This window comes from Anopheles moucheti, chromosome X (genome assembly GCF_943734755.1).
Source record: "Anopheles moucheti chromosome X, idAnoMoucSN_F20_07, whole genome shotgun sequence".
NCBI classification, from domain to species: domain Eukaryota; kingdom Metazoa; phylum Arthropoda; class Insecta; order Diptera; family Culicidae; genus Anopheles; species Anopheles moucheti.
In genome coordinates, this window is record NC_069142.1 from 4,835,831 (window position 1) to 4,980,009 (window position 144,179).

Consider the following 144,179-nt stretch of genomic DNA (forward strand, 5'->3'; position numbering starts at 1 on the left):
TGGATTAGGGGTTTTATTCGTCTTCCGGCCAAGCACCATTAAGAGCGGTCGGTCGGTGAATGTTCTGCATACGGGCCCGGACCGTAACAGTGCGTTGTTTCCCCCTTCGCTTCGGTGTCGTCGAATATCTCCCCAACAAGAACAACAGCAACGGAAAAAAAATCCCAACATCCGAGATGACGATTCACTTTTACGACCGACCGTTCCGTTCCCGACGGGGATCCGCAAATTGACGGGCTTCTGGATTCAATTTTCCACATTTATGATCCACTCGCCACCGAGAGTGCGTACTATTCGTCCCATGCCTTACATTACCCTCGTGGACTTCCTCGCCCTGATTGAATTGATCGTAGATTTCAAATGCTCGTCTCGTCTAACCGTAGCTCGTCTCGATTGGGGTAAGCGTTGCTACGGTTCTGCATACATGCATAGAGCAACCTGATAGCTGGTGCAGCTATTGCCAAAGTCGATAACACCTTCCACCCAGGCCACATTCAAAATCTCCCACCGCACCAGAGGCACAACCTAAAACTCATCTCGTGAAAGGACATCCAAATCCCTGTTTCAGCCATATTTTGACGATTTTTACGATAATGTTTGGAAGTGTCCTCCCTTTCCAGCAGTGCGGTAGGAACAGATTTTTCACAGTTAATTCCTAATCTCCCTTTCTTATGGTCCCTTTTTTCGCCGAAATCGTCAACCACAAAATCACCAACCACGGGGTACGAACACGAAAGAAGAACGCCACAAACAAAAGGGGTGAGCACAGGTTCGGGCGTGAAGATTATGCATTCGTATCGCACAAACGGTGAAGAGCGCATCCAGCAAGTGGTTGGCTGGACGAAACTTGTCTGCTTTCCATCTGCAACTACGTCGGGGCAAATTTATAGTTATGCGATTTGTAATAATCGCGACCACATCACCAGTACCTTTTGGGCAACTCCGTCCCGAAATGGAGGGAACATTAAGGGGGCATACGTACGCAGTTATTGGGGACTCCCTGGTGGCCTTCTGCTGGCATCATAATGATTTAACGAGCAAATGCGCTCCTACGACAAACTGTCGACCAACTGGTAGGGGGAGATACATCCTGTTGCACGATTTCGACATCTCACTGTGGCACTCTCACATGGAGGAGAGTGGCTCCGAGAGTTGGAACCACTGTTATGTTGGTCTAGAAAAGTGATAGAATTTAAATATTAGGTCTTCAAGAAAGTATCTTCACAAGTTTGGAGAGTTCAGGCTGAAGTATCTTAGTATCTGGAATACCAATTTTGTGTCTAGAATTAACTTATTCACATGAATTAAAAGCGACTTCTGAAAAACTGTTTGCATCGAAGAACACATGAATTCAAACGTAAATGATGTCTCTCGCACTGTGACAAAATGTGACTGAAGTAGCAGATTTTATTTTGAAGCTAGTGGAACATGGATAGACATGGAAAGATATATCCAGGATACGCAGAAACGTATTGTGGTCGAAGACCGACGAACCATCACAAATCATCGCGCAACTTGGGTTATTCACCAACAAAGTTATTTTAAACGTTTGGTGGGACTGGAAGGAAATTGTGTATTATGAGTTCTTGAAATTGAAACTATCAATCTGACCTTTTGATAAACATTATTGGTAGAACTATTTGCATTGAAACTAAAGCAAATAAAAAAATCAAAATTAGTTATATAAATTACACTCACTGCAATTAGTATCTCAAACAGCGATTGGACTCTAACACAATTTGTAGGCCCAGATATATGCAATATAAATTGATTATATAAATTTAATATTATGAAATAAAATATTTTTAACACATAAGAAAATTCTTTATGTTTTTACATTTTTAAACAAGCAACTTACAGTCCAACCTAACCTCTCATACAACCACACATTATTTGCAGGACGAAATTAATTTTCGCTCACCAGGCGTCACTATCAATGCATGTCCTCTTTGTCAACTTCTAGCTCGCAGCACACTGTAATGGATATCCTCTGTTTAGGAGGCTAGGCACCCACACACACTACCTTCTATACATGCACACACACTCACACAGTCGCACACGGACGCGCACATTTTCATAAAATTTAATTAAATTTAAAATTTTATACCCCTTTGGCGGATGTGTGTGGATGTATGTGTGTGGTTGATAAATGCGTTACGATGTCCCACACCAGTGCCGCACGCGTGAGTACGGTTTTCCCGGCGCGCTCATTCGCGCTTAACACCCAACGAGCCCGTGGAGGAAACTCTGTGTGTGTGTGTATGGGCTACAACTTTGCTTTTTTAACTACTCCATTTTAATCGTCACGCATATGGGGGCAACAAATAAACAGCAACCATCGGTGCTATTGCTTTATCCCGCCCGTTGCACTGCGGAGTGGTGGTTGCGTTCGGCCGTGAGAGAGTGTTGTAAAATTCATAATTTTAATTATTTTATGAGTAACTCCTTGGGTGGAAATTTGAGTGCTGGTGGTTTCGTTTATGAGCTTGTGGCTGTGACACACAGGTCAGAGGGACAATTTTCCTCCCTGATAGAAGGATAATGAGGCGGCGAGGTTGGCGCAGGATGGCTTTGTCCGGATCCTTCAAACACAACCCTTTCGCTTTCCTTTCCTCCCAGCTGGTCACCGTCGCGTCTGGTATGCTGGTTCAGATGGCGGTTCTCGGTGCCAAAGCCAAACCAGTTGGACCAAATAATGCTGGGGAAAACCCACGATAAAAGTGCCGTAAAAACTTGTGTAATCATCTCCACCGCTACATGATTAATAAAGGTCGCGAGTTCCCGACACCATCAGCACGGGGCCTCGGATGTTTGCCTTTGAGTCAAGCGAATGTTGATTAAAATTTTCCACACCATCATTGCGCGGGGAAAAAAAAATCAACCCCGGAAATGCTTTTCCGGAGGAGTTGGCAAGCAGTGGCGTGCAGTCAAGTCACGCGTACCGTCTAGCACGCTCGCCAAACGTTCCAACCGATCAACGATCAATGGACGTAATGGAATGGATTAAGTTGAAAATTAACAAAACACAACCCTTTTTTGCCCCCTCCCCACCAATACCCCTTTCCCTGCATGCTGTCAAACACCGTTAGTGAAACCGTTTATCCTGAATGTGTGTCACACAGAAAGTGCAATGCGCTGGACGGTTTTTTTTAAATTTATTATTACTACATCTTCCTTTTCGCGACGATAATTTGATTACCCAGCAGAAAAAATGGAGAATGCAGTTTTATCTCGGGAAACATTAAACGGCAACTATTTCTTTTTTTCCCTCGCGCGCTACACAGCTAGCGGTAAGGTGGCAGCTTGCTCCATTTTGAGCATGATAAATAACAGAAATATGGCTTCGTCATCGCCATCGGTGCTGCAGCACATGAAAATATTTTTGCAGTCAACAAGCGACGATCCGTTGGGTGATGAATAAATCGGACAACAAAAAAAAAAAGAAACCGTAAATACTTTGTTCGTGCATTCGTGCGCTCGCTTAGTACTTGATTCCTTAATTTAGGTGATTTTTTTCTTCTCTCCCGCTCCCATATCGTCCCGTTGTTACTATTGGGTGTTACATTGAGTTTGGTGAATTGGTTTCTGAGTGGATAAAAACAATTGTTTCAGTCGATTATAGGTTTTTCATTTGATAATCCAAATACGTTATTCAGATTGCATACATTCCGGTGTTAATCGCTATTTTAATCGACAAGGCAATTGTTAAATTTACGCGTCATATAATACAAACCCGCTACCATATTTGGGAATCTTAAACAGCACTTAACCTAAATTACATACCTTTCGGCGTTTTAAAATGAATTCATTACATTTGCCTAAAGTTAGGCAATCGGAATATTTTTTTATTCAATCATTATTCATCATTGCTTACACGAGTTATGTTTGTTATGGAATTTACAACTTTATTTAAAAAAAAAACTAGAATAATTTAAATAGTTGGTCGAGTTAACCCCATACCTCAAAGCATACTATTTCCTGAATTGCATACATTCAGGCGCGAAATCCGAAATACAACCGGTTTTGCCTAAAGTTATGCAATTTGTGTTACGTTTATTACTGCATCACTGTGTTGCTCCTTCCGAAACACCCAATCTAATGCGTTCGTGCAACAAATTGTGGCGAAAAAAGTGAAATCTCATCGCACAACGCAAACTGTTGGGATATGCGCTCGTTTTGCGCTGGTGTAGTTTGGTTAGTTTTCCACGTTATCATCATGTCTGTTTTCCATCTTCCTTTTTCTTGCCGCTGCTATTCTATTGATATTGCTTCGCTAGTGATGCTTTTTGCTTTGAATTTATGTTTTCTAGCAGTTTTTCTTCCGCTGTTTTCTTTTGGTCGTCTATATTTTTCTGTTACGCTGCAGAAGCTTTGGAGTGCAATTTTGTTTATGGAACCGGGGAACAAAGCAATGTAAAATGGTTTGCTCATTCCGAGCAAAACACGTAACAAAAAATAACCTCCAAACGCTCATCCACTGACGCTGCACGATAAATCTTCGTCGATGGCTTTTGTTTAGTTTGGGTTTACGCTCTAGAGGCAAACAAAAAAGGCAGCGGTCAATGCACGGTGGGTTACGGTTCGATTGGCTTTTCCTTGCGCTTTTCACATTCACGGCAGACGGCTGGATGGGTTGGTGCGAATGGTTGAACGCAGAACGTTCCGGCTGTGTTTTTAAAAAAGCACGAAACTTTCTCGCCAACCAACGATCGCCGGTTTCTAATTTACGCTAAACGAATGTGCCGTTCGGTGACTTCAAAATTCAATTCTAACTCTCGCCGCCCGGTTGACTGTTATCCCATAATTCGATCTTGGGTTTTATGACTTCCTTAACTTTTGCTGACGCTCCGTGGCGGAAGGAATAGTTCAAAATTGAGCGCCTCATTCCAACTCATTAAACTGTTCCTTGCCAAACCAACCGGTTACCAACGTGCGACTGCTTTGGCTGCAGCGAGTGTATGCATCGCATTTGGCGCCTTTTCCCACCGCCGTGCGCCTGCAGCGTATGCAACACAGCCGGCACAGTCGACAAAGAAAAGTCAGCTTTCAGCTCGTCCTTTTGTCGCGTTGGTCGCTTTGTCACTTTGTGCCGCGGGTGGAATGCTCAGCGAAGGGCACGTAAGTGGTTTACGGAAATTGGGCGTCTTAGGTCACACCAAAAAACCGTTGGCTCCAGCTTGGTTGGCGCGTCACGCGCATTGTCCACCCGAAACCGTGCGGTGTCCTTGTGCCGTGTCCCCGGCCTTGCGGCATTCGTTCAACTGCCGCCGATTGCCGTTTAGCGCTTCGAACGGTCACCGACGTGAATGTAATTCAATTATTTATTGCTCCACCGTGGCATCGACGGTCGTCCGGGCACACGAACAAAGGCATCGTCGGGCCGACGTTGAACGGGCAAACCGGAGTGGCTCGCTTCCCCAAAATCAACACACCAACTGGGCCTGGTCAGTGGCGGTTGTGTGTAAATCGGTTTCCGCTGACCTTAATTCCATCCCCGCACCAAACGGCGAGGAAACGATGCGAGAAAAGATGAAGAAGCTGTTGAAAAGATTTATCCCGTGGGTTTCCATTCCGGCCAGAGCTTTCCGCCCCCGATGTGGATGGTTGCACACCGGAAATGGCGACCTAATTTATGTGCCATCGGAAGGCGTAACAGGCAGTCTGTTTGGGTTTGGGCAAATGGACGCAAGGAAACAATTGACTCAAGATGCCATGTAATGCTGTCGTTCGATTCGTACAAGAAAGCAGACAGGGAAAATTCTTCTTCTGGCAACCGTTACTATCTTGTCAAATACCTTATGGAACTCGGAAAAAGATCATTTTATTTCAGAAGGTTCAAGTAATGGATAGAAATTTACGAGATGAAAGCAAGAGACAATGTTAATACTGAGCAACACTCGGTTTCAAGTGTTAAAGGACACGTTGCCTACATTTAGGCGAGTTTCTCCATGTTGAAAATTTTCGAAACATTGGAAGAAAAGTTAAGATATTGAATTTGTTTCAAGATTTTCTCACAAGATTGAGCCACTTTTGGAACAAAAACCAGAGTTATGCTTTCTTTTATTATTGTTTTAACCTTGAGTTCCTTTGCAAAGTTCTTTTTCTCGTCTCGAAATCGTCATAGCTAAAATCACACTTTCAATTCCATTGATCGTTCGGTACGATATCAACTGCTTGCGACATATAGACTACGACTCCTTCCCCTATCGACACTCGCCCAGTTTGATTTGCTTCGTTCAGTGTATAAATTGTTACCGTTCGCTTTCCCGTCCGTTTGCCTACACTTCACCGATTTGTGTGCTTGTTCCGTTGTAGCTCCGTTTTGGAAGTGTTTTTGGGACCCACACGCTGCTGGTGCACTTCATTTCATTGTCGTGGCCATAATCGAACGAGCAAGTTCTCTATCGAAATTCGATTATCCACCTCCTTCATCTTTCATCACCTCCGGTTGTCCCTGCTCAAACCATCGTATATATCTACCATATTTCATAAGTTTTTCCTCGACGCTCCAGAACCACCCTTACCCTGCTAATCTGTAGCCGTGTTTGGGGTTTTTGTTCTTCTGGAAAAATCGGGCAAAGATTTCCAGCAACAGCTTGCGTGTCTAGCCGACCTGTCCTTGTCCTTGTCGGTTGGTCAAGCGTATTTGAACGCTTTTATTTATATTTCGAAACGATTGCATCCCCTTCCCTCCCCTACCACAACACCCGCCCTTCTTTCCTTATTCCATTATTCCACCCCAACCCATTCTCCCATTCTCGTCGGTTTTGTTCGCTTCCTTTGAATAGAACTACACGCGAATAATAACACTTATTGATGACTTTTTCCTGTCTGATTTTCCCGATAGCGATTTACCCGACTGTCACCGGCGATTTTGATGGCCAGGGCTGGAAGAAACGGTAACGAAATGTATCCTTCTGATTAAATTATGCATTGAGCACCATTGCTCGAACCAAAGCAGGGCAAACGATATCAAACAATGCACAAACGCCGAGCTTGGATGACCAGTCCCGTTTTCCGGTTATGAAAGGAAAATAAAATAACCGAACACTATTCAGCACTAATGCAGCGCTATCGCCACTCTAATCCAGCGTTATATCAGCGCCAAGAGACTGTGCTCGATGTAGCAGCATGTTTTGTATGATAGCGGCGCCGGTCTTCACACGAACATACCGGACCAATCAGAAAGCCAGAAATGGCAGGCCTAAACCTCTTGTGCTTGTTGTGCTGATAAAGAAGATTAATTCAGCTGCGCTATTGTCGCTACAATGCAGCGCTATTGCAGTGTCCGTGCAGCAGTAATCTAGCGCTATGCAATGGAGTAAATGCAGCGCTTAATCAGCACTAATGCAGCTCCGCTTTGGGGATGCAAGGACCGGGATCCGCCAATACCGTAGGGTGAGGACAAGTCTCAAGTATTTGAAAAAGATGGCGAAAGTGGAAGGGGAGGGGTGAAGAGGAAGGGGATGGGATGAGGAGAAGGCTAACCGAATAGCGAGACGGTCAGACGGTCCGCCGAAACAATAATAATATTTCCATTGATTTTTGAATTATGCTTTGGTGCTGGACAGTCAAAAGGATGTCCCCTTGCACGGTGTCTTTGTGTGTTCTTTTATAAGCATTCTTGTACGGGTGTGTGTGTGTGTGTGTGTGTGTGTGTGTGTGTGTTAAATTATGCGACGAATTTTACTAGCACCAGCAACCGTGGGTTTTAAGGGTAGTAAAAATATTGACAAACTCCATCCGAGTCCTTCCGTGTCGTGTAGAGATGGTTCCGTAAAAATGGTTGCATGTGCAGAGGGTGAAAGAGAAGGGGGAGGATATGAAAATCGAGTTTTCATACGAGTCGCATGTTCTTTATGTACCACCAAAGCGGGACGGTGCTCGATGACATGCATTTCCTCGAAGCGGTTGAATATTTTCTAACTCGTTTTGTAGCTTCGCTTTTTTTCCCTCTCCCTCACTGCACGCCTGCTAGTGCTTTCTCGTCGACAAGGACACAAAACGGCAAAACTATTGATTTGCCGATGGGGAAGGTGAAATAGCATCGTGAAGGAGGAAGGTAAACAAAGGAAGTTTATGACAGCGAAAGCCACTTGAGACGCCCGTACCGGAAGGACACCGGACCGGAAGGATTCACCAGGCTCGGAACAAGGACAAACACAACCCCCTCAAGGATTTCCATTTCGGGGCGGTGGTGGTAGTAGCGAAGCAAAATTGTCCCAAGTGGAAAATAATAGCCTAAAACAACACCCCACCGAATGCAGAGCGCGCCCGTCGCGGATGTAGTACTCGTTAAAAAGCTCATAGATGGAGAATACTAAACAGCATTAGCTGCTAGTGGAAAAAGAAGCGGTACGATACGGTCTTCCAGCAAACTTCTACCAGAGTAATAATGTTCAATATTTTGATTTAGAGGACATGCGTTTTTCTTCCTTCTCTCAATTCCACTCGACCCGGGGTGGAAGTTTCATCGTTTAAGCGGTCCTTACAAGCGTTAAACCCCACATGCCCCTGAATCTAGGCAATGTATGTAGTAAAAACCACCCAACAATAAAGTTTGGGACTGTTTCCTGGATTTTTGCGATCAGATAAATTCATTAGCGTACAAAACAAATTCAGAATATACAGATGTGTCATTTCAGGCACAGACAGAAATGTTATAAAATTAAAACAAATTAATTATTTACCGCGTGCCCAGTGAGCGTCCTTAACGTATGCATTCCGCTTATCATCCAGGCTTACTTAGCACAGTGTTACGCGTTCGCCGTTCAAAGACGATCGTTAAAATACACAAAGAGAGTTTTACGGTCATGCTTTTCTACTATTTAAACCCCCTTTTGTGAAGTTGAAAATTATTCAACACCCGTTGATACAACGCACAAGCGTTATCCTTTTACCTTGTGGTGGTTAACTATTCATCAACCTTAAACTCGGCTTTTTTATCCCCAACTACAGCACTGACTTTGCTGCTTGACATTCAACATGCGGCAATGGAAGCAACAACAACAAAAATCAATATGCATTTCATTCGATTAATTATTAACAACCGCTCGGGACACAATGCACTTGTCACCCCGGGTGGAGTTATGTTACAAAACAAGAAGAGCAAAAACGAAAAACAAAGCGATTTATAGTACGACATGTGTACACGGGGAAAAGTTTCCTGATCATCGCGAACAAATGTAAAATGAGGCACCGCTAATGAGCTGCTATTAAGCTGCGGGAGAGTGAGAAAGATAAACCCATGTTACAACAATCATTTGCGGCGCGGAAAGAGCGGAAAGGTGGAGAACGAAAGGGAGTAAAACTGCAATAAATGCACGAGACGTTTCGGCTGCGGTTGAGTGCATTATGCTGGCAGCATAATTGTTATGACAGTAGCGTTCCGGTGAATAATTGTGTTTTTTTTTTCATTCGCCTTCCACCCACCTAACGCCCGGAAACAGCGCTATTGGAAAACTATTTACTGCATTGTCAATTAATTCCGCACGCGGGTGGTGGAAAAGAGGTGCCAGGCGGGCGGGAAAAACAGATTAGAAAAGTAAATCCATCCCGAACTACTCGTTCTGGGGCCACGCCGTGTACGGGTGGGCGGGTATTGCCTACCTTTCAGGCGAAATTGGAAGTGCTTTTTGTTAAAATAACCGATTTACATATTACGCTTACCCCATTTGACAAATCCCGTTGCACATTTTGCCCGAACCACTAAAAACTGCATCTCCTCGGGACAAAAACCAGCAATGAGAGCGAGAGAAAAGGAGAGATAGAGAGACATTGTGACTCATTGCAAAATAATACGCGAGTGCATCCTGTGCAGCCGGTGTATTAAAATGAATGGGCAAATAATTTACATAGAACAACCCATTCAAACTACCAAAACCTCCTCCCTTTTACCCCCATTTCCTCCCCATCATGCATTGTGGCTGGGGTTTTTCCGAATTCGAAAACAACGAGAAGCAATTGCAATTGCATTTGATGGACTCCGGTCCATCCATTCACCCGATCCCGGTACTGACCGAATCCTGTCATCACCTGATTACAATCACAGGCCGTGGGCGAAGTTGGTTGGTCGTGGGTGCGGTGGTGGAAATTTATAGCCCTATAGGAAAATCACCATCGTGTCCGCCCATTTTAATCCATAAAATAAATTCGAAATTATTTTATATTTAAATCAAACGTACACGGCGCCCGGGACCGTATGCAATACGCACGTACGCCACCTACTGCAACAGCAGTGGACGGGCAACTGTGCAACAGGCGGGGGTTGCACACACGATGTAAGTCGTGCTGCGAACTATCCTTAGAGCGGGTGGCCCTCCCACCCATTACCTTTTAACCGCACTGCTCGCACTCGGACAACAGCATCAGCAGAACTGCAATTGACTGCTAGCGTTCAGGCCGAGATTTGCAATGCTAATTTCAATTGCCCTAACGACTGAACGTTTCTCTCCAGTTAAGGCTGCGTTCGTGCTATTTACATACACTTAAGGCATTTACACAACCACACAAAGAAAATGCGTACAAATGCTGCTCAAAAACCCAATCAGGAATCTTGTTCAAAAAACGGTATGATTTAAAGCCTAATAAGTGCCATCGTGTAAGGCGTATTGCATACCTCCAGGCGTGTTTTTCTTTATTTATTACTACTCGTGTAATTCTCGTTGAGGAACTTGTAAGAATGTAAGTAAAATTGAAAGAAACAAGGATTGTTATTACTTATTGCTTTACATAGTGTTGTCGTTCCACACATAGTCCATAGTCGTTCCACACATACGGGGCTCAAAAATCCTTCTGAGCATCTTACTCTCGAACACCGGTTAAGGCGTACTCATAGAAGATGGTTCCCGAGGTTTTCCCCTCCGGGACACAGATAAGCATCGTAGACAAGGAGCTCATCTCCTTGGCGGTAGGGCTTAAAACTTACCCAATTAAATTTCCACGCGCCTGAAGGTGTGCAAACCGTAAAACAAATAATCGATTATTGAAAGCTGACAGCTTATTCGGCGCTGTTATCGAGATTCCGTGCTTGTAAATGGCTAATAAATCCCAAATCTCGAGCCCCTGCATGCTTTACTTGCCCGGTAGCGTGTGAAAGTGGCTTTTGTCCAAGGCCAACCGCAGCAAAGTACACCTTCACCGCACGCGAACCGTTTGTAATTACACGCGGTAATTACGGGCTTGTTATGGCGATTCCGCTCCCACGTCCACGCCGTGCCACGTGTGCCCGAGCCCGATTTGTGTCCCCGAAAGTGTCCTTGAGCGGGATGTGTGTGTGGCGTTTGTGTCGCCCGTATCTTTAGCCACAAGCCGCCTATTCTCAAGGGGCAGGCTACCGTGCGATAGCCACCGTGATTTCGGACTCGTCCGATGGTTTTAATTTAATTACCTTTTTTCCGACGATCCCCTTCTTTCTACGGCTTTTCGTAACGTGGCGGTCAGTGTGTGTGTGTGTGTGTGTGGTCAGCTTGCGAGGGCCAGTGCGATGCATCGGTGTGAAGGTTTCGTTCCGCACGCATGCCACCGGTTCCGGCAACTGCGACTGATTGATTTATCGCAAATAATCGATAGTCCCGGAGACCGGAGACAGAAAGAGAGAGAGTTGTGGAAGAAAAACAATACCCCGGGGCCAGGGGTCCCTTTGTTACTTGCGGGCCCGGTTCGGGCTGATGCATTTTTGATGCACCGCCAATCACCGGGGCCCGGGTAGGGTGATTACCGGTCAAGCGGTCAGCCGGATGGTCCTTCAATGTTCCGCGGGACCGCGGCGCAGTTTCGATAGGGCTTTCCAATGATGAAGCTGTCAGCAGACATTTCTTCTTCACCATTTGCTGGCCGCATTTCACGCGTGTTGTCAAGTGTTAGCTTTGATTAAACTGTCAAATTCATTTGTCAATGACTTACATATCGGCGAAAAGGCGGTCAGCCACCACGGGGTGGGTGACGTTTTTCGCTTCGGACCGGAAGATTAATGAACATACGTATGGCAGCGTACACGGTACGTCAACCGTACCGCGTGGCGGGGAGAACTACTTAGCGAAATTAGTCCCGGGCTTCGTATGTCCTCAAGCATTCTGACAAAGGCTGAACCACACTCACACACACACACACACGCACCGCAAACGTTCTAACAAGTCGAGTCTTCTGGCGTAATAATAGCCTGAGGACCTTCTGCTATTTTGGATATCCATTATCGCAACCAAATATCGCTTGTAGCGAGCAAGTACAATTATTGGTAATATTGGGTAAGCATGCTGAACACAACAGCCGAAGAGGCTTTTCAACATACCACTCCATCCACCTCCATCCACCTCCATCCACCCCTCTATGCTGCACCGAAGTCTAAACGCGGGCAAGTAATAGAAATGACTTATGCGTGTGTAGCCGTCTCATCACCTACCGAACCATTTGCCAACTTCACCAAAAACCCAAAAACCCTCCATTTCCCTTCTCTGCCTACTCTTCTTCCTCTACCTCCCACTCTTCTTCGCCATCTAATATGGGGGCAAATGCACACGGTTATTGTTGAAGTTTTGCGGGGTTTATGCTTTGTAAGGCACCCAGAGAGAGAAAGAGAGAGAGAGAGAGAGAGAAGGAGAGAGAAGGGGCAAAGAGAGATGAACACAACACACAAAAAAACCATTTATCATACTCACTTAACTTCTAGTTCCGCCCTCACCCGCGTGAAGGTTAAGGACATGCGAGGACAGCGAAACGAGCAGAAGCGATTATTTATCTTCAACCGATTGTCTCACTTTAAGCGCAAAACCCCGTGTGTTTGGACCTGGTGCTTGATTGCGGGGAAAAACTATCATCATCCCCCGCCAACCCCCCGTTTTTGGTGCGCCAGTCGTATGTGGAAAATATAATCCATTATCACTCATTAGACTAAAAGCATCTTTCGACCAGCGGGATGCTCCCGCCAACAGAAGGGTTAGGGGATGGTGGGAGGGGGGAGTTACGGGGGAGAAAGCTGCAGTACAGTCGATTATGAATTGACAATGTCGGTAGTAGCAAATGCCAATCCGGAAAACAACCCTCACACGCAAGTCAAAACACATCTAACAGGCTCGTGTTGTTAATTAACTGTCAAAAAATTCATCAACTTATTCTTGAGCGTGTTTGGAAAATGATATCCTGCTGGGGGGTGGAGAGGTCCACAGACCTCCCGCTGGAGACGTTCCGATGACACTAACAGAACTATTAATAAAACTAGTTCGTGTGTGTCGTTGACACGTCGTGTCACAATGGCTTTACCACGTAGCACGTCGTAGTTGGATTGATATGTAAGAAAGGATAATAGTGCTCTTTAAAATCGTTATCTTAGGTGTCTAATTAAACAAGGTTTGCTTTGTTTAGTTTTACCCTTTTCGTTTCAAAAACCGTTACAGACGTTACGTTACCATTAGCGTTAGCCTCAAAAGCCATGTAATGTAGTTGGTCATGTGTACACTAGATGGCGCTTTCCACAGTGAAATGCTTCCGGAAAATTACGATAGATGGCGCGCATCATTTTCCCTACGTTTGAAATTTAAAACACGTCCTCGAGGACTTTGGCGTAGAAAATCTCCTTTATCATTTCTTTCCGGCCTGATTGGAGAGCATATCTCAATTCATGACCTCAAGCCGTATAAGCCGTCTCGAAAAAGATAGACGATGATGAAGATTGCCTATGCATCAACAGTTGGAATCTTCCTTGTACGTAAACAGATAAACGACCTTCGAAGGTCTTCCGATTAGAATTTGTTTCTGTTCTATTTAAGAAGATCAAGCACAATTGCTCTCAGAATAACAATAGAAAAAAGGTATTTGATACCTGTGAGGTCCGTGTACGATGGAGATCTCGACGATGTAATAATGACAAATCTGAGATGGCTCAGATTAGAAGACTAATACTAGAATAGGAACAATTTCCAGTGGAATTATTCTACACCCGGGCAAGAAAGATAAAGGAAGTAGTATTCTCTGGAAAGTTACATGGGAAATAGTTGCAGAGGGATTTTAATTTGGAAAGTCTTTAATTAAAGCCACGAGTTAGAATCTTTGCCAGAACCAAAACATTTACGTATCGTTTAATATTCCAACACGAACTTGGCGAAACATCCTTATTCGATAAATTGAAGAAATGCCACATTTTGTATTATTTTTATAAGATATTTTATTTAAAATTCCTGCATCTATTTCGCGCAATTAAAACTTCTCCACTCTCTAGTCTTACTACATCTGTTGCATTACGGCACCCGTGCCGGTGTGTGCATGTGTATAATATAACTACGCTCATGTACCCTTGTTTTGCCGCGCTTGTTTGTTTGTCTGAGTGTGTTTGTTTTAATATATTTATACTAAATTTTTCACACCTCTTTCCCCGTGCGTACAGTTCGGACAAACTCCAAAACATTAAGTTGGGCCGGCAATCACTTTTGCGTGGTTTCTTTGTTTAAAAATGAGTTCGTACGTTAACGTAAGTGATCGTTTATTGCTGCTGCACCCTGGAATAATGCTATCCTAATCCCTGGGTGGCAGTGTCGTGAGAATTTTGCTCAGTTTTTTTTTTAATCTTCTTGCTAATAAAATCGGAACTAAATTTAAATACTATTGCATTGTTTTTTTTTTCCACCGTTACGATGGGTGCTTCAAACAACTTCGAGAGTATGATCGGGGTGGGAATTCACTTACATGCAGCGAAACTATATGAGTAAAATGCAACAGAGCGTCTACAGGATTGGATGCCGTTTCGATTCACTAATCTGTAATTTATCTAGCTTGGCACGGTAAGTGCCACGTTAAAAAGAGAGAGAGAATCCTTTGTAAGCTATCTGTGTCGCGCGGTTTTATGTGCGCGACCCCTGGCTCGAGAGCGATTGATATGAACACATCGGGAGCCTGCAACCAGCTGTACCAGTAGAAGCGCTCTCCACCGATCAACCGAACAGCGACGCATTTTTTTAAAATTCGCAATTAAAACGAACAAATACTCTACTAACAACGAGTTTGTGTTTTTTGTTTCTTCTTCTGCATTTTTGTTAAGAGATTACGACAAATTCAAAATTCTACACACTTACGGCTAGGGGGGTTTTTTTAAAATAATTCAATATTTTGTAATAATTATTAAGCTAATACGGAGGCGAAGAGTATACGAAGAAGTACAAATTATAAAGGCGTTGGTACAAAAAAAAAGTACTATTTATATGAAAACAAACCAACATTGGGAACACCAAACTGGTTTGCGTTCGGCTTGGATATGAGTGAGGAAATGCAAAAAAAAACGGTCGCTATCGTTACAACTGTAAGCGGTACCGAACAGTGCAGGCATATAAACACACCAGACTAAAAGAGGTAAAGAAGTCAACGCTCCCCTTCCTATGTTTTTTTGCGTTGCAAAAATGCGTTGATTTCATATCCTTAAGATCAACTAATTGTATGATGTGTGTACCCCCTGCTTGACGCGATCGTCGCTACTGATTATTTGCTGAATGATTAATACGGTACATAAAAATACATAAAACATAAAATACACAGTTCCTCGACGTTAACCGTTCGCAAATTCGCGTGGTAATAGTTCGTATCTACCGCGATATACTTCGTCTCGCACGTGATCAAACCGCACGCTGTCGAATAACATCAAATATATTGACCATTCCGCTTGTCGGAAGGTTCGTGAGCATGAAAACATTGCCTACAAGCGATGTAAAGAATGGGGCAAAGTGGATGAAAGAGTGTGGAGGAAGGGAGGGAGAGAGTGGGAAAGAATGAAACGGAGCTTATACAAACAATTAACAAACAGTATCTATGTACAATTGGTCCCGCTGTTGTCGGGTTATCATTTTGTTTTCTTTTTTTTTTTTTGGCGGAACGCAGCACCGTTTAGATGGGTAAACCACTAGTCTGTGTATGTGCGCTGGTCCCCCAATATACTCTCGCAGTCGGTGCGGGGTTTCGATAAAAAAAAATGCAAGTGCACCTTCGTCCAAATCAGTGTACGGCACCAATGTCGCTAATTCAGAAATGTACGGACACGATAAGGGATAACTCTAAATATAAAAAGAAGGCTCTAAATAAGGCTTCTTCCTCGCGTCGTCTTTTGTTTTTCATTATCGCACACTCTCGCGCTCTCTCTCTCTCGCTCTCGCGCTCTATCTCATTCGCCTATTCACTATCTGTTGACGTGGCTTCTACAGATTATACTTACAGGCTAAGCACGGTTTGCTACACTACGCACTAAAAACAGATATTTGCAATTACAGCGCCGCATTTTACCTTCTTCCCTGCCTTTTCATCTATACACACGCACAAACATACACTCACGCACACGCACTGCCGCTTGCTAGCTTCCCCCATTTCTCCCCCCCCCGCAAATCCCTCATCCATTCATCACGCACACATTCGCTACTATGTTGGATTAAAACTTAAAACATTACGATTATTCTTTATGCTTGTTTTAAAAGAAATAAAATAAAATGTATCTTTTTCGTTTGCTAACTCTAAGGGCTTTTGTCTTTATAAAAAAAAAAAAGTTACTTGCATCAGATCACGCCTAACCAGAGCGTTATCTAAACAGCGTGACGGAGGCGTGCCCCCACCCATCCAAACACGGAGTATCATCGATAACAAAGCTTAGGGGGGGCACCGGACACAACCGTTCCGAGCGTTGTGCTTAGATGTAGATCGCCTCCGAACCCTTGTTCGCCTGGTGGCCGGCCGCACTCGTCACGTACACGTTGTTGGCCGGCGACTGCACGCCCTCGGACCAGTCGGATGTCGAGTGCGGCGAGGAACTTGACCAGTGGCCGGGCGATTCCGGCGATGGCGTCGGGTAGCTGTCGAGCGTTTGCACGAGATGCTGGGGCGTCACACCGCCACTGTGCTGGCTCGGTGGTGTCAGATATTGGTAGAAGGACGATTGTTGCTGCTGCTGCTGCTGTGGCTGCTGCTGCTGCTGCTGCTGCTGCTGCTGCTGTTGCTGTTGTTGCTGCAGCTGTTGCTGCTGGAGTTGATGGTGTGCCTGCTGCTGTTGTTGCTGCTGCTGGCTGTTCAGTTGTGCTTGCTGCTGTGCAACCATAGCCAGCACCTGCTGCTGCTGCTGCTGGCTCAGCGGTGACAGATGTGCCGACGCCACCGTCATCGCGGTGCTGGTCGTACCGGTCGTGTTCTGTGAGGTCGATGCTTGAGATCCTTGACCTGGGAAGGGAACGTGAGGAATGGAAACGTTAGCATTGCCGTGCGTCGGTGTACCGGGTTGAGATCATTCCTACCAGTTGGACTGCAGAATCCGGCCAGCTCGAGCCCGCTGGAACCGTTCACGAAGTTCATCTGCAGACCGGCCAGCATTGCACTGTTGGATGTGGGATTGTTGTTGGCACCGTTGCCACCGTTGCTACTACTCAACCCACCGCCCAGCTGCTGTTGGCCACCACCATTGCAGCCTAAGCTGTTCCCACCCTGCTGCTGCTGCTGCTGTTGCAGGTTGCCGCTGGAGATCATCTGTATATTGTGCTTCTGTTGCTGCGCATGCCTCATCGCCTGGATGTGGGTCGGTGAGGTCGGCAGGCTGGGGCGTGTTTTGGCGGGCGAGGGAGAACCTGCAAAGGCGTTGTGATCGGGAGACACTGTAGCACACGCATAAAAAGGGAGCAGCAACAGAAAGAGACAATAGAGAAAGTGTGTGAGAAAGAGAAAGAGAGAGAGAGAGAGAGAGAGAGAAAGCGTTAGGAATGGCAGTAGTTTGTAGTTGAAAGCAGAATTGTTGACGCGGAGGGGGGAAAAAGGAAAGGAAAAAAACAAGTAGAAGAAGAAACAAATGGCCTTCATCATTACCTATATAGCCTTGAGGCGAGAGCGCCATATTGCTCTGGACCGAATGTGGAGGTGACTGGTTGGAGTAGGGCGGACTGAGTCCACTCTCGCCCATCGTGTGCATGGCCGTGTGCATCAGGTTGTTCCCTGCCGGACCCATCCCGTTCGACGCGAGTGACCCGATGCCGCCTCCACCTCCACCACCACCACCACCACCACCGTTCAACGTACGCTGCTGGCTTATGAGCAGATCGGAGAACTGATTTCCACCGCCATTGACATTGCCGCCGAGCGAGTAGCCATAGTTATCGAGCTGGATGTTGTGCAGCGATTGCATCGACTGTGCGCTCTGTGTGTGAGAGAGAGAGAGAATAAGAGGAGATGCATTAGCTAGAGGGCCATGTAAACCGTCATCAAACCGTCATCATCGCCCTATACTTACCTTTATGCAGTCTTCATAGCTGGGAGGTTTCTTTGGCATCATGCCATTGCCGCCTCCGGAACTTCCACTGTTCGGGCTGATCGTGTCCAGCTGGTGCACGGTCATCGCGTTCGAGTAGAGACTAACCGAGTCGTACGGGCTGTTGAGGTTCGCGATCGGCGACTCCACCGAGCTGAGCTGATCGTCGGCGAGCCCCAGATCGGTTAGCCCACCGTGCCCGGGTGTACCACCACCCGAACCGGCCCCACCACCGCCGCCGCCGGCGTTGTTGTTCGACTTCTTGCCCGCCGCCCCGTTGTTGCCGGACTTCTTCGCCACCGCCTTTCGTCGCATGCTGCCCGCCACCAGATCGGCACCACCGTCCTGCGGGCTGGTCGGGTTTTGACTGAGCGTCAACGCACCGCCACCGCCCATGTTGGCGGCCACCACTGCGGCGGCCTGTGCCGCTGCGGCGGCCGCAGCCGCTGCCGACGATCCCGCCACACCGCCGCCGTTCATCTTCTGCTGGCGCTGCTTCTTCTGCTTGCTCTGCTTCGCCGACGCAATGATCGTCGGGTGCGTGATCATGTGGGCGTGGGTCGGCGACATGATGGTGTTACCGCTGCCGCCACCGGCCGTGCTGCCCCCGCTACCGGACGGTATCGTGGTGACCATCTGCGGCGACCGTGGCACGTGCTCGTCCAGCAGACGGACGATATCGTGGTGGAGCCGCTCGCTCGCAACGTCCCGCGGTAGCCGATCCATGTGGTCGGTGATGTCCCGGTTGGCGAAGTTGTCCAGCAGTGCCCGGCACGCCTCGAACGAACCTTCCCGGGCCGCCAGGAACAGCGGCGTCTCGTCCTTATCGTCCTGTGCGTCCCGGTTGGCACCGTGCGACAGCAGGATGTTCACCGCATCCACGTTGTTCACAGCCGACGCCCAGTGCAGTGCCGTTTTGCCACTGTTGTCCGCCGCATTAATATCCGCATCGGCCTGGATCAGGTCCTCCACCATGCCCTCGATGGCGAGCCGTGCCGCCAGTATGAGCGGCGTCGTACCGTCGTGCATGCGCGCGTTCAGATTCGTCGCCCGGTTGCGCAGCAGTATCTGGAACACGCCCATCGCATCCGCTGCAACGGCCGCGTGCAGCGGCGTTCGGCCGGTATTATCTTGACTGTTCGCTTCCGCGCCAGCGTCTAGCAGCCGTTTCGCTGCATCCGCCCGCGCATACCGTGCCGCCAGATGGAGCGACGTTTCGCCCGTCTTGTCCATCGTTGCGTTCAGCTCGGCGCCCTGGGCGACGAGCTCCGAGATGATCTGGGCCGCCGAATCGTCCGTCGAGTCGATGTCTTCGCCCGAGTCCAGTCCTCCACCGCGCACCGCAGCCACCATGAGCGGCGTCATGCCGCACGGTCCGCGCACATCCACATCCCGCACATCGCCGTCGTGGTGCGTCGGCGGTGTCATCATCGCAGGGTGATCGCGTATGTCGGCCGCCTCGAAGTGTTGCTGCGCCCACACGCGCGGTTCCGTCTCCTCGTAATCGGTGATTGCCGTGTGATCGCTCGAATAGCCCTGATCGATCGCGCGCATACGCTTCCGTGCCGTCGGCATCTCCGACTCATCGTCGCTGTTGCACCACTGCTGCCCGTGTCCCATCATTCCGTGACCTCCGGCGCCTCCACCACTGCCATGGCCGCCGACCCCGTTCGTCACCACCATGTCCACCATGGACGGGTTCTTGTTGAGGTTGCGCATCTCCTGCCCGTCCGGCCGGCGCCGCGACGGCCGCCTAACGTTCGTGTTCGCGGTAAAGAAACCCTCCGGGAACCAGGTGATACCGTGCGCCCGCTTCCGATTAACCACCAGCACGATCAGGAACGCAATCGTCAGCAGCCCAAAGAACCCAACCAGCACGTAGCTCACGTTCGTCGCACCGGGCAGCCCATCATCGTCCGGATTAACGCCCTTCACCTGGTAGATCGGGAACTGCTTCGAGAGCGAATGTTTGGCGGCCGTCGCAGCGAGAAACTCGGCCGCCTCGTTGGCCGTACCGAAACACTCCGCACCGCTCATGCCGATGCACTTCCGGTTGTCCAGCTCGAGGTACACCTGGATGCCGGCCTGGCGCGTCTCCGTGTACACCACGTGATGCTTCCGGCCGAACTCACTGTCGGTGAGGCCCTGCAGCGCGGTACCACCCTTCCACGGGTAGATCATCTCCATGCCGGCCGCATTCTTCTTGATACGCAGCGTCGTCCGCAGCTGGTGGCCCAAATCCCGCAGGAACTGTATCGCATTCGCCCGGAACGTGGCGGCATCCATCAGCAGTATGATCGAGATCGCACCCTCCGCCAACTGTGCCGGTTCCTTCTCATTCTCACAGTCCAACCCGTCCCAGTTGCACTCCGCATTGTTGCAGCCGTAGTCGCAGAACCCGTTCGCGTAATGCTTCTGGCAGTACGCGTCGTAGATCGGATTGCACGGCTGCAGCTTCTTCTCGCAGTCGCGCCCATCGAACAGGCAGGCCGCATTGTTGCACTCCTCGTTGCAGAACCCATCCATGAACACCTCCCAGCAGTTGATGCTGGCGGTGCAGTTGAGCCACGGGTTGATGCCGAGCGAACAGTCGTTCCCGTCGAAATCGCACGCGTACGTATTGCACTCCTCGTCGCACCGATGGTTGCCCTGCTTCTCCCGGCATCCCTTCTTCACGCACTGGGCCCGCTGGTACTCGAGATCGATCGCGTAAATGTTCGGCAACGCTGCGCCGCCGTGCTTGTGCGGTCGCTGCTGCTGCTGCTGCGTCGTATCGTACCAACCGTGATAATGCGGATCGTACGTGCTGCACGTTTTGCCGCTCCATTTCGGCGGGCAGAGACACTCGAAGTCACCGAGCTTGTTCTGGCACGGTGCACCCTTCTCGCACGGTCCGGACGTACATTCGTCCAGTATGTCCACCTCGCAGTTAACGCCACTGGTGCCGAGCGGGCAATCGCACCGATAACCCCCGTCGTCCGCAATCTGACAGAGGCCGTTCACGCACGGGTTCGAGTCGCAGTCGTGGCCGCTAAACTCGCAGTTCTTGCCGTAGTACCCATCCGCACACACGCAGTGGTGGCCGGACTGGCGCGTCGAACACTGGCCCCCATTCAGGCAGGGGCTGTTCGCACAGAAGTCCACCTTCACCTCGCAGTGCCGCCCCATATGGCCCGGTTTGCAGTTGCAGTGATAATCGTTCACCAGCTGGACGCAGTCGAGCGTGCCCGGGTTGGAGCACGGGTTGGACAAACACTCGTTGATGTCGCCCTCGCACCGCGCCCCGACAAAGCCCGGCGGACAGCGACACTCGAACCCGCCGACCTTATCCACGCAGCTGCCATTGTTGTGGCACGCACCCGGCGTACAGTCGTCCGTGTTGATCTCGCACAGCACCCCGATCGTACCGGGCGGGCAGGAACACTTGTACCCATTGACCAGATCGTGACAGATGCCACCGTTGCGGCACGGGTTCGGCTTGCATTCGTCGATGTTCAGCTCACAGTTCTGGCCCTGGAATCCCGCCCGACACTGGCACCGGTACGATCCGATCAGGTTCTTGCACGTCCCGCCGTTCCGGCAGGGTTGGGATTCACACTCGTTGATCTCGTGATGGCAGTACGATCCGGTATAGCCGCGCGCACACCGGCACCGGTGCGAATTGCCAAAGTCCTCGCACGTTCCATTGTGGCAGAGATGTTTCGCGTCCACGCCCTTCCGAGCGGCCGCATCCTTACACGACACCATCTCCACATCGCACAGCTTCCCGGTCCAGCCGGCCGCACACGCGCAGTGGTACGTGTTGTCCTGCTGCGTGCACGTTGCACCATTCTCGCACGGGTTCTGCGTACACCAGTCGACGTAGTCCATGCACTGCTTGCCCGTGTACCCGTACGAACAGTGGCACGTGTAGTCGTTCTCGTAGTCGTGGCAGGTCGCACCGTTACGGCACGGCTGCGAGTCACACTTGTTGATGCGATACTGACAGTTCGAGCCGGTGTAGCCCGTCTCGCACGAGCAGTTGTAGCTGTTGATACCATCGATGCACGTCCCACCGTTCATGCACGAGCTCTCCGTGCAGTCCTCATCGTTCGTCTGGCAGTTCATGCCGCTAAACCCGAGCGGACACGTGCAGGTGTACGAGTTGACGTACTGGTTGCAGGTCGCACCGTTCTGGCACGGCATCGACAGACACTCGTTGATGTCCACCTCGCAGTGTTTGCCCTCGAAGCCGTCCACGCACAGGCAGGTGTAGTCGCCGATCCCATCCAGACAGGTGCCCCCGTTCTGGCACGGGAACGACGCACAGTCGTCCGTGTTGATCGTGCAGTCCCGACCTTCGTAGCCCTTCGCGCAGATACAGTGGTACGAACCGTTCGTATTCCGGCAGGTCGCGCCGTGCCGGCACGGCGACGACAGCGCACACTCGTTGATGTCCTCGTCGCACAGCCGGCCGGTGTAACCGAGCGAGCAGGAGCACGCGAAATCGAGATAGTTCGGGCTGGGCGAACATTTCGCACCGTTCCGGCAGCGGTTCGGCAGGCAGGGGTCCATCTTCGATTCACAGTCGCGCCCGGTGAACGGACCACGGCAGACACACTTGTACCCGTTCACCAGATCGATGCAGGAACCACCGTTCCGGCACGGGTTGTTGATGCAGTCGTCGATGTTGATCTCACAGTTGCGCCCGGTGTAGCCCGGCATGCACTGGCACGTGTACGCGTTCAGTCCATCCCGGCAGATGCCACCGTGCTGGCACGGGTTCGATCCACACTCGTCGATATCGATCTCGCAGCGCCGCCCACCGTACCCGGGCGGACAATGGCAGATGAACTGGTTCACGCCGTCCTCACACCGGCCCCCGTTGATGCACGGGTTCGACGCACACTCGTCCACATCGCTCAGACACCGGGCATCGAAGTACCCGCGCGGACATTCGCACCGGAAGCCGTTCACCAGATCCATGCAGACGCCACCGTTAGCGCACGGATCCGACGCACACTCGTTGATGTTCGTCTCGCAGTGGAACCCGGTGTAGCCCGGCACGCACTGGCACGTGTAGCGGTTGATGCCGTCGATACATTTCGCCCCATTGCGGCACGGGTTGCTGTGGCATTCGTTCACGTTCACCTCACAGTTCGGGCCGGACGTGCCCGGCTGGCAGCGGCACATATACCCACCGACCAGATCCTCACAATGTCCGCCGAACAGGCACGGGTTCGATTCGCACTCGTTGATCTGTATCTGGCACAGGTACCCGGTGTAGCCCGGATTGCACAGACAGGTGAAGGAGTTGTCACCGTCAATGCATATCCCGCGATGGCACGGGTTCGACTGGCAGTCGTTGATGTTCGTCTCGCACGATAGCCCGGTGTACCCTGGCTGACATTCGCACGTGTAGCCGGCTATCGAATCATGGCAGATGCCACCGTTCCGGCACGGTTGCGACATGCAGTCGTCGATGTTGATCTGGCACCGGAGCCCCGAGAAACCGATCGCGCACGTACATTTGAACGAGTTGACCATATCGCGGCAGATGCCACCGTTCAGGCACGGGTTCGTCGCACACTCGTCAATATCGATCTCGCACTGTGTACCGGTGTAACCTGCAAGAGGAAGGAAAGGGAGCGTATCAGTACTCAGATGTTCTAGATGGTGCTTTGTGGAAAATGTTAGAACGCTTGCAATTCCAGCTTCTGAGTTGTACAGAGTGGACATAGAATAATGAAACAACTTCCGACATAAGACTTCCAAACTGAAATAAGGAATTACATGAAGTCACTTGGGACATTAAATCACTTTTGAGGTTGTCCAATACATCGCCTGTTTTATGTCAAACATCAACATCGACTACATTGATGTTGGGATAGGTGCTAGCACGTCAGATAGGGAAGACCTCTGGAGGTTAAAGTTGTGGCCGAACAATAAAGGAGTCACATGACGAGATGTGATCTCAATATCTTGCTTGGAATTGGACTCGCGAGAATCCGTTGTAAGGGTTATAACATTAGAATGACTCTGGACGACTCTGTTCAAGTAGCCTACTTAGAAAACCCAGAAATCAGTACTCAAATGTTCTAGATGATACTTGTGGAAAATGTTAGAACGCTTCCAATTCCAGCTTCTGAGTTGTATAGAGTGGACATAGAATAATGAAACAACTTCCAACGTAAGACTTCCAAACTGAAATAAGGAATTACATGAAGTCACTTGGGACATTAAAGCAATTTTGAGGTTGTCCAATACTTCGCCTGGCAACACCGTCTACATTGAAGTTGGGTTAGTTGCTAGAATATCAGACAGGGAAGACCTCTGAAGGTTAAAATTGTGGCCGAACAATAGAGGAGTCACATAACGAGATGTGCGATGATCTCAATATCTTGCTAGGTCTTAGCACGACTCTGGACGACTCTGTTCAAATAGCCTACTGAGAAACCCCACACGGAAGCCTGATCAGTCGGGGTAGGTTGAAATTGAGATGGAGTGATGACATTGATGCATCCCCTAAAAATCCCTGAGGATATACGATTGACTAACGATGGCGCTCGTCCGGGTTGTTGATGCAACCTTTCGCGGAAGATATTTAACGGCACTAACGTGGATAGAAAAACGATAAAGAAAAAGTGGACTCTACCGCAGCAATAACGCATCAACACATTTACTGTCACCGGAACACGCCGCCTTCTCAAGCGCAAATAGAACCATCGCACATTGGCTTTGCCGGGCGATCGTTTAAGTCACCGATGTCACGCGCAGACCGGTGCCTTTTAGTACAGTGTTTACCGCACGGTTTCAAATTTCATGGACGAACTTCATGAGAACAAATAAAGGTGGCTCCAGTATGCATGTGTTGTAGTCTTTGTTTTTCGCGTTCTCCATTCCAGCATTGCGTCACTCACCAAAAAAAAAAAAAAAAAACAAGGTACAAATTATATCTTGTGCCCGGGGCCATGTGAAGCTCATTCCGCGCGGGCTGCCTTGCGGAGGGGAGCGATGCGATGGACAAAACTAGCTCGAATTAGAGAAGAAGTAAAGCAGTACCAACTGATGGAATGGGGATGGAATGCAAACATTCTTGGTGGTGGAAATGCGACGTACGAGACATCCCGAAACGAGGAGGATGTAGGCGCGCGCGCGCGCGCGCTATCCCCGAGATGGACACGATGTTGGTATGTGCGTTATTTCCGAGCGGGAGCTACTTGCCGATCCGCACCACGGCCCGGCAGACACGAAACGCATCATCATTATGAAGGTTGATTGCGCGTAGCAACGTTTCGATTTTTCGCCATCCGAGCCACTTTTTCACCTCATGCGGGTCGTTAGAAGAATGGACGAGCGAGGGAAAAACACTATTTCCATTCCAGTTCTTCCATTTCGTGAGATTTGTAAGATGACAGTGTCCAGAATGTCTTCTTGTCTTGGGACCGTGAAAAATTGCGCACTCCGTTTGGCTTTTCGAGGGTGAAGAACGTTGGGACGTTCGAAACCGCAACAAAAAAAAATATATACCTTTCACCTCCCCCCCCCCCCCCCCCCCCTCCCGCAACCACACCAGTGCACGCAATTAACTGCCAAAGAAGAGCATAACAGGAATATCATTGCAGTTGTGCAGGCATACCCCGTCGCATCGTTGCAGCTTGAAGGTAATGGAGGAGGTTTAAAAATATGCTTCCCCCCGCGGGAGGGGCGCGGAAAAAAAACCCGCCCGGCAATGATGTGCTTAATGGTACCGTGAGCTGGTTGTGGCGAGTTGCGGAATGCCCAAGCCGCGGAAAACCCTCGTGTCCCTCGTTCCCACCGGTGGTGCGCATGGGAAAACTGGCACTGGACGGGTCCTCGGAAAAAGAGAACACAGCGCGCATACGATTTTGCTCGCGCAAACGCGCAAAGCGTGGGTAAATCGTCATCGTTTGACCGTACACTGGACCGTACGGGACAAAAACGACGAGTCCGTATTGCGCGCACACACAGCGACACACACACAACCAGTCCATCGTACGTGATTTGTATGTAAATTGGTCGTTCGCCGTCGCTTACGGGTTTGCTCAAGACCATTTCCACCGGGACCATTGCAACCGGGACACCCAGCAGCAACATTATCAAAGAAAGTGGTGGGGAATGCCGAGAATTCGTCAAATCAAATCCGGACTTTAGGTCCCGGGACACAAACCGTGGGATTTGCTTTACTAAAATAAAAAAAAAATCATACACTCCTCCGAGAGTCGGCGCAATATGACAATAAGTGGAGTGACAAGATTTGTTTTTTTTTTTTGCTTTATTTTGCTGTTGTTTTGAGCCGAGAAATAATGATCTCAGCCCGCGGGGGTAAATCAAGATCGGCGTGCTTTTTATTTTTTTCGTATGTACCGAGTCCGGTTCGCGGGACATGATCGAAATAAGGTCAACGCGGTGTGGATCAACATATTTATCATATCTTGCTTGGACGCTTTTGTGGACTTCCGCCTGTACGAATAGCTAAACGCCCTGGTGTCCACTAGCAGTGACCGTAAGTACAACATTAATCATCTAGGAGCGTATCGATCGGGCGCACCAAGGAGCCTCACAGCCCAACTGTCCAAGTCCAAGTCCAAGAAGTGTGAGTGAGAGATCTCTCTGCCTATTTCATCGTGCTGTTGCTTTTCTAGTGTGGGCGGTTCGGGTAAACCAGAGCAACATGAAGCTGCAGACTCCCACAACCCCACCCAGGGACCGGCACACACCAGGAACCGGTTTGGATTGCGAAGTTGTTTCAGTGTACGGATAGTTCTAACGTGCTAGGGGTTTAGGTCCCTTCTCTTGGCTTGGCTCAACTCAAAATAAGACCTCGCGATGTAGCCTCGCCTGGATATCGAAGGTATGATGCTCGAGAAACTTTGTGGACAATAAAATCCCGGGGGACACTTACCTGGCATGCACACGCAACGGAAGGTGCCGGGATCGTCCAGACAGCTGCCCTGATTCTGGCACGGATGTGACTCACATTCGTTGACGTTCGTTTCACAGCGCGGCCCGGTGAATCCTTGCGAGCAGTTGCAGGCGAACGAACCGGGCGTGTTGACGCAGATACCATTATGCTCACAGGGTGAACCTGAAACAACAAGCGGGATAGTGATAAGCGTTAGCGCATGCATAGGACACCGACAATCGACGATTAAACCGGCACACACTTACCCTGATCGCACTCGTCAATATCCTCCGAACAGTCGATACCCTTGTAGCCGACCGCACACGAGCACGTGAACGACCCGTTGATCGGGCTGGTGTCACAGATCGCATCCGCATGGCACGGGTTTGACGTGCAGGCGTCGTCCAGATGGCACAGCAGCCCGGTTTTGCCCGGCGTGCAGCGGCAGTAGAAGCTGCCGACACCGTCTATGCAGGTCGCACCGTTAAAGCAGGCCGCATCCACGCAGTCGTCAATGTTGTTGCTACAGTCCGGACCGTTCCAACCGTTCACGCAGATGCAGTTGTAGCTGCCGTGCGTGTTCGTGCAGGTCGCACCATTCTGGCAGATCGATGGCCGCAGCGCACACTCGTCGACATCGTTCTCGCAGAACTCGCCGGTAAAGCTGGACGGGCAGCTGCAGTGGTAGGCGTTGATGCCGTCCACGCAGGTGCCCCCATTCTGGCACAGATTCCCCGGACAGTCGTCCGTGTTCTCCTCACAGTTCTTCCCTTGAAAGCCTGCAAGTGAGAGATGTGATCAAAGATTATTGAGGTGATATAAACCATGCTTCGATTAAAAATTGTATTATTCAGAGCGAAAACTATCTTAAAAATGCATAACGAAGCAAAACCAATCACTGCAATCAGTTGCCACGTGAAATTCCCTTGCAAACAGCTGAACAGAAACGAAAGACTTCAACAGTACCAAAATCATGACAAAACAAGCGACGAACCCGATGGGAGATTTCGTTTTTTTTCTGTGATGAGCAATATCATCCGGGCCAACCTCGGCAACTTTGTCTGGGCATTATCACCTGCCTCCATACACTCGGTGGCGCACCTGTGTATGTGTGACGAGACGGTGCTGCAACATTTTACATTGATGGAACGCAACGCGCATATGACGTGATCAAACAAACATGCTTGCACGGAACGAAACCATGAATTCGTTGGGCGATTAAACAAAACGGGCAAAAAAAAACGGAAAGATCCACACACACACACACACCCTAGCGTTTGATTGTTGCAGCACAGTGCAGCATTGCATGTGCCCGGAAGGTGTGTCTGGAGTACCGCTCTTATTTGCCAGGCCGCACAGTGGAAGGCGTTTTTCCGTCGAACGTTCGGCGAAAAATATGATGCGCAGGAGGGTTTCCCACACCGTAACAGCGCGCAACAGAAATGGTTGAGATTGCTCATAATCCGATACCGCAGGTTATGTTCAAGATCGGGGTATCGCTCAATATTGCAGGCATCGCGTGCACAGACCATTTAGTGGATCGGTGTTACACCCGGGGCGCTTTGATTGCGAACAAGCAATTGAAGCCGTGAGCAGGAAAGAAGAACAAAAAAACACGACAAGAGCTGTTTCAACTTTTACGCCAAAAAGGAAGCAGCAAAAGCATCACACTGCTTGTGCATTAAAATATTACGATCACGCATACGGTTGCGGGATGTGGAAACCACTGAGTACTGTGGACCATTGGAAATGGGAGGATACAAAAAAAAAGCACACATATTCAGGCGATGCTCCCAGTGGCCATTTATACTGGCATGCGTGTGTGTGTGTGTGTGTGTGAGGTTGCGCGCACACGCTGCAGGAACCTGCTCAGATTCCACGTACGCACGCGGTATAAGAATCGAGCGGTAATAGCATCAAGATGGATATCAACATCAACAACAATCCCGTCGAGGACGGAACCGTGGCAGCAACAGTATTACGAAGAGAAATGCTGAACCACACGAGAACGGACGACCGTGCGAGTGAGAGTGCGTGCGCCTACCGCTCTACGCAACACGGCCCGGTGTCGGTTCGCACAAAACGCGCATTTGCGTGCAGACGGACGATGCCAACCACCGTGCAGCACAAAAATAGAAACGAATAATCCATCCGCCGTCCATTGCCCGAAAACGAAATACGCAGCCAGTCGGGATGGGCGAAACCGTGCGGCGGTCCCAAAAGTGGCCTGAAACCTGGCCACACCACACCATCGCATCCATTCAAAAAAAAAAAATAAACCTCGATGCCCCCACACGAGCGTGTGCGCGCGCGCGCCAGCACACATACGGACGAGATTCGAACGTAGAACGTGGCAGCACAATAGAGGGGTATAGGGGGATGGATGTGAAGAAGGAAGAGTAGGAGAGGAAGGGGAGGGGAAGGGGTGAACTAATACAGCATCACGGGCCGCGACAGACAGAGCCACCACAACAGCTTGTCTGCGTGGTCTTGCAGGGAACAGTTTCCCACGGTTTCATATCTCGCCACCATCCCGCTCTATCGCGCGGTGAAATTAAAGTTCGCTCTTGCTTCCTCCACTCGTGTTTATCGCTCTGTCTCGCTTCGTGCAGGTTTAATCGCGCTATCCCACTCGCGATTTACAGCATAAACAGCATAGGATCGAAAGGAAGTGATCGTTTTTTATTTTTATTTTGCTTTACTTTAATACTGCTCGGTCAAAAGCTCTTTCTCGCCAACCAATTCATTCGCGCATCGCTTTTTGCTCACCGTTGCGTTCATCCGTTACCATATTCATTCACCGTTAGCGTTCATTCAAACAAGGAAAGCAGGGGGAGAGAGAGATTGTGTGAGAGAAAGAGAAGCAAATATGAAATCGAGCACTCTCACACTATTCGAGCAGTCTGCACAACGGATGAATGCCACCACGTTTCAGTTCATGCCGTGAAAGTTCATCCCATTGCAGAACCATTCAAAAACTTTACCCCGTGCGATGCGAAAACGGGATATGGACGAAAGATAAACACAAAAATGTATATTACCGGTGCGGGGAGAGCATAATATCATCATGATGCCCCCACCCCACCCTTCCAGACCGGCCACGAAGCACTCCTTTACCCATTCGGCCCAACGACCCGCACACAGATGTAGAAATTAATGACGACCGGCCAGTGGCAGGTTCCATTTTTAGTTTTCAGTGCAGGATATTGCACAAAAAAATAAGACATACCGTCCCCCGGGGTGGCGTTTCTTACTTTGTTGTCCCATTTGGTGAAGGTTTCTCGCTTAAACGTCGCATTGGGCTTGCAAGTCTCCGTACAATTATCGCTCCACAATGGCGACAGTCGTTAAACGGTATATTTTATAGCTTGCTGGTGCACACAAAAATCACATCCCAGTGCAACCGGGCAAAGAGATATGAAAATTGCAGCGGTTTTATAGCAACTGCGACCTGCGGCTCCATCACCGGTGTTACGCAAATTCGCCTTTCAACGTTTATCTCCCGGGTCAGGGGGGGGTTGTTTTATTCTTCTTTCCTGACACTGCCTTAGTGGGTCATCAGGGGAGCGGCAGTGTGTGTTTAAAATGCAAACCATGCTTCGTGTGTTTTGTTGCAAAATCCCAACAACCGAAAACAAGCCGAAACCACTGCAGCTGCACGTCCAGGTCGTTTTGGGCGGAAACACAACGAAGAGCGACGCTTAAAGAGAATGTTAAACAAAACCCACACACACACACACATACAGCCGTACATCGGTCAAGCTCATCAACCGCGAAGATCCTTTTGTGTGTTTCATTTCTTCCTTTTACTCAACATTCATTCCCTGCTGCTTCCCACACCGCCTGTGCGATGGTGTTTGCAGTTGGTTCATGCGAAAAAAAAAACAACAACCTTCAAAATTGGGTTAGGTTTTAGGCGGAAATTTGACCCCGAGACCCGTCCGTTACCGACTGCCGTATCTTCGCTAGCACTTCGGCCTTGTTTGCCAATCGTCCCTCACATGCACACCTCACCACAAACTTGCCTGTTTGGGTAGCAGGTAGAAGGTCCTGGTCAACATGGACCACGGAAAATGGTACCGGGAAAAGAAAGGAACGGGCAAGCAAACAAAACCGAACCGAAAAATGCAGATGCACCCGCACAAAAACGCTGGTGCGCAGGGACGACAACTTGATACGATTGTTCCCCTCTGGATGGCATGGAAAAGATTTGAGATTTCGTTTGTTGTTGTTGTTCAAATTTAGGGATTGCGTTTCGTATGTGCATTTTTTGTCTATTTTGTTTGTCCTTTACGACCGCTTATGTGTCCTGCCGAAGTAGGTTTACGTCTCGCCGATGCATTCTTGGCCACGATTAAATTGGTGCAGAAGAAAAATCGGATTCATTTTTCCCTTAGCTTAACAGCGTTTTGTGCCATTTTGCATGAAGCGCGGAGGGTTCGTCGCTTACTGACCGCGCACAAGTCTTTCGTTTGCAACGCCAGAAAAATCGCCAGTAAATCAACGTTGGCCACGGAACCGGGGCGGAAATATATCCCGGGGGGGGGGCATTACCAAAGCCGTTTGTTACTGCTGTGCCCCCCGTAACTAGTGGTGTTGGATGTTGCAAATGTTGACCAGGGGGTGCTGAGCAAGTAATCATTGCAATTACGTATCGCCGTATAAAACAAGATTGAATTTTGCGGTTCTGCGCGCACCGGCCCACAAACACGCACACGGTTTTGGGGTTGGAATTGGAATGAGAGAAAAAGCAAATCCAGAACCAGAGAGAAAGAGAGCGAGAGAGAGAGAGAGAGGGAGCGAAACACGTACGGAGAGTAACATACATTAAAATGGGGAAAATCACCATTTCTTAAAACCTTGGGGCGTTTAGTTATTTTTTTCTTTATTCTTCTCGCCAGAAAGAAGCATAAAAATGGTTATGCTCTCAAACAGCAATACACCGGAGCAGTGGCTCACGCTCCGCTTTGCTCGTTTTTAATGGCTGCACCATGACTCGAGCGCACGTTCTTCCGCAGGGCAAAAAACTAGAGCTCACAGCGCCATACAGTGTGTAAAATGATAAATGGTTTGCCGTTTTTTTTTATGCTTGCTTTTTTTTCGCTTCTTTCGCTGCAAACCGAACCGTTGTGTTCCGTGGTTTTATGCAGCTCGTGACACCCCGAAAGGGGTTTACGCTAGCTGGCAGGAACCCACCGTTTCGGACCCGGAAGTTACGCGCTTCTTCCTCATTGGAGGATCCTACCGGGAGCTTTTTGAGCTGGAAAAGCAACGGGTAAGGGTAAGCACATACAGGGGAGGGGGGAAGCAATCTTGCCGACCGTCGTGAGGCACGATAGCGCTGCGAGGCGTTTGCCAAGAACCCTTGGCCAGCCCGGATTCCAAAAACGCCAAAGAATGGGAACACACAATGCCATAGCCGAATGTTCCCAGAGGAGTGGTGCCGCACGGAGGCAGGAACGAGTTGGCCGGTGATGAGAAGCAGTGCATCGGTAGGGGCAATCGATCAACGCCGTACAACCACGGAACACATCCGGCACCATCAACCAACCGAGCGCGCCCCGAAAACATCCACCAGGGTTCGTCGCTTTCGTTTCCAAGTCTCCGGAAAAGACTCATAAAAGTGACCGAATTTTCCGACAGGCTTATGTTTGTTTGTTGTTTTTTGTTTTATTGATTAACGCCGGGCTAGCGAGAGCATATATGTCGCCACAGCCACCGTTTTGTGTCGAACTTCCATCACGTACGGTTTCCCACATCGTGGGACATTATACGAAAGACTTGAACAGTGCGACTAGACGACGAACCCGAGCTTCGCTCAACGCTCAGCGAACTGTAAGCGACATTCGCCAAAAAGGGCTCGATAAAAGAGAAAGAAAGCACCTTAAACGAGCGCGCCCGTGTGTTGGTGTACGCTCGGAGTGAATGAGCAATGCAGCAAGCCTGGGATGAAACCACTGGGAACCGAGCGATTATGGACGCAAGAAAATCTTCGACTCAATCAGTCAGACTCTTGCGCGCCCCTCAATTCCCACCCCATTGGTTTTCCTCTCCGCCTTACAATTGGGGGGGGGGAGAGAGGGGGCTCGAAGCTGAACGGAATTGGGCTGGGTGGTCAGTTTATGGAGATCGGCTCCAGTGTCTTGCGCAGGCCGGAGCGTGAGGGGAGCTGGGAATGAAAGTCCCGAATGCCCAAGCCGAACCGGACAACCGAAAATGACCATGATGATGACCGCTGGCTGATGATGAAGATGGTTTTTGATGTTGGTACGCGAGCGCGCATCGTGATTACCTCGGGCGATGTGGATGGGAGCTTCGATCTTTTGCGAATCGTGGTGGAACGCAACAACAATGCAGTGCCGACCGGTACGGAAACATTCGAGAACGAAAGCCGGACTGGGAGAGCCGCAAAAGAACGGTGTGTGTGTGGATGAAAATCGTTCATCCCCTGGCTGTTGGGGTGGAGGGGTGGTAGGGGACGGTGGAGAAAGAGGAGACGATGGAGGTGGGGGAATGGATCGAACGATGATGATTATAATGGAATAGGGAAAAGCGAAGGGGGGAAAATGAAGTAAACGAAAGAATGGGAGAGGTTCGGATTACGGGGGATTGACGTTGCTTAAGGAAACGAAAGCACCATGAATCAAAGGCGCACGCACACTAGCAACGCTTCGGGGTCTCTCACTGTGTGTGTGGTGAAAATACGATATTAAAAGGAAAAGAATTTCCGACGATGTGTGAAAATCTAACCGGGATCACAACTCAACGCACAGTCACGCACACACACAGGCGCAGACACCTCGAGTGCAGTGTGGATGTGTTTGTGTCCTGTAGCAGAAAAAGGTGCTTACGCACACCGTCATAAACCTGCGTAAATCGAACACCACGAATGCAGTTGAATTTCAGAGAATTTATTTTTTTAATTTCAGGGGTGTTGTACCCCTGGGTGTATGAGGGTGTGCGGGGCGGTTTACACTGCGGCATGCGGTAACAAATGCCCTGCCCTTGTTAAAACAATTAATTAACAAACAAACAAAAAACAACGATGAAATAATGTACAGATCATCCTGAAATGCATCGAAAAGAACTCGTTTCCTCACAGCACAGTGTTTGTCGCTTCATGTTGCGTTGATGTCTCCTTTGATTGTTGATGGCCGGCCGGCCGGGGGGGGGGAGTTGGATTGAAGTGACTTGAATGCCGTGGTGTTGATTGTTGATGAATATCGGTTTGATTGTTGCTTCTGCCTGCGGTCCACGGTTTTGGCGGGGTTGACACGTAGACGAATCGTACCGCTTGAAGGCGAAAGGAGAAGAGATGTTTCTGTTTCTTTTGTCCACCCCGAAACATTGTACAACAGCGTACGCACCCTTGCTGCTGCCCTGGTGCCCCCAAAAGCGGTTGCAACAAGATGCAATTGGAATCGTTCTTGAAACCACCACCAGTGATTTTTTTCCCCCCGTTGTTTGCAACATAAAGAAACGGATCGAACGGTTGAGATGGTGACCATTTATTCCAGCCCGATTCCCCCCGCTCGCGATGATGGATGATAATTTTTGACGCGAGGTTGATTCAATTCTTAGCCGGAGATGGAAAAGGCACTGCAACATTTTATTTGTGCCCGCTCATTGTTCCGCATTTGCAAAAGGAAAAACCGCAGGGAGGGCGAAGGCACACACAAAGCCCGAAAGAGATTTATATACAACGTAAAGCGAAGGAAAACGCGCAATTTAATTCGATTTCCATTTCATCGCTTCCCCCACCCCCTTCCGAATCAAAAGAAGTACTGTAGGTGAGGGGGGAAAGGGGGTTATTGGTGTCTGAAACAAGTAACAAACAAAAAAAATACGACACTTCATTTGCGGAAAAAAGCAATCAACACATCACCTTCTCTCTCTCTCTTTCTTTTTTTCGAATCGTTTCATCGTGCCCGATCGCGCGAAGCGAAGGTGAGAATGGTTTAAAAAGACGTCCATTTACGCTTCCTCTTGTACGAAAAAAAAAGGAACCGCAAAACCACGCTTTTATGCTCCACACACACATTGGCAACACGCCTCCGCAGAATAATGAGATGTGAGCGGGACAGGAAGACCCCCCCCCCCCCCCTCAAACAATGTAGGGCGTGCGGTGCCAGCGTGAAGAAGGTGACGACGATGTGAGAACGGTTTCAGTGCCCGGCAATTGCAATTTGAATGCAATTGAGCAATAACGTGGGTTTCTGTGGTGGTGAGGGGTGGGGGAGGTGGTGATGGACCAAGGCGAAGAAATTAGAGCACGGGAGGGGTGTAAGTGTGCGCCACACGCGCACTTTTGATCCAACAATGAGCATCCCGCCATTTATGATTTATGTTACCCACAAACCTGCTCCCCCCCCCCCCAACACCTCCCAAGCGCGCTCCTCATTTTACGATTCATATACCCTCGTTTTGAAAAGGCAATTTTGTAGCGGCACCAGAACCGATCGAGAGAAGACACACACACACACACACAAAAACCAACGCCACGCTTTATCATCTCGCATATCTCCGCGTCATCCGTCTTTTGGTTGAACAATTACTGCACTTACCCGGAGGACATTTGCATTCGTAGGAGTACTTGGTCGATTGCTTGCAGGTGCCACCGTTCTGGCAGGGTGAGGGCGAACAGGGAATGTAGCCCGACTCGCAGTTCTTGCCGGTGTAGCCTGGTTCGCACATGCATCTGGAAGGAAAGGGGAGAGAAATTGTAGCGAAAACATTGTAGTGAAAGGTAAAATTTATGAGCAAAATGTATCAGAAGAGAAGATTTATATGCTACACTAATAGGATGATACTGATGCAGAAGAAATAAAGCGTTTCCTTGGAGAGATTCAACATTTCTGCGATTTTATTTCAAGTATTCTTTGAAAGGAATTTCACAACTTTGACAGATGTTTAGCAGACATATTTGTTGACTCACTGTCAAATGTCAAAATAGCTGTCAAGTTTTAGAGTTCATCAACAGATTCTTTCTCTCAAAACTCGAATGTTCATTTTTAACGATTGGATGAACATCATTAATGAGATTGCTGGGCGATTTGTTCGCTAAAGTTGGACCACTCACATGTCATACTTCACACATAATGACATTAACAGGTCCTTTTTAAAAACCAAAAAACAAAAATATAAATCTTGGAAATATGTTACAAAAAAAAGTTTCTTTTATGCAATATTAAAAATGGGAAATGCTTAATGGAAAACCCCTCCAGCATTTATTAGGTCCCTTGGATTCTATCACCCCCCCCCCCCCCCCCCCCCCCCCAACCTTCATGGTAGGAAAATGCTCTCCAAGTGGTCGCAGTAACAACGATACGAAATTTTATCACGTCCCATTGCGCACATACAGCAACGGGGGCCACACAATCGCAAACCCGATCGCACGTTCCCCGCCGCAGCATAAAAATGTCGCACAAGCGTACGGACCCCGCCAGCCGCACTGCTGCCGGTGCATCCCCAAAAGGGGACAAAACGGAACCGCTAAAAGGAAACTTGCTCCATACACACACACACAGCCCAAAACGATTGGGAATCGCACCCCGGGATGGTTGCGGGAGGTACGGTTCGGTACAAAAAGGGAAAAGGACGAGGCGGCTTCGCGGCATGTGGAGCCGGGTTTTGCCATTTTTGGTACGCTGAAATCACTCCATGAAAGGGTTGGAAAATGCGCTCGAAATGGTATGCCGGACAGGAGACGGACACATCATGAGTAGCATAAAACCGGTGCAGGGAGGAAAGGGTGAAGGGGGAATATCGTGGAAAGGCTTGACCACTCCGCGAGGCTGGACCAAAAACCGCAAAAGGGCAGCAGGCATGTGGTTGCATTTGTGTAGTTGTACTTTATTTCTTCTGTTTTGTACTTTATTTCCTCTGCGCGCGCGTTGCGACTTTTTTCTGTTCTTTATTTCTGCTTTGCTCGTGCAAATAGACGCAACACACTGTTAGAGCCGTTTGTTCCCATTTTTGGCGCAGAAAAATCCATTCCCTTATTTCCCGTGATCCTTCCCCACTGCAGAACGCGCGGGCGCGCGCGCAACCGTTTCAACGCGATACGAAAGACTTCAACGGGCGGTCAAGCGACGAACAGCATCGAACAAAAAACAAAAAACAACACGCAGTGCGGACGAAATGTTGCTGATGGGGACAGAAGTGGACAGAATTAATCAGTGGACTGCGGCTGAATTAGGAAACTTGCGATGCGTTTGCGAATCGCGAAACGCGCGATGGGTGATGCGGTGGCGATAAGCGAGAAAACGTTTAAAAACAATATCAGCAAAACGTGGAAGTTTCCATTCTAGTTCACGGAGCAAAAACGGGGTAAGGGTAAAGAAATTTATAAAAAAATATCCTTATACAAAAAAATGTTCACAAAAACATCACCTTTACTTAAACAATTTTTATAAACTGTAGGCACAATGCTTGTCAAATAATTTAACGCTTTCTTTAAAACTTTAAATAAACCCTTTAAAAGCTTCCTGCCTTCACCGGGAGCGGCAACATTTATTGTTTTTCTTTATTCGCTTTCAATGAAAAATTCCTCGTAAGCAACCAACAGCTTCATGCAATTCACCTTTTTGCAACAAACATTTCTGGTGACAATTGTGGATTTTTTGTTATTGTTTCCGTCACCCTCATTCGATTATTTACCGAAATTAGCGCTATGAAAGCATTCTCGATTTCCACTGCCTCCCCCAAAAAAAAAAGCCACCCCGTCATCAGAAACTGCTTGAACGAGACTAGGTAAAATTATTTTTTGAGGTCAACGACGCACGCAAAATAATGCTTGAAAGAACCTCAAGAACAAACGAAAAATACTTTTGTAAAATTGTTGAACATTTCTTTTTTTTAGTAAACTTCTTTTTTGTTTATATACATTTTGTAAGTTTTCTCTGCACACAGTGCAAAAATTCTCGAGCGCTTTTAAAACATTTGGCCAAGGAGAGTTCACCATTTTTTTATCAATCTCAACAAAAAAAAACAAAATTGTTCAAAAATTTTTAACTTTTCGTTCAAAAGGAAAGGAGTATTTTCAGTTTATAACTTCTCGCAAAGAAAACAAACAGACCCCAAAAATTATGACGGCCCCACGGTTATGCTCTTTAATGAAAACTGTTTACAGTAGCAAACGGAAAACATAAACACCATTTCGGCGGCAAAGTGTTTAAAAACCGTGCGATTATTTATGCAAACTGTTTAGACCACCTGCAAACCGAGATAGCGTACGTAGGTGGAGATTGTTTTGTTTTTTTTTTTTTGCACCACCACCACCAAAGAAAGTCTTTTGGAAGTTAGGGAAAACAAGGGAAGAAGTTTGTTTTTTTTTTTTGGTGAAGTTGATTTGGGTTGGGTTGATTTTAAGCTTACGAAATCATTTTCTTATGAAGGCAAACCAAACAAGGTGGCCGTCAACGGACGGAAGGGTTCCAAATTTGTCTGACAAACTGCACAAATGTCAGAATCAGGTTAAGCAGCGATGAGGGGGGGAAGAAAATAACAGAGACCACTAAGCGCAGCATGGTAAGGCTTTTTAATAGTATTCTGTTTTAGAAAAGATCAAGGCTAAATAAAACAACCTTTAAGTCATGTTTTTCCTTCAATTCTTTTAAAACTTTTTACTGTTGGTAGCAAGAAAGAGTTACAAAACTTTCCTTAACATCCATCTCTTTTTCTTGCTCACTCGCTGGATGTTATTGTTTTTCCAGACAGGCCGACCCGACACACACGCAAGCACTTTTTCTATCATACTGTTACGTCGACAAACATATACTGATTGTTTTGCTAAACATCTTACATTACGCGCAATTGTTCGTCTACGGAAGACATCAACGCATGCTCAAGCACCCAACCTTGCCGGTAAATGTGTAAACCCCAAAACCCAGGCGGAACAGGCGGGAAACTCGCACCGAAAGTGAATTTCCCAGACGAAACCTCCTCCCCCCCCCCTCACGATCAACGCTACTGGGTGGAAATTTGTACACCGATTTGTACACATTTTCGCTCCCGATTTAGGAGCTCGGAGCGAACCAAATGCAGACATGCGGTAGCGTCACTGCTGGCAAGGGCCTGATATGGGGTGGACGACACGAGCACACAGGTATCGTATCGTACTGATTAATTCGTTACGGGGCGCTATGCGACAAATAGGACGGGCCCCGTGTGGGGGGGGACGGTATCGCAAGAGAGCATTTCTCACGCGAAACATTGCTTATAAGAAAAAAAGCTGCGACGGATGTCTATTTTTGGGAAGCTGAAGTAATTGTATCCTAAGTGTGTGTGTGTCGGATTGGGCCACACTAAGAGTACTACATACGTTGCAGCAATAACAAACCCCTGCACAAGTTCCTGTACATGCAGCACTTTGGAACGTTTTGGATCACCTTCCAACGTTGTGCTTCACCCGCAGGCAAACGTTGAAGATTTGAGTTTTAAGAGACCACTCAATCACCACCCGACACAGCTTTCAAACGCTCGTCCGGAACCATCTTAGATATTCAACCCTTGGGTTCGGTAGCCAACACGGGTAAGTCCTCCGAAAAGCATCCTACCCGGTACGGTGCTGGCTCGATGCTAATTGCACGGCTATAATTTCCAACGCCACCGGACACCGGACATGTTCCTCCAGTGCCTCGGCGAAGGATGTCAGCATCTTGCCAGATTGAAGGGTAAATTGCAGGGTTTCGGGAACTGCAATCACGGTACCGAGGTCCGAAAATCCGAGCAGAGAAAAAAAACACACCAACCAACAGAGCCAACAGAGACATATAGAAAGCAACACACCAAAAGGTCCTGCACATGGGGATTAGATGTCCAACACCGGATTCTCTTCTGACCGTTTAGCCCCACCCCATCTAGGAGTGTCTAGGTCATAAACTACCCGCCCCTACGCGGCCGAGGTGATCTTGGCCACCATCAACCCCAAAAAAAAAAAAAACCAACCACCATTTGCCCGGATACGTGAAAGCGTCATCGATGTTTGGCCTGGCTTGTGAAGAGGTTCGCTCACATAGGTACTTCGCCTTGATTGACAACTTCCCAAACATTGCTGGGAACAATTTCGATCGAAAAGCGCAGGAAGAAAGCTAATAAAACACCACAATACTTCCCCTTATGCTCGTTGTGTGGCTCGGACGCGGAAAGAAAATACAAAATGCACGATGGGCGAACGGGTAAAAGGGCCGATCGGTGCTCCGTTAGAGAAACAGCGGCTATATGCTGCTGCTTCATACAGACACACGTGCATATACTTGAAGATCCCGAAGACTTCACCGCGCCACGAATGTTAGACACAGCACTGTAGTACCAGCAGAGGTAATGTTATGGAGATCGTCATCATCATCATCATCATCATCAACAGACATCATCACCTTTCACCGTGATTTTGTTGCTTCAAAGACGGCGATGACTCGACGTCAACGGACGCCTTCGACCTATGAAGTGGTAACGAGTACACGCAAGCGAAGAATCCATTCCCGCTTCGCTTTCTCGCTCTCCGGTATCTCTTTATCTCGCCTTTTGCCATTCCCAAATCACAATCTTCGGCTTCGCCGCACAGCAAAACGAGATCTGGACAGGGGAGCGCTCGCGGTCCATCATCCCGTGCGTCATCATATGCCGTGTGGTGATGAGGGTAGAATTGGTGGGAGCGCAAGCGGCGTGGAGCATCGCCATATCTCATCCGTACGCAGCGGAGTGAACGAACGAATGAGTAGCCGCCTGAGAGCCCTCCATTTGGTTTATGCGCTTAAATTGCCCGGGACGCACGGGACCAGCTGCTCTTCAACACGCGCGCACGGTGCCTTGGCTCCTGCCCGGTGGTCAATGAACTGGAAGTTATGAATCTACTTCTGCCCGTCAAAACCGAATCGATTGCCGAATTCTTTGCCAGCACACAATTCCACGGTTCTAGTTCACCACGGTCTATCAACAAATGTGCCAAGCAACGTTTGCAGAGTAACGCAACACGGTGGTAGGAATACATCTCAACGACACTACCGTTTACAACCTGTGAAACGCACCAGCTCTGCAGCGCGCCATCTGCCGGCAAACAAAGACACCATCCAATTATAAGCACTAAAAACAAAACCGCCGGGACGCCGCATTACAACCAAATTATTAAAAACAATCTTCCACACCAAGCAAATTAGCACACCCCACCTCATTGGCACATCGTTCCCAGCCCCACCTGAGGAGGGTTGTCTTTTTTTATGGTTGGCTCATTTTTGTTTTATTCTTCAATATTTATTGTACGGCACATTTGACATTAGAGGCTTCACCAGCGAATGGTGCTGGGTGATAATATAACTCCAACCGCGGAAAGTAGAGCGAGTTCTCTCTTCCAAACCCCATAAAACATGATATAAAAATAAAGGCAATAAAAACCGAAGAATGCCGTCGTGCAATCTGAATGGGGGGTGATGGAACCGGCTCTACGGAACCGGTAGCGCAGTGGTTTAATAGCACCGGACTGCTTGACGCGAGTGGGATAAAAACTGTTCCACAATCACAGCAACTCCTCGGAAGCAAAACCCCTTGCTTGTCTCGCACCTCTCGCGGCATTATTCGAGATACGCGAAATTAGCGAAATAGCCCTTGAGGGCACCTGCTTGTCTAATGTCACCCTCTCGCAAACCCAAATGTGTCTGCAACTGCCGAGCGACACCGAAGGGAATGCAAATGTCTACCGGATTGAAATTGATTATAGAGTAAGCGTTCTAATTCCCGACTCCACTGCTTCTCTAACCTCACACCAAACACGCAGGGACCGTTTGTGGGATGGGTAATTGCAAACCGTTTAAGCTGGACCGGTGCACCGGTAATGCAAATGGTTCAGCTTCTCTGGCTACCGATATCATAACCTCAATGCCACCGGTAGACGAGCACTGCGCACCATTCGAGAAACCATTCCGGTGAGCTAATTGGGAGTACACACAAACAGCAGCGAATCCATTCGGTTCAATGATCGGGGTGTTTGAATTTCGGTACCGGCCACATGGGTAGCCAGCGAATTGAGGTGCAATGGAACACACATTCTACCCATTATCCAAACGGCAACGGTGTGCAAAGGTGAGATTGGTCTAACTTCCCTGGGGATTTGGACCAAAAACTCCTCAAGAATCTGAACCCGGCCATTTTGGCCACCATCTGGCGTCTACACGCGGGTGAAAATGGAAGCGAAGAACTACCAGCCGAGATTTCATTCCAGCGACGGCACTGGCTCTCCTCACATTCCTTTTACGCTTGCTAATTAGAGCTCTGTGGAACGTTCATTCTCGGTGAACTTCAACGCGAGACGTTGCTGATGGGTTGCAAATTTGGTTGGATATCAATTCTCGCTACTTCAACAAGGAGTCGCGGTAGACTCCCGGCGGTTGTATCGGTATCCTGCCCAGGCAGCAGCTCGGGAAATCCTTGGAAGATACTTACTGATATGAGCCGTGCGTGTTAACGCACTTGCCGTTGTTTTCGCACGGATTCTTCAGACACTCGTCCATGTCGTCCGCACAGTACATGCCGCGGAAACCTTTCGGGCAGATACACTTCACGTGACCGTTTGGCGACAGCGTACAGGTGCCACCGTTCCGGCACGGTGACGAGGCACACAGATTCTGCTTATCACAGTGTTTGCCTGTGGAAAAGATTCGGGAGGAAAAAAAAACGACATATCAGTAAACCGGTGTCCGGCAGGGTGTTAGACCAGAGGCTTACCGGAATAGCCAGTCGCACAGATGCAGGTGTAATCGTCCAGCGTCTTTAGCTTGCAGTTGCCACCATTGTTGCACGGTGACGAATCGCACGCATTCTTCACCGGTATCTCGCACAGGCTCGCGGTGTAACCGATCGGGCACCGGCACGAGAACGATGGTATACCGTCCCGGAACGTTGTCTCGCAGCTGCCACCATTCTGGCACCGTGGACCGGCCGCCGTGTGGCACGGATTCGGGAAGTCGCAGAAATCTCCTGTATAGCGTGACGTGCAGCTGCGAAGGATAAGGAAGAAACGAACAAAAAAAAAACGAGGTTTAGTAACTCATAAACGCTTCTTGGCTATCGACATAAAGTTGGAAACTTTATGCGCCAACCTTTACTTTTGTTCCAACCCCCTTCGCGCACCGAAACCAAACCATCAAGAGATCAATTATTATGTTTGTAAGCGGGCGCCAGCCAGGGAAAAAGGCAAAACCTTTCGACGAAACGATATCCCACGGGACGGAACCAGACGACCACACACGACGGAAGGTACCGCATCGTGCGCAAGGGGGAATGTTTTAACGATGTTTCGAAATTTTAACCTCCAAAGGACGGTGAGCTTTTGAAACAGAGCACATCTCGGAGGCACTCTGGGCACTTCCCGCATGGAAAGGGGTTTTATCGTCCAGCTCTTCGTGAAGATTCCTCAAGGTTTGCCCTAAAGCGGACGTAGTCTCACAGTGAATGAAGATGCCATACACCTCCATGTGGTGCTGTCTATTTCCCTTGAGAGTGACCTCAAACCCAGAGCTATGACAGTGACCAAACACTGTTCAAAACGTCAGTTAATAATGCTAGTACTATTACCCAAGATACCGACAGTTGCGGTACGCAATTAAACGTACTTTGGTGGCACTTTAAACGTCCACACGTACAGTAGCGAACCAACTACACCGGTGAATATTCGGACGTTGCAAATCGTCGCGTCCAAAATGAGCCCGGGGAGTGAAAGTTGCCACCATTGCGCTACCGGCGAGGGGGTTACTTCCTTCGGGGGGTTCCGTAAACGATCCCGGCCGGCCGAGGTCCGAAAATTAGCAAATCGCGTTCGTGTTAGCTCCACACCGTAATAGTGGTGGACACTGCGCGCAAAAAGATTGGGATTGGCGGACCGTGGTGGTTGCTGTTGTTTTTTGCCTCCACCACCAAACAACGTACCTCAGGTGCCCAATTACACGTGAGCAGACAATCTTTCACCATCGTCGGACATAACCGTGGGAGTGTTTGGCTCCTCACCGAGGGAACTGCCCAAACGTGAGAACTTCCCCCGGCGGGAATAAAGTGCACACAGCTACAACAACAAAGCCTCTTCCCTGTTTTTTTTTCCAGAGGTGACTTCAGTTTCCCCAGGCTGACATGAAAATTGATGTCCCGAGGAACGCGATCGGATCGAAGTTCTGGATGGTCCCGCGCGACAGAACCCATCAGATCCCCACCGGGGACTTCGAAGGGTTGTTCTAATCGAGCGGGGCGAATTTGCACCGTAGAATGTCCATTGTGTCCACCGTCTCATCACATCCTTCCGTCATCATATTCGGTGCCTCCAATTTCCCGCAGTGTGCTCAGTGACTTTGTGACTTCACCGTGGCAGGTTTTGATCCCGGCTTTCTCATCTCCGGCGGCCCTGGCGTGTGAGTGTGTTCTCAGCATCACCAAACCAATCCACGGGCGGCACCCCGACGGTGCACCCCACAAAGCAGGTCACAGATTGTGCAGATTCGATCCGCTGAGTAATCGAAAAAGAGGCTGCCTACGATGACGAGAACCCATTAGCACCGCAGGCAGCCACATCTAGCCGTGCCTAACCCGGTGCCATGAGGTCGCGCAGAGCGATCATCTACAATTCCCCATCCACCCGGCACTGGGGATAGAGGAGAGCCAGTGGACGTGCGCTTCGGCATATTCGGGCGCGTTACATTTCCCATAGCGCCTTTGTCTGTCCATTTTATAGCGTGCACACACAAAGGTAGGGCGCGCGCGCGCTCCCAGAATGAGAAATCCGCCACCCTTGCACCAAACCACCAGCAAAAGCAAGCGAGCGAGCGAGCGTGCTGTTCATTACATTTTCTTCTGCTCAAATTAACTCCCCACGCGGATGTGGCGGTGTGGTGTGGCGATGCGCGGTTGCAAACGGAAGGCAAAACAACAGCCACGAAACAAAACAACAACGAAAAAAAAAACAGAACAAATCTTCCATTCTGGCCCTCGCGCTTTCGATACGGTCCTATCGCGCTGGGTGGCAACAAGCACAGGTCAGAAGAGCAAGAGCCTTTATGTGTGGCTATTAGCCACCGCGGGAGGTGAAACACCCTAGCCATGTGCACCCGGGGGTAGAGGGATTGAGAATGTTGATAGTAATAGGAGTAGCCCGCGTCGATAAATGCCTCCCCGTTGGTGCTTCCGCAGAACGCCGATTGGGGCGCACACGGCGAACTAGAGAAGATGTCGCCAATACCCCGCAAAAAAAAAACAGGGAGCGCATCACTAGCCACAGACGGCAACCAGGTGCTGCACCACCATGGGAGAACCTCGCTGTGTTTTTGCCTGCTGGTTTCGAAACAAAATACCAACAACAAGCGAGAATAAAATAATCCACATCCACTTCGAACACGTCATCTTTTTATTCTGTCTGTTCTTCCACTGCGGTTCCTCTCGCATTGAAGGGGTTTCTCTGCATCCGCTTGCCTGTTTGAAGCAGCGCTCCCAAGAATGGGAGTTGCGGTTTTTTTCCCCAATTCCCTCGTTGCGAGCGTGGTGCCCCTCGTACAGGTTGTTGGATGGATGTCATTCAATATTTGTGGGATAACCATAGGTGTGACGTTCAGAGCTTTTCGTAGGGCTGCTGGACAATGTTGCCGAAACAACTCCAAAACAACAAACTACCCTCGCTCGAAGTGATCTAGAACTTGTTGGACGAGAGTGGACCTTTTGTTGGAGATACAAAACCCTCCGGAGTCTTCGAGCTCGAAGAGTCTCGGAACTCCAAGTCTTGAAGTCTGCAGGATCTCTGAGCTCGAAGTGTCTCGGAGCTCCAAGTCTCGGAACTCCAAGTCTTGAAGTCTGCAGGGTCTCTGAGCTCGAAGTGTCTCGGAGTTCGAAGAGTCTCGGAACTCGAAGAGTCTTAGAGCTAGAAGAGTCTCAGAACTCGAATTCTTCAAGGCTTACAGAGTCTCGGAGCTCGAAGTCTTAAAGTCCCGAAGACTTTAAAGGACTTTGTGGACGCACACACATGTGTGTGACATATTGCAATCAAAACCATGGAAGTTAGGCAAACACACGCACCCAACAATGACTAGGGTGACCGATCCACAATATGACTAAGCTGCCACATGTGTGTGTGTCTCTCTCTCTCACAACGCGCCCTGCTCCATCGCCAGAGCTCATCTTCCGAGAGCATAAAACTAATTTTATTGCTTTTCCGGTTGGATGCCATTCCGGTATCTGATGGGTGGTACGCAAGACAACCATCGTACACGCGCCGGCTTATGGGAAAGTATGATGTTTGTAATGCTGACTTCGTCTTTTTTCCTTCTTTCTTCTCATCTCATTTTTGTTTGGCGATGTTGTTTTCTCCCAATTCTTCCTTCCTTCCACACATTGTACCATTTGCACAAGGTTCATTAATTAAACGAAATGATTAACGCGCGTTGGATGCGCGACTTGTCGTTCTGGCTCTACTTCCTCACCGCCTGTTTTCTCATCCTTCCAGCCTAGAAGCGCAACATTCCCTTCCCGCCTATTGAGGGTCTCGACCTGCCAGGGAACAGTAATGGTGGTAGCCATCACCAACGCAAACCCGATCGATCGGAACCAATTTCAATCAGCGCCGGTGACGAAGCAACAATAGCGTTGCAACGGATGGCGTTGCCCGATATCTTCGGAGCGGGGTGCTCTGGTGGATAAAGTATAAGAAACGTCATCATCCTTCACTGCCGGACACGGTGCGGTAACACGATATCATCTTCTGCCTAATGCGACCTTCCCAGCACGAGGGATCGAGTGTCACGTGCACGGTGAAAGGTGAACTTCAGAAACTTCATGCACATTTACCCAACAGTGCTGTTCCTTAAAGACCCAAAAGAATTGGCAAACGTTTCATCGCTAGCCTCCGTTGGATTCAGTAGCGTGTTCCGATTGTGATTGTTGAGAGATGCGGCGAAGGTTCGTTGTGGACCTGCTAGATTTCTTGACAAGGCGTTCGGTAGCCGAGTTCACAAACCCCAAGAACGTTCCAGAACGCCCCATCCGTAACGGACGCTGTCCGAGTCTAATGGAATCTCCCGTTGCGGAGTTGTTTCAACAGCAGGGTGGGCGTTAGGTGAGATATCTGGACAGCCCTTTAACACCGCAACGCCACTTATCAGACCTTCTGGCTGCCGATCAACGCGCGTTAACCTTCGGCGACGGCCCACGGTTCAATTTTCTGACGTCCTGACATACACACACGGCAGGCAATGATAATTAAAGCACCCAGAGCGCACTCCAAATGGACGTCCAGTTGCTGAGCAGTCATTGGAGTTGGAACCGGTTTCTGTATTGCTCTCGGAGTGTTTTATTTTCTTTTCTAGCAATTCTATTCGCTAGCAACCTCTTGCCTACCAACACTAAAAATATCTCCTTCCGAATGCTCACTAACCCGCCGAAAGATGGTTTGCATGTGATAGCAACTGAGGTGGCTATCCAACTCGCGAAGGAAAGAAGACAATCTATTAAAAGATTACAATGATTCTGAAGAATAACGACATTTCATGGACGTCAAACGCTAAAACATCTCCAAACCAAGAAAGGAGTTCCTGAGCGGACCTTCGGTAAGGTTTTTGCCAAAGTTTTGCACCACACCCAGGCAAAGGTTGATCGATTATTTCGTCCCCTAAAGTAATCTGACCCGACAATATTCGACCAACAGGTTCGCCACCCTACTCAGGAAAGAAAAGACCATCGCAGCACGGAGTTTGACAGGTTAGTTCGCCTGCAAGTGATCGAATTACCCCATCTATCTCCGCCAAATGCAAAGTGAACGAAAAAAAACGATAAATCCATGCCATAAAATGTTGAAGAAACAGCAGCAAAAAAAAACACAAACTTCCTTTCACCACCAATCAAAAATTTTTCGGTAAAAATGTATAATAAACTTTCAACCAAGCAGTCCCTCTTTTGCCGTTTCGAACGGGTCAACATCCGTTGGGACCTTTTCACCTCTAACGCAACAACGTTGACCGGTCGGTGCTCTTACGGCTCATATATTAATAAGAGACACTAATTAACCAGCAACAAACGGTCGGCCAAAAGACCGTTTGCTGCGACATAAAACACGCCGCATCAATCTTTGCAATCGGAGGATATTCTGCGCGATTTTTATTTTTTATTGCACCCCCGCTGACTACGGTTTTTCTGTATTTTTGGTTGTTTGTTCGTTCGCATACGATTTGTTTTATTGCATCAGCTGAGATCGATGGATAAACCATTCGGATCGTTTACGATCACTCCACTAAACTGTCAAAAACACCCGCGATCGGAGGAAGAAGTTTTTAAAAGGCTGTGAAATTGTGAAGCACACTAAAAAATGGCTGTTTAATGCGCTTTATGAGCCGCTGGAATGCAATTCGTTCTGCTGGTGCGATGAAGACGCAAAAGCGCACACATTAAACTCAGCCAAGTATGATGTTCAGGATTTCACAGTTTCAGGTTCACGCACAATGGGACCTCAACGTAACCGGCGGGGCAAAAAGGACGATAACGCTTCGGGTGGGGAAAACTAAAAAACTTCCACACCGAAAACAAAGTAATCAAAAAAAGGTAAAACCTTTCAAATGTTTCGATTAAATGATTTTACCTGGAATTATGATTGTTTTATTTTAATTTTTAAAATGTCCTAAAGTGTATCCACCGTGTCACACCGCGTAATCATTTCCATACCGGCTGAGTTCTTAAATTCCAACGCATTATCACGCCGCAGAAAATGAATGTGCACAACGGAGATGATGTGTTTTATTAATTTATAACTTTTACTGCACCTCCTAGCCAACCCCACACCCCCCCACCCCCTCCCTCCCTGTACCCTCAGGGTTGGTTCGTTTTATGATCCTCGCGGGCAGCTTGAGGATGGCGTAAAATGGCGAAACGCCAAAAATTTTGGTTTAAAAACCCGCCAAAAAACCCCAAGCATCAACAAGGGTTTTATGAGCCAATCTTATAGCACCGCCCTCCCTTCCTCAACAATTAACACGAATGTCACCCGGCGCAGGAATTTAAAAAAAAGGTTTTTACACTATCTTAAGCCGTTAAGTGCAAGTCCAAGCACCCGGGGGTCGATGGCCCAAACCGCACCATCAACACTATCAAGAGTGCGGTGGGATAAAGCGAAGGAAAGGGGGGGGGGGGGGGGGTTGGAAAAAGAGGAACAAATCGCTGCTTTATGCTTTTCTTAGCCGACGAGAGCAGGCCCAAAGTGTCCGGGCGGGCCGAAAAGGAAACATTTAAATCTTGAACCTGCTCCGAAAAACTCCAAACCAACCCTGTATGGCAATTTTCTTTTTTGTTTCTCTCTCTCTCTCTCTACTGGGCCACCACCGACATATCCCTCCCCGGGGCTGTGGATTATTGTCGAGGGGGACATTGTCTCCACCGGGACGGATTAGGATTGTTCTCCGCAAGAACACATTTACGCAGCAACTCGGATGACATCTTTTCTTACTTCCATTTCGCGATGCAACCTGCTATCAATTGTGGTGGCAGTATGAAAAATTAAACCATTTTCCACCCCGATTGTTGTCCACGGTATTTTAGGCAAAGCTTTTGAGGATTACATTACTTGATTTTTTTGTTGTTGGTTTTAAACTGACTTTAAATAAAAACTAAATAGCAAAGCAGTAAAACAAAAAGCAAAAGCATAAAATGAACAAAACCCGGAATAAAACAAGGAAAGAATATAGAACGTAAGATTGATTAAATACAACAGCAAATAAAACAAACAAAGAGACGATTTTGAGACGATAAAATACTATTAAATAATAGGTAAAGTATTCAGGAAAAAATACAAAAAAGCTCAAAAGATAATCAAAATAAGTATTTCAAAGAAACACACAATGCGCAGTAAAAAAACAAACAACATTATGTAAAACACACAAAAAAACACAATAAGGTAACAAGAGAAGATAATAAAGTGCAATATTGATTGAACGGCAGCAGCAAGCGAAAATGAAAAAAAAAAAGGATATCGAACCAACAGAACCAAATCCAAATTGAAGCAACAAATGAAATGCAAAACAGAAACAAAACAGACCACATTCCACATAAAACTATTTGCAAAAACTTGCTAAATATTTAAAATTGGTTTAACATTTTTAAGATAGCAAAATGTGGAAAAAGTACACAAAAACAACCTCCTCACCCCTTCCCCATCCTCCCCCGCTTCCCCTTGCCTTTTTCGCCGTGGTGTGGTAGTATTCTTTCCACCTTTCTACCGCATTAGCATCCCTCTATATTTCACTCACTTGCCTGCCCGCTTTTCCGCCCACCCGTTTCCGGCGACCGGGCCGTACCGGGTGTCGTTGCTAAGAGGTGCTAATCTATGCCATTAAGATGCTATCGGTGTGCTCAACCGTCATGGCTGAAATTCGCTAGCACCAATCGTTCGCCCACGGGTTTTTCGATCCGCAAAGGTTAAGGCTGTGGAGGCTACTCTTTTTTTTTCATATTTGGTGGCCGCCGGAAGAACGGTCCCGATACGCGAACGCCGAAAGCCGAATGTTGTGGCCGTAATTTGCGGGCACCCTGGTATTGGGCAAAACAGTAATAATGCTACGTTATGAGGGAAGAAGGAAACGCTCTCTCATCCACACGCACACGCATCAATATTCGATCGATTTGCGTGTCTGGAATTCGATCTTCGGTTGAAAAAGGGAAACACACACCCCTGCGCTGCTCGAACGGGAAATGATGATTCCCTTTTCTTTTCTTTTCTTTTTTTAAATTCTTGCTGCTACCAGGCAAACGCTTCCCAAAAGGGAGAAGAATTCGACGAAAAGGAACGAACCGATTCCAGACGAAATATGAACCGATCGGCCCAGAGAGCACCATGTGGGAGCTCGTTCACTTTACGGCCGGTGAGAAAATTGGAGAACTCAAACGCATCGGCAACAACGAACAAGAAACAACTCGCCGATCTATCATCATCTTCATCAACCGTTTCCCCCCAGGGAGACCATTTGCACTGATTGAGAGCAAAAGATAAAGAGAGAGAAAGCAAGAAAGGGAAAGAGCGAAAAACGATCCTCGCGCAACAGCTCCGTACGGATCATAAAATAGCATAATTAAGTAATTTAATTTATACGACTGTGTGCGTGCGTGTTGTGTGCGGGTTTGAAGGTTGATTTTCCACCCTCACCCCCACCCTGCGACACACCCTTTAAAGGGGGTTTCCATCTAAAATGAAAACCGAACAGATTGGCCGCCCGGTGCAACGAAATTTTTCCTCCAGGGAGTCGCAGGGAAAAGTCACACGGAAATGTAGCTGTAGCCCGGGAGAGATTGTTGCCCAGGAGAGCAACTGTTTTAAGAGAGAGGGAAAACCTCACCGGTGGTAGCTTCGTAACTTCGCATCCAAAAGGACCACATAGGGTTAGTGTTTTGTGGTTGCGGACCCACCTAACTACTGCAAACGAGGGTTTGAGTTTTGCGACGAAATATTCACATTCACTCGTCCGTACCACCTTTCAGCGTGATTGCCCATTGTTTCTTGGGCGAATTGATTTTTATGTTTATTTGCCATTAAGATGGTGGGATGGCGGTGTGATTTGGCTCTGGTTTTGCTGTGTATTTTCCACCTAATTGTAAAAATCGTGAAAAAACCAGGCAAACATTTTCACCACCATTTCAAAGGTGGACCCAGTTTCATACGAAAATATAATATTATAAACTCCATAACCCAATATTGTGCAGGGTTTTTATTTCAAGTAAAAAAGCAAAACCACATACACACATCGTTATCACATTCGACGACGCCCCACGGGAACGTCAAGACGGCAGAGAAGACAGCACAAAAAAAAACAATAAATTGGCTCCAGCGTGCGGCAAGCGACGAACCCACCTAATAAGGAAACATGGGCCCGTTGATGCATCAAACACACTGCTAACGAACGGCGAGCGACGGGCATCCAGCCAGGCTGGTTAAGGGAAACACAATTTTTGCACTAAAAGTCCATTCCCCGGTTCGCAACGTGGGTGGAACCCGTATGCGGTTTTACGGCGGTTTCGGTCCCTGGAGGCGCATTGAAGTCTTTTGATTCGGTTGAATCCGTGCCTGCGTTGAGCATTGGGAACAACGGCAAGCACGCAAGCAGGGCGGAGGAGGAAGCGCATCATCTTTCGTCTGCAATCTCAACGCAAACGTTCCCTAACCGCACACGCAAGGGCAAAAGAAAAAACCTCGGAAAACCCACAGGATGTTTCACATCTCTCGACGCGCCGTTTCGTGTCTGAGTGTATGTGATTATAAAGGCTTTGAAGGATGGGGCACAGCAAGAACACGGCACCAAAAAAAAAAAAACAACCACTGCCAGTACAATCCACACCGAGTGAGCGTAAAGCCAGGGGGAAAAAGAAGGGAAGGAAAACAAAAGCCCACATGAATGCGGCAAAAAGGATTCGCAAAGTGGGAAAGATTGTGCATTTTCAAGCCCAAAAACGCCCAGCCAGGACGACGACGGCGACGACGTTTGGAGGGCACCATGTTTGGCAATGTTACCTCCCCCCCCCTCTCTCCCACCCTCCACCCCTTGGGCCATGTCTGGGAAGGAAAAATCTCGCCCTTGTGGTCCGTGCGGCAAACGATGGTAGACGGGTTTGACAAAAAAACGAAGAACTACAATGACACGCCAAGCGACGAACCGGTTTTTTTTATTATTATTATTATTATTTTTGTTTCCGTGTTTTGTTCATCAACGTTGCAACCCTATTGTCCTGTTCCTTTCGTTGGTTTGCAGTTCCTTTGAGTACATTCTATTCCCTACCCGTAGGCACGTGGATGCTACAGTTTCGTCAACATGTCCGAGTGTTGTTGTTTTTTTTTTGTTTTACTTCCTTTTATGTTCACCTCGTGGGGTTTATGAAATCTGGTGACCAGATCGTTAAAATGTTGCATTTTTAACGCTTTGTCTAATGCCTGGAGTGCACAGCACGATAAATAAAATAATGTTTAAAAAATAACAAATAGAACGGAGAGACCCATGCCGGTGGGTTGCTAGTGGAAACAGCCACAACCGACACTGCACCACCAGTCGTGGATGGTGCACCAGGATTGACCAGAACCATGCACATGCAAACAAACATCGCGAAAACCATCGCATCCCCCGGGCATACCGGGAACCAGGGAGCATAACAATAGAGCCCGATGCGATGTGAGCGAATAATTTATGCAAAAAAGGGCCCTCTATCAAGCGGGCGGAAGGTGAGGAAATGGTCAACCAGCCTCGAAGGGCTCGATGACCATAATCGGACATTCCACCGCGCGCTTATACCACACACCGAAAGCCCCGTCACCATCACGGCCAAAAACCTTGACAGCAAAGGTAGATCATGAGCTTCTTTTTGTGTGTGTGTGTGTATCTAAGTCGCAATCCTGTCCATTCCCGCGACCGCGGTTTTGTTCGCTTTTCGAAGCGGCAGGGAGCGGCGACGGGTTCGTTAATTTCCTTTTCGCTTTAGTTTTTTTTTTATTCCTTCTCTTTCCCCCAATTCCCTTGCGGGCTTAAATAAATGATGAGGCAGCTCGACAAGGGCACATACGTAAATGGTACCACTGCAATGCAACGGCCCTTAAAGCGAAACGCTGTTCGTACGGGGAATGCACTTAATAATGTTTCACTTAATTTAACTTGCTTCCCGATTTTGACCAGCGCGCATATCCTCGGGATGCAGTTCACATTTGCTGCACTGCTGTAAGAAGATTATTGCCAATATGTGGCTGCATATTATATGACCAAGTTTATGTTATTTTTAAACTGTTTCAATTATCAGAAGCGCACGCGGAGGTTCGAGCGAAAAATCATTCAAAACAACATTAATGTGTCCTTTAAAGTCTTAAACCAATTTTTAAAACACACACACACCCTCATGCATATATGGCACTGCTTTGAACGGTTGTCCGCCGGGCACGTGCAGTTTGCACGCGCACTGAAGTGTGTGCACGGTGACGCAACGCTCTTCTGTGAGATAACAAACAACAAAGCCGCCGCTTGAGAAATGGAAGAAAGCCCAGCTGCAAAGGAAATCCTTAAAACGGGCCGCAACACTTGAACTACCACTTCAGAACCTGGCTGTGGTAGGGAAATTTTAGCTGCAAATATGAAGTAGGAAAACAGGAAGCATAAAATAGGCTCGAGAAAAAAAATTACCATTATTGAACATGTATCAAGTGCAATTTGTTTGATGCCGTTCTAACGATAATAAAAAAAAAAAGTGCAATTTGTACAGGAAATTATGAAACTCTAGATTTTTTCTATGAAAAACATTGAAGTCGATTGACTGTCCGATTGATAAAAAAGCTCAAGCTTAACAAAAGTATTTCATCGATCAATCCCTATTAGAAAGGGTTTCGTAATTTATAAATTTCATAATTTATAAAAAATAGGGAAAACTACCCCTACATCGAGGGAATATTTTTAATAGAATTATCTCCCTTGTTTAAGAATTTTTTCAAATTCAATAAATTAAATATTATTATTTTTTTTTCAAAGCTACGATAAAAAAAACGATTGAAGTCCCAAATTTTACGCATTTATGAAGCACTTAAAAATATTTTTAAAAAACCCCCTCAAATGTGTCATAAAGCAAAATATTAATCAACAAAAAAAACAACATGCGACCCCCATTAGTGCGCAGCACCATAACAAACCGATCGAAAATCATAAAATACACTCATCATAATCATCGCTCGATAAGTTGTCATTTGTGTATCCTACCTCTACACACACACACACCCCTCCCAACCATTTTCGAAAGCTTTCCCGATCATCGTTTCATCCCCTGCTGTGATGCGGAGGGTAAACGATCAGTGTTCAGATTTCGAATGTGTTGTCATCCTGCGGCTCGGGGTTGAACATTCGACCAATAAAAAAAAATCCTAATAAAACACCAACCCCCATCCCCCCTATTGGTGACACGCACATGTATATACCATTATGATAAACGACGAATATTTATTTATGGTTGGAGCGAGGGATTGGTTAAAAAAAAATAGAAAGGATTTTGGGGGTTGAAGCAAACGCTAAAGTGACACCCACGCGCGCGGCGTTTGCTGTGGGCTCTCGAAAAACATAAGGCCCAGCGGACGTAAAGGGTAGGCACCAGGGAGGAGGGGGATGGTTTTGATGCTTATTTTAAGCATTTTTTCTACATTCATTTCATCCTATTCTTGATTATAAATTCTCAATAATAGCTGCCCATGGTGGGAAGCACGACGGTATTGCCAGAAATGTGTCTTTTAACGGGCCAAAATAATTTCACCACGCGAAAGAAAACATTTAAATCCCCCCAAAAGCCCAATACTGCACACCCATTGAGATTGTTGTTTTTTTTTTAAATGCAATAAAATGCCAAAGAAAAATTTCAAACATTCCACACCTTTCGCTACATTGTGGCAGACAGAAAAGCCACTTCTCCATCTCAGGTGCCGGGTGCAATAAATGTGCAATCAATCAGCGAAGGCACTGCCAGCGACCCACCACGGTTTGACTTTTCCAGCGTAAGCGAGCAAATAAAACATATTTGATTTACATCCTTTTGCCAATTCGACCTTTTTTCTTTTTTGCTTGTTGCTTTCGGGATCCTTTCCCATTTTAGTGCATGGGGAGCATCGTTCGTAAAAACCGATATGGTTCTATACCATCATACCGGCGTCGTGGCTAAGGCCCACCCTCGTGTTCTTTGGCTGGCAAAACGGCGGCAGGCGACGAACCCAGCCGCTGGTGCTTACATTTTCAGGGCTTTTAAAAGCTTGTTCATAAATAATTATATTCACGTCGGGCCACGTCGGGCTAATTTGAATAATTTATCGACATCGGGAAGGCGACGACAATAGTGTGTGTGTGTATGTGTATGTGTCCACTAGTTCTTGCTCATCTGCCGCTCGCGGGCGTGCGCGCGCTCAACAACAGTGTACACTGCACTTATCTTTATGTCTCGGTTTATACCTTTTTTCCATTCTGTGTTCTTGTCTCCTCTTTTTTCCTCCCTCTTTCTATCTCTCTCTCTCTTTCTTATATTGCTCTGTTCTTAGCTTCTCTTCCGTTGAAAGTTCTATCTTATTGCTTGCTTAGTCGTTTTATGCTGTTTTTGCATCTCTTTTGCGTTTCCTTCTGTGCTGGTACATTTATATTTATAGGTTTTGAGTCAGCGTTCAAATGTTTTCTGCTTCATTTTCATTTCGTTTTATGCATTATTACTTTGTTGCTTTTTTATGTGCTGTTTCATTTCTTTACATATTTTGTTTCTTGTTTCTTTTTTGTGTTTTGTATGTTTTTTTTTCCTTCTGTTTCGTTCGATTTACGTTTTATCCAATCCACCCCCGCCACACTGGTCGATTTGCATAATTCTGTGCCGCTTACACACATCATCACCACACCACACAACAGCACAAAACACGAACCAATAATGCATTTCTTTTGCGTTGGCCAATCTTTATCTCATTCTTTTTTCCCTTCTTTTAGTTTGTGTGTTTGTTTCGTTTCCTTTTTTTAGTCTTTTCGATATCTTTTCGTTTATTTTTATTATAACACAAATTGCAAACATCCGCACTTTGCATCACTTAGCAGTGTTCTTTTCGGGTTTTGAGTTTGTGTTTGAAACGTCTTTCCTTTTTTGCCGTTGTCTTTTGATTTTTAAGAACGTCTAATTGTTTATCAGCTTTCCGTGCAGTTCGCCCACTTTTTTGTCCGCTTTATTAGCTGCTTTTTGCCACTTTTTCCCTTCGCATGAATCCAGCAACGGTGGAGAGTTCTGTTGTTTTTCGCTTCCCTATGGTTGTTTCGTTCGCGGTTACCATATTTCCTAATTGAACGCGACCGCTAACCCCCTACCCATTTACGACTATCATAACTAACCCCCTCTTCCCAACCCGCTTTAGTAGCCACGGCTCATTTTTATCAATTTACTTTTGTTTTGCGACGGTGCTGATGCCGTGTCTCGCCCCGTGTGCCGTCTCATCGTTAGAGCGATACGAAAGGATTTTAACAACCTTCTCCTCGTTCGCTTCCCGCTACTTTTGCATGTTGGGTGTATAGAATTTAAGAAAATGGTCCCGAGTGTCAATATTCCCGCACTGCACTCTGGGTCGTGAAGGAATACCGCAACGCACATGTCTCCATATGTGGATTCGCCCTGTTCCCATTGCGCCCTTGCACCGGCTGGCACGGCTAATAAGTGGATCGCGAAAAGGCGCGACACAATATCTGATTGTCTCTACATATCCCTTCGCGCTTCGCGTGCGCACACACGTTTGTTTAGGCCACCCCGTTCGCGCGTCCGTACGTTTTTGGGTTTCTCCTAGCTCAAAGTGCTGCAGGGAAACACGGGGGAAAGAGCAAGGGAAACCCGAGGGGCAGGAGGTGGAAATAAAGGGGAATAAACACATGGAATAAAATAAACTGCAGCGAGCGTTAACGAACGGGGTGAAGTTGAATAAGAACAAAAAAAAACAAATGTGCATTGACATATAGAACGACCCCACACTGCTTGAGCGGGAAGGGGATGGGAATGGCAGCTCCCACTCCACACACACACACACACACACACACACACACATTCATTCGCACTGGAGTGGAGAGACATGGTGCGGCATCAGAATTTATTGCCATTATCGTCCAAGTGTTATGGTTATGACCGTTGTTCGCCATTATTATTTGGCGGGCCCCAGAACGCGCGCGTTGGCGATTTATGGCACGTTTCATGGTTTCGCTTTGATGCTAACGAGGAGGTGTGTGCGCGGCAAGTACATTGCAAAGAAGCACCAAAAAAAAAAAAAAAGATAAAGCAAACCGGGACACCAATTCATGCACCGGGTCACCATCACCGGCGTACAGGGTGGTGAATGACGGTTTAACTTCGGGGATTTGTAACGGAGTGCGCGTAAAATCCAATCCATTCGCATGAGGGAATAAAGGATATGATACAAGGTTTCTTCCTCCATTCGACAAACATGACACAACAAAACATTCTGATAAAATGCATGCGAATTATTGGAGGTTTTTTTTTGTTTGTTTGATTCTCTCCCTTCTTATGACTACCCCCAATAAAGGAAGGTTTTAAGCTACAAAAGGATAATAACCGGTTTGACCGGCCATGCCATCATTTGGGTATTTTTAATTTCAATTAACCATCCCGGGATAGAAGTCTTGTTTTTTTTTTCTTTCTCGTGCGTTGATTTATTGCTGTTTAATTAGCAAAAATTTACGAGCTATATTACCAGCGCCAGATGGCCGCCGGTGCGCTGTACATGCGTAACGGTGCGTTACGTAGCGTTATTCTTCCCCAAAAGTCGATGGACCACCGGTTTGGATGGTTTGCTAAAAGCCGCAACTTTCGGGGAATGTGGATTGTGATTTTTATACTTACTTGCAGTATGATGCACCATTCGGGCGGCTAACGCACGTGCCGCCATGTTTGCAGGGTGACGGCGAGCACGACAGGAAACCTGTAACGCATCGAAACATAAAGAGCATTAATATAATGGTTGTGACTCACTTAATGAAGTATATTTTTTCTCTAATCCATGACACGAGTAGGAAACGAAATTGAACAAAACTTAACAAATGCAAGGCTAAAAAGGGGAAAGAGAAAACACGGCGCATAAAGCATTCCACGCAATCACTCATACGGTTCTCCGCTCCGGATGTATTTCTGTCGCGACATCTATTTGACACGCGGGTGTAACCCATCCCCCGGCTCGCTTCAATTTGCCAATCCCTCCCCTTCATCACAGCTCCCCCTCCCCAATTCCTGCCATCACCCAACCCATTCCACTCTGCACCGGATGGTTAGTATTAGCTTACGTCAATTGAGCCCTTTTGTGCGGGATGGGTAGGGGTGGGGTTGGAAGATTTGTTTGCGGCCAACGGATTCTCGGTATGGTGGTTGCTCGGAGCACGCGTGCAATCACACTCTGCGGGAGAACTTCACTTTTTTTTTGCTCCGGAACTGCCGATTTTTCACCCCACCTTTCGCTTATACGGAGAAATGGTAACAGCGTGATACAGGGTGGTGCCAGAAAAAAAAACCCAAACATGTAAAAGTTTCAGCTCAAAGATCTTCAAACCTTAGCTTGTATTTGTCCACTCGAAAAATTCTCCAAGGAATTACGTAAACTCAAACTACTAGCGGTGTTTTCTGTTCAAGTACAGAGCGTTTACTCTTCCTAATTGTTGCAGAAAAAGCTCATCTCAACGTAGCGTTCCAAATACCTTGGAAAGAGACTTTAAAGAAATTTCTACTCCATATTTGTATCTTGTATCAAGAAATTCGTTCAAAACTGCACGAAAATCGTAAACATGAACTAGATATGCGCACTATATTGTAATTCTAATCGACCACCCTGTACTCCAAAAAAAATGAAATACCACAAATCCTCAATAAAGTCTAAGAAAAATTCTACTTCTTCGTAACGATTGCAACTTGTTCAGTGCGCATATACACCTTGTTTTTTTTTCTTTCTTTCCACTATTTATTATCAATCATGCACTGACAGCACGTTCTCCAGCAGCACCCCGCGGGCTCATTGGGGTTTATTCATCAACATAAATCCATACCTTTCATTCCTACCCCCAAAACGGGGAGAAATAGATCAGAGTGAGTGTGAGCGTGTGTGTGTAAGTGTATGGTAGCATTTTTGCGGGCGAATCAAACAGATTAAAGGAGCGCAGCGAGCGTGGTGGAAACGAAGTGGAAGTGAAGAGGCGTGGTACGAGGTACAAAATATGCTGACAGTGCCATATCATTTGACTGCTGTCAACCCCCCCGTTTCTGATAGATCCATGACACATACACACACCCCGGGGGCGATGTGGTAGGGTGTGTGCAACAGGGTGGTGTGGTCGCGCTGACGCGAGATTCTAAATAATTGGCCAGTATTCGAACCGCGAAACAGCAAACGTGTGTGTTGGTGGGTCACAGCGCGTGCCGAGCTCCGGGAATTATGGCGACACTCGACGTCGAGGGTTTGCGTGCGCGGAATGGGGCTGGACAAGGGGCTTGGTTTCCGTTTCCAACCGAGTCGATTACAAATTGGCTCGGAGCGGATTTTATTTCCAACCCCTCGTCGATGCGGTATAGCACCAGCCCGGTGCAACGTTTGATCACTTGAACGCATGCGTATTTTTTAGAAGCGAAGCTTTAGCTCGCTAGATCTTCAACACTTGAACGTAACTGACGCGAGGCTTGCATTAAGAAGGAAGACAAACCTCCCGTAAGGAAGCTGCTCCTTTTTAAAACCTCGTACATACGCACGGTCGCTGGGAAACAGACAGGAAAGCAGCCGATATTAGTTTATTTCACACACAGCGCATGAAACGACGGCAAAAAAAACACACTCATAAACACAAAAATTACATTCCTTCACGCCCTGGCCAAGACGACGCAACCAGACGGAAATCATCGCGCCCAGGGTCTTCTATGCACCATTGACGAAGTTGACACACGGTTGGAGTTACGATTAACTGGTTGGTTTAATTTATGTCTAAAAGTGTCTCCCACTGCGCTACTTGCCGCGCGGGTTTTTCTTTTATTCTTTCACGCTCGAATATGTTCATCCACTGTTTCAGACGTTTATGTTTTTTTTTTGTGTGTGAAAAGAACAGCAAGAACACCCAAATAATTCCGACTTTCCGCGGAGAGCAAGATGTCAACAAGTTAAAAAAATCACACCGAAAAAAGCTGGAACGATAATTATCGTTCCCGTCCATCGCTTATCGGCTGTGGCCCTCCGCCCCCTTTTTCCTGCTCCTCTCCATAATGTTTGCTCGAAAAGAAAAATCCTTTTCCGAAACGCTCCCGACCCATCTACCCCCTGCGCGGTTCGTAATTGCATGGGAAAATCCTGGTCACGGCACCAAAACAACAAAAAAACACACACACCCAAGACAGATGACTTTTTACGGGTTCTTTTTGTATTTTTTTTTCCTTTCTTGCCTTCATGCCGACACATCACATCAAAGAGGGACAATTTTCCCAAGGAGGAGTACGTTCCCGCCCTCCCTTCTCCCCACCATCCCAACACCAAGAAGCACACGTACGCGTTACGCACAGTCGGAAAAATTCTCCGTTTCGGTGTTTTATTTTCGGGCTTCATGAAACCACCTCGAATGCCGGGTGAGCGCATCTTACGGATGCACTACCGTGTGCATTCACGCTCTCCATCATAGTGCTGTGATGATGCCTCGAAATCGGCGTGGCGGCGTCAATTGTAGATGGCGCAGATCTCTACATCCAGCGGAACACATTAAGCTCAAGAGCCATAAGGATGGAAAGGGGGGAGGGGGAGGTTGAGGAAGAGAAAGGAACTAAAAGTAAAAATAACAACGCGTATGCAGCCACCAACAGCAACAGGCAGACACGTGTGAGTGTATGCGTTTGCGGGATACGAGGGACAGTAATGTAACCGGAGCTCTTGCTCGTTAACAAGTGTGCTCGCGGAGGGGTATATTGGCCCTTTTTTTCGTGTGTATTTCTTTTCCTTTTTTTCTCCCCCGTATTCCACTAGAAACCATGCCCGATTGATCGGTCGCAGGTGGCGTGTGTAAAAGCGGATCGCTACTGGCAACAACATAGTTGCCGTTGTAAAGGGAACAGAAGCGTCAGAAGGGAACCACAAGGGCACATCTCATCATGCTACAATTGCAAACAGATGTGTCTGGTGTGTATCACCACCGTACACTATGGAATGTGTACAGTGTGAGAAAAAGCAAGGAATCCATAAACCACTATCAGTTCGCCACGATCGACAGTCAGAAACCAGCAATAAATTTGTTTTAAAGAATTGGTGCCGTGACCAGGATTCGAAGCCATTTTCATTCTGGCGCTTTTTTAAAAGTTGGTATGGTTCAGATTTCCTGCTTAAAACAAAAGAAAGTTTAGTGGAAAGGCTGAAAATTGAATAAAAACGCTTGGTGCCGTGACCAGGATACAACGATATTGACCATTTCAAGTAAGGGTGTTGTGGGCAATGTATTAAAAATCGCGCAACAGTAACGTCACACAAACACACAAATAAAGATATAAGAACAAAACAACCCCTAACCTCATTCAGCAATAAAAAGGACGACGAACGGGACATTCCGTTGATAAAATTCCCCATATTCCATCCGCATCACGCGCGTTACACTGTTCGTGGAACATGACACTCACACTCGTTCTAACTGGCAGTGTTTTTTTTTCTCTTTCATGCTCGCTCATGCCAAACCGCGTCCGTGCGCGTGTGTGAGTGACTTTCGATGGCACTGAAGGAAAAAGCAACCCCCGGGGCCCAACCACCTAACGGATCGAGAGCAGCATAGTAAATAAATTTCGTTTCGTCTTTCGCATCGCTCTCTTTCTCTTTCTCGCAATCTATCTGGCTATCTTCCTGTATATCTTTCTAGCAGCGAACAGCAAACGCGATTGGAAAGGAAACGACAGAAGCAAAAAAAATCATACAGGAACGCACTTTTGTTGCAGATTTTTTCGAACGTGGTTTTCACTATGCATTCGTAGTCAAAATGATTCACAGTGTGGTGTAAATTGCCAAAAAGTGCTTTCAGTATCGATGGGCGATCAGGGATCATCATAAGTACCTTCGTCCTTTTACCGTGTTTTCCTGTGTAGCAACGTCACAAACACACGCTCGCAGGAACGTTTTAAATCCTGTGTGTATATGTATATGTATCACTCGATTCGATGCTACCCAGCAGGAACCGTGTCCCCGTCCTGGGGCACTGTTATAGCGCTACGTATGAAATTATGTTGCTTGCCGGCAGCACGTACAGGAGAGGCAAAAGCCCAGCAGGCATACGATCGGTGTATAAAGGTTTTTATTCCACCCGAGTTTCCTCCATGCTGTTGACCGTATTTAAAAAGCTGCACTTCCATTCGATCGGCCGCCGCTCGGTGAGGACACATGGCGGAAAAATCTAAGAAGCGGGAACAGGAACAGGGAGAAACGAAACGACAAACAGCAATAACGCGGGACACACGGAGCATATGGGCCCGAATGTACGGTGCGGGGTGTTGCAAGCGAAGTCGGGAAGCCCGAAACACGACGCGAACGAACAGCTGAAAACAAACTCGTGGGAAAATGTCTCTCCGCCACTTGTTGGCATCAATCTGGATGAAATAAACGGACGACGGGGGTGACGGGGGTGCGCACCCGACGCAGGACGAAACCGACGAACGAAAGATGCGTGCGCTAGAGCGAGCAACCAAAGGGGGAAAAGGGAGAGGGAAAACGCGAGAGGGGGTGGCGCGCGCGCACGCACACACACACACAGGAGAGACAATTCCGAAACGGACGCCGCGATGGCGAAAGAGGGTTGAAGGGAGGGTTGAGAGAGAGAGAGAAAAAGAAATTGGTTGAAGCCGACTTCAACAAAGAGAGCAGCAACCCGGCGCGGCTAACCGGGGCCTTACGCAAAGTGAGTAAAAATAAAACCGATCTCGCCGGAAAACTCACACACTCATGCAGAGCATAAGGGTAGTGAATCAGGCGAATGGACGGAACAAAGCAGAATTAAGGGAAGAAGAAAAAAACAAACCCCTTACTGGCTGGGGCATCTCTCACCCATTACGTGCCGTGTTCCCGCAGGCGTAATCGAGCCTAAAAGAATGGTACGATCGAACGGTTTTGATGGCGAGGTTGCGCTAACACGAGGGGTTGTGGTGTTGTTGGAACACCGGAGCGCTAGGGAAAGGCACGTCAGTCCACAATCGAACACAGGCAGGGACGTGAACACGGGCAAAAGACCCACACACTGAAGCAGGAAATAATAATAGTTGGGTCTTACTGTAACCCCGTCGCATGGAACGCACGTCGAGGGGAAGGTGTTGCGGTGGATGATGAGAGAGAGGGAGAGAGAGAGAAAGAGAGAGAGAGAGAGCATACGCACACGCCAAAAAAGCCCACAATAGTACACAGACGCAGTTGAGGCCATAATGTGAAGTACGGGCGAAGGTCCCTAACTTCTGGATATTACTGATTGCTGTAACTCGAACTCCACACCAGGAAGAGAGCAAGAATTCTGAGGTAGAGTGAGAGAGAGCCGGGGACGTAGACGAGCGAGATGCAGAGATGCGAAGAAAAAAAAATGGTTGGAAAACATCCGTTAAGGACACGCAGCCAATGTCCCGGATGTCGGTAGTCTTCACGAGAAGCGACCACCGGAGGGGGGGGGAAGACTTCATCTGAGAGTCTGGGGGAAAATTTAGAAAGAATGTGCCACCGGGAGTTTTTTTGTTACACACAATCATCATGTCTCCTTGACATCTGAGTGGAAGAGAGGGAGAGAGAAAGCACGGATATTTGGCAGATGAAGAACTGTACCCCTCGGAGAGGCATTCGTTTTTGGGAAGGATCTTGATCTGGAAAGATCTTGAGGGCGAAAGAACGAATATCAACCTCACGAAATATTCCCATCCGTAGGCTGAAAAACTCGATGATGTGTGCGTGTTCTGTTCAGAGCAGCCTGTTATGCGCGGGCACGGTGAAGTACATGTCTCGAGGGTTTTTAATGGATGAGGTCGTACATCTGGACATTCATTTTTCCAAACAGAGCATGAAAAAAAAAACACATACTGTGAGCACACACCCCGGGGCCGTGTTATCTATGCGCACTATGAGGATGTGTCTGTGCTGTGGAGATCCACAGAATGTCAACTCGAACACCACCGAGGGTTTCCGGAGTACCTATCCCAAGGTCTGTTTTTTTTCCTCCCTTTCTTGAGAAATGATAGAGTAGCGGTGGCGTGCAATGTATAACCTTAAAACCCATTCCAGATGGACCAGTGCAAGTAGTCTTATATGGGTAGTCGGGGCTCTCGTATTCTGGTTTACACGTGTGTGAATAACCTCATAAATAACTTTCTCAAAACCAACGATCACACACACGAATACGAAAAAATGTCGCTTTAGAACCTTCAGCATTCGGAGTGCACCGCATCCGGTGTAAGGTTTGTCAACTCTGCGTCGTCTTCCCGAGTTCCAGAGGAACGAAAACCGGAGTGCGGCAAAGAAAGGAATAGGCAAAGCGTGAGAGAAAGAGATAATGGTCGAACGCAAGGGTGGTTTACCGTTAGCATCTGCCACTAGTACTTGAGAGTACTATCCCGAGTACACCAGGGTAGCACCTCATCTCCGGACCACTGTCATTACCCAATTTGGTTCGGTGTGAATGCGGCGTTCTACGTCCAGCACTCACATTTGTTGGGCTTCCCCACGTCGATGGATTCATCGGTGGGGGAGGGGGGCTGTAGCTCTGCCGACCAACCAACCCGACCGAGTGCTCCAGTTATGAGCCCGTACACTAACACCCGATTTGCATGGCCGCAGCAGCCTCCACTCCACGGCAGGGCAAGTGTCTAACAGGAGCTCCGTCAGATTCTTCCCAAAACATCTTAAAGCCAATGCGCGACGGAGGCCCTTACTGGGGCGGGGATGATGCACGATTTGCTTTCTAAAATATGTCGATCGACTTCACGACACGACAGCCAAAGCCTCTCCCCGCCATCGGTGGGAGAGTTGCCAACAGCATCCACCAGGCCTGATACAACTCCGGCAACACGTTCATTCTCACAGGGTGGCTCGATATGTAAACCGGTAGCTCGGGAGTGAGTGTGTGTTCGCTTGCTTTCTTCGGCCAATTTGTGGTTTCGCAAAGCCACGGCCAGTTCCGCGTCGATAGAGCAATAAAGCTCATCACCCGGGGGTTGCGAGACGGCCTAGGAATATCTTCGCGTTTTTCTGAACATGAAATTAAAATCTCATTTGCATTTTATTAAAAACTGTCATGCCGTTAGTTGGGCGACCTGCGAGCAGTAGCTGCAGTCGAGATGTCGCAACGAACCGTCGGGCGTATGGGTGTAGAATTTGTAGAGCCGCCACCCAGATGTTTAATGAGTGCGCTTCAATACACGCCACCTTCACCAAAATACACTACACAGGACACACATTCTAGTTCCGACCACTGAGGGGCCTCCCGACTGCGGTATAAGCTCCCCTATTTCGTGTCATGGCAAGGGTATCTTCCCCGCAAGCGAAGTGCCTTCGACTTTTAGATCTCTGCCGATCATCTTCATCAGCGGTGGCAGTCCGCTTTTCCCAGCCCTGGGTTCGCGCGAACTCGGTCGGTATTAATTACGTATAAATAAATTGTAATTTAATTTACTTTCCAGCCCCCCCCCCTTTTCTTCCCATCTCGTGCTCCATTTCTGCTAGAGCCCTGGGCGCTGGGGTTGAGAACGGGGAAGTTGTGTTTTTTTCTGTTCGCCTGCCGTGGAGCATTCTCATCTCATCGCGGTGGCGCGGCAACCGATCGATCGCGGGCAGAGAAGCACGCGGAGTGTACACACTGGAACCACCCTGCACGCGGACCGTGTGCCCCTCTCCACGAAGGAAAGCGAAGAGTGTCATGGGAACTGAGTACGACCAGCCCAGCGCTGCCTTTACGCCGAGCAGGTCGAGCGTGACCGGGAACTACATAGACGTGCGCGCACCGAGCGTCTGCGCTAGTGAGCGTGGAACGTGGAGCTGATACACTCTCTATACAACCCCGGTTGTCCCAGAGCTCCACGAAACCTGCCGGAACTAGCTGGAAGGGCGGGCGAGTTCGGTGCAGTTGAAGGGAGATCTAGATGGATGTTTTGCGCTCGGAGCGATTCATCCAATTATGGTAATTAATTAACGTGAACGTAGCAGTTGCAAGTACTGGAAAGCTCACCAGACATCCTACGGACAGCGCCACCCGTTCCAAAGACCTGATAGATTTTCACCTTCCCCACGTTTGGAACCGTTTTGGATCCTCCTTTCACGTAGAATATACCACATAGGGGAGTGGGCCCAAAGTAGACAACTCCTCTGTGATTAGTATGATCAAGAATTAGCTACTCTAGGCAGTATCTCAAAACATGAAGATGACTTCCCTCAATAACATTCCCTCAGACCATTCTTTCAGCTCATATGACATACAGCACAAGAAACTATCGCGTGAGGAGCCCCACTGTGCATCAGATTTATTGGAGACTTCATGTCTATAATCACTCTTGTTGCAACTCTTGCTGTAGCGCTTATCACCACAAGACCTAGTAAAGCGGGTCACAAAGCGTGTCTTGGCTAATTCCCCGAAAATAACAACGTGCATGTCTAGAAAACAAAACACGTCCATTCATGTCCATTCCGCAGTACGCTGGAATAGTGTCTGGGGCGTAAGAACTGGTAGGCGCTCTTATCGCCCTACTACCGGAGTCGACGTCAGTGCTCACTGAGTAGTCTGAGAAACCATTCACATGCGGATGCGGTTAGCCACACAATGTCGGTTAGTAGTGCCGGGCCGTGCATTGCAACCACAGTCAGTACCTTACCACGATTAGCATCAAGCGTTAGCCACCCAATCCTTAGACGACCCCCGGGGGAGGAATAACTTTTTTCACACGCGATAACAGCCACCAGCAAACGCCATCACAGCCGGCAAAAGACATCGTTTGTCCAATTTTTCGCTTATTATTATCATTATTTCTTTGCCTCCTCCCCTCCCTGTGACCGGAACAGAATCGGATCGGGTGCGCAAGATTAGGCTCTATCGTTCGGAAAGTCGTTTGCGGGCTAACATCGCCTGCTGCGACACGATAAATCCTGCTGCATGCAGCGAGAGGACCACGCTTCACACTACCCCGTGATAAGTCTCCGGGGATGTGGCCCAGCAGTGCGACCGTGCTGCTTATCAGTTTCGCACGCCCACGAACCACCGAACCGCCGGGGATATGACCCTGACCGTACCATCTTTCAACGGCCCCGAGCAGTACTCCGACGTACGAGCATCTCGCCCGGGCACTGGTTCGAAAGGGCTTTCCAGTGTACCACACGAGGCAGATAAGACCTCAGCAAGTGTTCGTCCAACCTCAGAGAACCGCACCACCACCGCATCATCCAATACGTCCAGACATCTTGGAATCCCAATTGATTGACGTTCGACGGCGAAGCTGTCACCAACGCGTATGGCGCCCCGCGACAGCACGATGACCCAGGCGGCTGACCCAAAACCATCGCCATCGGCGCGGCAGGCGATACATCATTGGGAATCATTGAACTAATTGAATTCTTCCCTCCCGGCACGACCGGCACTGCCATCAATTGACCGTACCCGCGAACGATCGGCAGCAAAATTCGATTGTCCCGGGTCAGTGCTTAATATAGCGCGAGTTCACTTGGATCTCCACTCCCATTCGCCTGGTCGCGGTGCAGTGCAGCCAACAATTGACACCGTTGTGTGTCGCACCGAAAGCCGTCTAAAAACGTTTCGTGTACGGCTTCGTAGCGGGGTAGGGCAGAGTTGTAATGATTTAATTTATCGCACAGCACCAAACGCTGGGCCAATGTGCATTGCCAAAAACCTGACTGCGTTTGAATTCAAAATTCAAATTGTGCTCTAGATTGGGTGCTTTATATTCATGTTGTCACGACCACAACAAACGTAACACGTTTGCATTGTGGTGGAACCGTTTACGGGGGTGTTTTGCCTTTTTTTCACACAAATATCTTCATCCCTTAGCTTGTTCTCCCTCTCTCCTACATAAGAATTAGGCGAAAATCCATTACTGTTTTATTACCCTTGGGGTTGTTTTTCCTTTATGTTTCTATCTAATGACAGCGAACAGAGGCGGCACCGATTTGCATATCAATCGGAAAACACTTTCTTCTCGCGGTGCCTGCTGCGTCTCCTATATTCTCTTCTAGGGTTCGGTATCTTAAATTTTGCAACAGATTGATTCTCGCCAGCAGACCACTCTCCAACCAACAAACCCTCCCCTCGGGCCCGCGTAGATGTCGTGCTAGAATATCATCTACGCTGAGTGTTCACAGCAACCTATTCTCACCGATTTATGGTGGAAGGGTGATGCAAACCTCTCCTAGGGGCAGCAAGTGAGCTTACATAAGCCAATCTAAAAGCGCTCCACACTAGACATTCCCAGCGTCTACAACGGAACATTCGCAACCCCGAACGCTGGGTGTCACATTTTGGGAGCATCTCTTTCACCCAATTGTGTGAGGAGGTCGCACAATCAGGGCCCCGGAGGTACGAGAATTAATTACAATCTAATTTACTATTGGTACAACCATCCAATTACCACCCCTGAGCGTAGGTGTGGTATTGCAACACCTCGAAACTTCCTTGGTGCGGTACATATCAAATCATGTCTAATTTTAATTGACCCTGCCACTAGCCTCCTCCGCACATCTCACAACAGGACAACAAGCGACAATTGACAGACAAAACCCCCAAAAAAAACAACCCTCCGCAATTCATCTAAAATACAAAACTCTCTACCATCGCTACCAGTAATTTCCTCACTAGAGGGGGGTAGTGTGTTGCACACCCAATTTGCACATTCAGGTGACCACGCACACGCGAGATTGCGCAAGGGCGCCTAATAATAATAGCGCCAACCCTTGTGTGTGCGGCAGGTGATGCCATACAACAACAACCGAAAAAAGTTGAAAAACCTCCAAACAACATATTCACCGTTACAACTTCGCGGGCGCAATTGGGGTTCATTTTGCTCAGGTTTTTTTTTTGTTGTCGTTGGTACACTAGGTACGGTTGATGCAGTTCCCAACACTGTGTGTACCACACTACACCATCACCGGTTAATTCCCCCCCTTCACAAGCGCACCGAAAATCTCGTGCGAATTCAGTACATAAAGAAGGGAGGAGGAGAAACAAAAAAAAACAACGACCATGATCACCTGAATTTGGTGTTTCTCATACGCCTCAATTGGCTAGGAGGCTAGCCCAGCGCGGCATCATAAACCACCTCCAGTGCACCGGTACTCTCAACACGCTGCACCACGCGAGGACGGTGACAGGCGCTGGAGAAATGCGAATGGCGTTGCGGGAGGTTGAGCAAACGCGCGGTGTTGCTGCATTTACGTTATTTTTAGTGCGACTCCAAACACTAAAACTTATGCAAGGGATACCGTTTTGGCAGAAATTATGTCACTATGCCGGAGATCTCGGAGATCTCTCGAACTCGTGTAGAGATAAAGAGTTGAGCGAAATTGACTTCAAGATATTTGATACTTTGCTGTATACAGGAAGTTGTACTGATACTGATAAGCATGTGATCTAAGCCTTTAACTCGAAGACTCTAAGACTTGAATGCTATAATACTTATAATACACCAAGGCTCTAAGACTGTAAGGTTCTGAGACTCCAAGGCTCTAAAGCTCTGAGACTCTAAGGCTCTAAAGCTCTAAGGCTCTAAGGCTCTAAGGCTCTTAGGCTCTTAGGCTTTTAGGCTCTAAGGCTCAAGGACTCTAAGAGATCCATGTAAAACACGTCACCCAACTATAACAAATCGATCTCGAATCTCCGAGACATCTTGCAACAAAAGAACTCCTCATGATGCAAACATTTCGGAGCAGCTTCGGCAACTCTTCGCGCGCTCTCAGTCACAATCACCCAATCATACAGAAATTAGTCACATTGAAGCGACTCTCTGGAATCATGCCCGGAACACGCACTTCACTTCTGGATGAAGTATTCATTAGCGGCGTTTGGAGTCGGCAAAAGACAAAAAGGACTTCTTCGGTGGAAGAGAAAAAAAAACAGGCAGCATCAACCGAAACAAATGACAGATGTTGAAAACCACCTTATCCACCCGCAAATCGTGCTAATGAGAACACCCAACCAATACCCCGGTTCTGTTACACGGTTCGGCACGTTACAATACTACCAGCTTTACCAGCGGCACACTCTGAAGCGCACTGAACCGATGTCGCGACCGTGTGTTTGTACTGTTTATTAGCAACCACGCGCGACATACTCCCGGGGAATGGTGGCCTGCAGCGAGCGTCGTGGTTATTGATATGGAAATGTTGCCCCCCAACAACAAAAAAAAACTCTCACCCGGAACACATTGCGCTTCCCGGGTGGTGTAACTGCTACTGCAGTAGCATTCGCACCGTGCCACAAACAAATGTATCCCCAAACGTCTGCCGGACACTATAGCGGTTCGAGGGTAAGGGTAGCGTACACCTATATGTCGACTCTCCTGAACGCCCCAAATATGACGCCCAACATCCAAGCGCGTTGGTCAAACATTGTATACCGGACCGCCTTCTTGCCGCGAGGAAGAAGGTGTCGCCCCGTGTCCGGCGACTTGTCAAACAAAAGCTTTATTAACGTGTAAATAAACGGCCGTGCAACACGCGCATCACACACCGTACATCATTCATGGCCCGGGGGGTGGGGAATGTTCTTGGGCAAACAGCACCTTGCGCGGGACTCGTTTGCTCATCCCGTTCGTTCCATTTCCTTCACGCGGCACCGGGAATGAAACAATTTCATTCATTCGCTTTCAATTAGCGAGCGGGCGCGGCAGGATGACCCCACACCCTGCTGGAGTTTCGATGAGCGGCAGTAAACAGGAAAAGGGAATAGCTATGTTTGACTTTCTCAGCGGGGCTGAACGTAAAATTCTTGGTAGGATTTTATCTTGCCTCACCCTCGATCAGCTAGAGGAGGGAGGGAGCTAATGCTCTTCCACGGCTAGACATGGAAGACCTCATGTCCAAGCGGGCGCTGGGATAGTTTTCAAATCGTACACGCTCAAAGTAGCTGAAGGCATCAAGAATAACATTCATGATCCACCAAACATCATGTTCCAAGAATACCATTCTATTCGGCGAAGATCTCGCGAATAGCCGAAGATGTCAGGAACTTTTGCGAGACTCTCATCACCTTACTAAGAAAAAAAACAAACAAACAAATGATATCCAACAACTTCATCGCCCATCATTAAGACACCAGGCCTGCAAAATGTGCAGCGTAGAACGCGAGACATAATCCTTTCAATGCGACACCTAACGACGCGACATTAGACGACCCAACGACTTTCTCAAACAAAAAAAAAAGGGAAACATCCATACCCATCCGACCGAACGTAAAGTGTTTGCACGTTTTTCTACCGCTAGACATCTAACACTCACCAACAGTGTAACGGAAAAGGGGTTGCGCTTCGCGCGTAAAGGCATCATATACATATATATCTCGTGTCTTGTGACACCCGAGCGTATGTGTCAACTGAAACGGGCGAGTACGCGTTATGTTGTACGTGCTAAACCGAAAGGGACTTCACCGCCTCGCGCCGTCCGTAACACTGCTTTGCCACGCGGATGACATGCAAAGGAAGGCTAGAAGGAGGGTACACCATCCGAACACATGGTCGACATCCGGCTGGCCGGTCTCCTACAAAGCGTGAGGCCCCCACTTGTTGCATGCAGTTAGGGAGCGGAGCGCGATGTTGGTGTTGGTGGGTGCATAAAAATAAATACAAATTAAGCGAACTTCGGCATCGTCTCGCAGGCCCTGCTGCGGGGTTAATATATCGTTCATGACCGAAAAGCGTCCAAAACGGCGTTTATTGAACTGTTGACTACCAACACCAATTTCAGACCCGTGTGTATAGGTGCCTTTTTTTGTTAAATAGAAGATGTGTGTTTATTTGAACACTTTTTAATATAGAAAATGTTTTGCTTATTCTTCACGACGTAGTACTATGTTTTATGTTCACTTCGGCAAGAACATTTACTTTATTGGCGCAACATATGGTGGTAAAGCGTTAAGGGTGGAGGTACGACCTAAGAATGTTTGGCTGCGTAGCTCACAACACACCAAACAATCAGGCACATTTATTATCTTCCTCCATGGTGGTGGTGCATATGGTGAGGGCCCGCATCCATGCACCGACTTCTCCTTTATCAGGTTGCACTTCCCACCACCTGCGGACTCTGGCCTTGCCAACGCTTTGGCACCAACTGCACATAACCGCCACACACCACCTAACGATAGGGGACACACACACATACACACACACAAACACAATTGTATGTAAATTCCCAATCGGATTTGGAAGAAACTTTTTGAAAACATTTTCAAAAACCTCAAGAACGGAGCGCTTGGGACGCGTTCCGACCACTCAGGCACACGACCGGGCAAGTCGCGCGCGTCCAAAACGCAAACATAGCCGTGCAAAATAATCATCAAAGAGTCATAAAAAATAGGCGCGCTCGCGCACTTTTTTTTTTTTTTGTTGTTCACTCCTCTTCCTTCTTATCACATTCCCCCAGAAGTAGTTGCAGCTCGTGTACCACACAGCAAAATAATATCGAACCTTGCGTAGCACCCTATGTAATTTACCGCGAAGGGTCACCGCGGTAACGGTCGCAGAAAGCATGGAAAAAAATGATGAAAACCACATTACGGAGTAACGCTGGGTACTCCCGATAAGACGCGGTGTGGCGTGCATCCATCAGCTTACGCCTATTTGCGTGCGCACATCGCGCCCATAAAACGGAAGATATTGATGGCGTCGTGATCGTCACCCCTCCCTTTATTTTTGTTTATTTTCGGCTTTTTTTTTTCTTTCTCTGTCCTTACCCTTAGTAGCGGTGCTTGCATACGCTGGACAGGCTACAGTGAAGAGGATCCATCAAGTCGTTTCTACGACAGCTACGCAAACAGAGTGTTATTTTTTATTTCCAAGTTGGTACGGTGACTTTGAAGCGGAAGCGAAGCGAGTCCACGAATGTGTGGTAACGGTTAAAGAACGGTTGTGCTTTTTGACTATATTTTTGACATTTGGGTGCAACTGCTTGGTGTTGTGTTTGTAGGAATATTATGTCATTGGAAGCAAGAATCGAGTCTCAAAAAAGTCATTAATTTCGGAAGAATCACATATCTCTGAAGATGAATGACTTTCAATAGATATACGCCTCTCTAAAGATCTCTCTCTCTCCTTCTCTCTCTGTCTCTCGTTTTACATTTCGTAAGCTCGGAAGATTAATATCGCTGAAGATCTCTGAAGTTCTGAATTCCTGAAGAGCTCTGAATTTCTGAAGATCTTTGAATTTCTGAAGAATTCGGAAGAATTCTGAACATCTGAAAATTTCTGAAGACATCTGAATTTCTGAAGACATTTGAAAAGATATTCTGTTGGCTAAAGACATTTTGGAGTTTCTCGAATCTCCAAAGATTTGCCAATTCTTACCAAGTTCATAATATTATCAAAGTTTATTCTTCATCTTCTGCCATACAGATCTGCATACACGCTATGGATGTCTTCTCAAGTACCGGTAGCCTTCGATTGCTAACATTGCTTTATCGGAAATCTTCATAACAGAGCTTCAAAGATAATTCCTCGGTTTAAGGTTTAATGCCGCGTTTCACTTAACCCTAGTATTGTTTCTTATTCAAACGCGATGGATCGCGTGTGACCGCCTAGTATATGTCATGGGAATGACACCAAACAACCCATGCAGTCACCCGGACGTGTAGTCACCAGAGCTTAATGCGTGAGGTATTCACCACGATGTCACCACGAGGCTATTTAATGATCTCCATCAGCACCCGCTCACTTTTCCACACTCACCACCCCCTCCCTAACCACCCCAAACTTCACCACCCTGTTTGCATCCTAGTTTAGATTGATTGGAAATCTGCCCGATCGGTCGATCCGATCCGGCCAGAAAGCGGTTTGATTTTTCCCAGCGGTCGCGTGGCTGGGTTGGCAATCCCATTTTCCCACCCACTCGACAACAACCTGACGGTCGGGCGACCTGCACTGTTCGCCAAAAAGGTGGAAAGCAATTAAAATGCTTCCAAAACGTTGATTAAAATTTCCCCTCCTAGCTAGCGCAGCGCAACGCTTCCCCTTTCGAAAATCTCATCCCTTTTTTTTTGCGGTGAGTGGAATAAATAGCAACCATAAAAACAAAATCTGTCAGTCCTCCCCCCATCAACCCCGGCGGCAATGGCGAATAGGTAAGCGAAGAAAAAAAAAAGTTCATCAAAATGTCATCTTTTACGCGCTGCTTTTTTTTTGTGTGTTGTGCTTTTGCTTTTTGGGATCAACAACTATTCGGCATTTCGGTCAACTCCGCTGCAGCGATTTCGGGCGAAAGGGAAGCCATCGGTCGACCCGTGCGCGCCAACAAAACCCCCCGATTCCCACCTAGGGTAGGGGTGACACAGTGCGGGCAAAAAAGGGCCAAGCGGATGGTTGCGCGGTTGGCTTCAAAGAGAAAGGAGGCATGGGATGAAACGCTGTATTAAACCACTTGAACGATGACTTTGGACATTTCTGTCCGCTGCCTGCTGTTGTCATGTGCCGCCCAACGAACACTCATGTGTGCGTGATTGGCCCCCTTCACCCTTCTGTTGTCCGCCGGCCCTCCGCAATGGGAGGGAGTTTTATCCAATCTTCAACAAAAAAATTGTTGTGGGATCGAATTTTAATCGATCGAACTCGAATGGAACGCATTACGCTGTTTTTTTTTTCTTCTTTTGCTCGTTTTCATTCACCAGGGTTGGGGATGTTTTTTTTGTTGTAGTTGTTATTGCTTCACCCAAACTAGGCCTCCACTTGCATTAAAATTGCCCCGTCTGACCAACCTCAACCTTCCAAAACTGCGCTCTTCCCTTCTGTTGCCGTCACCGTCAGACAGTGCGTAACATGATTGTAAGGCTACTTTAAAATAATACGAAAAAGTCACTAGAATCGCGAGTTAAGACTCTCAAAAGAGTCATGACTTTCTGTAGATTAATGAATCACTTGATGATTCACGAGTTTTGGAAGACTCATTCAATTTTAAAGATCGACGAATTTATGGAGATTCTGCATAGTTGTCCACGAAATTCGGAAGATTGTGTAGATGCGCCTTATTCTGAAGATTCAGGAGTTTTGATTCTGAAGAGCAATTAATTTTTAAAAAGGGAATTTTTTCCTATTACTCAAGAATTTCTCCTGCTCCTGCTGAACTTTAAAACAAAACATTTAAGTATTTTTCCAATAAACTGTCGCATGAGCATACTACGAACTGTACTAGCTTGTTAAAAGAGAATCGAATGAGGTTTGCCCAAAAAATAGCATAAAATGAAAAACCGGTTGACATTTTCCAGCCGGTTGAATGGACGAGAGTTACCCCCAAAAATTTCGTTTAATTATCAATTTACAAGTTAAGAAAAAAATAAACATCCGCACACATCGGCATTGGGTGAAGTACCAATTTTTCCCGCACGGTTTTCGAGATGGGAACTGCAAGCAGCCCCACTAAACATTCGCCTTTTTCCCAGACCTTGTGGGGGAGGAGGTAGGCAAGAAAAGAGGGGAGGAAACAAATTGGCTGCTTCAAAATGGATCAAAACTCCCGTGGTTTGACCAAACGACCAAAAAAAAACCACAACTTCAACCCCTAAACACCCACCCCCAATCAATCCCCTCACCCCCTTTACCATCGGTAACTTCATTTTATGGCCAATTTTTTTTTCTTTCTTGCGCCTGCCACTGCAATCGCATCTGGTTCATCTCGTTCGCACCGATCGCGACATCTCGATGCCACCTTCTATTTTCCCACCCTACCCCGTCCCACTCTCACCCCACCCGAAAACCCAAACCCAATGTTTTGACGTTGACAATTTATCGCCCAACCGTTTCCCTGGACATTTCTGTTAGCGATCTTTACCTTTTTGTTCGGTTTATGTGCGGATTATTAATTTGTTCGACGCCAAACATTTTCATTTTGATTTTTTATTTGTTTTCGGTGAATTTTTATACATTTTTTTTAATTGACTCCGTTTTATTGTGGCAATGTTTGTTTTGTTCGCTTTACCATTCCAAGCCCCGGTACACAGTTTCCTCTTCGTGAATTATGATACCGAGAAGGTTATTAGAACGGAGGGCAAACGGGAAGCAAATCAATTTTCAACAAGGACGCATAAATTCCTTCCAGGAGTACAAGCAGAAAATGAGCCAACAGGATCGTAAAAGCTCGGAGCTGGCGTAAGCGATCGTAAAAAGCATCAAAAGGGTTGTAAAAAACTAAAAATTAAACATCAACAGCATCCCAGCCAGGGGTTGGCAAGGGAAAGCAAAGAAGCGAATCTCTTCCTTTTTTCTGCATCCTATGTCTCATTCACTCTCCCAGCCCAACGTTAACTGCAAACCACTCTATAAAATAAACATTAAAAATCTGTTTCCATTTCGAGGATCTTCAACCCCCCCGAGGGGGACGAAGCATAAAATTGTAATGAAGAAAACGAAAATAGGGAAGAGGAGGTGGGGGGATGGGGGGGGGGGGGGGATGCGAGAGCGCGGTGTAGAAACAACAACCAGCAATAAAAAAAAGTATCATAATTGCAGACGGGGAGAGAACGAAAATAAGAAGGAAGCACGAGAACGGACCATAGAAGGAAGGCGCATTAGTCTTTTCCAGCCCGTCTTCAGGAGGATCGCGTGAAGCGGTGTGAAGCAGGCTGCAGATGCGACCTGAAGCCGATGAAGCGTTCGCGATATGGGATGAGAAGGCGCAAGAACAAAGAACAACATCGTCCGGCACTCCCGGCGCAAAGGAGCCTTTGCCCAAGAACCCCCCCATTTCCAGGGAGGGGGAGGGATGGTGCGAAGGAGCGGAGTTGATTGGAGCAGCGAAAGAAAGAAGAACATTGAAAGCAAACCGAACTGGATACGAGATGCCCAGCATCCCATTGCAAACAACCAAACACGAGCATTGCGCGCAATAGCTTTTATGCTGCTGGGCAAGAAAGAGATGGACCATCGCGAGAAAGCCACTATAGATATGTGTGTGGGTAATTTTGTGTTGCTGTGTGCAATAAGACGAATAAATACGAATCGAAAACCAAATCCAAAAATGCTAGCTAAAGCGAAAGGGAATAAAACACTTTACAGCAACAACATCAACAACATCAACAACAACAGCAGGGAAAACAGAAAGAGAACGAACACACGAATACATTGTGGGGCGTTCAGGGTAAGAAGGAAAAGAAATGTGAAGCTAGTGGAGAGTGGAATCCAAAATCCAACCCCGACACCCCACCCCAAAGTGGGTGGTGAAGGGTGGAAAATTTTGGGAGCCAAAGTGGAGTGGAGCGAAAGATTGCTCCTTTTCGAATGGGTGTGTGTGTGTGTGTGTGTGAGTGAGAAAAAAAACCACGATCGAAAAACGGGAAGTCGCTGCGTCACCGTGTAATGATGACTTGGGCGCTATCTCTCTCCCTCTCTCGCTCTCCGTCTCTGCATGATCATGTTGCGCATATGTGTGTGAGTGTTTTTTTTTTAATATAAAATATTTTATTTCTTCTCATCATAATCCGGTATCGGTATTTGCGCGAGCGAGCAAGAGAAGATTTGTTGTTGTTGTTGTTGTTGTACAACCCCACCTCCTTCCACCCCACATCCCCTGCAAACCCACCCCACATATGGTACCATCGTGTTTCGGTACGAGGAGCGTTGACCAGACTGGAAGCGTGGAGTGCAGAAGATGCGCAGCGGGGAGGACCGGTGGCACGAAGGGGTAAGAAAAATGGAGTAAAAAGAAGAAAAGGGTGAAAAAAAGTTACACAAAAAAAAACATAGAAAAATTAGAACCATGCATAGAAAGAATGAACCCGATGGGGCAACTAAAGCAGATTAGACAAAATGGTGCAAACAACAACATCAAAAAGCAAAGAGCTAAGAAATAAAACACTTAACGCACACATACGGGTTTTTTTCCGGATAGGTAATTAGTTCGATAAATAGGATAAGAGCAAGGAAAGTGCAAATGAAAACTGAAAATAAATATAAACCCACACTTTGGGCTTTCTTTTGCCTTTAGTTCATCACCTCTCTCCTTTCTTCCTAGAAAATTAGGGGTTGGAAAATTTCTTTACACCTGCTATCATTTGGAAGTTCCATTTTATTGTAAAATTTTTGGAAATTTTTGACAAATTATGATGGGACAAAAAAAGATTAATTTTATTATGGCAGTAACACTGTTTGTTTATTTTGTTTTGCTTGTGTTCGGAGGAATGAACAAAATGTGCACACATCAGCGTAACATTGTATGCAAAACATCATCATCCCCTTCGTCCCCGGGGCGGGGGTGGAATGTTTCGTTTTATGGGCACGTACACACATCGATGTGTGGCCCCCGAAATGTGAGTAACACCAAGCGGAGAGATAGAGATGGATGTAAAGGATCCGTACGCAACACAAACGGATGGGATTTCGCGCGCGCGCGCGCGTTTGACCATGAACTCCGCAATACGATTGTCATCCGCGCTCCGTCATCAAGCGATCCGTGCGCGTATGAAATATGCGATCATCATCAACCCATCAACAGTCGCATCCTCGAAATGGGGAACCGAACTTTGGGCAGTAACAGAAGCGAAGAGAAACCTCCTGCCTGGGGGTGTATGTGAGCGGAATACATTTGCTCGCAATTATTAATATCAGAGTTGGCCCCTTTTGGAGGTGGGGGATGCGAAAAGAAAAGAAAAAAGAAGAGAAAAGGCTTCATTCCAGAGCATTCACACAGTGTGATGGAAATGTATAGGCGTGTGTGTGTGTGTTTTTAAGTATAGGAAATTCCTTCACTTGATATCAAATACAGTTATCACATCACATCATTCTTGCAAACAACTTCAAAATATCGCAACCGAAAAGGCTGGCAAAAGGCTGCTGGAAAATTATTAATCTATTTTCATCTCCCACCCTTTCCCGAGAAGTGGAAAATGATAAAAAAGAAGTAAAAAACCAAACTATAACAAAGTACTTTCGAAGAAAAGCGTAAAAATGTGGAGCGCAAAAGCAAAGAACAATAGAGAACAAAAATATTGCTGAAGAGAAGCGAAATAAAATAAAAGATAAAAGAAAACTTTAACATAAGTACGCACACCCATTTATGGAGGAAGAACAAAAAAAGGCTATGAACACGGACTATATAGAAGCAAAAGAATGAAAGAACGAAAGAACGACAACAACAAAAAAATCACAAACCCAACCACATACAAATAGCACGAAGAAACGCTATCGAATTAAACCCCGCCGAACGAAGTAGAAGAAAGATCACAAAATGGTTAACGAAGAAGGATAAGAGACGATGACGTACGCGGGTGAGACAGCCGCAAACGGATAGAAATAGAAGAAGGTACATCTAGCGGGAGAACGCAGCATAACAGCGTAGACACAAGAATTCCATCCTCTGTATCTATCTGTAAGTGTGTTTGTGAGCGCTATATTTTTTCAGAAAATCTTGCCTCAGCTAGCTGTTTTTTTATTCTTCTTTTCTATTTTAGTTTTTTTCTCTCTCCTGCTCTCTTTTTATTCTCCCTCTCGCGCTCTCTCTCTCTCTATATATATATTCTTGATTTTCCTTACACTGTCCTCAATTATGGTGCGATCGGTATTGCGAATAAGCTTGTATGTATGTGCAAGAGGGTGGGGGGCTGTGTGGGGCCTGGAGGGTGATACAAGGGAGGAATTTTCTGACTAATGCTCGCAGATGGAGCAGAGAAATCTTCCGTTTTCTTTTGCGATCACCCATTATCAACGGACGGGTTGTTCTCGCGCCATCGTCCGAGCCCTTTTGCCCCGAAGAAAAGGGACTCTTTTTTTGATGTTTAAGAACCGTGTGTAAAAGGGATTTTTACTGTGTTGTTGTTATCCGTTAGGCGTGCTTATAATATTTTATTTAAGTTATTTATTTTTATTTTATTTGGAAAAAAAAAATCGTATTCAGTGTATGATTATATGAAAATGATAATAATTTCTTTAAAATAAGAAACTCTTTTTCTTTTGCTCACAGCAGCCTGCACAAGAAGGTGCATTCAAAAGGACAGCGAAAAGAAAAAAAATCATCCTCCTCTTCCTCTCTTTCACTCACCCACTTTAATACCACTGTTCTCGCTTCATAATGGGATGGAAAGAAAAACAACGGATACAGTAAAACTATAGCTAACCATCCCGTAAAAGGTAACGAGCCCTTTTTGGAAATCCAAACCCATCCGAACAGGCCAAATCCGTCACACCCGAAGAGGAGATTGAATTTTTGGGTGACCCCGGATCGGATTTCGCAGGAACAGGAAAACTTTCGTCCGATTTGGGATAGGATTTTGGTCCGCCATAAAACAACTCATGCAGACAAAACCCCTAAACCGATGCCAGGTGCAAGCTGACTTTGATGCTCCTTCTGGTATCTCCTGTTGGCTGTCGGGATCAACATTGGCACACCGAAAAGACAGGTAGCTACCTTTTACGACACGAAATTTGCAACCAAAGCGGCACATTAAAAACATCCCTAGCGCAAACGAGACACTTTTATAGCGAATAATCAATTTTAAAAACGAAAGACTTGCGCAACAAAAAATCAAGCGACGAACCCCCGGTTGCTTTTTTTTACAGTGATAAGCTTAGATACGGGAGGTGGGAAAGAAAATGGAGCGTGTGTTTTAATAAAACATACAAAAATAAAGACATGTAAAGCAATCCCTGCCAACCCACCTTAATTTAAACCCCCCAAAAACTATAACATTTAAAAAAAAACGCACAACCTTTCCTTTTCAGTCGAACCATTGCGTGGGCAGCACCCGAACACACAGATTGTGCCTTCCGAAAAGGCCAAACCAGGCCTCTCGTGTCAGTGTGCGTGTGTATTCCTTTTTTTTACACATTTCTCCTTCCATCCCGTTTGCATGCGGCTTCTTTTCGGCAGCGGAAACAATATTCATCATATAGGTGGACGGGTCGCGCTTGTTTTTCGTTATTTTTTTTTTGTGTTGTGTTTATTTCGGAAATGGTTTGCGCGTTCACGTCTCGCCGGGACTGCTTTATTGCAGATTTATGCTAATATATGCATAGGTTCGAATTTCGAACCATGTCGGGGTTTTTTTTTCGGAACAGCCGCGCAATGCATTTTTCGGGCACCTTCTCCATTGGTTGGCCACAGAATCCCAAACGGGGCAACCGGATCCCTGCCGTACAGCTTACACAAAAACAAACAAGCATCCAGGATTGGCAGCATCGAGCATAAGCGGGTGGGCGGGATTGCAACAAAAAAAAAAGCAGCAAATAAAGCATAATCCAGATCATCTCCCGCACGAAGCGGACGGTTTCGGCTGGAGTTTGAGATGGTTGGTGCTCGCTTTTCTCTTCTTCGGCTATCTTGTCGGTTCTCTTTTGCAGCAAACGATCGGGAACACAGGGAAGTTTTCATAATAATGCACTCGAAAGGTGAGCAAAAAAAACAGTTTTTCTCCTTCATTGGCCCCGGGGCTAAGGGGCTAAGCTTTACACCACTTTCATATCAACCACCAATTCCAACCGTGAAACGAAAGCAACGCAACCCGATCTGCGCCATTTCTATTTTGTAACACACAAACACACACACACACACATACATACATACACACTTGCATAAATAGACAGCACGGTTGGGCTAGGAAGAACCAAACCGATCGGGGCAATTCGATTAAAGAGAAAATGTAACAGAAGGAAGCAAAACCGTCTTTTTCTCTCTCTCTCTCTCTCCCTCTGTCTGTGGTGGTCCCCAGGGCAACAGCGACACACAAGGGTCCTACACCAAAAGGGCGACCTACATATTTTACTTTATTTCTCATTTGACTTTTACCGCGGGTGAACGCGCGCACGCCACCGAACCAACCCCAAATGGGGTGGGAAAGGGGTGAGGGAGGGGAGGAGAGTGGACAACAGCAGCAGAAAAAAAAACAGCTCCAACCAAACAGGGAGAGATCGTGACGACCGCGCGGTGTGTAGAATAAGGTGACCGTAACCAGGAGTTGCAAGACATCGACCGCGCGGAGGGAGGAAAGTGCAGGCACGGTGGTAATCGCGGACAGGGAGGTGGGTTGGGCAGGCGTCCGAGGCTGGGAAACTGTGCCCCATCTGCATATCGCGGTCCGCGGTCATACATACAGCGGCAAAGCACACGTCGCGGCACAAATCTACACCGAGCGGGGTTCGTTTCCACCACGGCATTTAAGTCTATTGATTTTCGGTTCATGTCGGTTCGGTCGGCCGTTGGTGCTAGTGATGTTTATTTTATTTTGGTTGGTGTTTTTTTTTTTATTTCTGCAGTTGTACAAGCAACAAAAGGTGGTACGCAACAACCAACAATCTATTTCATGTTCATTTGTACACAGTCAAGCTGGTTTTGCATTGATCCAAAATGCTGCATTTTGGGGTTCTTCTATTTTATTGATTCGATTTGTTTATTTATTGCAGCATGTAGCCTTTGCCAAGTACGTGCTGGTGGTTTGCTGTCACACATACACACACGCAGTGCCAGCATCGATGGCCCGAGCTACATGGCCCTTCCCTTTTGGGCCGTCTAGACCTAGGCCCCCAAAAACACAACAAATCCGGCCGCTGGGGTGCTTGTGGCTTTGGTCCCCTGCCCGGGGGAGGGGGTGAGAAAAAAAGAGGGGGGGGAAATGGGGGAGGTCGATTCCGCTTGGATTTCGCTCGGATCGGCCGGTGTGAACCCGCTGCTGGATAGGTGGATGCAACATGTACTTGAAAGAGATGAAGCGCAAAAAAAAAACGACCAACACAACCATGTTTGGGACTGGCGGAACAGAAGAAAAAGTAGAAGAATGCCGAAGCTCCCCCATCACACACCGCGCACACAGCGAGATTGTCGTCGATCGGCCGTCATCTATAAGCCGTTTCTGGTTTTGCGTTTGGTGCTGTGCTCTGCTGACGTAGGGTAAGTACATACAGGAGGGCGAGGGGAGCTAACAGGGTTGGGTACCCCATTCACTGGTCCCACAGCGCCAACGTATGTTGGTGTGTATACATATATATGCTCTGTTGGTGCTTGTGTCGCGAGTTCAGGACACACACCGAAATGGAGAGGGCGAAATTAAATGATAGAGAGAGAGAGAAAGATAGAGAACAAGGCGAGGAGGTGACCAAAGGGATGCAATGAAGCGATGAGGGGCAAGTGGACAACTAAGCGAGAACCTGTTTTCGATATAAACCCCTTCCCCATCCGACAACCCCCTCCCAACCGGTACATGCACGAGATGTCGTACCGGCGAACGGGTGTGTAAGATGAAGGCAACACAACAAGGCGAGATGAAGGCGAATGAACGAAAAAAAAAGAAGGGTTTAAGCAAAATAACCACCTCAAAGGCTTCGCGACTCGAACCGCCCAGGGAAGGGCCGAAGAAGATGATGCTGCTAGATTGGCAAGAAAGGGTTGGAAAGGGAGTCGTAGGGAGTAGAGTACAGCAAACACACACACACACTACAGAGAGAGAGAGAGAAAAAAAACACCGCTACAGACCAACACCACATTCCGTCACTTTGGATTTAATCACGGGCGTCGGCCTGCAGCTCCTGCAGTGGAAATAACACCAGAAAAGGGCCCAACCGATAAGGGCCACCAACCAAAAATACGACAGAAATATAATACCTAATAAAAAATCTGACGGAAGGATTAACGCGACGAGGGTGGATGACAGCTGAACAAACCAATCATTATCCGGTGCCAATGGCCTTTTTTTGCGCGGAAGACGATATTACGGTGCATCTTACGACCAGCGGATCGCTCTGGGCATCCTACAGGAGGGGCTCGTAAAAACTGTTCGACATCGCAACACGTTAACAAGCCGTTTATCGCCCAAAACATACAACCGAACAGGAACTGCAAAATAAAGCCATAAAATGAACGTGCATATTTTGCATCTTCCGTCGTGTAGCTTCGCAGCAAACGGAGGATTTTTGCTCCTTTCCCCCCGCTGGTGGTGGGCGCGCTGGTCTAACAATCCGTTTATGTGCATTATTTACAGCTACCAAATGCAAATCGTAAATTATTTCACAACGCACCGGGGCGCGGGTCCATCGATACCATGGCGGTAGTCTATTGGATTTAGTGTGCGAACGTGTGCTCACAATTAACGATGCTGCTGCACACTGCTGCTGGCGTTTTTGTTTATAGCTTCCACACCGTGTTGCGTGAAAGATGTTGCAGTACAATAATTGTATGATGAACCATAAACAACTTCATAAGTATCAACGGTGAGCGAGGTGAAAGAATCAAACCAAATTTGGTGCCGTGACCAGGATACCGTAAACCAAATGACGGTTTGGTGATGCAGATGCAACCCTTTGGCTTGCCTGTCCCTAAACCATCCTACTAACAAAAGCGCCCGAACATTAATACTTCATTTTATTGCCTTCGCTTGATGTGCTTCTGTCGATAAAGTTGCGCAAAAAACGCACCGAACAAATTTTACGCGAAAGCAAAGTGTGTTAATTTTATAATGCAACCCACTGCCACCATAAATCTTGCCGGTGTGTTTGGTTCGTACGTGTTAAGTGACCGCTAAAGTAGGGGCGTTTGATAGTTTTAAAGCGCACATAAATCAACGCACGGCGACCAGGTATGGATGAAAGCCGTGATGTTTGCCAATATCCTTGTCAGCCGTATCGTGACGGATATCGGTTCCAATAGTGGAGCCCGTAACCCAAAAAAAAAAAAAGGTTTCGGGAATTACATTTTAATCCTCCCGGTCGTCCACCGGTCCTTGGCTGTGACGGATTGGCGTGTTTTTTTATTTTTGGGTGTGCTTTATGGAACGAAGGTTCGGCAGTCCGGATTTTAAGAGGTCGTAAATTGTTCCCCTATCATATGTATTAAATGTTAAAATTTAATTTATGCACCTAGACCTAGATGATTGTGTGTTTTTTTTCCTCATTTCTATATTATGATCAATTCATTCCAAACGCGGCCGCAAAACAAAAAAATTTATGCAAATCCAACAGATTTTCGAATTCGCAAAAATTATCTATTTAGGCGGGCGACGTATTAACGCGTGAAATGTGTGGTACACATACGTGCAGCGCGCGCCAGCACAAACCGTCCCACCGGGTTCTGTTGACCAACAAAAATACAACAAACAACGCATGCGAGAAGACGAAAACAATAATCGCCATCAAAATTTGCCAATCAAAACCAACAACAAAAAAAAATAATGCGAAGAATCACCGCCGAACACGTATGGTACGTACGCAAAGTTTGATGAAGCCTTTCGGAAGCGGTACCGTGAGAAACGATACGATTCCAATCACCAACGGTCCATTCGCTAGGCGGGAGTAGGATTGCTTCGGTGGTACGATGATGAATCCGCTTAAAACATCCTCCACCATTAGCGTAAGCTGCTTTTACCGCCCAGCGAAAGGTAAGCTTTTGCAGGCTTTTTTTGGATGGAAGAATTTGTAATCGCACATGGTCGCAGGTAAATCGATCCGGAAGTGCTTTTAAAAATGCGCCTCTGCCAAGATTATTACACACCTGCCAACGAAGCACGCGTATTGGCTTTCATGGCGCTTGGAGAGTTGTTCGGCGCACCAAAAAGGAAAGGACACTCGTGGGAGCTTGATGTAGCAATGATCAATATTCATTAAAAGATGTTAAACAACAATTCTAATCCGGACGTCCATAGGATTGGTATTTTAAGTAACAAATTTCCAGCTCACAATATGTATCGTTGACGGCTGACGGTTTTAGTTGATAAGTTGAAAGCAAAGCTAACCTAACATTAACAAATCTTGGTGTTATTTCTGAAGAAGATCTGTAGAAAACGTCTGATTCCTTAATTGCTCTGATTAATATGATAATGTACTGAGTAGGGTGGGATCAACTAAAAAATTGTATATTGTGCGCCATCTAATGATGAAATTATTTTACTACTATAAGATTATTAACCATTGCGTTGTATTGCTGTACTTGTGCAAGTTATTTAAGAAAAGGCTACAATTTGAGATTTTTAAATTTATACATTATATTTTTATTATATTGACAATAAATTCTACAACTCCCATCAGCTTTCGAACCTAGAGCCTAGACTTTACTCTAGACATTTCATAGGAAATGATTGTTAAAGGGTTGTTTATATATTTTATAACATTTAGTAAAAATTCTACAACTTTTAATCAACGAATATGATGCATCTCTAAATCAATATTAGTTTATGTAAAGCAACACACATTGTATTTTTCAACTTATTGTGTAGAAGTCCTGGAGGTATTGAAATCACCAACGTTTCGTTCGACCCTTGTGAAACATTTGGCTTTGACCCGCCATGCGTTTGTGTGCGTTTATGTGTTGTGAAGGAAAATTTGATGCCGGATGCACCCTTATATATCCTGGGTAGGACTCGAATATCCTACTTTAGCGACCTGCAGGGGATCGGTGCGTTTCTATGCACATACACGCACACACAAGAATACGCATTAGACGCAATACATTCCACCACTACTATCAAGCAGGGAGGAAAAAAAAAGGAAGGGTCCTCACTTTGCACGCTGCAGCGGAAGGCGAACAGAAATGTACACCTGGGGCCCGCATTGAATGTGACCATCACCAGATGGCAAGCACGAGATCTTGGCCCTTTTTTAATGGGACGAGTTCCTTACCGTTTTATAGACAAGGACGAACCCAAAAGCCAGTTAAAAGACTCACTCGTTGATGGTAGTGGTGACCTCAGACCATCGCCGAGTGTCGTTGTTGGAAATTGGAAATTATTTTCAAATTCAAAAGAGCTAGAAGGAGTTTTCCCAGACATGGACGAACCAAGGTGGTCGTTGTTGAGTAGTGGTGACTTTAGACCACCACCCAGTGTCGTCGGGAAATTGGAAATTTTCGTCGAAAGCTCAAACTCGAAAACTACTTACCGGATGCGTTACCGATGAAACTGCACAGCACGATCGCTAGCAGGACGGTGACGCCCGTTATCCTTCCCGGGCTCCCCATCATTGTGTGTGGTGGGGGGTGGGGTTTGGTTTGGGCAATGGGAGCAGAAGGGAGTTTTTCTCTCTGCTCCTGCAGCTATATCTTTCTTTTCGGAATGTGATGATTGAGCGTTTGGTTCCGTTTTGGACGCTACTACCAGCAAACGGACGGTTGACACGTGGAGGACGTCGCTTCCGAGAGTCCTAGGAAGTTCGTCGTTGTCTTGAGACTGTGTTTTCCCTCTCTCTCTTTTTTTTTTGAAACACTCCGCGAGAGTGACACAGAGAGAGAGAGAGAGGATCGCAACACTACTATTCTTGAATGCACGCGGATCGTTGAAACTGGCGTGACTATTGCTCGGGAATATTCCGCGAATATCCTGGGAGGAGGATGGCGGGATTTTGAAGCTCGCCCACACACTCCCGCTCCCCGCGGTGAGTCCTTTTTTCCGCACTCCTCTTCGGCACAGGGAGGCTCTTACCCTGCCTGTTTGCCCGTTTCTTTATATTCCTGCACGATTTCTCTCCTTCCTGCCCGGGTGCTAGCAACACCTCAGTGGTTTAATCCTGTGATCGTTTCTGCGTCGGCTAAACATTGCGCCGGGCCCAAACACGCTGGGCACACGTACCGGAACACACAAACACACGCACCCATAAACACGCACACACGAGATACGGTAGCTATTTCTAAAACACTTATGCAAAACAAGGCATTCAAAAATGTGTGTGTGTGTATTTTGCTTTATGCGTTTTCCTGTTGAATTAAAATGTAGACATTTGCAATGAAGTAAGACAAAATTTAATAGAAAATTAGCTGTAGCGGTAAATACATAACACACGGAAGATTCTGTTTTGTCAGAATATTTTCTTTTACCCTTAATGAACCCGAATAAGAAGCGAATCAATGGAGAGAACTGAATACAGCACGCATTGAACAGCGCCACCTGGTGGCAAGGCGCTAACGGCCCATCCTTAAACGGAAGTACCCGTGTGTTTGTGGATATGTTTTCGACTTCCCAACTCTTGTTCCCTTTCTACCAAACACACACGTACACGCACACATACATAAAAAAGGACGTACACGCACTCTATCTGTGTAATTCACTTCCATTAATTTATTTTCTCTTTCCACACATTTCTTCCTTCACTGAATGGGAAAGGGGAGAGCTTATAACCACAATCATGGGATCATGCTCCTGAATTCCCATTTCCCCCAAAATGCACTGGAATGGAAAATTCACTGATCGGACGTAACTTCAAACGGAACGACTTTCACAATAAGGCTCTTGGAGGAGGTTTTTTTTCGAAAATATTTCTTTATAGCAATTTTTACACCACGCACACAGTAAAGCAATTCACGCACAATGAGTGGATCTATTATAGACAAACGGAAGAACAGCAATTTCCCGAACTAACACAACAACAACAAAAACCACTCCGCTTCAGGTAACATGTTTTGGAGGTTGACTGTCGATATCGAAGGATCTCTGTTCCTCTCGGGTTGATTGTGGTTACTTGGGATACATCCGCGGCTGTACAGTGTGTGTTTGTGTTAATTATTCCACTTCTTCTATATTAGCGCACATCTCGGCAGGATTTCAATGCGGGATGCTGATTGATCGAAGGGTGAGTTTTTTTTTCTTTCTGTTGGTAGGATGGATACACCAACAAACACGATTATCACCACCGACGGTGCTAGATTTCCTGGATCACTAGGATCTAGCACGAGCAGCAGGTTCCTCGCGCACTGATGTCACCATGATGCCACACACATCGATACAACACACACACACAAAAGGTATCAGGACACTCATTCTTCACCGTTGATGTATCCTTTATAAAGGATTCGTTTATTATCCTTGCCAAACAATGCACAATGTTCGCCACACTAATCACTCAATTTCATTGACTTAAGCCAACGGTTGCACCAAGTTCAATGGATTTCCCCCGGAAATATAACGATACATACTACAAACAATAAAAAGGAGGCAACACAACACAAAAAAAAAAACAATAAAATTGCTCCCACAGCACCCTTATGGGGACCGTGCAGCTACTGTTGCTGTGTGCTCTCGACACGGACGACGCACAGGCACGTCCGAACGCCTCAACTGTTCAAATCAAACTGCTCGAGTACTCGAATATGCGATATGCTCGAGTGTGTGTTGGTTTTACCCGCTGTGACCATTGGTCCGTACCGCACAATCCCACTGTTCACGATAAACACGCTCCGTACCGAGTGCTGCACGCACACAACGCTGTGCGCCCACGAGCATGCGAATGCGCGAACGGGACGGCGTATGCGCGAAAGCGAAACAAATAAATGGCAGCCGCAGAGCCGCTTACGCACGGCCAGCGTGTATGCGTGTATGCCGCACAGGCTCAAGATGGCGACGGTGCTCTTTTTGGACGTGTGGGAGCGACAGGATCCGTTACAAACTGTTTCACTCCATAAACATTTTTATTTTATTGCTAATAATAATTCCATTTCATTATTTATATTTTTCATCCAAAAATGATTCAATAACAAGCCCAGACTGTGTTTAAAAAAACATGGTCGATGCTTGCTATCACTTTCTAGCAGGATATAGGCAAAACCGTTAGTGTGACCAAGAGTGGCGAAAGCGTTACGTGTGAGTGAGAGAGCGAAGGCGAGCGATAAATCATCCGCGACATATAGAACGCACACACCTATACGGCTGCAGCTAATCAGAATTGAGTGAGAGAGTTTTCGAGCGGTTTACAAGTTTCACAATTTTCTGAGAAAATAAAACCCAACCGAAAAAATTCAAGCAACCCACAAACACAACCACCATCGTAAAAGTGTCCGGCGCTGTCTCGCTCATCACCGTTGCGCGTCTCGTTTTTCGGCAGGCCCAAAACACCACGAAAGAACCAACCCGGCCATTAGGGGTCGATGGCAGTAACCGGTTTTTTTTCTGCTGTTCCTTTCTACCTCTTTCGCTTCCTTCTGCAGGAAATAATCAGTGTGTGTGCTCGCTCTCTTTCTGCAGTGCACGCATTATAAATGTGTGCGAGCTGCGCGCTGTGTTGCTTGCTCGCTCTCGCGCAGGGTGCGTTTTCCATTGTCCGCCTGTTCAGAAGGCTCGTTTTTTTTTTTGAGAGTGTCGAACTCGATCAAGATGAAAATCGCGCGCCTTCGCTTGCTCTCATCGCAGTCGATCTTACCCCATGTCCTTTCCTGTCGCTGCTCTGGGTCCGTTAGGCCGTTCTACAAAACGACCAGCACAAGCTTATGCTGGTGGTTGTTTTCTTGTTTATTTCCCTTCTTTTTCGGCCTGCTTGTTTTTTTTTTGTTTGCTTCTTTCGCTTTGTCTGTTTTTTTTTTCTATCTCTCTCTCTCTCTCTTTTCGGACGGTTATGTGCGGTACAATGAGGTTATGTGTGGTTTCGGTGCGGTCTAATGTGCAACGAGCTGCAGGACTCGCTGTTACCGATGAGATTGGAATGAAATTAGGCAAGGAGCAGCATAATTGTGCCCGGCAGCAGCAAGCGATTCTACTGCACGGAAGGTCCCGTCACATTTGGATTAGGAAACTCAAGATGGCAGACTCCGAGCCTGCCATGCAGGGGAGTCTCTCCCTTATGCTGAAACCTTCCCGCTAGAGCAATAAGAAATGCAACAATGAAGAAGCTGTTTATAGAATGCTTCCGTCTTAAAAGTAGCTTGCGCAGCAAAGTGGCAACTGCATTAATCAGCAAACAATAAGAGAAATATCTACCAAACCACCCATTACTGGCAAGTTAGACACCTCGAAAACGAGGTTTCATATAGTCACGCACCCTGAAAGTTCCGATTTTTTATTTGTAGGCTCTAAGCCAGGAAACATACGACCGGTGCATGGCATCTTTAGAATCTTCTGCTCACCTCCAAACAATGTGGGAACGTTTATATGATGGCAGCAAAGAAAAATCTCTAACTCTTCTTCGAGAATCGGGCAACAATCCAACCTAGCCCTTCCAAACGGAACGAAACCGAATCGGTCAGCAAATAATGTGCTTCTCGCCGTGCAAAAGTGCACACACTGGATGTTTGCCGCTTGTTTACATTTGCACGCTGGCGATTTGTTCTTCCACATCGTTTTGTTGTGCCATCTTTGAATTCGTTGGAAAGCTGCTATTTGGTAATGGGAAGAAACACCGACCACCGACCGTAGGGATCTTCAATGTTTTGACTGCCCGTTACCACCCCAAACCAAAATGCCCGCAAAATGTTTATTATAATCGGCTCGGTAGCAGTGCGTATTTATTCTTCCCGTGGCAACTGGACGTTGCAAATAATTTCCCGATCAGCATTTGCTCGGGTTTTTGGGTACTGTTTCACAAGCAGCTATGAAATTTCTCAAAACGAAACGCAACGAAGATGTAACAAAGGATTTGTTCCTACCAGAAACGGCATGTCACTCGCTTGGCAGGGCTAGCATAGAACTTCCCAAAAGCAAAGGGAACGGAATCAGCAGAGCACAACAGTAAGTGAGACACACACGCGCACATAAACCCTATGTGCAGTACGCGTGCCCTGCTGTCCTTAACCATTAGACACATAAATCGCTCTAGCAGCTTCTCTAGCCGCATAGACACAAAACCACCACTCCTTCAGCGGAGGAACAGGTTTTTACAAGCTGGTCAAAATATCGTAGCGTAGCGTATGAGGTGAGGGGGGGAAGGGAACCATAGTTAAATCGACCAACGGATATCGTTGAATGAACCCACCGTCACCAAAACACAACGGTGCAGCGGAATGAACACGTACAATCCGCTACGAGTAGCAACACACGAAACATAGCACGAGCGCAACATGGGGGTTTGGAAATGAACCACCGAACTCGCGAGCCGAATCGAGCAGAATGTGCGCTGGAGGTTGGATAGGGTCGCTGTGGTAATTATGCTCGTGCGCGATGTGAAGATTTGGATGCAGGAATCTTTTGCGGAATAAATTGGAATGGGTTGCGGTAAATGTCCGGTAGACCCTTTCAATTTCTGGATCTGAAGGAAAAAAAAACAAGCTGGAACTTAATGACATCTTTGTCAGTCGAAGAGCTACTCCTGTGAAATACCCCCTGAATGTACTCAGTTCTCCAAACAAACGGGAAAAGATATATATTATACATTTAGTAGGACGTAGAATATTGGAAAAACATCAACCAGAGCATAAGTATCTTGACGTTGAAGATGACACAATTCCCATCAATGACCATCAGGAACTTAGACAATATAGACATCTTTGACAAGTTGAGTCAATAAAATTAGTTATTTGAAGTCAATCTTGTCTAAGTTTGAATGATAAGGAAGAATACCAATTCTTCCATATCTTTCAAATGAAAGCAGTAATGCATCCTGTTGCGAATTCGTCGGATATTTAAGATACGTTAAACTTCATGATTCCCTGTAACATTGTATCTTCCTGAATTATATCTACGTTGTGGTTTTGGCAAGCGATTTGAGAGAATAGAACTATCGGAACAAGATATCACTTCGGAGCGTTGCTAAGTTGCCAACGGCTACGGGGAAACAAACTTCCCGGAACCCTTGCACATTGTTGGATCGATAAAGCGTGTGACGTGCGGCGGTTGCAGTTGCGCTCAGTAGTACAGCGAGTGTAGGTCGCGTGGTTCATCATGTCGACACCGAAACCGATACTGAATGCGGAAAATCTCGCCCTAACGAACAAGCGTATCGGCGAGCTGAAGAAGAAGGTGATGCTGGCCGAGGGCCAGAAGAAGGCATACACGGAAGAATGGAACGACAAGAAGAAGGCACAGAATGACCGGATGGCCGAGCTGCGGAAGGAGGTGCGAGACCTTACCAACAAGCTGTCCTACCTGCACAATCCGACCAGCGCCAAGGCGCAGAAGAATGTGCAGGAGATCAAGCGCCGCGTACCGTTGCCGCCTGGTGCGAAATCGGTCGGGGACGCGCTCCGCATCGTCGACCTGAAGGTGATCGATCTGCACAAGCAGACGGATGTAACGGAGGACCGCATACGGAAGCGGGAGCGGCACTTTAAGCAGCTGGTCGAACAGTACCAGGCGCTCGTCGGCTATCGCGATGCCAAGTGTGACGGTTCGAATCCGCCCGAAACGATCGAAGAGGACGCAAACCGGAAGTTGATTACGAGGCTCGAGAACGAAATACACCGTACGACGGTGCAGTGGATGGAGGCGGAACACATACGGAAGAAGTACCGCGGCATCAAGTCGTCGCTGATGCGCGATGCGGAAAAGTTCGAAAGTTCGCTGCTGGAGCTGGAGCAGGCTATAACGGAGCAGCAGGCAGAAATCAACAAGCTGGAGGAGGTGCACAAGGAGGCGGTCCAGATGCGGGACAGCACGAAGACGATACTGCAGCGGCAGGAGCAGACGACCCACTACTCGAACAAGGCGCGTGAAAAGCAGGCACAAGACTTCCGGCGCCAGGTGGAGGAGCGCAAGCTCGAGCTCGAACGCCTGGAGCGGAAGATTTTCTCGTCCGGCAAAACACTGATCCACCAGGAAAGCATACTTTCCGGATCGGGTGAACATGGCCGGGGTGGCGAGGGTGGCGATGATGGGAGCAGCCTGCACGACAAGGACGGTGCGTCGGAGATGGAGCAGAAGTTTAAGAAGCTGATGCAGGCGACGGGTGTCAGTGCGGCCAGTGAGGTGGTCGACCGGTTCCTGGCACAACGGGAAGCGTCCGCCCGGCTCACCTACCTGCGCACGGTGACCGAGAACGAGAAGAAGCAGCTGGAGGCACAGCGCGAACTGATGAAGGCGCAGCTGGACGCGTTCAAGTTCGCCGACGTCAAGGATAGTGATGTGTATGTTGATGTAGTTGTTTGGAGGTTATGGTTACTTTATTCCAATCTTCTTTTACAGCAACCAGGAGGAGCTGGAAAAGATTAAAAACTCCATCGAGGAGCAGAAGCAACGGCGCGAAGAGTGCGACAAGGCGATCGAGTACACGCGGAACGTGTTCGACACGATCAAGGATGCGCTGATCGAGCTGCTGCTGAAGTTGCGCGAAATTGAGGAGAGTCTCGATACGGCCTCACCGTACGGTCGCCGTACCCCGCTGAAGCCGGCCGAGCTGAAAGACATCACGTCCGGCAAGTTGGCGGTCGAGGAGCTCGGCAACCTGCTGGAGGAACGCATCAAGCTTGGGCTCATCGCTAGCGGTCAGTTGGCGGCCGACGTTGACAGTGGGCTGTCGGAGGATGAGGGTGAGGCGGGCCAGCCGGCACTAATGGGCACATCACCGGCCACGCCACCAACACCTTCCGTGCAGCAGCTATCACCTGGTCCGGGGGGGCCCGCGTCTGCCGCTGGCAGCAGCGTCCTATCCACCTCATCACCCGCCGAGGAACGCGAAAAGCCACCGGCCTACCCGCCCGTCTACATGAACCTGATCGCAGGCCGTACCACCACGCAAATCTCGTCGACCTCACCCGGCCAGGGCACGACCGTCGTACTGTCCGACGACGAGGGTGATGTACCGTCACGCAGCTACCTGAAACGGCAGGCCAACATGATCATTGAGGCCAAATCACGACGCAAAGGCTTCCGAATGCCGGTACCGAAAAGACGCTAGTAGGGATAGGCATCTCCCCCTCAGAAACATCACCAAGGATAGAATGATTGAAGTTCTGGAGAGACTCCGTCTATTTAATCGAAGATTGATATCAAGGATACATGTAGAGTCTTTACAATTAGGAGTAGTTTTACACCTTGGCGATATTGAAGGACCTTGATAATTACTCAAGGATAAGGATCACTTGAAAGGTTTATTAAGGTTCAACGGCTGTATTGCATTCCATCATCATGGACATTGATGATGCCCTACAGAACCAGCTAGCAGGACACCGTCGAAGGAACTCTGGTATCGCACAGACACCTCTTTAAATAACATATAGCAAGAATGTCATTACGAAGATCCTCCATGATGCTGAGTTTCTTTCATGTCAGATTCATCTCAATCTACTTACCAATCCCTAATAAGGTCCCTTTAAAAGATTGCATGAAGAAGTAAAAAATAAAAACCAAACACCAGCATTTATCGATTTTTTGCTAAAGTATTTCATTTCTATATTTCTTCACGGTAATATAGCTCTTGTTGAATCCATTTATTCTTTTGTTTTCGTTTCGTTTCTATCATTCTTTCCGCTTGCGATGTAACTTCACAAAATTACATGCACCGATTCGCTAGTTAGGTTCGAAAGGCTTCGACTGATGCGAAACGATGTTTGTGTTTGTTTCGCGTGACACGCTAATGCCCACTATTTTACAGGAGTCCAGTCCCGTACCATCGAAGGGGAAAAGTTGGGCTTTGTGTGCGTATTTGGGGGTGGGCGGGCTCGTCGAGAGCCACAGGTTACAACTATATATACATAAATATGTACATGTATGATTACCTAACCCTCGTTACGCTTAACAACTAATTGACAGTCCATTTTGAAATTGCGTTTAAACCAAGCCGTTGATTCGTTTCTAGTAAAAGAACAAAAACAAAACTCGTTGACTAATCCCTGTGTGAGTTGGAGTAGGCGCCTTGATACGAACCCCATCGATTGCGTGTTAAAAGTTCTATTCCCTCTAAATTTCCCTTCTTCATCACACTCTCTCACTCCCTTCCTTTCCTCTTCCTTTTTGCCCTTTATCACATCATCTCTCTGCCTTAGTTTATTTATCTACAATTATTACCTAACATGCTCCATGGCAAGAGTGTGTATGAAAAACTTAATTCTACAGAGAGAGAGAAGGAGAGGGAGAGAGAGAGCGAGAGACCTAGATGGGGAAACAATAGATTGGAGTTAGAAAAACTAAATAACAAGCACAACAATGGGAGCGCAGTTCGCGAGCTAGTTGTAAATCTGATTCCATGTGTTTGGCTGCTTTATTTTCCTTCGTTTGTTTTGATTGTGGTTTTCGGTCAAAAAACCACGATGTTTCTACTCACGGACATTTTCACGTCCTCGTATCACGATATCACATCTCATTGGCAGTGTGAGGTTATGGGGTTTTCGGGGAGGAATGGGAAAAAGGATGGAAGGGTCGTTTTAATGGAGGAGCTTCCATTTTGTGCGTATGTCGAGTAGCACACCGACGTACACAAGTTCAGTTCCCTTGTCCTTACACAAGCGTATCAGCTGGTGTGACACCACACGCACACACATGTGTCACAAACCGTCTAACAGTGCACGGGTTAACCCAACCGCGTTGGGCGTTAAGTGTTGGTGATTGTTTGGCCACCGCACCGCACCAGAACGTGTGCGCGAATGTCAAACAAGAGCTTGTGGCGGGTTTTGGTGTCTTTTACCAACCCTTCCACAACCCCCATTCATGCTCCTTACACTCCTTCTCAAAGGAGTTAATTATACTAGGCGTTTTGTTTTTAGACTAAAACAAAACAAATGTTGACCGCTGCACATTCAGGCGCATTAAACCTGGCGTGCGTGAAAGATAACTTAAGGGGCAGTGGAGATGTTTACAAAGGGCGGTGATCAACAAAAGGCTAACTAACTTAACGCTGGCTTTACACTAAACTCCTAGCGGTGAGCGTTGCGCTCGCATTTTAATAGGATGATGCCCGGTTCCACCGATCAGGGATCAGCCTATGGCCTGCCCCTGACCAGCGGAACGCTCGTTACGATACGATAAATAATAGTACTCAACTTAACCTGAATGGAATATAACATCTATCTGCGCGTGTGTAAGCTGACTAAAATAAGCGATAAAGTTATTCGTTCGTTCTTGGCAAACAGAAACAAATTATGCACTTAGACGCTAACTCGTTCCATCTCACTGGCGGTTAAGCTTACAGGTTTGTCTACCATTTGCGCCCCTCACAGACTAGTATGCACCGTTGCGGTAGGTGAACTTTCAATTTCATTTCACAGACTTATGAGTTAGGTTCAGTACAACGATGTTTGATACAACGTATTTTCGCAGTGTTATAGCACCACCCTTACAGTACCAGTCGTGGATACAATAGGTTGAGAAGTTTTACACATGAGAAAGAATCGAATGAAAATTTATGCCTTTAATAAGATTGTTGTGATGCCTGTGTTTTTCAACGCAATACAATTCATTACGTTTACCCCATTTAATTGCTTCTTGTTTGTTGTTCGTAGAAAATAGACATTGACGAACTAAATGGGATTATGAACATATTTCTGGCTTCCATCCTGGTATGCTCACTGTTACAAGGAACTGTATGCTGTCGTTTAGCATAATGTTGTTATTCTTTTCTGTTCCTACTGAAATTTATTACTATCGCGCGTTCCAAGTTTAATACAAAGGCAGTTACCCGTGTGATGGTTAAGAAAACAGTTTGCATTCCTTACAACACCATCCCCTAAATGACGCCCTGTTCCCGGAGCAGCACCCGGAGTGTTCATGAGCAATTATTTTTCCGTAGCTACAACCACTTTCCCCTAGGCGCATCAAACTACAGCTCGTCAAACGCATCAAACTATGCATAGCGATGCCGGGAATGGTATAGAAACACAAATTTATAACCAAAAATTGAAATGTGCCTAAATGCGCCTAAACAAAGAATGAAGCGTGGCTCTTATTCTTGATAGACGCTCTATAAATGCGCGTATACAAACTGTAGTAGCCTTGTGTTTTGCAAACAATATGCGAAAAAATATATTTGGATTTTTTAGTTTTGTTCGCAATCTATAACTTTGTGTTGAAAAGGGTTGAAATATAATTGAAATATAATTGAATAGTTTTGTTTTAGATCTCTAATCTATAATTTTGTGTTGCCTTCAACATAATGGTTGAGCATATTGGAAAATAATGGCGAAAAAAGAAATAACTAACCCTAAACTTCATCGCAAAGGAGAATAAAGAAAATGAAAAATTATCTGGCTAACCCCTCCTGACGCAAAAACAAAAAAAAAAAAACGATACTAAATTGTTTTGTCGACAACATTTGTTAACATCTTCCGGCTGGTCCCATTCGTTCTTTTAAAGTATAAAGGAACTTTCTATGCTATGCTTCACCCTATATAAAACTGCACCGATTCTTCGCGGTTTCTAAACTGGTTTATCGATTTCATACGTTCCGCGGGTGCATGTAATGTTTTACATTCCATCTCCGCACAGTAAACAATGGTGGTATTTCGCGAAAGGGTTTGCCACTTTCATCTGTTTTCGATCTTATGAAGTACAGTTGTACGTTATTCTCCTTTTTATTCTATGCGATGTATTTTTGTACTCTCAAAGTGCAACTACAATATATACAAGTGCTTTCCGCAACTTGCACAGATTTGAAAAACAAAAACAAATAGAGAAAAAAAAACAAAGTAAGCATACGAAAACTTCCCAACCCAAAACCTGCTCTCTCTCTCTCGGCTACAGAAATCTTTTGATCTTTTTCTTCTTGTTTTGCTTTCTCTCCTACATGCAGCGATTAAATCAATGCATCCGGATGTGGATGTTTTTCTTTTTCCGTCAAACAGATAAAAAAAAAACCTAAAAATCTACCAATTCGAAAAAGTAACCCGAGAGAGTGGGGTGGACGATTCCCGTTTCAGTTAATTTCCTCGAGCAGATGTTCCTGCTTCCCATCAGGGAGAATGCGCTTTGCGACCACGACACATTTGATAAGGTTTTCCTCCTGCTGCTGATCGGCCGGTGTTGTGGCAAGCTTTTCTTGTTCCCAGTAAATTTTGCGCACCGCACACGAGCTGCTCTCGTTGCCGCTCGTTGAAAAAGTACGTAAGGACACCCGATCACCATTCGATTGATCGGAGTCGTCGGTGGTCACGCTACCCGAGTTCAACCGGCCGCGCGACACGGTTGATGAGCCGTCGGGTTGCACCACCGTATCCGGCTCCCGGGATCGCTTGTTGCGACGCGTATCCGAATAGTCTTTAGTTCTGAGCGCAATCAGTCGCCCTGAGGATCGGCGACCGCTCGCAAATTGTTTGATTTTCCTGATTTCACCTGAACCATCCGAACAAATCTGGCCGGTGGCAACCGTCGCTTCCCCTTGCTCGGCCATGCCCGAAGAAGAGGAGCCAGTTGCGCATGAACGCCGCTGCATGTACATGCTTCCACATTGCACATTGTGCCATGACAGTTCCTCATGTGACTCTTCCGCCACATCGGATAGTGCCCTTTTGCGCATAGGACGGATGCGCGATACAGCAGCACTCGATAAAGACTGTGAGAGGGACGGAAAAAATAACGATGCTTAGGGTAAGCGTACTTTACAAATTATTTAACAACACAAAAAAATAAAACAAAACAAACAAAAATATTTCTTTGGCATATCAAAACCCCACCCGTTCGAGTACTTTCAGAGCTATATCTCGAATCATAAAAAAAAAACTAAAGATCGCATGCTTTCTTCAAAATCAACAAATGCTATTTGTAAGATTGCAACAAATGCAATGCATTTGCAACATAGTAAAGCAAACGGAATATGAACCCACAGCCAAAGAAACCATAACAAACTCTTTGCTACCTCTCACCCCTATAACTTTTCATTATTTCTCTCATTCCCTTACTCACATCATCCGGAAAAACAATTGTTCAATATACATACCGAGCTACCCGCGGGTCCCATTTTACGTCGCTTTGTGCTCGACATGTACGGTTGACTCTCATCACATGCGCGGCGTTTCATGTTGCCCAACTTGCGGTATGCGTACCGCATACGTCCGGTACTGACCGATCCCGTTGAAGAATCGTCCTCATAGAAAGGATTATTTGGGCCGTCGAAATTGGATGGTCGTGGTATGATTCTGTCCAGCCCACTGATCGTCGTCAGCAACGTTGTCGGGGTCGGCCGGATGCCGTAACGCTTGCGTCGACGCGCACCGACCTGTCCATTACTGCCATTATTGCTGGCAACAACCGATGCTTGTGTTGACGTTGATGGTTGTGCTGTTGACGCCACGCCAGATGGTGGATCGATTGTGTTTGATTGTTTTGGTGCTTCCGGTGCGGGCGGAAAAAGTCGACCAATGAAACAAAATTCCGTCCGTGGATCTTCGACGGATTCCGGATGATTGGCGTAGAGTAAGCCCACCATTCGTTCGCGAGTGGCGCCATCCATGAAATAATTTCTTTCATGGTAACTGCAAACAAAACGAAAATGGGATTAGAACATTATAAATGAATGCAACTAATGGTGGGAGACATACGATTTTCATCACTACTACTATCATTATCGGAATCGATTCCAACCCGCGATTGGGTGCGAATCAGCCCGAGCATCAGTAATTAGAACAATATGAAGCAAAACACGAATTAAACTTACACCCTTGGCAGAAACCGAAAATGTTCCGTAGTTTCCAGCTTCTGTTGGAGCATCGTTTCTGTTATTGTTTCTTTCGGTGGTATAGGTATGGTGATTGGTTCAACCGGCGGTGGTACCGGTTGATGGAGAGACCACAGCTGCGACGACAGGTTAAAATCCTTGCCGTTGTAGAATCGATTCTTGTTGCTTTTGAATGTATTAAGCAACAGATCTGCTCTTTCGTTCGTTGAAAGTTTTAAGAACTGTCGGAAAACGCAGAGAAACAAAACAAAATTAGTTATCTATCTATTAGTATCTTTCCCCATTACTTACCTTGTCTGACAGTTGCAGAGTGCGCTGATTATCTTCGATGTAGGGCAGAATGGCCGTGCGTAACCCGTAGAACCGGCGACCGTTACGCATGATGAGGTTGTAAAGCACCAGATGTGCTAAGTTGCTGGCGCTCACCACAAGCCGACGCACAAACTCATGCCCATGGTTGCAGATCGAGCAAATAAACACGTAGAATGTGTCACCGTGGAAAATAGGAAACTGCAAGCTACGCACACACCGCCCGTGGAACCACTGCTCACAGCGACGACACTGTAACATTTCCCGCGCCCAATCGCCATCATTACCGCAGTAGCAATAGTTGCCGGTCGTATTCACCCGATGGTTCGAATCCCATTTCAGATTTTTTAAATCGTACGGCAGCTGCATGCTGGAAACCAACGGAAATAGCTCCGGCGGAAATCGAAGCAGTGGCGGTTTCGATTCAGTGCGGGTCAGCTGCAGTTCGTCATCATTCTGCGTCGGTGTTTGTGTCATGCTGCGGGATTGCCGATCGGTTCCACTGCACCGTGTGATGCTAGAGCGTGAGAATCGCCGCTCGGTCGCATCACCGAACCGCACCAGACAGTCGTGATTGGGTTCTAGATCAACAACGGTGCCTAGATAGAAGATTTCATTTTCGTTAGTGGGCCGTACGAGTACATCGTCTAGCAAGTATATTGGCTCTTGCAACGAATCTAAGCTACACGCACCGGCGGATTCCATCATACTAGTCGTATCGGTGTTTTCTTCCGTTCCGTTGCTAGTCATGGAGTTCGGTTGAGTTTGTACCGTGACCGGTGAGCTTCGGTTGCCGCCAGATGGTTTACCACCCTCGATACCAGCATCGCCATTGGTAGAGTGCGATAATTGCCGCTCGGCCGCATCACCGAACCGCACCAGACAGTCGCGGTTGGTTTCTAGATCAACAACGGTGCCTAGATAGGAGATTTCATTTTCGTTAGTGGTCCGTCCGGGTACATCGTTTAGCAAGCGTAGTGGCTGTTGCAACGTATCTAAGCTACACGCACCGGTGGTTTCCGTCACACTAGTCGTGACCGTATTTTCTACTACGTTGCCAGTAGTCACGTTCGGTACGGCACCGGGTTCCGCCGTACAAGTTGTGCCGGTGTTTTCTTCCATTCCGTTCCTAGTGGTGACATTCGGTTCGTCACCGGTTGCCGTCACACTAGTCGTGCTGGTTGTTTCTTCCATTCCGTGGCCAGTGGTAACGTTGGTTACAGTTGGCACCGCTGCTGGTGAGCTTCGATTGCCAGCTGATGGTGAACCACGCTCATTGCCATCATCGTCATCACACGACGCCTTCAGTAACATGTCCAACTCGCCCAATTTATTCCGCAGATCCTTCGTAAGGGTACGTTTCGCTGCCTGAAATGCACTCTGTCGATCGTATCTTTTAGTGTTAATGCTGATTTTTAAATTATTAGGTGTGGTTACGATCGTTATTGAGCCGCATCCTTCTCGGTGCCCGTCTCGAATGATAATGCTTCTTGACTCAGGAGAGGCAGCAATGCTCTCCTGGCTGCTGGTTTGACTCGCGTGCTGTGCGTCAGCCTCACCGCCGCCATCGCTAGCACATGGTTGTCCGCCACCGTCGCTGGCACGTACTGGACCACCGCCATCGGTTTGGATTAGTACAATGCCATCGTCGTACCGGACTTCCACTGGTGAGCCAAGCATGACACTACTACTAGCATGTACACACGCCAACGGCTTTAGAAAACTACGGGGCAGCAATACGAATCTGTAGCGGCGTACGCGTCTGCTACAGTGTCAAAACCGTACCTATCATGAATACAAAAACAAGCAACTGAACAAAAATTCATGAATTTTATTATTCCTGTTTCACTTACAAAGGATACACATACGCTTGTGCACAAACGGTAAGCCAACCTTGTGTATCGCACCGCATACATTTCCAGGAAATAATAATTTCTTTTCAATGCGTGCTGGAGTGCGAGTGTGTGTGCGTACGTGCGTGTGTGACTACCTATTGAGCACTACACAGAAGGATGTGCGAACCCTTAACCATCTACATACCTGGGACGACGATGGTGCGTAGCGTTGCCACAAAATCTTCCGAAAAACGCTGTTAACTCGAAATTCACATAAACGCACACGCAACACCGGACGCGAACATTGAGGCTGAATATTTCAACCAGATACAGAAACACTACACACGCTCGAATTCCTACTCACAATCTTTCAGCATGCGCACGACACATCCATACCGTACCAGAACGATTAGAAGAATGATGGTAATTTTCGTACGAACGCTCGCTGGAAAATTTTGTCACACCGAGCAGCTACAGCTATCACTTCAGGTGTGACAGCACCGGGATGGTATGTCTGTTCTGAGCAGTGCAACAGTGTAACTTTCCTGCCCCTCTGCGTTTACTGCTGAGAACAGACACTTTATGCCGTGGGCGGGAAAAAATTCCGAGAAAGGGATTGAAATACAAACTGCCGGTACGTAACAGAGTGAGATAGCAAGACAATGTTATTGTTAGCTAAAATGGTTATATTTCCTTTGAAATGTTTCGTTACTCGCTGTTTAAAGTTATTTTTCAAGTAAAACAACTCATTTTCTCTTGCGATTAAAGTTCAATCGTTTGGAATGTTTGTTGGTACGAGCGATTTTAAGGAAATATAGGACCTATGTGAAGAGTGAAAAGGAAGAAGCAGCATTGCATCTCGACAATGTTGTTTGTCGATGTCGAATGTCGACAAACGATGAAATCGATAGGTTCTTGATTTTATGTAGTTTTTAATTAAAATTTCAATGATAATTTTACAAAAATTTCTACCAATAAATAGAAACAAACACCGCGAACTGCTCGTACTTTTGTGCCCAATAAATTCTGCTCGAATTTTCTATCAAGAGCGCCACAGCTGTCATGCAGACTGCTCGTGTTTGGGGTTAAATTTTCAAATTTATGTTTTGTTCTAAAACACAGCCGTTAAGCGATTTGTTCTAAATGGGAGGGTTGAAAAGATACGTGATATATTTTTATATCCAGCAAGAAGCGACCAACACATTCCATGTAGTTGCTGTTTATTTGTTAAAATATGATATACAGTTTTTAAACACTTATGTTTCTAATGAACATTCACCTAAACGTATTATTTGCGCAACTAGAGCATCCTGCACGTCGGTGGCTAAACGTTGTCCGCGGATTTATATGTTCCATATTATTGTGATGGGCTTAGCGCATGCACCGCGACATTCGTATTCGGATGGCCACGTTTAATGACGTGTGGAATCGTTTTCGGAACCATGCTGTAATAGAGATATACATCAGTTAGAGAGATGCACATAATGCCGCGACCTTCACACTCGCACCTGATACAATCGATGATGGGACAGACCGATAGGCAGAGGTTGCAGCCGGTACAGTCGTCATTAACATGAGGTAGATGCGTTACCGGATCGAACTCGATCGCTTGATACCCGGAGTCGGCACAGGTCATGTAGCACTTGCCACAGTTGATGCAAAGATCCTGCGTATTGATAAAAGATTTCAGTGATTCAAGCTTGTTTCGTCTCAGAATTGGTCCGGATTACTATACTTACATCATCAATCAGTGCGACCACCTGCTTGGTGTTGTCCAACTTTTTATAATCTCCAATGCGAGGCAGAGCAGTTCCAAGTACATCCTGTACCCGTGGCACACCGTTTGTAGCAGGAGTGTCTGTCGTACCTGTACCGTGTCCGTTCGTACCATTGAGAGCCTCTTCCGAGCATGGATCCCAAAGTGGTCCATGCTGGACTCGCAATTGGGCGAGCTTTTCTTCACGCTGCTTCTTGTACTCGCCGAAGTGCAGCAGTGGCTTGCCGTCGTCGGTGTGAAGCGGCGCGACCGGTTTTCCCTTCTGCAGCTTAGCCGTTGGTGGTGATTGACCGTCCCACGGCAGTGCCTCCGGTGGTGGGTTTGCCCGAAGGTAGAGTAACGCCTTTAATCCGAGGACATAGTCCTCAATGACGGTAAAGTCCTGGTTCTGCACGGAGGAACATATCTGAAGGATCGGTGCACCGCACTGGATGAACTGCAGCGCCACCTCCGCAGAGTCGATGCCACCAATGCCGCAGATTGGGAAGCCAGGAAGTTTGTTCGCGATAAGTGAAATCGCACGCATTGCCTGAGGGCGAGTGGCGTTACCGGACACACCACCGTACGTTGTACGTTTGTCCATACCGACAGCAGGCCACGGTGTGCCGTCGGCACGCAACGACATCAATCCCTGCACGGTATTAATAGCCGACACACCGTCCGCGTTGCCCCGTTTAGCTGCCTGCGCTATCGACACAATGTCGGTGATGTTCGGCGTAAGTTTCACGAAGAACGGAATGCGCACGGCACTGCGCACCCACAGGGAGATGTTGTACACCAGCTCCGGATCCTGACCGCAGGCCAACCCCATACCCGATTCACCCATGCCGTGCGGACAGGACAGATTCAGCTCGAGCATATCGGCACCGGCTGCTTCAGCCCGCGATGCCAACTCCACCCAGTCCTGCTGGTTGTACGTGCACATGATACTAGCAATCAGGACCTTGGTTGGGAAGTCATGTTTCAGCTCCCGGATACCCGTCAACCAGTAATCGGCACTCTTCTCCGAGATGAGCTCGATGTTGAGGAACGCACCCTGCTGTGGTCCGTAGTTCTGACCGGCGGTTACACCGCGTACAATGCGCGGACTCACGTTCGTCACCATGTCCTTGTCGAGGGCGAATGTCTTCGTTACGGCAAAGCCCCAACCTTGCTCGAACGCACGCCGTATCATGGCGGTGCTGGTGGTCGGTGGTGCTGATGCTAGCCCGAACGGGTTCTCAAACTTCACACCGCATACTTCCACGGACAGGTCGACCTGGTCAATCTCGGTGTAGAACAGCGGCAGTTCAGGCTTGGTGTCAAATGGTATACCCTGCAGGTAGCAGTGCATATACCAGGCAGCCGTCTTACCATCGTTGACCGATTCTACCGTCGTTTCCGCGGCACCCGCCAGATCTCCACCGCAGAATACGGCCAATACGGAGGTTTGCTGTGTCTTCGGGTCGACATCAGGCAAACCCCAGCGGTTCATCTTCAATCCATCAAGAGCGGCAATCGCTACAAAGAGATATCCCCAGATTAGATGCATGAGCTAAGCATAAATCATTGAGTTAATGAATCCGAATCTCTATCCTGAAGATTCAAGAATCCTCAAAGATCTTCTAATTTTCGTGCATCTTTGTGGATTCAGGCATGAGTGAGACTTCATTCATCTATGAGGATTGATGAATTTTACAAGGATTCCTCATTGAATATGAACAATTCTACTCAATAGATTCACTAAACAAAAAAACACTACATTAGATCGATAAATGGAGTTTGGACTTACTGTCAGCGTCATACAACCCGGAACCGAACGCAGAGATAACGTAGCTAGCCTTCAGCCGCGTGGTCTGATCGTGATCTTCGACCCAGTTGCCAGCCTCGTCCTGCTCGGTGCGATAAAACTCCATCGCCGCAATACGGCCCGACCTCACAATCACCTCCTTCGGTGACATGAACGGGATGAACTCGCACCGTTCTTCCCGTGCCAGCTCTACCTCCTCCGGTACGGCGCGAATATTGTTGTTACCCTTCCGGAACACGACGAATACCTTGCGGGCACCGCACCGAAGTGCCGACGTCGCACAGTCGAATGCCGTATCGCCCGCCCCGAGCACGATGACGTTGCCGCTCAGCACGGGCAACTTGACGCCAGCAGACTGCTTGCAACCGCAAAGTCCCGGTTTGCTACCGTCTGCGACCTGCGGCAGGAAGCTCTTGGAAGTGTAGAATCCTTGCTCTTCGGTCAGTCCTTCGAACACTTTGTCGACCTTTGGCTGTGGTAAGCCGATGCCCAAGAACACCGCATCCGTACCACTCGCCAGCAAACCTTGCACGGTTAAATCCTTGACGGAGAGCGATCGATTCAGCACGAACTGAACGCCCAGATCCTTCACCAGCTGTACCTCAAAGTTGACCACATCGACCGGTAGGCGGTACTGGGGGATTTCGGCCGAGCTTAAACCGCCCAGGTACGAGCGACGCTCGTACACCGTCACATCGCGGTAACCGAGTCGCCCGAGAAAGGTGGCACAGGATAGCGAAGCGGGCCCTCCACCCAACAGGGCGATACGCTTGTTCGGGTACTTCAGAGGAGTCACCCCGGGCGGTACGATTTGTCGCAGACCCATCCGTTGGAACACCTCCGTCGCGAACTGCTGCAAGCCACCGATGTTGATAGGGCCCTCCTCCACTGCGGCCAGATTGCAACCACCAACGCATAGATCGCTGGTCGGGCAAACCATACCGCACGTCAGCCCGAGCGGGTTGTCCGAGAAGATTGCCTTCGCGGCACCGTAGTAGTTCCGGTTGGCAATGCTCGTGATGAAGCTCTTGATGTCGAGCTGCGTCGGGCACGACTTCTGACAGGGTGCGTCCGCACACTTCAGACAGCGTGACGCTTCCTTCAGTGCGGCCCGCTCCGACAGTGTCGTGTGCTTGATGTCCGAGAAGTCATTCGTCAGCGGTGTGCAGCTGGTGCACGCCCTGTCCACATTGCGCTTCCAGTGTTTTTTCACCTTTTTCGTAACGGTCGTCGGTACCAGCGAGCAGGTTTGCTTCACCCGCGGGTTGAGAGCGAGCAGGCTCTGTAGAAGGGAGAAGGAAAGCAAATATGTAATGGTTCATTGGACGACTCCGTCACACCGCCTAATGAGGGGTTGATACTTCAACTGAACTGGGAGACATACCCCATAGGCTACACTTGACTAATTGAAGAATTTATGACAATTAAAGCTACCATTAATCATCCATTCGGATCAATGCTGAACCAATGTCAGTAACAGGAATGAAGAGGTATGATTGGGTGGATTGCAACCCGTGCTGGATTATGGAAAATGTTTGATGTGTGTACGGATTGATGTAATAATGGGACCGCATAATCTGCTGATGTCGGTAACGTGCGCTTTATATTTATTAACTGCTGACAAGTTGAGCAATATATTGTTCATGAATGAAGCAGATACGTGGATGAGCTGAATTGATGATTATTTAAAATTGATTAGCTCATGCTTTACTGTATCAGTCGTCCAAGGGAAGCAAACAAAGCACATCAAACAAACTAGTGAATGAGAGATGAAGAGGAAGCATAATGCTAATTTTTTGTTGTTCTATTGATCTTTGCCCGGATGACGGTCCTCGAGCGTGTGTGTTATTGATACTGGGCCTCAACCAACGGGCCTGATTGTTCTAGTTCCAGAGTTGCTCGATTGAGAGCACAGACGGCGCGACATCAACTGATATGCCGACTTGTGCACCGGACAGTTACACAATGTCTGCCCCCCCCCCCCAGTTGAAGGTTGACGTAATTGCGCAGCTAAACTAAGCGCTCAATTGCGCGAAGGTGATACGTGGAGATACGGGGCGTTGAAGATGAAGGTTGATGACGGTTGATGCCGTTAACCTGCCCGGTGAGCGGCGTGGGGCAAAAATTATACGCTTACCTCAATGTCCGGCAGGTCTTTGCTGGTCAAAACACTAGCACAACTCATGCTGAGATGTTTCGCTTCTCACGATTTGCTAACTACGATCGGTTGATTGCGGCTGTTGAGTTTGCGAGTTGCTTGTGGAGTTGAGCACCCCTGAATGGTCGCATCAGTAGAAGCGTAATAGAAGAAGATAAATAGAAACCCCACTGGTAGATATTCTCTTATTTGATCCGTTCCGATATTCGTCGGATTTGGTAGAACATTCTTCAAACAAACTTTCACTTTTAAAGCAGGAAGGGTGGACTTGTATCAAGCTTAGCCTCCGTGCTCACTAGCTTACGTTCTACCAGACTACCAAGAGGGGAAAAAACAAGCTGTCTATGCTTACCTAGTAAGTAAATTCCACCACGTACAGACACACGGCTACTCAGCACGACCACTGAGTATAGACTGAATGTGACCAGCGTACGGCGCAACGCGCTGTAACCATCGTCGACATAACGACGGGTTCTGCGTGGTTGGTCTAGGGTCGCATGTTATCTACGCCGCTAGCGAACGAGATGTGGGCAAACAGAGGGGGCACGCTGAGACGGGCCCTCAAGAACCTGATTGGCCGTATGCGGCTGTTGAGTCGGATTTGTCGGATGGCTGGGGCCGACGGTAGAAGCGCCGCGAAACGAACGGAATGTTGTCGTTCGGTAGCAGCTGATTGTGCATGGTAACACGCGCCTGGCCTAAACATTCTAGCGTTTGGGGCGCGTGCGATATCGGCATGAACGCTTTGCCTCCATCGTTTCGACCAGCCCGCCTCTTATCGTTTATTCCGCTGCCTGGCGGTGAGTTCACACGGTGTTTAGCGTTTTGGTTTTGCTGCTCCGGCAAAAGTGATAACTACATCACCAGCGAGACGATTGCAATCATGATTGTTGACTATTTGCTGATTGTTTGTTTGGCAAACACCCAAGCCTGGGTATCCCGACGGTTTGATGTGGAACATATATTATTGGAATAGGGCAGGGCTTTCTTATTAGCTCATCGCAGAGAGATCTATGTACTAGAACAAAGAACATCCATTTCCTGTTTTGCAGCTCTAGGTGCTTTAGAGTCCTTATTTCTAATCTCTGATGCTCTCATTTGTAACTATAAAGAAAGGAATGGAACTCTATCGTTGTGTAGTGTTTCTGAACCTTAGAGCCTCAATTCGCTTGAAGAGTACGTGCGATTCTTGAGATATCTTTGGTTTACTTTGTCTAATGTACTCTGGACAACTTGTAACTAACACAGATGGCAAGAAGCTTCACATGTATGTGTTCTGTCTTTGATTGCTAGATATAACTTGGACATCTCTGCTCAACTCTGCGTTACAAAAACTCGCGATGGACCGAGATCGTTAACCCGGTGCCGATCAATGTCAAAAAGGGAGTCGGGGTCGCGTCATAGTCATAGCAACAGCTCGCGAGTTATTCTCCATTGAACCAATATAGTTACAACAAATCGAATAAGTATAGCACATAAACCCATCCAATGCCCTCCAGCTAATATACATGTCCCCAAGCATATTCTGAAAGCGTTTAAAAGTTCCACTTATTGAATTATCGCCTGGAATACTAGCGCAATTGGAAGACGTTGTCTAGACGTCAAGACACAGCAACAGCAAAAAGGAACACTAAAAACAAAACACACACACAATCCAGACGAAACATGCGATGCGATAATTCTGGACCGGTTCTACCCATCTCACCAGCCAACCAACCAAGGGTGCTGGAGAACGTTTTGGGAATGGTTTTTGATTTAATTAGCCCCGCTCTGTCAGCGATTCTTCACCGTGCTGCGAGGCCATTTCGGGACGGGCGATGCCATTTGCAGCCGGCGGGATGGCGTACCATTCTGACGAAGCGTGAAATAAAAGTCGTCCGGCCATCAGTACCGTGTACCCGTAATCGCTATATGTCAAAAAGTTCACATTGTTCGGTGTGCGTCACAAGATTCTACGCTGCAGAGCCAAAAGTCCCAAATGCTGTTCGTGTTGTGTGTGAGCAAAACAGCAAGAGAGAAAAAACAATGTTGGTATTATACACGAAAATAAAATAATAATTCCAGTCTCCACAGCCGGAATGGTAGCGGCTAGATTGACGCAAAGCAGGCACTTCCTTTTGGTTGGGTCCTTGGAAACCCATCGAGAGACATAAATCACTGTGCCACGGTTGGTTGACGGTGCCGGGGCAAACGATACGGCATACCGGGGCAGTGTTTAGACAAATACCGAGCTTTCCTGGGAGATCGCATCACAATTTCTACATGCCTGGCATATGCCGCACGTACTTCGTTTGTGGAGGATGAAAAAAAAAATGGAAGTACGAGAGATAGGGAGAGGGAAAGAGCTTGTAATTATATCGCTTGAGTCCAGGAAGTTTAGCGTTAAAGCAGTGATGTGTTTTTTTTTTGAATTGCTCTCAGCTAACAGGGGTTTACTGGAAATGCGAAATCTTACTGCAAGAAAGTATCAGAAACAAACCACACACAAGCACGCCGTACGAGTTGCTTCACCTTTCCATCCTTCGCCAAAATCTAGAGGACATTCCATACGACTCCGGCAAGTACTGATGAATATGGAACAATATATCCTGTATCGGTAGCCGACAACGCGTGGTGTGAATTGATAACGAGCTGAGCAGCAGTAGCAGCAAATGGCTCTCAGTGTCTTGACGGGTATTTGGGCTGTCATCCGTTCGTTTTGCTCCAATGTCACTCTGCTTTCGCCACCAGTAACCGGCTCCAGTGTGCACACACCGAACGCACTTAAAAGTTCACCGTCCGGAGTGGCCCGAACCTTTGCAGAGCAACCCATAATAGACGCTGTAACGCTAAAACAAAACAAATACAGTAACGCCATCCTGCCCCCGGGGGAAAGAGTGAGGGATGATTGGAAAGTGATGATGGATAAATTTGCAGCAACTAATCAATATGGGATGCATATGCTGTTGTTTTGGAAATGTTTATCCCTATGCCGTGCCACCATTTTGGAAGCTGACGACGGCATCGCTGATGTCTAAATGATGAGATGCAGCGGACACTGGTGGTCGTGGTAGGATAGGCAAGCCGCACCAAAGCCTCCTAATACCACCGTCTGCCATCGCTCGGCAAGCTGTCAGGAAAATGCGAAAACTGTTGAGCGTGATGCGATCCGCCCGAACGGATGTTAAAAGCCATCTTAAATTTGAACGTTTCGCTGTTGCGTTCGGTTTTTCGATTTTCTCTCTTCAGCTTTTTCGATCTTCATTTCACCAAACCCCCTGCTCCATCCCCCCCACAATACAGCGTTGTAGCACAACACGCCCAGCGGGTTGAGTCGCTTATCGGGGCTGGAAATCAAACATGCTTTATCTTTAGAGCCACCATCTTAGCGGAGTTTCCCCGGAGACTCACATTGGCTTTGGCTAATGTTCGTCCAAAGCTTCAACGTACTCTCCAATGGCGTTGAAGAATTTTCCCATGTTTTTTTTTGTCTTCGTTTTCCCATCCATTAGCTTCCATTTCGGTTAATTAGTAATCAAACGTGCCACACTGGCTGTGGACGCTTAAAGGACTTCGATACACAGACAAAAGGATTGCATTGTGTGTGTTTTTTTGTATTTGCTTTCTGCGCTTCATCCCTTCGCAAAATGAGGGTGGTTTTCCTTCGTATAATCAGAAGTGGAAACAAACAAACCGATGACAGTGGACGGTGCCAGCAGTGTTTGAAGCGTTTGATCTAGCATACCCGAACCCCTTGAGTGGCTGTTGCTTTGGGAACGGCGCGAACGAAGCGAACCGATGAGGTACTTGTAAAAATTGGAAGCGATTCTGGGCAAACTCCTTTGCCTTTCCACAGCAGGCATACGTCCCAACGGGCGATGGTTTTTATATCGATATTAAGAGCGGTACGTGGAGTATTGGGGGAGTTTTCTGACTTGATATAGCACGCCACAGCCTCCAATGGAAGCACCGAAGCAGAAGAGTTATCTCTTGGAATAGCTGAAGATGATCCGCAGTTGAGTTGCGTCCTGTGTCTGGGTGTTTATTTTGCGTAAGCTGATGTGCATACGCGTACCCGAACTAATGTCAAAGATGATTAGGAAACTTTTCCATTAACATCCTGCACGGCAAACTTACGCGCCTGTATGTCAGCTATGGAGTGGCTAATGATTTATATCCGCATGGGCACATCCCGAACTTGGTGTCGAAAGAAAGACTCGGTCGTAAGAAATTGTACATCCAGCTGGAAGAGTTCCGAAAAAAAAACAAGACAAATAATGGTGAGGAGTGGAGAAACCGTGCCGTGCTCTGCCGTGCTCACCTATAACCTGACCATTCAAATTCTGATCAATTTTCATAACCCACACGAGAGGAAGTCTAGTGATGTTGGGCGATGTATAGAGCGGGAGTTTAATTGTGTGTGAGTGTTAGAACCGTGGTATCAAAAGCAACGACCTTGCTCCGGCGCCGTGTTTCGTGTTCTGGCACACCGAAATTCCATTCCCACCAGAACAAAAACTGGTTTGACGAGGTTCGGTTTGTCGTAAAAGCGTATCGGCGCCTCGCCAGACAATGCGCTAGCGTAAGCGTTACACGCTGTAACGCGGGTATAGAAGCAACTGGTTCCTGGTTTGCTGTACGTCCACGGCTCTGTGGCGTTGACGCTAATGTCATCGCTCGCTGTTTCCGCGTTGCTTCCGGTTTGCTTTGTGGGGTTGCGAGCAATATCCTGCTTTCTTTCCCGTTTGAACAGGTGTTCGTTGGAAATGCTGCAAAATGTGCATTATAACGCTGTGCATCATTCAAAGCGTATCCGCGTGTGTGGGATTTTTGAAGCGGAAGGAAAGATTTTGCGACACTTGGTTGACGATTGTTTGCTCCATGGAATGAATTTACATTCATCTAATTGCAGAAGGTGCCAGTGCTACATATATCTGCTTTACCGGCGTGAATCACATGCAGTGATGCATAGTGTCTACCAGAAACATGAAAGGTGAACCGGTAAAGACAAGGTAAGCAAAACGTTTGATAAAATGGCATGTCGTCTGGTTGGTTGAATAACTTACTGCTTCGTCGCATATTCCGTCTTTAATATGCACACGTTCAGGCCAAATTGTTACTACGAGTTAAGGTGTACTCAGTAAAGCACTGATGAGAACCAAAAAATAACGTCGAAACTTACAATTCTCAAGTGGTCATCCCACCGAACTTCTCAGGTCGAAGGTGTCCGAAGTTAAAAATTAGTAAAACACCACCCTCGGACAGGTTGTTCCACACCTCGAAGCACGGATCTCATAATGGTATGTCTCGCCTACATCCGTCCAGCGCTAAGGCTATTCGTTCGCCTCAAGAAGGGGTAAGTGTTAGCTCTTTAACTTAATTAAACTTTTCACGGAACGATCATGGGCGTACGGGTGAATAACTAAACATGTTGAGTTAATCAAAGTAATTTCCTCCAGTTCTTCACCAACTCGTGCCCGACGCTGTGCGAATTTTGTGAATTCCGGTGGTGAACAAACTTTTTCCCTGCTTCGGGCTATGCGGCTATTGATCCAACTGTGTGAATCTACTTGCCTATTCGCAAGTGAGCCAAGGGAGAGAACGGAAACAATCTGATAAATTTTGCTGCTCTAATGAGTTTATTTAGTTTTATGCAGGAAATCACGCATGCTGCATGATATCTTGCTGAAGAATCATGACTCCGGGTGGGATGGGTTTCGTTTCTGTTAGTGCCGGTGCTGTGTAATCTGTTACTAATTAGTCTAAACCGGATACAAACCAGTAGTATGCAAATGAATGAAGAATGCGCCATCTATATCACTACTTTTCAGACAGAGGGGTTCAACATTCTTCACATAATGTCCAATTGTAGCAGGAATTCTTTATTCTTGGAAGCCCTCGAATGGAGTAATTGAGGAGATAACGACTTCTAGAGTTGTACTCAATTTCCCACAAAATCCCACAAATACAGTGTCCCGATACCCCCATAAATTGACCATTGGACCACGTGTTTGTTCACCTTGGTGAACTTAACCGCAAACTTGTTAGAGTTTCAGGAGCGTAGATGATGACACTTAGCAGACATCTTCAAAGTTCAAGATGCCTAAGGTTAACAAAATCTTCCATTCGCTTCCAAAAGTTCGTGGAATGTTTTTTGGAATGTGAATAGCTGCAATTCAGCAAATTTAATTGCAGCTGACAAAAACAACAGTAATTGGTAACTTTACCAGCAGTAGTTTATTTACAGAAGAAAAAATATGTGTATAGTCACATTATCAGGCTAGAACAGCATCATTAGCGACCTAGCAACACACTGGAACCGAACAGGGTTCCACCCCACGCTCAATAAAGCGTCCGAATTGCTTACTTTAATTGATCTCCAATTAAACTAATCAATTTTCAGCGAAAACGACTGTCCCGATTTGGTAACGACTTCCAAACAGAAAACAAACCGAACCGAAAGAGCGATAAAATGGCAACTACTAAACCCCGTGTATACCGCCCACTGCCTCAGTGGAGTTGGGAGATTGTGCCGATGGTGTGCTGATCAGAACGAAAGAGCGAAGGATTTCCAGAACCCATCACGTTTATATTGCGCTGTGTGTTTCTGTTATTGTTTTGTTTCTAATTTCTTTCTCCTTCCCTCCCCAAAAATCACTGGCCCACCGTAAAACGGGATGGGAAAGCTCGTCCAATGGTGGCGGGAAACCCCGAAGTCACGCAGGAAATTATGTCGTGTTTTACGATTGTTTCGCTTACAGGGTATGACGCGGATTAACTATGACCTTACGCTAGCGGAAACTCTCAAAACCGCCATTTAACCGAAACGAAGGCGCCCATACGGGCGACCAACCTGCCTGACTGCGAGTGCCAACTGTGAAATTAATACCCAATCATCAATTTTATTACAGACATTGCCGCCACTACCGGCGCCCCGAAGCTGCTCAGAAATCTCCCAAGAACCAAGCGAAATCGAACCACTCACCCTCAAACCGGCAGCGGTTCGCAGTGCACCCACTGTGTGGCACAATTTCATGCTTAACGCAAGCGATTCCGTTTCATGCGCCTGCTGCCGGGGGGTTCCGAAAGATGCAAAAGATTATCCGACCGCAAATTATACACCCATCCCAACGGTGACGTTCCCTTTCACTGACAGGTTGCCGAAACCGAACTCCCCGTTGCTGTGCGGGCTGTGGAAATGGGTGTTGAAAGGTGGACGGCGAGGTAAAGCACCTATCCAGGGACTGTGATCCTTGCACGGTGCTGGTAACGTTTGTCAGCAGCAGAACATTTCTTGACCGGGGGTGAAGAACTCTGCGAAAGTAACGCTGCATGTGAAGGAGCGGACTAAGTCTACGATGTCGGCAATTGTTCTTTCCAACAATACCCGCACGGATATCTCGCATTGATCTTCATTTGATGATTGTGAATTGTTGTGTCAATGTGTGTGTGTGTGTGTGTGTAGCTTGTCGGAGGATAAGAGATCTCACATATGTAAACAGACTCCCGCTTCAACCAACACTCTCCGTCTTCGACATGGTGCTTGATTAGCCACCTGGTGTGGTCAACCGGAAGCAGCCAATGGTGGTCGAATAAAACACTCGAAGAGCTCAGAACAAAATGCCAGTGGAACGCAATCCACACACAACCACACAAGCGGAGATACTCTGGCTCTGGCTAGTCCTTATCATAACAGTAAACATTTGCCTAAATGACCAATAAAACCAACGATAAATGGTGGCGTAATCGGGCCCAGAATATCTGGGAAACCAAGACCAAGGCTACAGACCAAGGAGTAAGCAGCTTTTGTAAGTGTTCTTTCTTCTTACATGGATATATGTATGTCTGTATGTGTGTTCGTCTCTGTTTGTCCAGAAGCGCTCGGAAGTAGTTCTTTCCTCCCTTTGTACAGAGCCCGTTCGTTAGCGACTTTACCGTGTGGATTAGGTTGGTTGGCGTTGGACATCAACAAAGCAGGAGTCAAAGCTCAGGAAGGTCAAACAGCGGGAAGTGTGCGCTTACAAATGGATTGAATTAATTGTGGCGATTAGGTTTGGTAGTTACTTTACTGGCGGGCATTATCCTCAACAGACGATAAATACCCAACGCAGCAAGACAACCGCCATATTAACACCTTCCCGAGCGACGCCGCGTACGGTTGATGGATTTTTCATCACTTTATTGCTTGACGTTGCGCGGGATTTACACAGCCAATTATTCGGCAATGGTTGTGTGATGTATATTTGACAGCGCACTGCCTGCTCAATAGATGTAACACGAGAAGACATCCACCAGGACCAACTCAGAACTCGAAAGGGAAATCTTAAAAAAAACACACACAAAAGGGGTGAAGAAAATCGCTCCGAAATCCTGCTGCTCACGACTCCTATCAATGTCATGGTTGGAGCAACAACAAAATCAAAAATCAAATAATGGAAAGAAAACAAGATGGCCAAAGGACATGTGGTGAGACGTGGACGAGTAGCTATTTCTGTCTGCATTTTTAAGTGCAAAACTTTAAACATTTCCGGCACGCAGCGTGTGCTTCCTTTCTACTTTCGACGTTATTTCCTGCCTGTGTCCCCCCTTCCGTTCAACAGGTTTCCACCCCCTCCCCCCCCGGGGGCTGGTGGAGGTGTGGGACACCTTTGTTTTGATCTTCTGATCCTCGGATGGGATCGTCTGTGTGTGTGTGTCCCCGCTAAGTGAACGCGGCACCAGCATCACGGCAGTACGCGCTCCCGTTCGCAAATGCCGTTGCGAACACGGCCCGAAGCGGACCCGAACCGACCCGAGAGGACTCGGTCGGCATCGAGACCGTTGCGACAACGGTCGACGCCGTGGGGATTCAGTACCATTCCGTACGCAGGTGGTTGCGTGTCACGCACTTGCAAGCTGCCATCGGTGACCGGGCCCCGAGAAGAAGCGACGAAACACGGCAAAACGGACGGTGTTTTTGTGCGTTAGTTACGTGCGGATGTTCGTACCGAGCGGATTTCAAAAACGTGCCGTGCTAAATGTGGTCGTGGTGTGTTGTTAGCCTTTCCGCTCACGGTGTGTGATCGGGGTGCGTTTTTTTTGGTTGTAGTTGTTTGCTTGTGGTAGAAATAAACCCCGGAGCCTTCCGCAGCTTCCAGCAGGTGGATCGTGGTGGTTCATAATAACCCGCACATAACACTAAATCCCTCCCCGCCCAAACGGGATCGGTCGGATATATCAGCTGCAGCTTTCACAGGTCACAGATCACTTTGGTGGGCTTTTGGACAACGCCAAAGGGTAGGTGTCGGTGCCGGGTGGAGTTAATAGTTAGGGGGGGGGAAGGGAACAATTTTTATGGTTGTCCCAACTCGGGGTGGTTTCGATTACGCAAATGGCGCACGGTCCCAGCGTGCGACACATTATTACGGCAGGAAGTCCCTCTCCCCAAAGAAGTTCAAGAAAGGATCAACTCCCCGGGCAACTGTGTGTGGCTATTGCCATCCCCAACGGGGTGGGATAAAAAGAATGTAAGCTGGCGGAACTCAATTTGTTGCACTGCATGCTGCACACTCCTGTAATGTATGTGTGTGTGTGTATGTGACACAAAAGTACAGAAGAATAATGATGTTTCTTTCCCCTTGGGAACTCGTTGCCCGGAAGTCAGTGTTGGCGTACTGTACAGCTCAATCCTCGTGGTGGTCGTGCTCTTATAGGTTACCGAAAGACGTGACCCCCCGGTCCCACGGAACCTGTTGGGTGGGCGGCGGTGACAGTGAACCCCGTTACTTCGCGTGCGTGTCAGTAGGTCGTGAAGGATGGCCCGTTTGACCTTAGCGGGCGAGGTCGTTGGAGGGTGGCAATGAACTCGGGCAACGGGGACTATCTATCAAATGCGATCCGCTCCCCCCAACCCCGACACACACACACACATATTGGCCCACATATCTGCCACATCAATCAAACGCTAGTTGGCCATTTTGGCGGAAAGTGCAACCAGTGCTGGACGTGAAGTTCCCCCGTGGCTCCAATCACGTCCGGAATGTGCGCTTGGGTGTAGTGCAGGTTTTCGGTGGGTTTTTTTTGGGATGAAGAAGGAAAGATTATAATCTATCGTAAGCTAACGAGATGTCCTTTTGAGCAAGCATGGGGTTTTTTTAAATTAAGCTAGACGGCTAACGAGTTTCCCAAAACCCGATTACGTGAAGGTTGACAGAACCAAAAACGAGGGAGAACTATCGCCAATTCTTCGAGCCGCATCAACATTCGCATCCGCATCGGGTTGCTTTTAGCAACACAGCAATGCTAACGGATTGTTCAAAGAGAATATAAGACTTTTCCGCTTGAAGAAGACGAGACAAAAAAAAACAAAAAAAGGTTTGATCAAACACTGTGCCGTAAAGCAAATATTAGCCGTAACCACACACGCGCACCAAATCAAAAAGGAACACATTTTAAATCAACCAGTACACGTAGGTGTATCGGGATGACAACCGCCTTCGCCCAGTGGTGTATGTGTGTGAGCTACCCCGAGAAACAATAAAATGGCTGCCACTTGATGCGGGCTGCGTTGATGGGATGATTGGCAACGGCAACAGAGGATAAAAACGCGTTTGCTAACGCTTCGTCTGCCTTTAAGGATATTAAAGAAAAACAAAACGCATCGAAATTTGACTGTACCGATTTTGAGGATTTCCACGAAACCTTGTTACCAATGGGGAGGGGTTGGGTGTATTAAATTTGTACCAGCTGGATGCTGGCACGTGTAAGCCGGAACGCTTTAGTGAAATATATCCGTTTTAATCTCATTTTAATCGTTCAGAGCGCCTGAAGGTATGTGAGAATAAAAAAAAGCACCAACAAAAAAAAAGAATTGCATACCATACAGGCGCGAGCAGTAGTAACAGCAACAACAAAAGCACAAGCAACACCACGGCGAACATTTACCGGGGTAGCTGTTCACTTAAGCCACAGCAGCTTTGCAGGATTATGTTGAATCGCAGTGAATGAAGTGCACGCTAAAAACGAGAAAAGCAAGACAAAAAAAAAAAGAAAACCACGGGCCACTCACCTTTGCAAGCAAACGTACGGCTGTAGCGGTAGCAGTAATTGGCCGGTAAGTGAATGATGCGAAAGAATCCTGCCATCTATCAAATGCCCACACCACGCGCCGCATCAATCAACCACAAGCCGGAGGACGGAGAAGTGGAAAAAAAATTTACAATCCAAAATTAATTGAATAAAAGCCTCTTAAAGGTACGTCAATCTCGCAACGCGTTTAATTAAAGCCGTCCACCGCATGCAACTCGATCATTTTGCAGCGGATCCTTGATGAGGCTGTCAATAATTCTAACACAAGAACAACTGTGTCACTGCAATACGTTGATTGTTTTACCGACGCAAAAAAAAAACACCCCATCCCGTACACCTCATAATGTATGCAGTTTATTGTCGGATGCGCCCGGAACGTATGCAATCCCCGTGCACCGTTTGTGGAGATGGTGGGAAAATTTATTATTTATTCAATTTGTGCCGAATCGGTAACACGCCAATCGAAATGAAAAACACAAACGGCTAAAGCAACAGAAAGCGATTCATACATTATGCATTTCGGTGAATGTTGTTGCGTCTGCATGCAAATCAGTGCGGTAAGATGTGCGGTGTACGATGCTCGATAGCAAGACGTCGAAGATTTAGTGCTTCAAGGAGGGTGGGACGTTGACGAAACGGTTACCAAGGGCGTGTGTAATTAACTTAAAATGGTTCATTATTAAAACCTGTACAGCTGCGCTGTTATTTGTACCCTGATTTACCCGATCATTTACCGCACCAGCGCACCGACCGTTGATCCGTTCGGAAAGAATACGGCGAGCAGCTGCCACTAGAAGACAGTAGAAGCAAAAACAAAAAATACACAAGTATGCTTATTCCACCTGCTGGATTCGCGTATTTTGGCAGATTGCCACGGTTCGATTGATTCTCATGCACGAAGCGACCCGCTTTGTTCAGGTGGGGCGATTTCGATCCGAGCGTAATCTGATACGGCTGGATTGGCAATCTGACCGGATTACAAGCGGCCAACGCTAGCGCACTAATTTAAAATGATGTTAAACACACTTTAATGCAACGACGTGCAACAAAAGGCGAACCTGAAAGGTCAGGCGTTCGGTTCTGTTTTGCGGTGCGCAAGCTGAATGATGCGAGTGTTTGCCGAAAGATTGTGTCGGTAATTGAGCAGGGACTCAACCCATAACTGGCCCAAAATCCCAACGTGCTTTAGACAGCGTTAGCACCCCAGCGAAGCTGCTGAAGATTTTGCAATAACTGTGTGTAATATATTTCTCCACTAGCTGGAAGGGAGCAAGCAACTTGTGAACCCTTTTGCCGGACATCGCTTGGGAGGTGTTGTGGGTTTTTTTTTCGTTGGTTGCGTACGCCTGGAAGTATGCAATGTGCAACACAAAATTCGAGCAGTAGCCATCGGGGGAAGGGGTTGGGGGGGAGGGGTGTGAGAATGGCATGAAGCTACCCCCCCACCTGAGCTTGTAATGCTCCGCACACGGACCAAACACTGGTCGAAAAGCATAGTTATTGCATACTTTCAGGAGTCCGCTACCACAACAAAACGCCGTGTGTATGTTGTTTGCTGTTCGGTTGCGCTCGATCGAAAACTTGAAGCACGATGGCTGTATTGGGGCCGAAACAAAAGCATATTAACCACTCCATTGCTTCTGCCCCATTATAGGGCAAAGTATGCTTCAAACAGGTTTTAGCTGTTGAAACAATAATTAAGAAGTTTTGTTGCTGCTAGCATTTTTGGTTTGTTTTTTTTCTTTTGGGGGCTTTATGCTGCTCAGTTAGAATGTTCACCATCTTTTCATTAGTGTTACCATCAGCTTCGTCCAACTTCGAGCAGTGATAGACGACCAGCGCGGATTATCAAGTTTATCAAAAAAAAAAACGCTCACAGAGTTTGCTTCTTGGAGGGAAAAGTAACGAAAAGCCTACAAAAACACACAAGGGGTTCAGTTTCGGTTCACTTCAGTTTGCGAGGGGGAGCATAATTGTAGCGCCAGAATTATCGACCTCCCGAAGCGCAATGTGGAGAAAGCCGACCGGAAAATAACAGCTACACCCAAAACGAACAAACAAACCAAACAAAAAAAAAACTCCCCTCCCCCCCAAAAAAAAAAAACTCCTAAAACAAATATCTAGATCTAACTAACTGGATTGGCATTTTCTTTCCGTTTTGCCTCATTTATCTTCGGAATATTACGATGCTGTCACAATACGTAGTGCCGCATACACCGAGATGTCGGCATATGAGATAAATTTGCTTTCGCTACACAAAGCCGTCCCACACACGGTACCGCCGACCGGAGGGACAAAATTGAATTCCAACGAAAGCAGAAGGTCATCAATGGCAGGAATGCGATTTATCGCTGATAACCTCTCCGCCACGAGAAGATGATGCATGTGCGTGACCGTTGTGCTGCTCGTGCGTGAGCACCAGTGTGAAAGGGTTAAGAAACTAAGGACTCTGCAGGATGACCGCCTGAGCAGGGTCAATCGTTCAACGTCCCCAGGCCATCGGGTAACGGGCGTAACGCTTCAACGGTGTAACAAAAAAAAAACAAAAAGTTACCCGATTGGCAGTAAAATGTGTCGAAAGCAGAAAGAGAACGACCAAAATCCATTTTGCACCGGACCGTGGTGGTTGTGTGCGTGCCCGCGGCCATCGGGATGAGCTGGCATATGTCAATTTTGTGGTTCACCTGGGGCCACACCAGAGGGCGCCCTCAGAGTGCTACCCCCCTGGGGGGGTGCGAAAGATATGATTAACGGATAAAAGGGTGCTGAGTGCCGTAACGCTTAACACTCTCATCTTTCCCCATCGACACCGGTGTCGTGATAAACCCAGCATCCTTTTATAAACCAATTAACGATAACACTGTTGCATCCCGCGCTGGCAAAAGGGAAATTTATCATCAACCACCCTCGCTTCGGTACAAAACAAAAACCAAAAAAAAAGAAAAACACGGAGTAGCACCATGCGCGAACTAAAACGAAAAAGCGAACCCGATTAAAAATCGGAGGGCTTCGACCCAAACGCTTCACCCTCATCTCGTCTAACTTTCTATTCGACAAACTCCCGCACCCGCAGCAAACAAAACAAAAAAAAACAACAAAGCGAAGAAACCGCAAAGGTTCGGATGAAGATAATGAGCTGGTGTGGAAGGGGCGCCCTCTAGTGAGGAAGCCATTCATCATGCACCGTTCGGCATCTAAATGGAGTCGGGAGCATTACGCAACACCGCGCACATTCGTGCAACATCATTTGTGGCGATAATTCTCGCTATCAACTGATAGCGGAGCCGGCCACGCTTACGCCTCCGCTCGTACGCTGGCGCGTGCCGCACAGAACAATGTTACACAAGTGTGAGTGTTGTTGAGGCTAGCCGAATAAAGCAGGAAAACCGGCATGGTAATGGTCGAGCGCTAATTACTCGCTCCCCCCGTTCGAGCTGATTAGCAGGAAGTAACGTTTTTATTGAATACGGGTTTGATTTACTCCAATCTCGGTTGCCAATTGTAAACAGTGGGCGATACGATGATTTAATCAGATTACGGCTAAACATTGCTGAGGGGATGCCGTGATTGTGTACGTTAGTACAGACGAAGGCTCAATGGTGTTATGTTAATAATCACCTTTTCGTATTATGTTGGGGGACTAATTTAAGCTTTCATACGGCAATTACCTTTCTACACACTATTTGATTAGAGCGAAGCGCAAGAAATTATTATTTAAAACTATTTTGTTTATTATTAGCTGCTGGCTTGCTAACAATTATTACGACTAGATTAAATTTGAAGCAAATGCTTTCTTTTTTCACAAATTAAAAATATTTTCAATTAGCTTTCAAACACCTAAATTCAGATGATGTTGCATGATTTGTATTGCGGATTGCATATTTTAAGGGGGGAAAATAATTAAAAACCTTACTATAGTACTAAAAAACAATGTGACATGTTTACACAGTTTTTAGAAAAACTACACGATTCTATAAGTTCAGCAGCTCGTTTCATGAGTTGTAGAATGATACGACACCAAAAAGCCTCACGGGATGAGTAACCAAAAACAAGTAATTAACGTTGCATACATTTAGGCGCAAACACTATTGGGCAGAAAAAGAGTAATGGCGGGCACATTGAATGCCTTTAAATGGCTTGATTAGAATTAGTTGATTACCCTGGCGTTACCGTTAAATCGCATCATTACTTTTTTGGCCCCAAAACTTACACATTTCTTTGTTTACTGTGGTGGGACACTATACCCACATTCCTCCCAGCATCTCATTACCAGTGTAAACAAATCTGTTGCTATGGAGCTTTTTTTGTGCAGGTAACGGGGGGGGTGGGAAGGGAGTCGTATGGTAACAACCGCACAGAGTGCTATTTATTATCCTGGTTACCACATTACGATAAATCATGATAAAAATCTCACACACATTCCAACGAGATAAGCTACTCTAGCAGGGGTGGGACAGTCTAAAAAAAAACCAAAATACTAAAACAAAGATACAGCAGGCACGTTAGATTAATTATACGCTTTCCTTCTCACTCGTGCGGTGTGTGTGTGTGTTTTTATGCGATGTCACAAAACCCCGTGACAGACGCGTCTCCTGGTAGGCCCCATTTTTACGACGACGATCAACGGTGGGCACGTGTCGGATGGAAGGATGGTAGTAAAGTTTGCGGTGCGTAAATTATACCAAAAACATGGCGAGCCGACCATACCTGTGTGTAAAGTTGTGACGCTTAGAAGGGGGAGGGCAACGAAAAAAAAATGGATCGTACTATTGGGACGTCCTATCGGTCTGTTATCTGGTATTTTGGTGCTTTTGTGTATGTGTGAGTGTGTGTGTGTGTGTGTGTGTGTGTGTGTGTGTGTGTGTGTGTGTAAAAAAATGGAGCGAGAGGAGGAGGAGAAAAGGGTGCTAGAAGTATGTGAAGTTTGTATATCCTTTTCACCTTTCCACAGCCGCCCATTGTTTGCGTCGCCCTTTGCCGCTCTTTAACGGCTTCCCTTCGCTGCTTTAGCGCTGCTTAGCATGCTTACGATCAACCGGCTTTTGCCGTGCAATCAGCTAGCGTGCAGTATGCCGAATCGCGGCAATCTTCATCCTCGGGGCACGATTTGAGCGCAACCAGGCAACATATTGAAATAAACATGCATGAACCGCGCGAGCGTTGGCTAGATTATACGTCAGGCGGTTTTAGACGAAACTATGCCGGGCGTACGTTGGTGATGCTTGCTACCGGATGTTACAAAGCCTCGGCACCGCACTAGCAAATGGATTCCCTTTTTTTTTTCTTCTTTGCGCCATCCTTTTTTTTCGCATGTGTGGGTGCGTAACGCTTTGAAAATGGGGGCCCCCTTTTGTCTGGGGCTAAGCTTATCTCGCAGGATACAGTGAGAATTCGCCGAAGATTATATGGTGACATAGCGGGCACGTACCGAGTTTGATTTGTCTGCTCATCTTACCCACCCCCAAACACCCAATCCCCTTTGGTTCAGCTACATCCCTTTAATACATAAACACCCCCCCCCCCCCCCACACACACACACACACACACACACTCACACCAACTCACGATGCAGTTCGATCCGTGCCGATAAAGAAAATTGGAAGGCGATGTCTAAGGAGGAGGCACAGGCGCACACAAAAAAAAGTCCACCAACACCCTGTATTTCAAGGCAAGAAAGAAGACTACACCGTACAGGACCGATATTCCAATGGGGTGGAACCATCTGGGGGGTGGGGAGGGGACGAAATCCTTTTGCACGGCTTGGATAAATAACTAGCAACGCTCGCTAGCATGACACCGACTTTCGATTGAGTCGCGATCTGAAGCTAAAAGCTCCCGGTATCCTTCATCCTTCATCCTTTCGGTGTTACTGCTCACCTCGAAGGGCTACCATCAGTGCCGGCTCAGACCGTGCTACAAATGAGCTAGATTTACGGGATCGTTCGCACCCGGGCCTATCTATCGCCATTTGCGAAGCCTGGGCGTCTGGGTATCTGGGTTCGGTGGTTGGTGATTTGATCTTGCTATGCGGCGTCACCGTTCCCGGTGCCTAACCCGACCACATCCAGTAAAACCTCAAGATACCTTTTTTTTTTCTTTTCTGGTTTTGTTTTCACCGTGCGCAAAGCCTGTGGTTTTGCTCCAGACGAACCAAGGAGGTGGACCGTAAAGCCACCGGCAAAGTGTTTAAAAATGAAAAGTTTGCTCGGCCCATATCCTGCCCACCAGCGATAACCTCCTGGTTCCGGGGAAACTTGAGGCAGAAATAGCCTAAAGATAATGCCTGGGAGCCTTCTGGGCCCCGTAGGGATGTCCGTGATTAAATTGGACATGAAAGGCGATCCATGCCGACAAGCTTCCGACCTTTTGCTTTGCTGTTTGGTTTGCTTTTTGAAACTCTTTCCTCTTGGAGATCTCGAGTCTTGACATACACAGCAACAACAACAAAAAAAAGGACCGACACACAAACAAATGTGATAAGCATCTCTAGTTTTTAGCAAATTAAGACATCCTTGCGGTTTTTTGCTGTTGCTACCGACCTGACCGATCTGTTCATCAACTTTTATCTACTCAACCCCTCCTGTCTCCATTGTGGGGGTTTCGGTACACGGGGTTTATGCAGAGTCTCGCGTCTCTTCACCGCGCGAGACATACGTCATGAGGCGCATTTGGGGACTTCTTCTCCCCAAAAGGGCGTCATTAAATGGGTGCTCGAGCATCCCTTTTTCACGGATCCGGATGTGAGGATCTGTACAGAGAGTGAAAGTGAGGAAGGAATCCATTTCGTTTATTTATTAGCATCGTTCCGCAGACGTTACAACCATGCCCTTCTGTGCGAGAGAGAGAGAGAGTCCTTCTGACATTAACCCGATACGGTTCGGTCCCGGTAGACCGCCCTTGTAGCAAGACAAAGTGATGAGTGGCATTAAGCCTCGGCACCTAGCCCTATAATGGGGCAGATACGTTCATTTGCCGGTTCGTATCTTGCCGGAATTAGGCGGTGGAAGCAAGTGTTCTTCTACCGACACTTCACTGATAACGGCGCAAAGGGTAGTATATATCCCGCCGGCGCTCTATGAAACCATTCCGTCCGATAGCAAAACTTTTACTCACCAACGGAACAAATGGTATGGGCCCTCTGTTTTATTTTATTTTTCCCCACATCTGGCTGGGAACTCCTGCACCGGGAGCACCGGGAGGGCCCACGGTAACCGCATTTGATGACTTCATTGAATGGCAGCGCAAGCTCGCGTGCGGAACTTCTCGAACGCAACTACACACAAAGGCGTGTGACTAATAATCTAGATCGCAGCGTATCTTTGGGTGGCAAATAACAACAACACACATATTGGAAGCTGATGCGACCGTTGCCAAAGACAAATGAGATATGACCGGGGTGGCGCGGACCCGTTGCTGTGTAGCGCCGGCCGAACATCATTCAAACTACTGCCACCGTCATCTTCGGCAGGGAAAGCCACAAAGCGTAACATTAATCAATTACCTATTAAACACCGCCTCCGGGACGTACGAGACGGCCCTTTTCCTTCGTTTTACGAGCGCTTTTGCTCGGTTTTACGCTTCCTAAAACACCCATTCGGGGTTGAAATGTGGTACGTGCAAAGACAAATCGACACTCTTGCCAATGACGACAGCTGTTTCTGGATGGGTGGCGTGTGCTGGTACCCACACCCTTTCGCTACCAGAGTTGGGTTGGAGTTGGTCGTGCCATGAAGGTACTGGCCGTTACTGGCAGTGTACGCTGTAAAGCGAGCAACTTTATCGCGAGTGAATATAGAAAGGGTGCTTCGGAGCGCGTTGGAAGTTGCGCGCCTGAAGGTATGCAATACACACGACAAGTTGTCGCTTTTGACCCAACACTGTACTTAAAACGACCTATTAAACGTGAGGATTGCATACATTCGGGCGCTTACGCTTACGAAGTACAGGTACAGGTAGAGATGCGTCGCGTGAAGTTCTACACCAACGCTGGGAACTTTCCGCATCATCCATTTGCAATTTCGCCCCCAACTGGAAGGAAACTGCGAAGATCTTCCAGCCGGAACGTTGTTGCTGACAGTTGTGACTGACTCCCAAAAGCGTGACTCATTTGGACGTCGTCACATGCGAAAGCCACCACCCGGAGTTGATTAGCCAACCAGTCACTCAAACTGGTTGGATGTGAAGTGATTAGACATTCCCGGGAGGAAGGCGCTAACTACCGGGCTTGTGGGCGCTTTCGTCTGTCAGCTATAGTACCGGTGCCGGAAACGATAAGCGACAGCTATTGATTATTTGTGGTGCGTCTTCGCACCAGCCACCGTAGTGGGTTTGATAAATTTAATTTCCATTCGCATTCGGGGCGCATGGCGAAAAATGGAACAATGGTTTTGCTGGTGGCATCTTATCTACGGTCCGGTGATCAATTGTATTCTGCCCAATCCCGGTGAATGGCACACCAAGAACTGACAGAGGAGAAAATGTTATTCATTTGCAAGAATTGTAAAGATAAGCCGGATGAAGTGCAGAAGAATAAGTGAACCCCGCGGAGATACGGCCGGGGCAATTAAAGTGCGGCTCGGTTCGGTTTGATGGTTTCCATTTGAATTGGCCATTTTTTATTTGTTCTCTTCGTTCCAGCGCTTTACATTGTGTGTGGACCCGCCGCTTTAGCGTGTAGTCGTGCGGCAGGATCACATTTCATCACAGCAAACCACCGCACCCTGGAGCAGCGGAAGGGTTCCCGGTTCGGGTAAGCATGACCGAAGGCCCTTTCGTGTACGGCATTGAGCTAAGGGACCCACCAACGGCACCGACCGACATCAGCCAGTACGATCTACTGTTCGGTCCCGGCAGCGTCCTGCACCGGCAGCACCAACCCAACAGGCACAGTATGGCCGACTACGGGGACCAGCACTACGCCACCAACCTGTCGCTAGCGCTCGGTGACATCCTGCGCGAGAACCTCACCGCAACCGTCGTCGGGACGCACAATCTGACCGGTGAGTTTGGCAGTACCGCCGTCAGTTTGCCGCCCGGGTCCGGCCACCTACCCGCCACCGGTGGACGGGGCGGTGACAGTTCCTTTCAGAACCATCTCATCATCCCGCTGTACGCCATCATCTTTCTGCTGTCAGTCGTCGGTAATCTTTTGGTGATTTTAACGCTCGCCCAAAACAAACGGATGCGCACGGTCACCAACGTCTACCTGCTGAATCTGGTAGGTATCGACATAGGGAAGGGGGAAGTTTTGAACACCCCACAGCCCCCAACGTGCCGTCATATTGTGTTTCCTCTCTTCACAAAACATTCACACAGGCAATTTCCGATCTGCTGCTGGGAGTGTTCTGCATGCCGATCACCCTCGCCGGCCAGGTACTGCGCCGGTTCGTCTTCGGAAGTGTCATGTGCAAATTAATACCATATTTCCAAGGTAAGGGAAGGGCGTGTCGCGCCAGATTCCATTAGAGTGTTTCTTTTATTCATAAGTATGAAAGTGTAAGCTTGTGAGAAGAGAAAGAAGAGAAAGGAAGAAGTAGTGAGAAAGGGAGGGTGGGAAGGGGAGAGGATTGGGTGGGGGGGAGGGGATTTCCCGCGGGAGGGGAATCAGGTTATCAAAGCAATTTCCACCCCCCCCCCCCCTCTCCCCTCCTTTCCACTCCCTGCAAATCCGGGTCGTTGCGTGCCTTTGCCTATAGTGGCGGGTTGCTTCCCGATTGCCTACATTTAGGCGTGTGCCGCCCCATTGAACGCTTACGCTTCCGTTACCGTCGCACGGCTGTTGATTAGCCGTCATGGCGAGTGGTGAAAAAAGTGAAATCTACCCCTACAGCTACACCCCCCTCCCTCTTCACCTTCTGCCTCTCCGTCTCTTCTACATCCCCTTTACTACTTAAGGGTGGGCCGGTTTTGTGGTGATGAAGATAAATGAATGAGGAAGGCACCTTGTTGAAGGTGGATGTACAAGGGCTCTACACAAATTCAGCTGATTGAGTGGGTTTGTGTGTGTGTGTGTGTGTGTGTTTGTGTACGTGTGTAAGTGGGTATTTGAGTGAACGTCACAGCAACAGCAACTGTGCCACCACTCACTTTAGCTTATCGTGGGAAACTTACCGATTTACCACAACCTTCCCGTACCGTGTGCGTGAGTGGCTCATTAAGAATTTATTACGCATTCGCTGATGAAGGAATAATACCGCAGATTGAGCGCTTAAAAGATTGACTGTGCTGGGTGTTTTTTTTTGTTTTGTTTTGCTTTTTGTTTGCTTTGCGTTGGGGTGAGCAAGTGATCGGTCCCCGGGCTGCATTACCCAGGTTCCCAGGATTCATTAGCAGGTGGTGCTGATGTTGGAGACAGGATTTACATAGTGGTCGTTTTCTGCTGCCACCGTGTAGTGTTACCTTCGTTGGGATGATAATACGCTACGTGAACAATGCGCATACATTAGCGCCTGCAACATATGCAATACTACACACTTCCTGTTTAGTGGCTTATGTGAGATTATGTGTGGTTTATGGGAGACGCAGGATTTTAATAAATGATTTGATATATGACGCTTTTTATGAAAGTACGCGGTAGGTACGCTCTGGTGAACTTTGGGGTAAAACCGCTTGCTATTTGGAGCACAAACGATACCGTCCGATGCACCTGTACATGCAAAAGCTGGCAAAAAATAGTCTTTTGTATTGGGATTGCATAAATTCTGGCGCCAGAAAAAAGAAAAACCGCGCAGAATCATATTGTGCATTATTACAGCTATGCTGGGAATGGTTTGAAAACCTTAACAAACAAGAACCGGAACTTTTTGACGCAACATTACGAATGTGGGTGGGCAAATAATGAACATTGTTTGGCTATAATGAGATGGTCTGAATTCCTACGCTTCTGGGGTTTTGCTCCGCAAACTTCAACGGGTTTTGCGGTACGTTCAAAAAGGACTGCTGTCTGTTATGGTTATGGTTCACAGCAGCAGGTATGGTTATTAAATCGTAATGACGTATAATTATAAATGACACACGACAAACAGTCACGAAGTAGCGAAGGGATGGAAGGGCAAACAAATAGTTAATATCATGGCATAGAGACCGGTCGTTACTGTGACATGCATTCTCAACCCATTATTGACCATTTTGACAGATGCGCTTCGGTTGCTATGTGACAGCCATACTTGAGTGGCTTAAATGTGAAACAAAAATGGAAAACCCTTTTTTAACCCTTTTCGCTGTACACTTATTTAACGTTATCTCTGCTGTAAGTAAATATGGTGGGTTTCATTTTGCCACTATCGGTAGATGCGGTGGGATCAGTGCGCGTACCCAGAGCGATAGTCACGTTCCGTATGACAATGCTTTTATGGACGATCCGGACCCGTTGTGCGTGATTGAACCTTTCCAAAGGCTCCAAAAGCCAACCAAAGCCTCTATAGGATACAAAAAAAAATCTACATTTCTGCAGCCTAGCACAGGCGTACCTGGCAGTATCCATGGATACACATCCGTCCCTATCACTATGGCAGTTTGCCAAAAAGAAGACATTTATTTATCATAAAAGCTATCGGTACTCTTTTTTTCCCCTATTGGTTCGTCTGTTCCCCAGTGACCCTCACCAAATCACCGCTGGTTGTTGGGAATTGCATACTACACGGCGCTACTAAACCGTCCAAATCGATCGATTAAGGTCGTACTTGAAAATCGCAAAAAAAAAAAATGATGCAAATTGTAACTTTTTTTTTTAGATTAACAGTCGAATTACGAGCAAAATCTTGAACCGGATAGAATTTGACATTCTGAGTGACCTTGAGTGTTGGAGTGATGGAGGCCAACTCTCGGTAGAACTTTTAAGCAGTACACTACCACCGTCAGACATAAGTGGTTTACGTGTCGGATCACGCCAGCTAACACGCCTATTTTCGCACATTGCGTCGAGCGATCGATTTACGAGATGTACGGTACGTACTCGCACGCTTGAGCTCTGACAGTTCATTCGTTTTTTTCCTCTTGGCACCATGGCCCGCTGTTGTTTTATTGTGCAAAAGGTGCGTTCGATGTCCCCAGACTTCCACCTTAGACTAACTTTATTTCCACAACAATAAACTTTAAACACGTTATTGTCGGTACACGTTCCGCACGAACCTGGCACCTTTGGCAAACGATAGCCCAAAAATGTACCCATGAAGTTCATGAAGCGGAAGAGACTACTTTATCGTCACGGTGCGCTTATTCAATCCCCAACCACCAAGGGAATGGAGATGAATGCACAAAAATCTCGGTCCCGTGTGACGTTTCCTCCCCCGCCCATGAGGAAATTTCTAAAGGCTCAGTGCCTTCGTCACAAACCATCAAGAACAAAGCGAAGAAATACGATTTGCGTTAAGGCACCTCACTCCCTCGGCATTCCCAGAGCAAATCTCATGGTGGAGCATTGGTTCAATTTTCCCTCCCAGCTCCCCAGAAAAAACCGCTTCCAAGAACTTTCCCACCTTGAACGGAGAAAAAGTCAACTCACGAAGGAGAAGATCAAAAAAAAAACGACGGAAAGAAATCATTTGTATCCGGCGTCTCGGAGAAAATTGGTCCAGCCTCTTTCGGTTGTCGTTTCATTGGACTTACCAAAAAAATAAAAAAAATAAAAATAAATATATACGACACCCACTCCACCCCCAATATCGGGAGGCATCTTTGCGGGTTGTGATTCAACGCTTTACGTTTCACAACGTTCGCCATGTTTAATCGTGTGAATGGGAAGGAAGGTGCAAACACGGGATGGAGCTACCACCTTCAAAGTGTCGGTGTATGCCGTAAATTGAAGAACGACGTCCAGATGGCAGATGGTAGCACACGGGAGGCTGGAAATAGCAGCAACACCAGTAAAGCAACGGAAAAATAAAGGAAAGATCCAACATTTGTCAGGCCGTCAGTAAGGTGTCGCATTTTGGTTGATGCCATTTTTCGACAGTTATTACAGCTGCAGCGCGTGCTCGACGATGTGCTTCCGGTGTTCACCCGACAGTTCCTTCTGCTTCTTTGCGCTCAGCGATGGCGAAAAGGGTCTTCCATCCACGCCAAAGCCTACTCGCGGTCGGCTGGAAAACGTGCGTTGATCCATCTGTCGGTATTTTTGGCCTCGGTATACCCGTTTGACTTCCGCTGCACACACACACACACGCACACACACGCACACACGCGGATGAATATTTTCGACTACCGGAGTGATTTACAGCGGCACGAAAGATAGCCGTAATCAATCGTTAAATGCCACCGGTTTCGGCAACGAGGGTAGAACAGATGTCAGGCATCGGGTATTGCTTCCGCCGTACAGGGCCTGTCATGCGGTGTGCGGTGACATATCCTTCCGAGCCGGTGAAAGCGGATGAACGGTTGAGATTAACCAAACTAAGACGTGACATTGCAGGAAGCTGTTTTGCACATCCGACATCGGGCTCATCCCGGTGCAAAGCAAGGCATTAGACATGGTGTTGTAACCTTTCTGTGGAAATACAATATTACACCCACGCCTTTACAACCTTTACACTCGGACCGGAAATTGCTCTCGTGGAACAAATTCCCCAACCAGCCTCAATGAACAAAAAGTGGAAAAAATGGCTCTATTGGGTCGTACCTGCCTGTAATGATTCTATTCCACGTCTTTAGATATGCGCAACCATCAGCAAATAATTCCTCTTTATTGGATAATAGATGAAAAGCGTATCACTCACTTAACCCGTTTCATTGATGAGCCTAATGAGCGCCTTAAGGTATGCAATCCGATTAATTGAGCGTGTAATAAGTAGTTCATGCATCCGGTTGCATACATGTAGGCGCTCAAATTGTGTTTGAGGTTGCGGACCTAAATGAACCGAAATTGGGGTTTATGATGGATTAAGCATGAAAGCATCAGCTTCTAGGTAGCATGCTTCAAACAATCGAGCAAATATTAAGTGGAAAATTGAAGCCATTGAACCATGCTCAAGGATTTGTTTCGAAACTGCTGTTCGCGTTTGTTGAGTTTGTTGAGTCGCTAAGAAATTCGATACAAAATCATTCAATATTTCAAGTGTTTCGCTAGATTTTGCAATGGATCTTTTGTTCATGAACGATTATGTAAAGTTTATTAACATTTTTAGTGTATGAGAAATATGAGTTGATTTGGAAAAATGCTTTGTTCTGCCAGTTGCAGAGCATCTGATAGATGCTATTATACGGAAAACGACTGAAGTTTAAATTTCCACGTATCCAGGGTGCTTTGCTCCTCTTTGCAGGACATTGTTCACTAATAAGGTTTATCTTGTTATATGCATTGCATACTGTAAGGCGTTTACTGTTACTTACCTACTCGCTTGCTTCTTTATGTCTTCACATCTTTAGTCCGATTAAAAACATCAGATAGCTTTCCTTCCGGCACTGGTGATTCAAAAAACTAATCAAGAAAAGTGCATCGAGGTCATCAATATTAGCTAGGCACTAAATCAACAGAGAGCGTTTCAACAGCTTCGGCTAACTAACAGTTGACTTTTAGCTTGTTTGATCTACAATTTCCTTCCTGAGCGTACGAATGGCACACTGCACGAAATCAACAGAGCTAAACTGCACGACTCTTCTTCTCGCTTGCCCTTTTACAGCCGTGTCGGTTTCGGTGGCCGTGTGGACGCTGGTAGCAATCTCGCTCGAACGCTACTTCGCCATCTGCCGGCCGCTGTCGTCGCGCCGCTGGCAGACCCAATTCCACGCGTACAAGATGATCGGGCTCGTCTGGACGGTGAGCTTTCTGGCGAACTCGCCGCTGTGCTACGTGCAGCGTCTGCAGCCGGTCGGGCGGACCACCGGTCAGATGAAGTGTCGCGAGGTGTGGCCGGACCGGGTGTGGGAGAAAGCGTACGTGCTGTTTCACGATGTCGGACTGCTGTTTCTGCCCCTGCTGACGATGGGGTTCGCGTACTCAATGATCGTGTCGAAGCTGTGGCGGGGCCTACGGCACGAAATTAAGCACTCCTCCCTGTACCAGCAAACGAGCAAGCACGGTGCGAGCGGCCAGGGTACGTCCGGGGGTTGCGGGGGCGCATGTGGACCAGCGGTCAGTCCCGGTCCGGGCGGTACCGGCAATGTAGGGATTGTTGGTGCCGAACAACATTCGCATCCCGCCACCGGAACCGGGCCGGGCACGGCGACGGTACTGGACACCGGCAAACCGTTGAAGACGGGCACTGGGAAACGCCTCGAGACAGGCTTCGTGCTAACGTCGAGTCTCAAAAAGGGACCCTTTAAAGCGTCAACAGCCGTCGTAAACTTCGCCAGCAACAACAATACGATCGGCAAAGGAAGCTTCGCCAGCGGTGGAAACGGTGCCACAAACTGTGGCGGTCCAACCACCACCATCACCACCACCAATGGTGCCGGCACCAGCGGCAACCCGTGCAGCAGTGGTGTGAGCAATGGTAGTAACGGCGGCAGCAATGGTGCGAGCGGTTCCACCACGGACAGAACGGGCGGGCTGTACTGTGGCGGTGTTGCGTGCGATTGCCGAACCGGTCGTCTTCGTGGTTTTCGCCATTTCTTCGCCAAGGTAAGGAATGGGAAGCTTGCCAAGCGGGAACTTGGCGCTGAGTTTCGCGGGTGGGATGCTCTTAACGTGATTGTTAGTTAAATAATAGTTCTAAAATGCTATTAGGATGTGAACATACGCCCCTGCGGCGAGAATGGCAGGCGAAGACAAGTTTGCAAATCAGCAAACTTATTCTCGTCATTTCCTGCTACTGGGGTAGATCATACATTCCGCATTTTGGTCTGTGTGCGTTTTGACGTTCGAACGCTTAACTGCTGTCAGTTTCCCATGACGTACTTAATTTGGCCAAGGAAAACAATCTTTTATTGTGGAATAGCATTCGTTCTTTATATTTCTTCATAACGATATAAATTTATTGTTTTTTTAAACATGTTTATGTTTTTAGCGTCGGGTTGAATTCTTGGTATGACGTATGACGAGGAAGTTGACTGACACTTGCAATCGCATATTTATGTCAAGGAGAAAAAAAAAGATCTGCACACTTTGGATAATATTTCTGAATTTTATCAAACAGTGAATAGGATCAATATAGTCATGAGGTTTATTTAAACATCCTTTTCATATTAAGATGGCTTTATATACAACTTTAGAGATCAGGATCATTTAAAAAAATCATATTTGTTAATAAATTAAATAAAAAATGTTAGAAGTATTAATTAAATTTAAATTGCGTTAATTCTTACGTCAAAATGTTATATATTTCATATAACAGTTCAGAATGGTACCTGCATTATTTGACAGTTATCGGCTTCAAGCTTATGCTTTCTACCTTAATGTATGATCTGTCCCGCTATTAGTACTTCGATATGCGGGCACTTAGGCATAACTTTGTTTCAGTCATGACACGAACGATTGTGTCATAGGAAAGCTATCCCTTTTGCTATGCAACAGAACTTTGTCTGGGAAGATCTGCAGCTGGAAGTGTTGCGAACAGAAGGGAAGTGTCAGGTGACGTAATTATACGGTTGTACATGGGTTCAGCTATGCGAGACATACGCTCGTAACATATTCGACCTGTGAGGGTAACGCACGGCATCTCATTTGTTTCGACCATTCTCAGCAGCAGCAGCACCAGCATGGTGGACTGTGCCGGAACCATCGGTACCATCTCAGCAGTACCTCGCCGGAAGGACTGCCAGAGCTGGCGGAGACCAAGTTTGACGAAACGCCCACGCACCAACAGCATCCCTACCACCATCACTGCCATCATGCGCACGGTTATCACCATCATCACCATCACCGGATGCCGACCACCATCGTGAAGAGCACGCAGCAGGACGCGAAGCACGAGATCGTACTGAGCACGGGGGAACCGGGTTCACTGGAGCCGGGCGTGGATGGTGGGTTGATACCGGGCACTGGGGGCGCCACTGGTGCGCACGGTGGCAGTTCCAGCATACCGACGGTCAATCCAGCCACCACGGCAACCGGAGACGACGCCACCCTCAAGCCCGACCCGAGCTATCAATTTTCGCGACACGCCATTCGCTCCACCTACATGGACAAGAGCATCGAGGCGAAGAAAAAGGTATGGAAAGAAAGGACGAAACAATCATCAATATCGTAGTTTGTTCGTTGTCGTTGGTACTTTTTTATTCTTTCCTTCGCCCGTTCGATTTTTAACGATCCACTTTAGGAAACATACCGAAACTAGCTGACACAATCAGAGGAAATCATGCAATATGCAGTAACTCTGTAAGTCTTCCTCCTCCACGTGTTCTGGATCTGGGCTTTGGAGCGTTCTATTTTGGATTTGCTTGAGCGACCTTTTGCCCGACCAACGCAGCATGTGCGTGCACGTCAGAAAGTCGTTGAATGACTTTTACTGAGTTTACCGAACCGGGGACATCCGGAAGGTTCATTTGTCAACTTGTGCCCGAAACGAAGCACTAAAGTCAAACACGAGTACACATCCGTAGTGTGGGGGAACTGCTGGATCGTAACACGCACACAAAGGACACCCACACAGCTAGTTTCGAGTTTCCAGCACCAAAGGATTTCGCTCGAGACTCCTAATGCGCAACATGAAGGTCCAAAAACCGAGGCACGCACAAATATACAAACTTAGCTCTTGTGCTTGGCAAACGACAGCAGAGATGGTTTATGTACTTTCTAAACTAATGAGTGTATTGTTGGTAAAACACACGCGGAGTGCATACATTTAGGCGCACAAATCCACAAATCTTTATTAATCTAATCTAAGTTTTAATATCTTAAAACATTTCTTCGTAAGACTAAATTATTATTTTTTGAAAATCTGTATATAAACAAATCATTTCTTAAAAATGATTAAATTGAAATAAAAACAATCGAAAAATCCTTATTAAATTAAGATGTTTTCGTTAATATTTTATTACTGCAATAATCAAGTGAAGTTAATATTATTTGTAATAAACAATATTTGATAAAATACGTTTTTTTTCGGCTAAAATCCTAATAAACACTTTAAATTGATCGCATCGGCAACAGTCAGCTTAAACTCGAGGCTTAAACAGCTATTTGGCCCAAACACAATTTATACGCCTAAATGCATGCAATCGCTTTCAGGAGCACGTTATGAGCGCTATAACTAACTGCTAATGGGTATATTACTAATTATTATGACGAATTTAAACATGGGACTATAATTGAGACAAAATATTATGTAATGAATAATTTTCCAAACATCCTGCTCGGTAAATATTTCCTTTTCTTAAATATAATAAAAGCCAGTTATTTTAAATCACACCCCTTACCACACAATTCATAATTCTGCAAACACATTTAACGACATTATTCAAAATGCTTACGTATGTGTCTTCCCAAAACCACTTCTTCACCGTTCCATGTCTCGCCGGATCACAATCAATCAATCGATGGCGCACGCACCACCTGCAGGTTATTCGGATGCTGTTCGTGATAATCGTCGAGTTCTTTGTTTGCTGGGCGCCGCTACACATTCTCAACACGGTAGGTGAATTAATTTCCGCTGTCACAGTCACATTCGTGCACCGACCTTTTGTTGCGCTTCCCGTGTGGCAGCGTTGTGTTGCGAGGAAGGCAGAATATTGAGTGCCCTGTTTAGTACGCTACCGCAGCTCACTAATGAGCATTAGCGGGTTTGTTAAAGGTGTGCCGGAGACGGTTGCCCCGGGTGACTGCCGGTGCTTTAGGAAAGTAAATTGAATTACCACCCCACCACGTGCACCGTCGTTAACGGCATTAAGTACACCGTTTCGTGTGTCTTTGTGTGTGTGTGTGTGGTTTGGCCGCAACAGTCGGCATCGTTGAGACTCAATCAACCGGAAAAAAGCTCCACTACCGAGATGTGTTGTATAACGGCTGGTGAAATGGTCCGTTTTCTGGTAAATAAATTTGATCAATGTTTTATGCATCATTCGCTTCATTTCGCCCAACACGTGTGTGCGTGTAGTGTGGAAAGGGTGTGTGGCGTAAAGGAATCGAAGGGTTTTAGAATTGTCCCATCCTCGAACCTTTGTTTTTCTTTTTTTTTGGTAGGGATAGAGGCCTATTAAAAACCGAACCCGAATGAGGTTTTTATCGTCCCACGTACACGGGGTTTAACGGCTGGTGAAGAGGTTCTGGGTTCAGCTTTATGAGGTTTACCCCAACACAAAAAAAAAACCTCCCTTAAACACAAAAGGAAAAACCATTCCCGAAACCCCGGGAATGCCCGGAAATGAATCTTTATGACCGCACGTCAAATTCTTCCTTCCAAGGAGGAACTCAAGAAGGACGGAACCCCCGTAAAATGGCACTATAAGCACGCGTATCGGATGGCACCCGTTCCCCGAACCGTGCGAAAGATTGATCGAATACTTGTTGAGTGCAATATTTCATAAATACTTCATTACAGTGATTCCACTAAACCCCCCTCCCCACCCCCTTTCCCCCCCGGAGGGGGCGGAAATGTTGGGTGACATCCGGTGTTCCGGGTCGGAAATGGTCGGTCCGGTCCTGCAGATTATTTTTTTTTCGCTCACCACCAAACCTGCCTGGTGGCAAAACAGTGAGGGGAAAATAAAAAAAAAGAAAGAAAAAACAGATTCGGGAAGAATAATGGGTGAGAGCTGTGAAAATACGGATTGCTGTTATTTATTGTTACTTTTATTGTTTCCTGCTGCTGGCATTACCCCGGCCAAAACACCGGGGAATGATTGACGCGTAAAACGTTACCGCGTCCGGGGGGGGGACCCTTTGGTGGAAGCATTTTCGCGCCGCGGTTGCGATGCACGTCAGGGCTGCTGTCGGTTAGGCACGGGATGTTAGGGTGAACTATAAATCCCGACCCATGCCACGGCTCTGCCGAATGTTGCGGTCGTTTGGAACGTTTTTAGCTTCTCGGCTTATGCCAACAAAATGTAGGTTAGCGCGAGGATGGCGGCGTAGATGAAAAATAACACCCCGTTGTAATGCTGCAATCATAGTTAAGTAAGGCGCGGACCGTGCGAGACGTGTGCACGCCCAATAAGATATTACCATCCGTGCCTGCCTTTTTTGGGTGCCACCGCTTCTCAACACTGCTCCACAACCGCAGGTCTATCTCTATTCGCCGTCCTTCGTCTACCAGCACGTGAACAGCAGCGGCATCGCCCTGGTGCAGCTGATGGCGTACATCAGCTCCTGCTGCAATCCCATCACGTACTGCTTCATGAACCGGCGCTTCCGGCAGGCGTTCCTCGGCATCTTCAGCTGCTACCGTAATCGGTAAGTAAGCAGGTGTTGACGATGTCGGTGACAGTGCCGCTCGCTCGTCATCAGCCTCGGAACAGATACGCACACCTTCCAGTGGACCGCACATACACAACACATAGCAGTATGCACCCACACTAGACACCATCTCACACCATCCCTTTATCTCGGCATGTCCTTCTCTTCCTTATCGCCACTCCACCCAACCATGGACCACTAGGAGCATCTTAACTATTTGAATTTCCTCTTCTTTCACATTATTTCTCTCTCTATCTCTCTTCTATCACTCTCTTTCTCTCTCTCTCTCTCTCATTTACCCCCCAACTACTGCTACTATTCCCTTCATTCGCGACTGTCGATGTTTTGACATTGTACCTGTGTACCGTGTGTTTGCCCAATGTCCAGCATGCCAATCTGCTGCTGTTTCTGCTGCACGTCGAAGAGTGGCCCATTGGACGGGGTGGAATCGAAGGCGGCCGCCTATCTGCGTCAGAACACCATCAACCAGTCCGGTGCGGAGCGCAACAATTCGGACGTGTCCGGTAACGATTCCCTGGTCTACGTCGGGCGCGGGCTCGTGCAGCGATCCGGTAAGTGTCCACCGCCCATCCCATCCGGACACCGTCCCACGGGCCAGTGCCATCTGCGCGGACGTGCACCGGTTTGAGGAAGAGTGTGAGAAAAGATGAGCAGCGAGGTGGGGTGGGGTGTGGAAGGACGGCGCAATGGAGCGGGCGGCCTGGCACGTCACGGCATAGTATTACCTGGTGCCGATTTCATCAAGTTCTTTCTCTTGTCCCTTCATTTTTGCCGACATGCTGCTGCAGAGATATTGATTCTGGAATCCGAGGATCGGGTTTAGCACCGGTTCCGATCACGTGAACAGTTCCGTATCGATCGTAAATTCGATCAGCAGTGCGAGAATCGCGCAGGTGAGTTTTTTACGGCCTAAGTCACGATACTTCTAGCGCCTAAATGTAGGCAACCAGTCTGTACGCCTGAATGTATGCAAACTTTCGCTTTTTGGACAGTAAAACTATTTTTGGTGTAAGTTTTTTTTATCCTCGGTCGAGATATACTCAAATTCCTCTAGCAGTATCCGCTAAAACTCTTAGTAATTTAAAAGATAAAGTTTCAATCCTATCGGTGGTAAATACATACGCGTAATGCGCTTACAAACATTCAGGCGCACGGAAACTGATCAATAAGTAATTAAAAGCACAACTTTGTCGTGCGGGTTGCATACTTCTCTGGGCGGTTCAAAGACGATCAGTTAATTGGCTGTATGTGCTCTTTGCTATTCGCCCGACACGATGCAAACCGCACGACACAAGCGCGCAGATTGCATACACGATCTGGGCAATTTCGTTTTTTAGTTCTTTTTTCTCTCTCTCCGCTCAACGCCCTAAGCCATGCAATCCGCAAGGCAAATCACTACTAATTAATGCGTGCTGCTAACAGTTTGCAGTACATCCATCCGCATCACACAATGTTTGGAGAAAACAAGGCACAAAAACATTTTTTTCCTCAAATCTTCGTTCGCAGATTATCGAGACGGACCCGGATGACGATTCGTTTCGGTTGCGTATCACGTGGTCAAAGCCCACCTCGGCTAACTACTCAAAGACTGTAGGCGGTTGTGATAGCGAGCGATACTCGTAGAACTGCAGCAGCTATTCAAAACGGAGGATCGTAACGAAACAAAAACAATAAAATTAATAAACGGCAAAAAAAGAAGGGTGATGGTTCCGTCGGGAGTTGCTCCGTGCCGGACTACACTCATCGACCAAAGCGAACCGTGCACGGCATCCACGATGGGAGCAAGCAACCATCCGACCCGACGACGTCAGCACCGTAACTACTGCGAAAAGGTGTACCGTGCATCACGGGCCAGCAAATTGTTTGATCGGTTTTGTCGATCCGGTCGACAGTGACCCTTTCTCCGCTTCTGTTATTTTCTCGAACGATGATCCGTACTTTTGGATGGAGTAAACTCCCCGGTTCTATTCCCGGCAGTCGTAATGTAGCCGTCACACGTAGTCGTTTAGATGCGTAATATGATTGAAGTGAAATCAATGTCTAACAGTTCGGTACCGGAAGACCGGAACAAGCAGGCTTTTTTTATCGTTTTGGCCGTACGAACACAAAACGGGACGGGACCGGAGTACGCTTGATGGTAATGGGCGGGTCGAATAGGAAACAGTGAGCGATTATGCGAGATGCATTGCTCGCAACGGTAGAGCGATGGTTCTTGCTCCAGTTGTTTGCTTGCACCCACGTCTATATCACGCACCGGTACCAGCATACTGTTTGCTATCTGACAAGAATTCCATTCCCCGGAAAATGGTACGGTTGGTCGGAATATTGTTAAATACTTTCACAGATGACTCAGTGCGCCTTTGCTGCCAACCCCGCTCCGCTCCACTTCCGGTGGTTTGGATCTAATAATCTTGATTGGATCTTGCTCCGTTGCCCCGTCGCGTGTCTCGGTGGGGTTTAGTGTGTGAAGGAACGATTCGCTATGCCCTTTTTGCCACCCCGTATGTATGCAATTGTAATACTTTCGGGGTAAAAAAAAACTTTTTCCTCCACACGGAACGTAAGGCAATGATCTACCTACCCCACCATACACCTGGAAGGGGGCGAAGTTGGTTGGTGGTCGTGTAAGGTGGAAGGAATAAGGAGGGATGGCGAAGCGGTAAGGAAAAGTGAAGAAAAGCCGATAACAACCCCGATAATCTCATGTGGAGTTTGAAAATCCTTCCTGCTTCCTGCTGCTAGCTGCCGGAGTGCGGACGATTCATTCGAAGTAATAATGAAAGCTAGTAGCTAACCCAGGCTTTGGAACATATATGCAAACTGAACTTCGTCACGAAAACAACTCTCCCTCGGTGAAACGAATCCAAACAATCGGTTGGTAGTAGACCATGGAACACCAATGCAAACCAATGGTTAGTCATCGCTGTGCGACTTTTGCCGCCAGAGGGCGTACACGTGCGGTACATGTCATAAACTGTTCTTACGTATACATTTACTTTATTGTTTCTTGTTTTGCTTTTCACTGTTGGTTCACGTGTACTTACACCATGGCACAGCTGTCCCGGGGTTTGCAAAACACACAAAACGAGCCAGTTTCCGAGCTAGATAGCGCGGCATGAGAAGATGAATTAATGTTGCCTACATTTAGGCTGGTTCGCTGACATCAACTAAACTTTCGAGGTTGGGCCAGAGAAAGGAAAACAAAACAATATAGAATCAATGGCATAATGCCCTCTTCGCTCTTTCTATCGTCCCTTTATACCTTCAGCCATACTATGCAGGATTTCCCATTCGTTAGGCTAGGAATGTAAAAAGAAAAAAAAAACAACCGGAAACAAGAAAAGTCTACCAGTTTGTTTGTCATTGCGAGCAAGCGGAATGTTACAGATTACAATCGCATCGAGTTGAGGCCGGATGTCGGTAGCGACCGATTCGAGCATTTGTTGATTAGGTTCTAGCGAGTTTGCGAAGCTCCCAGATTACGAGTGAGTGAAATGAACGATCCAGGGGTGGGTAACACCCTTAAAGCGGTGATGGGCAGGACTTGTATCTAAATTTAGGCGTATCACTTTCCAATCGGTGTGATCTTTACGTGTAGGTTTAAGGGTAGTGAAAAACAAAACAAAAAACGATTGATGCAAGCCTAAAAATGAAGGTAATAAAAAAAAATACATAAATAGCTATCGAGAGAGAGAGAGAAAAAAAACATCTCAAAAAGAATAACACACAGATGGGAAAACGTTTTATTGTTATCTGTAATTACAAAAAGATACCAGAAATATATTTAAATATTTCCAATGACACATGTTGCCGACGAAAAGCAAAAAAAAACAACCGATCGCACAATTTACTCATTGCCGTTCATTCATCTACATCCCGAAACGATTGCGAACCGCGCTCGACCCGAAACGTTCCTCGCATATTGCTTCGGTGGTGCGTGAA

General features: G+C 47.2%; 5 protein-coding genes across 5 annotated transcripts; 2 read left to right on the top strand and 3 right to left on the bottom strand.

Moving 5' to 3' along the window:
* Nucleotides 1-16,370: 16,370 nt before the first annotated feature.
* Nucleotides 16,371-87,765, bottom strand: LOC128306371 (neurogenic locus Notch protein). The gene is made up of 11 exons (XM_053043864.1): nucleotides 87,684-87,765; nucleotides 58,527-58,605; nucleotides 42,876-43,147; nucleotides 42,594-42,795; nucleotides 35,723-35,856; nucleotides 27,425-27,937; nucleotides 27,159-27,341; nucleotides 18,236-23,859; nucleotides 17,815-18,142; nucleotides 17,253-17,606; nucleotides 16,371-17,178 (listed from the first exon to the last, which is right to left on the bottom strand). Exons 1-11 carry the CDS (start codon nucleotides 87,763-87,765, stop codon nucleotides 16,655-16,657), a joined length of 8,295 nt encoding a protein of 2,764 aa, XP_052899824.1. The 3' UTR covers nucleotides 16,371-16,654.
* Nucleotides 87,766-93,379: 5,614 nt separating this feature from the next.
* Nucleotides 93,380-95,330, top strand: LOC128307311 (outer dynein arm-docking complex subunit 3). Its single transcript, XM_053045080.1, has 2 exons — nucleotides 93,380-94,560; nucleotides 94,619-95,330. The coding sequence occupies exons 1-2, from the start codon at nucleotides 93,380-93,382 to the stop codon at nucleotides 95,328-95,330; spliced, it is 1,893 nt and encodes a 630-aa protein (XP_052901040.1).
* Nucleotides 95,331-98,404: 3,074 nt separating this feature from the next.
* Nucleotides 98,405-103,116, bottom strand: LOC128306784 (polycomb protein Pcl). The gene is made up of 5 exons (XM_053044396.1): nucleotides 102,596-103,116; nucleotides 101,328-102,139; nucleotides 101,016-101,257; nucleotides 100,299-100,833; nucleotides 98,405-99,914 (listed from the first exon to the last, which is right to left on the bottom strand). Exons 1-5 carry the CDS (start codon nucleotides 103,023-103,025, stop codon nucleotides 99,279-99,281), a joined length of 2,655 nt encoding a protein of 884 aa, XP_052900356.1. The 5' UTR covers nucleotides 103,026-103,116; the 3' UTR covers nucleotides 98,405-99,278.
* Nucleotides 103,117-104,391: 1,275 nt separating this feature from the next.
* Nucleotides 104,392-109,301, bottom strand: LOC128306349 (dihydropyrimidine dehydrogenase [NADP(+)]). The gene is made up of 6 exons (XM_053043825.1): nucleotides 109,257-109,301; nucleotides 108,884-109,021; nucleotides 106,729-108,028; nucleotides 104,920-106,457; nucleotides 104,689-104,846; nucleotides 104,392-104,625 (listed from the first exon to the last, which is right to left on the bottom strand). The coding sequence occupies exons 2-6, from the start codon at nucleotides 108,929-108,931 to the stop codon at nucleotides 104,538-104,540; spliced, it is 3,132 nt and encodes a 1,043-aa protein (XP_052899785.1). The 5' UTR covers nucleotides 108,932-109,021; nucleotides 109,257-109,301; the 3' UTR covers nucleotides 104,392-104,537.
* Nucleotides 109,302-128,705: 19,404 nt separating this feature from the next.
* Nucleotides 128,706-141,060, top strand: LOC128307010 (uncharacterized). The gene is made up of 8 exons (XM_053044714.1): nucleotides 128,706-129,167; nucleotides 129,266-129,380; nucleotides 134,566-135,506; nucleotides 136,570-137,034; nucleotides 138,384-138,455; nucleotides 140,044-140,213; nucleotides 140,604-140,788; nucleotides 141,026-141,060. Exons 1-8 carry the CDS (start codon nucleotides 128,706-128,708, stop codon nucleotides 141,058-141,060), a joined length of 2,445 nt encoding a protein of 814 aa, XP_052900674.1.
* The last annotated feature ends 3,119 nt before the right edge of the window (nucleotides 141,061-144,179 follow it).

Excerpts from the sequence above, each read along its gene's own strand:
- LOC128306371 (XM_053043864.1), bottom strand. The coding sequence starts at position 87,765 with ATGATGGGGAGCCCGGGAAGGATAACGGGCGTCACCGTCCTGCTAGCG. Across the intron at positions 27,342-27,424 it reads TATTGACGAGTGCGATCAGG|GTTCACCCTGTGAGCATAAT; the intron begins GTAAGTGTGTGC and ends TTGTTGTTTCAG. Across the intron at positions 17,607-17,814 it reads CTCGCCTCAAGGCTATATAG|TGTCTCCCGATCACAACGCC; the intron begins GTAATGATGAAG and ends CGTGTGCTACAG.
- LOC128307311 (XM_053045080.1), top strand. The coding sequence starts at position 93,380 with ATGTCGACACCGAAACCGATACTGAATGCGGAAAATCTCGCCCTAACG. Across the intron at positions 94,561-94,618 it reads GACGTCAAGGATAGTGATGT|CAACCAGGAGGAGCTGGAAA; the intron begins GTATGTTGATGT and ends CTTCTTTTACAG.
- LOC128306784 (XM_053044396.1), bottom strand. The coding sequence starts at position 103,025 with ATGCTTGGCTCACCAGTGGAAGTCCGGTACGACGATGGCATTGTACTA. Across the intron at positions 102,140-102,595 it reads TGGTTCACCATCAGCTGGCA|GCAACCGAAGCTCACCGGTC; the intron begins ATCGAAGCTCAC and ends AACCATCTGGCG. Across the intron at positions 99,915-100,298 it reads TGGGACCCGCGGGTAGCTCG|TCTTTATCGAGTGCTGCTGT; the intron begins GTATGTATATTG and ends TCCCTCTCACAG.
- LOC128306349 (XM_053043825.1), bottom strand. The coding sequence starts at position 108,931 with ATGAGTTGTGCTAGTGTTTTGACCAGCAAAGACCTGCCGGACATTGAG. Across the intron at positions 108,029-108,883 it reads AAGACCTGCCGGACATTGAG|AGCCTGCTCGCTCTCAACCC; the intron begins GTAAGCGTATAA and ends TCCCTTCTACAG. Across the intron at positions 104,847-104,919 it reads TGGTCGCACTGATTGATGAT|GATCTTTGCATCAACTGTGG; the intron begins GTAAGTATAGTA and ends ATCAATACGCAG.
- LOC128307010 (XM_053044714.1), top strand. The coding sequence starts at position 128,706 with ATGACCGAAGGCCCTTTCGTGTACGGCATTGAGCTAAGGGACCCACCA. Across the intron at positions 129,168-129,265 it reads ACGTCTACCTGCTGAATCTG|GCAATTTCCGATCTGCTGCT; the intron begins GTAGGTATCGAC and ends ACATTCACACAG. Across the intron at positions 140,789-141,025 it reads CGGGCTCGTGCAGCGATCCG|AGATATTGATTCTGGAATCC; the intron begins GTAAGTGTCCAC and ends ATGCTGCTGCAG.